This window comes from Stylophora pistillata, chromosome 14 (assembly GCF_964205215.1).
Source record: "Stylophora pistillata chromosome 14, jaStyPist1.2, whole genome shotgun sequence".
In the NCBI taxonomy this organism is placed as follows: domain Eukaryota; kingdom Metazoa; phylum Cnidaria; class Anthozoa; order Scleractinia; family Pocilloporidae; genus Stylophora; species Stylophora pistillata.
The window spans coordinates 8,545,551-8,688,767 of NC_142532.1; the positions used below are offsets into that span (position 1 = coordinate 8,545,551).

General features: G+C 38.4%; 9 protein-coding genes, 2 long non-coding RNA genes and 2 pseudogenes across 32 annotated transcripts; 8 read left to right on the forward strand and 5 right to left on the reverse strand.

Annotated features, from left to right (window-relative positions):
- Nucleotides 1-2,086: 2,086 nt before the first annotated feature.
- Nucleotides 2,087-6,506, reverse strand: LOC111333179 (chondroitin sulfate N-acetylgalactosaminyltransferase 2). The gene has a single exon (XM_022938710.2). It carries the CDS (start codon nt 6,314-6,316, stop codon nt 4,739-4,741), a length of 1,578 nt encoding a protein of 525 aa, XP_022794445.2. The 5' UTR covers nt 6,317-6,506; the 3' UTR covers nt 2,087-4,738.
- Nucleotides 6,507-7,016: 510 nt separating this feature from the next.
- LOC111333182 (uncharacterized) lies at nt 7,017-12,974 on the forward strand (annotated as a pseudogene). Its single transcript, XR_002695127.2, has 2 exons — nt 7,017-8,922; nt 8,997-12,974. The product of XR_002695127.2 is annotated as an uncharacterized LOC111333182 (transcript).
- A 10,892-nt stretch (nt 12,975-23,866) lies between these two features.
- LOC111333169 (uncharacterized) lies at nt 23,867-29,240 on the forward strand. Of its 2 annotated transcripts, XM_022938692.2 has the most exons (6): nt 23,867-25,896; nt 26,438-26,625; nt 27,420-27,504; nt 28,079-28,216; nt 28,639-28,725; nt 29,132-29,240. In XM_022938692.2, the coding sequence occupies exons 1-6, from the start codon at nt 24,082-24,084 to the stop codon at nt 29,135-29,137; spliced, it is 2,319 nt and encodes a 772-aa protein (XP_022794427.2). In that variant the 5' UTR covers nt 23,867-24,081; the 3' UTR covers nt 29,138-29,240. The 2 variants fall into 2 exon arrangements, with proteins under 2 accessions (XP_022794427.2, XP_022794428.2); XM_022938693.2 differs by lacking the exon at nt 28,079-28,216.
- A 149-nt stretch (nt 29,241-29,389) lies between these two features.
- Nucleotides 29,390-44,619, reverse strand: LOC111333170 (uncharacterized). 2 transcript variants are annotated; one of them, XM_022938696.2, is made up of 7 exons: nt 44,090-44,619; nt 37,845-38,308; nt 36,294-37,113; nt 35,053-35,323; nt 33,669-34,554; nt 32,969-33,433; nt 29,390-32,457 (listed from the first exon to the last, which is right to left on the reverse strand). In XM_022938696.2, exons 1-7 carry the CDS (start codon nt 44,136-44,138, stop codon nt 31,309-31,311), a joined length of 4,104 nt encoding a protein of 1,367 aa, XP_022794431.2. In that variant the 5' UTR covers nt 44,139-44,619; the 3' UTR covers nt 29,390-31,308. The 2 variants fall into 2 exon arrangements, with proteins under 2 accessions (XP_022794431.2, XP_022794429.2); XM_022938694.2 differs by having other exon boundaries at nt 36,294-37,116; nt 44,090-44,618.
- A 1,942-nt stretch (nt 44,620-46,561) lies between these two features.
- On the forward strand, nt 46,562-49,103 carry LOC148716385 (uncharacterized). The gene is made up of 3 exons (XR_015995672.1): nt 46,562-46,737; nt 47,353-47,404; nt 48,321-49,103. It is a non-coding gene; the product is annotated as an uncharacterized LOC148716385 (long non-coding RNA).
- Nucleotides 49,104-54,934: 5,831 nt separating this feature from the next.
- On the forward strand, nt 54,935-62,079 carry LOC148716386 (uncharacterized). 11 transcript variants are annotated; one of them, XR_015995469.1, is made up of 5 exons: nt 54,935-55,083; nt 56,090-56,195; nt 60,183-60,225; nt 60,777-60,834; nt 61,412-62,079. It is a non-coding gene; the product is annotated as an uncharacterized LOC148716386 (long non-coding RNA). The 11 variants fall into 11 exon arrangements; XR_015995470.1 differs by having other exon boundaries at nt 54,936-55,083; nt 56,090-56,139; nt 61,412-61,797; XR_015995467.1 differs by having other exon boundaries at nt 54,938-55,083; nt 56,090-56,142; nt 61,412-61,797.
- Nucleotides 62,080-67,584: 5,505 nt separating this feature from the next.
- On the forward strand, nt 67,585-70,270 carry LOC111333177 (multifunctional methyltransferase subunit TRM112-like protein). The gene is made up of 4 exons (XM_022938706.2): nt 67,585-67,742; nt 67,942-68,043; nt 68,481-68,573; nt 69,188-70,270. Exons 1-4 carry the CDS (start codon nt 67,668-67,670, stop codon nt 69,287-69,289), a joined length of 372 nt encoding a protein of 123 aa, XP_022794441.2. The 5' UTR covers nt 67,585-67,667; the 3' UTR covers nt 69,290-70,270.
- Nucleotides 70,271-71,104: 834 nt separating this feature from the next.
- On the forward strand, nt 71,105-96,492 carry LOC111333165 (armadillo repeat-containing protein 8). Of its 3 annotated transcripts, none has more exons than XM_088744465.1 (20): nt 71,145-71,208; nt 71,284-71,357; nt 72,159-72,285; nt 72,601-72,755; nt 73,496-73,555; nt 74,243-74,340; nt 74,629-74,721; nt 75,104-75,260; nt 80,677-80,767; nt 81,649-81,712; nt 82,869-82,944; nt 83,962-84,089; nt 84,505-84,561; nt 85,558-85,809; nt 87,229-87,321; nt 88,152-88,225; nt 88,569-88,644; nt 94,885-94,983; nt 95,248-95,510; nt 96,391-96,492. In XM_088744465.1, the coding sequence occupies exons 3-20, from the start codon at nt 72,188-72,190 to the stop codon at nt 96,419-96,421; spliced, it is 1,965 nt and encodes a 654-aa protein (XP_088600591.1). In that variant the 5' UTR covers nt 71,145-71,208; nt 71,284-71,357; nt 72,159-72,187; the 3' UTR covers nt 96,422-96,492. The 3 variants fall into 3 exon arrangements, with proteins under 3 accessions (XP_022794424.2, XP_088600591.1, XP_088600592.1); XM_088744466.1 differs by having other exon boundaries at nt 71,154-71,208; nt 72,156-72,285; XM_022938689.2 differs by lacking the exon at nt 72,159-72,285 and having other exon boundaries at nt 71,105-71,208.
- LOC111333164 (toll-like receptor 6) lies at nt 88,662-92,436 on the reverse strand. Its single transcript, XM_022938687.2, has one exon. It carries the CDS (start codon nt 92,003-92,005, stop codon nt 89,060-89,062), a length of 2,946 nt encoding a protein of 981 aa, XP_022794422.2. The 5' UTR covers nt 92,006-92,436; the 3' UTR covers nt 88,662-89,059.
- Nucleotides 96,343-105,644, reverse strand: LOC111333166 (uncharacterized). 5 transcript variants are annotated; one of them, XM_088744471.1, is made up of 6 exons: nt 105,494-105,644; nt 101,762-101,827; nt 100,821-100,840; nt 98,691-99,059; nt 97,760-97,897; nt 96,343-97,445 (listed from the first exon to the last, which is right to left on the reverse strand). In XM_088744471.1, the coding sequence occupies exons 4-6, from the start codon at nt 99,052-99,054 to the stop codon at nt 96,961-96,963; spliced, it is 987 nt and encodes a 328-aa protein (XP_088600597.1). In that variant the 5' UTR covers nt 99,055-99,059; nt 100,821-100,840; nt 101,762-101,827; nt 105,494-105,644; the 3' UTR covers nt 96,343-96,960. The 5 variants fall into 5 exon arrangements, with proteins under 5 accessions (XP_088600597.1, XP_088600598.1, XP_088600599.1 ...); XM_088744472.1 differs by lacking the exon at nt 105,494-105,644 and adding an exon at nt 102,336-102,517; XM_088744473.1 differs by lacking the exon at nt 100,821-100,840 and having other exon boundaries at nt 98,781-99,059.
- Nucleotides 105,645-109,217: 3,573 nt separating this feature from the next.
- Nucleotides 109,218-113,339, forward strand: LOC111333190 (uncharacterized; annotated as a pseudogene).
- A 14,745-nt stretch (nt 113,340-128,084) lies between these two features.
- On the forward strand, nt 128,085-134,870 carry LOC111346456 (uncharacterized). 3 transcript variants are annotated; one of them, XM_022953742.2, is made up of 4 exons: nt 128,085-128,281; nt 132,559-132,917; nt 133,730-133,867; nt 134,225-134,870. In XM_022953742.2, exons 2-4 carry the CDS (start codon nt 132,605-132,607, stop codon nt 134,698-134,700), a joined length of 927 nt encoding a protein of 308 aa, XP_022809477.2. In that variant the 5' UTR covers nt 128,085-128,281; nt 132,559-132,604; the 3' UTR covers nt 134,701-134,870. The 3 variants fall into 3 exon arrangements, with proteins under 3 accessions (XP_022809477.2, XP_088600594.1, XP_088600593.1); XM_088744468.1 differs by having other exon boundaries at nt 128,087-128,281; nt 132,582-132,917; XM_088744467.1 differs by lacking the exon at nt 128,085-128,281 and having other exon boundaries at nt 130,373-132,917.
- Nucleotides 134,871-141,302: 6,432 nt separating this feature from the next.
- On the reverse strand, nt 141,303-142,811 carry LOC111333664 (uncharacterized). The gene has a single exon (XM_088744578.1). The coding sequence runs from the start codon at nt 142,809-142,811 to the stop codon at nt 141,672-141,674; it is 1,140 nt and encodes a 379-aa protein (XP_088600704.1). The 3' UTR covers nt 141,303-141,671.
- Between the last annotated feature and the right edge of the window lie 406 nt (nt 142,812-143,217).

Here is a 143,217-nt window from a genome sequence, read left to right on the forward strand (position 1 = left end):
GTCCCTTTTTTGAAATATTGCTTCCAAAGGCATCTTTGGGTGATGCAGCAGTTTTACTGCTTGAAAATAATAGTGTGCAGATGTAGGAGAAGAACACAAGCCTTACCTAAATGCAGAGCCCCTATTTTCTGTAGGTGAGGACATTTCTTTGTATAATTCTACATCGGATTCCCCACAGTTTAACCGTTACTGAGTAAATTTTGATTTAAAATGGCCAATGCTGAGCTGAACAATATCGAATTTCATAAAGTTTAGAATCCGTAAAGTTTAGAATCTGTAATGTTATCCTGATGTAATATCATCAATCTGTACAGTTTGCACAAGAATTAAAGGTTATTTTTAGACACCATAACTTATAATACTGTTTATACATGCACTTGCTCATACATTGTAAAACTAAACAATATTTAGAGTACAGCTGTGTACGTGCAGACATTTTTTCTATATTGGGTTATACTCAAATTTAAGAAGCAGTATCACTTTTAATTATCCTGATTGTGGATTGTGGGTTGGCAGTATTGGTGAATTGTACTTGATAGGGAAGTTATTCACATTTACCTGCAGTCTATTATATTACTTTAATTTGTAATTTATTAGAAATGGACAGAAGTAACTAAACAATAACGGAATAAAGAATAGGATTTCTAAGTAATGTTTCTAGAAGTGTGTATGATGTATCGTTAAAAGGACTGTAATGTGGCATTAAATTTGCCCAACAAATATATTTAATTACCAAATTGACATTAGCAAACAATTTGAAAGTTTGCAGCTTTAAAGATCCTCAGTCTGTTTTTCTCTTTAAATTATCAGACATTTCTTTGAAGTTTTACCGCAGCAGAAGGTTACTAAAAAAAAACGGTTGTTTCAAGTATCAAATTTCCTACTGAATCTATATTGTGCACTCAGCCTGCTGGTCTTGATGGCTATGTGTTGAGCTGATAAGAATAGTAAGCAGGCAGTAAACCATACAAAGATAACAGATAAAGTTCATTGGCTGGCAGAGGCTCTGATATACAGTAATACAGGTTGCATGTTAACCTACTGTCAATGCAACAATTGAATCAAATATTTTTTAAATTTGTCACTGGCCAGATGAGATTTTTTCACATGGATCGAAGCCAGTAAAATATTTAATATAATAAAGGGTTTTGTCTGATGCTGAAAGTACAAAACATATATTAAATTTGCTTGTGTGATTAGGTGTATTTTTTATTACCATTTAATCCAAGGTCAACAGAACAATACGATACATGTGATGCATTAAAGTGTGTTTAGTGCACGAGGGAGGTGAGTGTGTGTGTAATCTGCAGGTATTTCCGTTTTGCATTATATTTGCTGAGATTAAAGCAATACACAAACAACACAGTAATACTGCATTAGTCATGCAGTTGTTTTGTCTAGAAGTTTGATTTAAAAAGGTAATTGTACTTTGACTTGTAGACAAAAAGTTAGGTGCTCTCAATTACTTTCAGTGGGTCAATTCTCTAAGGTTCCTAAGAAATGACTTACCTGACAAAAATTAATATGGTGTGTATTTTTTGAAGTAAATAGTACTCATACATGTATATGATAGGGTGATAACCTGTATTGTTTCCTGACCCAAATTGAAAGGGTTAATTAAATTCTTGCCATTGGTGGTTTGTGTTTGAGATTTTTTGGTCATGCAGGTCCATTGCTATCAGTAATTTCAGTGTGCAGCATAATTTAAGTTAGGATGTGATTTTCAGTCGTTATGGGAGATAGTTTGAAAGAGTTTAGTGATGAGTAATATTCATTGTACATGAAAAAAGAAAGGATTGCCTTGGACTTCCACATGTACTGGGTTTCCATGCAGGATGATAGTGTATTGTTTCATGACCTTATCAAATTAAGTGGGTCAATTACACACTTTTTGTTGATGTTGCCTTCTGTCTGAAACTCAATGGTCAGAAATGTCCCTTGTGGTGATACACATTTCTGCTGGATAATTTTGTTGTAGGGGAGAATTTATCAGTTATATTGTCCTTAAATATGTGAATAATCAATAGAATTATTTGTTACAGAGCATAACTTGCTCAATGATGGTTGAATTACCAAATGAATGATCAATTGTAAAAATAATTTATTAGTCGCCTCTTGCTTCCTGTCTAAACATTAAAACAATATGACATAACATAGAACAAATCAACCATTCATTGTCAGTGCTAGTTTGAGAAAAGCTGTGCAGATGACAACTGGCAAAGGTTCAAATGTTTGCTTTAAATTATTCGTTTCAGTTTGTTCTTTAGTAAAAATTCTCTTAGCAGTCAGGTGTCTCTAGTACCTGTGCAGATATCTATTTACAGCAAACTTCAGAATCACTAATTTGTTGGAGCTCACTAAAAAGGAAACAGAAACAGTAACATAGTTTCCTGAGTTGCTACATGTCGACAAAAATTACATAGTCAATGAATAATAGCATTCTTCATAGGATTTGGAATTTATGGTGATGACTAGAATGATAAAAATGGATTTATCAATTGCCCTTCCATCAAATGAAACTTTATTTGGAAAAAATGAATTAATTACTCATTCAACAGTATCAATTATAACAGTCAGATCTTCTGTACCTGGGTCTTTGAGAGGTGCAAGTTACTGACAAAAGTATTTACCATAACAAATACTGTTAGTAATGAAAGAAAATGTATTGCTCAGAAAAGATGTCAACATTTCAAAACAGGTCTTTGCATATTAGGTATTATTCTTGATTTAATTTTTGAAAGATTGAGTGATGTAGTAAAAGCTTATAAAAAGCTCAGAAAAAGTCAGCCCTGGAAAAACTCTTTATTTTCCAAACTCAAAGCTTTTTCACAACATGATTTTAATTGTTAATGAAATCTAAGAGTGTTTGCTTTGAGAGATTGCATAATTATGATAAAACATTTTCAATGTCTCAGTTAAATTTGTAGGTTTGATCTTTTTATTTTAAGTATAAAATATGAATAACTCACTTTCTCTGCAATTTTCAGTCTCATTATACAGTGGCTAAATCTTTACTTCCAATCCTGACAGTTCAAGTAAAATGAAAAGCACAGTACCTAAAATAACCCAAGCTCTCATTAGGATGTTGATCTGTAATTTATCATGTTATGTGGACAAAGTTAAGAAAATTATCACAGCTGGAAAACTGAACTCGTTAACACCACTTTTAAAAATTGATTGTTTTAAATATTAAATATTTATATAGTTATGTTTGAACTTGATTGCACTCATAGAAGATGTCTTTGTGGTAGCAAAGATTCTGGAGAGATAGTACTAAAAATTAGATAGAGTTTAATTTGACCACAGTTAATAGAAAGGCTTTGTAATCTTACAGTTTAAGTTTTCTGTGTCTGACCTATTGATCTCACATGTGCAAAACAGCTGGCATTTGTAATTTTTAATAATAAAGATGGAAAAATCCTTGACAACAATGTCAGCTCAGGGACTCAAGTTTCCCTTAATTCAGGGGGTTCTTGACATGGACATATCCATTGCTCCTTTGTAGAAATTTTGCATTGGTACAATTTCTTATGTTAAGTGTTAAAATAATTGTATTAGCTCATTTTCCACCAGAACACTTAAATTTTTAATTTTACTGCCAATGATTTTAATCCTAATCAAATTATGTTTTATTTCTTATGCTTGGTTCTAGATTGTGTTTTTAAATTTTGTCCTCTTCAAAGTGTTTCCTGTACAGGTAAATTGGAGCCCCTACTGACAGTTCTGTTACAGCAGCCTTAAATAATTTGTGAATCTCTGTTTTTGTACAAAGTTTACTCAAGGTACTCTCATTCATATTAAATACCCTAAACCACATACAAGTTTGTTGCTTGATATTGAAGTTATCATCAGAGAAAGATATCAAAGCTGTTAATGAAAATATCTTAGCTTCAAAATTAACACAGGATTATTATCCTGTTGTGATAATAACGTCCCGAAACAATTCTCAATAAAAAGATTAATCACACTGTGTACCTCTAGGCTAACTTAATCTTACTGTATAATTCCTACTTCAGGGTCAGAAAAATGTTGATGTCACAGAAAGCTAAAACATAAGCCTCAAAGGTGGAAATTTCCTTGAGGATCATATAGCTTGAAGAACATTATCCTCAAAACAATTTTAAATCTAGAGACTCAAAATTGTTAATTTTTGCGGAGAATTTAAGGACTTCAAGAGCTTCCTCCATTCTCTCTAACTTTACTGCCCTGACCGCACTAGGTGAATTGTTTTGTAATGTATGACTTCAATATTACCCGGGCTTGACACTAATGGTAGCCAACTAGCCTCAAACTAGTAGAAATTCAGAGTTGGCTTGTGGTTTTTTACTTCTGCTGGCCAGTTTGGCTGGTAAACAAACTGAAATTGTTCTAATACCTAAGTTGTCACAAGCCACTTGGCTAGTAAGTTGAAAAGTTAGTGTTGAGCTCTGATTACTCTGGATTTCACCAGTATAAAACTCAGAAAATATGTTAAATAAAAAGTGTGTCATTTTCATGAAATAAGACCTTGAAGAATCACATATTATTTTCTCCATTTACACCACTGTCATCTATACAGATCTTCGTGCAGGGAGACTTTTTAAATACAGCATGTGTTGGAATTATTTACACGTGCATCAACCATTGCAAGGAGTTCCCGTCATTTCTTTGATTATTTTGGTGCATTAATTAATTTATACATTTTTCAGTAATTTTTAAATAAAGGTTCTCTTTGAGAAGTGGTTGCTGACTTTTTTCTCTAATTAATTTTTTTTTCCTTAGAAGCCTTAAGTTTTTCAATCCAGTTAATCTCTTTTTCATCAAAAATTTTCATACCAAAAGCTAGAAGACCAAGCTGTGAATGAGAAGCTTCTGATTTCACTTTGCTCTTAATACAGGATAAAAACTGTGACTGGGTTAGGTTGCGACTGCAGTACTTTGGATGCCATGTGTGAAAGATTCCTCTGTCTGCTGCCCGAATAACAATCAAGTCACTGGCAAGGTAGCTTCGATACAACTTCACATCTTCCATTCCCCAGCCTTTGATTGACAGATCAAAGCCACCAATTTTTATGAAGTCATTTCTGTACTGGCAAGTCATTCCATAACCAAAATCTCTCCAGTAACCAGTGTCACGATTTATACGAAATTGGTTCTGATTTGAAGGTGGTGATCCTCCGTACACTATAGTGGGGTTGTAAAGACTAAACACGACTGGGTAGTATACTTTCAACCCTGGGGTAGAGTGAAATCTACAGCGATCCAAAAATTGAGATGTAAACATAACATCGACATCACAAAAGAACATGAGGACATTGCCTTTCTCCCAGGAAATAGCACCCTGCTGGAGACCGTAGCCTCTAGAAAATGTCTCATTCGTAAATATTAGTTTATAATCTGTGAAATTCTCTGCTTTGGAGACGTTCGCCATCATGGTTTGCAATTCTTTTTTACCATCCTGACCAAAGAAAACGATTGTGAGAAAAACCGATTTGTCCCATCTCACACAAACATCGACAAAATTGTCCAGGAAGGCTTTAAATTTATCCAGCCGACCCGATAGCGGCAAAATCAAATTTATGTGCTCGTTGTTTGTGTCAATTGTCTCAATGCTGCCTGCAAGGTTCAAAGGACCGAATGGACGTTCAATTTTGACTCGGTGAAAGACTTTGTTATTTGTTGATCTGAAATAAAAATCGTACTGGGAACCGATAATGCGATCGACCCGCATTATTCCATCCACAAGATCTCTCGCTGTGATCTCCATTTTCCTGCCCTCGTAGTTTTTAAGAGCATCAACGGCAATCTTCATAACCTCTTGGTAATCTTTACCTTTATGTCCATGCGGTCTTTCGGCAGGATTACCCGAGAGACCGTGATAAATCTGATAAATCGCATTGTACGCGACGCCGTCGAACGGAACAACCTCAAACTCATTTCTTAACGGTTGACCTCTCAAAAATTCTCCTGTCGCCTTTCGGCTTTTTTCACGGCTGAGTTCTTGAGCGATGGTGATTTTCTCCGCATTTCTAAGCCGCTTTAAACGCTTTGAAATGTCTTTGTTACGTGTGGTTAAATCGCGAATGACACCACTTAAAGCGTTATTCTCCTCTTTCAGATTTTGAACATCGAGATTCAGGCGTCGAATTTTTTCCGTCAACGACGACAATTTTTCCGTGGGAATTTCAACTTGTCGCCCACGATTTTTCGCGTTCAGATCTTCATCTCCTAGTCCTTTGCAGCGTGTCAGTGCAAACAATAAAATCTGTCCCATCAAAATGAACAAAACCAATGCAAAAGTCGCCCGGAAGACAACGACAGTCGAAATCCTTGGCATGGCATATTTTAAGCGCCTCTTGCTTGTCCTCCAGAGTTCTGAGTAGTGAGGCTTTACCCTGTTTAGAGCGACGAATAAATTATATATTGTTGGTTTCTCGGCCAAGTAATCGCCAATGTATGAATGACCAGTCAACGCAAACACACATCAGCTGAGTTTTAATATTGCCACATGCTCGAATACTACAGCGTGACATGTAACGCAATGCTTTCCTTCGTTGTCGAAAAACCTCGCGAACTTATGTTTTCATTTATGTAGTTCGTAACTTTTCTTTACGAGTCGAAGAAATATTATTGGGTAGCAACATTTTATTTTCAATAATGTAGGTAAACGAAACCAATTTATTTTTAACTACTGTCAAATTTGAATCGTTTAGGGAATTTCTTTTGTCTTTTGACAGAACAAGATAAAACATTTTAAGTGTAAATAGTAGGAGGTTTAGCTATATGTATATGCTCTACTATTGTTGATGTATGTGAATAAAGCAAAAACAGGAATTTTGATTCAGACATTATAGCTGGTTAATAATCACAAAGGATGGAAATAAGTTGATCTTTTTCCTTATTTGCGTGACGTACTTGTTTTCAGTTGTTTTCAACATTTTTTTTATTCATCAGAGTCGCTCGGCAAACACGTATAGCGATGAAATTGGATAGAAACTGGATAATTCCCCATTTCTTCTTTAGAAAAAATGGATAAAAAACCAAACAATACAAAAAGGATTTTAATGAGCCCCTCTGTTTCAGCGAGAAGCTCTGTAAGGGCACCATGACAGATTACAAACAGTTGATTGCGTTGCCGAAAGCTTGAGAGCTCTTTGATCAGACACTTCCTTAACGAATCCTCAAGAGAAAAATTCTGCTCGATATGCCAATGATAGCTTTCAATCTTAGACGATTGCCGCTCTTTTTAATATCAGCAATGCTGTTTTCGGGGTGTAACTGAAACATGCCGCGAAAACAAGAAGAAGTTGTGGTGTATGTGGAGGCAATTAGGCAAACAGGCCGTAATTTCCTTACAACATAAATAAACAACTGCCCTAATCGCGCTTATTAAGGAGATTTGATAAAATTCAGCTTAGAGTCATTGTTTTTATTTGTTGTCATTTTGATCGGTGTAACGGAAATTCATCATTGAGATTTCTTTTTGTACTTGCATATTATTATCTTACAACACGATTGAGATAAAGAAGGGTGTATGATGCAAGACATTTCAGAAGGACACGGCGCCACGCTGAAGAGGTCTGTCTTTCAGAGGTCATACATGTCTTGTGGTCATTCAATATATGACTCCTACGGGCAGGTAACATGCACGAACTAATATACCCACTCGAATTTTCTATAGTTTTTCCTAGACACTGAAAAAAAAAAAAAAAAAAAACTTTGTGGTCGTTTACATGGTTTGTTTTAAGCCGTGGATCCCTAATCCGTGAATATTAACAAGGAAAAAATTTCTTCTAGTTTTAAGAGGAGTGATTTTCTAAACACAGAAACGTAGGTCTTGAAGAGGGCCTAGAGCGATGATAAAATCCAAGACGGGTCTCAGGCATTTAATTGGCAAGAGATCGAAAAGCGAATGTACTTCAAGTTCTTGATCAAGCTTTTATGGTCAAGATGTATGGTCAGGAACAACGTTCTTATTTCTTTGCGGTACGTTTTTGAAAGGTTCAGAAAGAAACCTGGCCAATATTTTTGTCTCCCTGACCTCGCACGCTTATCAGAAATAAAACTCTGTGAGGAAGGTCCAAGTTTGGAAAGTTAACGAGTTGATTTGTTTGCTCTCAAAAATGTAATTCGAATGTATTGTGTCTTTCGAGAAACATTTCCCTAGGGACCATATTCCTTAATTCTCTTTTTGTCATAGCTGTCTTAAACCCAGGATGTTTTGTCTTTTCATCCGAAGATTTCAATGTTTTCCACACCTCATTGATGCTCTGTTGTCCCTCCATTTCCTCAATGTGCAGACGTGTTTATTCACTTGGTGATCAGTGGCAGTTGTAATTTTTTTTATTACCAGGAGAACCCATTCCTATTCGTCACGAATTGCTTGGGCTATTTTTATAATTATCAAATTGATCTAGAATCTCACATATTGCGCCAAAACACCAGAACAGTTCTTAACATTCTCGCGATAAAAAAAGAAAACAAATATTGGTTTCAGAGCGTTTAGAAATGAACAGCCAAAATATTAAAGTGAAAGCGGATATTCAGACCAACAAAGCATCAATACGATCTTAAAAGAAAAAACCATCACGTTCGAGGAATAGATTGAAAAATAATAATAATGATGACAAAAGTTAAAATAAATACGGAAATAGGAAAAAGAGGCTTCAGCCCCTACATGGACCCAACGCAGTCACTGCAAATCTCTATTAAGAGAGGCTCTGGTGGAAGTACAGCTTTAGAGAGAATTTGGTTGAGAGAAAGTGTGCCGACATTGAATAACAATTGTACTGTTACTACACGGCACTTCTTTAAGAAAGGACGGGTTTTTATTGTCTCACAGCAAAGTGGTTATCTCGTGGGGACCTTTAAAAACATTTCCATAATCTTCAGGCAGTTTCATAGTGTTTAATTGCATGCTCGATCGTTGGGTTGAAAGCTCAGGTGAGATTAAAACTAAGTTTGCACTAGAGGAGATTTGCCCGGAATCTTAAATGATACCACGTTTATCGTTTTAGGATGTTCAGATTCAGAGTAATTTACAAAGTGGCATTGGGCTTCTAAAGTGTTTTCACACATCTAGACCTCATGGCAGACCTTTTCAGCGGCTCGTGCTTTCAGTGAGGAGCTCGGCTTGCAGGCAGCAGTAAATCGATAGGCCTAAGCATCGCCGACAAGCCGAGAGCGATAATTTGTTAATTTATTTACCGTCCTGAAAGATTTAAAGTGCTTCACTGCAGAAGAAACATGACCTTCAGAAAAACGTCTGGACAACCGAGGATCTCATTTGGGAAAGTCGGGAGGAAAAGAAGAAGTTGAAAGATGTCATGAAAGAGGCATGTGAAAGAGGCATGTGAAAGTGGAAAGAAGCCACGTTTTCATCGTGGGCAATTGTACATAGACGGAGCTTTGTTCAAAAATTCATAGATGTCTTGATCATTGTCAGGTTAGTTAGTAACTATAGGGAAATATGCGAGATTGAAGAATGTTTTAAATCTGCTGAATGATCTACAGCTCAAATGATCCAATTCTAAATCTCCAATCCTTCGATGATCATGGCATATTTATAATAGAAGAGACAAACGAGCTCTCCAATGTAGTCAAACCGTATCTTTCGGTGTTACATCTGAATACTCAGAAGTTTGCGTAAACATTTTGACGAACCATGTAATCTCCTAGATTCTACTCCCCTCAAATTTAATTGAATTACTTGCTCAGAAACATGGATAACTCCTCAAGTCGATCCGAATCAATTTCAAATACGAAGGCACAGCGCTTGCATGATAACAGACAATCGCATTTCCTCAATAGGCGGCGGAGTTGCTTTATTTTTTAAAGAAGATGTTGACTATTGACCAAGAGATAATCTAAGAATCGATGGAATTAAGAATATTTGGGTGGATGCGCACAGTTTGATAATAAGCGTAAGCTACAACCCGCCTAATGGGTCCTATAGGAAATTTGTTGATGAAATTGAGCAAGTTTTGCACACCATCTTTTTGTCTGAGCGGAAGTGTTTGATACTAGGTGATTTTCACATTAACACGCTTTCTAAGAGCACTCTACCGAAAGAATACCTTAATCTAATTCAATCAGAGGGGTTTAATCCCTGGTATTCGAAGCAACGCGTATAACTGAGACAAAAATGAGTATTGCAGCAGAAGTTGCTGATCCCTCGCCTGTCTTTAGCCTTGTGTACGATCCAAATTGTAGCCCCATTCCTCAGTGACACAATTGAAATTAGCGATTTTAAAGGATTTGACAACATTGCTTTTCAAAATGCGTTAAGGAACGCAAACCGGCTGCCCGTATATAATAGTTGTGAGGCAAATGAAAGTTTGTCGAGATTCAGTCACATTTTTAACAGCAATGGACATGCACCTGTGAAAATAATCAAAATAAAAAACAAGTCAAATAAACCCTGGGTAACTGGAGGTTTCAGAAAATCAATTAAAATTCGTAATCAGGTGTTTAAAAAATGGTTGACAACACGTAACTCCTGCCATCATGATTAATGCAAACTTTATAGCAACAAAATAGTTGCCATTAACAAAATATATCGCGCACTATATTATGATAGTATACTTAAAGATTCTACAAACTCTAAGAAAATGTGGGATAACATTAATGTGATTATAAACAAAAAGAGGTCATTTTCCAACATTGACAAGTTGCACTGAAGTAAAACGACGAAAACTCTGAACAGCGCTAGCCGTTCTCAATATCAAATGCGATCAACAAGTACTTCTGCAGTGTTCAAGCTGAACTTGCATCCAAACTGCACAAATCAAATCACCGCGTTCCTCTTACATGCACAGGAAAAAAGAATCGGTTCCGCTTTATGAGAGTAAATGAAGCGGAGGTCTTCTTTTCATTAGAAAGTATTGATACTAAGAAATTGTTTGGTCTTGACAAATTTCATCCTTTGCTATTACCTTCTGCTGGAAAAACTACAACTGACTGCTTGGGTGACTTAGTAGATGATATAACTAAAGCTATTGACGAAGGTAGCTATGCTGTATCTATATTTCTAGACTTAAGCAAAGCCTTTGATACAGTTAACCATTCTATTTCAATTTCCAAACTTGACGTATATGGTATTCGTGCCGGTGAAAACCAGTGGTTCAAGTCTTACTTAAGCAAACGGAAACAAAAGGTGTTCGTTAATGGTGTCGAGTCTAATTTTACTTATTAAATTCACGAGTGCCACAATGGTCAATGTTAGGGCCATTTCTCTCTATAGTTTGTATAAACGATATGATCATAGCTATTAATTAATTTACTGTAAGAGTTGGTAGAGATTTAGACGTATTGATCCAGCGAATAAATTCCGAACTACCACCAATCTATGAATGGGTATGCTCAAAAAAGTTAACCCTGAATTTAAAGAAGCACTCTTACGAAACCGCCCTATAATTTGAAAACCCGAAAAATTCAGTTATTTCATTATAATATGAATTTTTAGCAATTAATAAAGCCTTTTCAATAATGATTTTAGTTGAAAGTCAATTCTAGGGCGAGAAATTACGATTTGAAAACCGTTCCGCCATTAATTTTCGTAATCACTTGCCAGCCTCAAAATTAATGGCGGAACGGTTTTCAAATCGTAATTTCTCGCCCTAGAATTGACTTTCAACTAAAATTATTATTGAAAAGGCTTTATTAATCGCTAAAAATTCATATTATAATGAAATAACTGAATTTTTCGGGTTTTCAAATTATAGAGCGGTTTCGTAAGAGTCCTCCTTTAAGTAAGACAAAATACCTGGTTTTCCAACTACGACAGAGAAATAATTACAATTTGTATCCCCCTTAAATTGACAGATAAATACCTTGAACAGTCTGACCCTGTCATGGCATGATCATACTGATTATATTAGCAGTAAAATTAGGAAAAGTCTAAACATAATAGCAAACTGAAACGACAGGTAACAATTCAATCTCTTATAAATGTATACTATGCACTTATATATCCTTATTTAACAAACGGCTGCATATAGTGGGGAATAATTACGAAGCTCCATTGTCTTAGTTGGTAAAGCTACAAAACAAAGTTCTGAGAATCATCAACTGAACAATGTACCAATTCGTGACCATGTTATTCCCCATTATGTAGACCTTGGCCTAATAAAGCTTCCTGACATAATTAAATTGAGTACGTGTCAGCTATTTTACGATCATATTGTAGACAATTAAATCTTCTAATTTTGCACAGTCTTTTGTATCTGAGATTCAGTGTTTATGCCACTAGTAGTACATCTTTGCAACACCTGAACCCTAGCCCCTTCAGAATGAGTTTAAGGAAATTCTTTCCAACAGTTCTAGGGTGCTACAACTGGAATGATATTCCTATATCTATACAGTAGAAGCCCACTAAAAAACTTTTTAAAAGAACACTTTTCTTACATTACCTTTCTCAGTCACTGATTAATGTCAATCAATCAATCAGTCAATCAATCAATCAATACTTTATTTACCCACATAGCGTCAAGGAGCTCATAGAGTTCGTTCAAAATACTTACGTGTCATCTTCGGACTATGTTTTATTTATGAATAAAGGCTTTTAGTTTCTAAAGAAACTGTTTGGGGCTGCGTCGGTCGGGTTAACGAAATAATTTGGATACAAAGTTGAAATGGTAAATTGGCCACCGCAACGATTACAAAAGCTGACGTTTCGAGCGTTAGCCCTTCGCTCCGACGTTACGGTGGCCAATTTACCATTTCAACTTTGTTGATATATCCAAATTATTATGTTTTATTTACATATTTGTTTTTTTAGCTGTGATTCCTATTCCCTCTCATATTTGTATTTTATATTTGTATCGCTTCTTTTTACTATATGAAAAAATCACGTAATTTAACGCAAAGGGCATCTTATTAGCTTGCTTTAGATGCCCTTCTCCATCTTCTTATCTTTCTTGTAATTATTCATTAGATTCTTATTTGTTGAAATGGAGGAAAAAATAAATACAAATGCGGTAAATCCGGCAACATTCCACGCTGAATTTGTTATTTTCCAAACTTTTCAGCTAGTCTGTGGTCCCACGTCGTTCAGAGTGGATCCAAATTCCACAACAACTGCCGGATTGTTTCGATATGTGATTAAGTCAGTAAAAATTCTCTTAAGAACCTGGGATTGTTCGTATTGTTCAAACAGGCCACCAAACATGATTGTGTAGGATTTCCAAGCACCTAAAAAGATGGAAAGGTTTTGTAAGTTGGCATCTGTGACTGGTGCGCTGAAGGCTATCCATATCCAGAAGGTAAAGTTGAAGACAGAGAAAAAAAAAAACAAGAAAACTATAAAGTATTCGGATTTTTGACAAAATAGCTTACACTAGCTAGGAGAAGCTCCTGATTTAATTTCAAAACTATACAGATACAAAGTCAGTTTAATCGGCAGAAGAGATTTTCACGGATTTCAATGTAGGGTGACTCAGATCCATAGGAGGTTGCACTGTAGGGGCATTTAGATTCTCAACTGTTCTCGCCCATCGAGAAATCCGATCCCGTTACATTCCCTGATGAATTAATATTCAGCTGCACTGTCAAAATAGGTAGAATGGATCCACAGCAACCTCGTTCCCAGGGCCTTTTTCCTTAGTTGGGGGTGGGGCTAAGGGAAAAGGCCCTGGGAACGAGGTTGAGATCCACAGGTAACAACAACCGCATGCCTTGATTCGACATGCAATAACTGAAAAAAATCTTTAAAATCACAGAATTTACATAGCAGTAATACTACAAAGAAATTTTAAAAAGCGCTTTATATTCAATTATATACCAATGTTCTAAGTTATGTTCATAAAACGGCAAGGCTGATACAGATTCGAATCAACATTGCAGTAAGTTCCAAAAGACAGGAGCAGCACCCCATAAGCGAAGGTGTGCAGGATCCCCAAGTGTAGGGCAGATGACTTTTGGAACGAAAAGGAGATTGTGTTTACCAGCGGAGAGCATGATTAGAAGATGGTTTCAGAGACATGGGATCTTCAATCTGGAGTGGACTTAGGTTGTTCCGCGATTTGTGAACAAAAGGAGGCAATTTAAACTGCACACTAAACGTCACACGAAGGCAAAGCAGGCCGAGCAGTTTTGACGTGATCAAATTTTGCAGTCTGGAAATCACTCCAGCCACGGCATATTTAATTTCTTGTGATGGAGTGAGAGCCACAGACTCAACGGACTCTTCCTTACAGACACCGGAAATTATAGGACAGAGTTTCCAAGCCCCTAAAACGAAGGGAAAGATATTTTAGCTGTTATCTGTAACTACATTTGATAATAAAAATTAACGGTAAAAAACTACGACGTTTCGAAGTCTGCATGACCTCATTATCAAGTAAAATGTTAAAACTGATGTAAAATTGTAGCTCAGAGATTATGATACAAATAAAATGTGATAACTTCATTGGAATAATGAGCGTTCATTGTTATTGGTGTTTAGCATGTCAGATCGTGCAGTATATGTTTAAATAAATACTTTTGCACGTATTGAGTCAGACTGCGTGTTTAGCTTTGGTTTTTGTTCGCGAATGAATAGCATTTCGTGAATTAGGCAGTCCATTTTTCCGCGGCATTTCTTGAGAACGGAAAACATTTCCTCTAGGCTAGTGGACGCTACACTGTGGGCTTCTTTCAGATGCTTGCCAATGACAGAGGCTTTATGTTCTTCTATGCGTTGATGAAGATGGCGTGTGGTATAACCGATATAATCCGCATCGCACGAATCACATTTAAAAGTGTAAACAACGCATTGGTGGTTAATTAAAGCGGGCTTCTCTTCTTGTATCTTGAGCTTTCCCTCGATCTTACGACTCGTGAAAACTGGTTGTAGGTCAGTTCCGATTTTCCGGCCAAGATCTTTCAGCTGATGTCTTACTGTGTCGGCCGATTTTTGGTCTTTAAATGGTAAAGTTATTCTGACAGGTTTTTGTGTAGCCACGTCAAGTTCAGTTGGGGTTTCGTGACGGCTTTGGATCGTAGAACTCGTGTACCAGGCGATAGCTGAGTTGATGAGTTTCACTGGGTACTTAAGCTTAGTAAACATCCGCTTGAGATGCTGGCATTCCTTCGTAAAAGATTCTTTCTTATTTCAAAACAAATTTACAAACATGTAAGGAAAACAAGGGAACATGTTTTGACACAAATTTTCAACTACCTTTATTGACTCTAACATTAGTGATAGACTCAATTTTATAAACCATGTTTCATCATAAACCAACTGATACAGGACTGCTCTTACATTACCAGAGCCATGTCGATCAGCGTTACAAAAGATCTCTGCTGAATACAATGCTGAACCGAGCTTACCGCCTGTCATCAACGAAAGAATCTTTTACGAAGGAATGCCAGCATCTCAAGCGGATGTTTACTAAGCTTAAGTACCCAGTGAAACTCATCAACTCAGCTATCGCCTGGTACACGAGTTCTACGATCCAAAGCCGTCACGAAACCCCAACTGAACTTGACGCGGCTACACAAAAACCTGTCAGAATAACTTCTCCATTTAAAGACCAAAAATCGGCCGACACAGTAAGACATCAGCTGAAAGATCTTGGCCGGAAAATCGGAACTGACCTACAACCAGTTTTCACGAGTCGTAAGATCGAGGGAAAGCTCAAGATACAAGAAGAGAAGCCCGCTTTAATTAACCACCAATGCGTTGTTTACACTTTTAAATGTGATTCGTGCGATGCGGATTATATCGGTTATACCACACGCCATCTTCATCAACGCATAGAAGAACATAAAGCCTCTGTCATTGGCAAGCATCTGAAAGAAGCCCACAGTGTAGCGTCCACTAGCCTAGAGGAAATGTTTTCCGTTCTCAAGAAATGCCGCGGAAAAATGGACTGCCTAATTCACGAAATGCTATTCATTCGCGAACAAAAACCAAAGCTAAACACGCAGTCTGACTCAATACGTGCAATAGTATTTATTTAAACATATACTGCACGATCTGACATGCTAAACACCAATAACAATGAACGCTCATTATTCCAATGAAGTTATCACATTTTATTTGTATATAATCTCTGAGCTACAATTTTACATCAGTTTTAACATTTTACTTGATAATGAGGTCATGCAGACTTCGAAACGTCGTAGTTTTTTACCGTTAATTTTTATTATCGAATGTATTTCTAAACATTATCTGTAACTAGAAGTAAAAAGAACTTTGAGAAGAAGCACAAACAAGAAAGCCACGAAATATTTGGATTTATAATAAGATCGTTTGCTCTACAAAGATTTCCGGATTTTAATGTATTCGGATATAAAGTTCCAACTTAAAACTAGGGAAAAATCTCCAGAATTGCTGCCAAACTACGATGTCTTTTTAACGAACTCGTTTACTGGTATGTAAAGAGAAACGAATCCGTAACAAAGCCTCTCGAATTGGTCAAAAAGCTTAAAAATCTGCGTTAATTGAGTATTCATTATTCAGAAACCAAATAGCTGATTGGAGAGATCGAAAGAAACAATTAGGCAAAATTACATTCACCAAACAATCAAGTGAAATATGTATAGCAAAAATCCCCCATGTTGCAAAAAAGAAATGGAATAAATTAACCCGTGAAAAAAGATAAGACGGTGTTAATTCTGCCAGATATTTGAGAATTGCGAACTCTTGGCTTCGTTTTTATCTCACTTCCTGTGACCAGTTATCAAGTCTATCAACAGACCAATATATTAATGCTATCTTTCAATTCAGGTGATTACTGCGGCCATCAATATCACGAATATTATATCTGTGGAATGTTAGAAACACGCCGCATGAAAAATTTATTTCAAAACAAATTTACAAACATGTAAGGAAAACAAGGGAACATGTTTTGACACAAATTTTCAACTACCTTTATTGACTCTAACATTAGTGATAGACTCAATTTTATAAACCATGTTTCAACAGCCAAAGAAAACAAACAACTTGAACTTCGTGTGCTCATCAAAATTACGATCATTAGCATGAAGAAACGAGAAATGTGGCAAAGATAGCGAGCTGCACGGCTGAGTAAGGCTGTTTTTATGACGATGGAATCAAAGGATGTGTGTTGTCACTGAGAGATGTAAGTCGATATATCGTTCGATAGAGTCGGTTGCTTAATAGACCTTTTGCAGTTAGTGATCACGTGCTTAGATACCGCATAGCAACACCATACTGGAGAGCAAGCACTCCAGTGATCTCAGACAAAATAGAGATCACAGAGGTCTGCATTCAAACAAAGAATACAGCGGATAACAAGTTAAAGGGTATCCCAATTCGAGAAATCTTGTAAGTTTTAATCAACAGCTTCCTTGGAGTGTATCAGCGAAAAACGAATTTTGGTGTGATTTTGCTGCTGATACACTCCGGGAAAGCCTTTGATTACTTCTTACTTTGATTTCTCGAATTGGGATACCTTTTGACCTGTTATCCGCTGTATTCTTTGTTTGAATGCAGACCTCTGTGACCTCTATACTGTCCGAGATCACTGGAGTGCTTGCTCTCCAGTATGGCGTTGCTATGCGGTATCTAAGCGCGTGATCTCTAACTGCAAAAGGCCTATTAAGAGGAGGTGGGGATTTTGAATAGACGTGGCATATCAGAGGGTTTCAAGCTACATGATCTGAGCCTTCACTTTTCATCCACTCCCCAAACCGGCCAAAATCTGTGACTCTTTAGTTCCCAGGATCTGAATCGTACTTTGCCCTTTAAGCTCTAGAGCATTCACCTCAATAGTTAATATAGTTTAGAGAATGAGCTGATATGCCTACTCATTCTTAAATCTCTTTCGTGCGTATTGTATTGGTATTGTAGGGAAAATAGATATTAAATCGCTCTAGAGGGAAAAGGATATCAAAAAGCATAAGCTCTAAGGGGTCACGCGTACAAGCAAGTCGGTGACCTCCCACCACCCCCCAAGAGTGATTAGGGAGAGCGAGACTCGACTCCGAAGGGAGGGAGTATCGGAGAAATATGATATTTTCCTCTCTGCCTTTCCATTCCTGCTTAATATTGTGGAAAAGATTTCAATAGTTTGTAAATGTGAAAAATTTCTTTTTTTATAGGTTCAAATTTATTTTAAGATTTAAAGAAAATGTGTAACGCTTCAGAGTCACCAAAGGGTCACCTCAGGGTGACCACAGGATTGCCACAGGGTAACCATAGGGTTACCACAGAGTAACCACAGGGTGTCTTTTCTGTCAGTAGTCCATGATCTACATAGGGACCAGTCACTGTTTATCGCTTGGGGGGAAGGGAGGTTATATTCCATACTCTGTCGGTGACGACTGATCACCACTGCGATCTCCCCAAAAACCATGCGATCGCATCCCCCAAAAAACATTCGACCCCCCCCCCCCAAGGGAATGAATAATTACATTTCCTTTTTTATGAAACGATCTACTTGGAAATGTTTTAGATTTTAGTTTGCCATTTTAAAATCTGTACACTGTGCAAAGTTTTCAAAATTCGCATCAAGTAGCTAAGGCATATAAGGTCCCATGGGAAGTCTTAATTGAGTCCTAGGGTGACTGAATTAAGGTCCGCAGCTTGAGGGGTTGCACAAACTTTTTGGAAGGAAAGGGTGTGTGCCGCTTTACAAGGCATGGTTTTCGAGGTTTTGAGTCTTGCCGGAACAGAGTAAAAAATTTCCCTCCTCGGTCTTTTTAGATGAGTAGTTTTGAACAGGGTCTGAACGTTAGCTTTGCGCGAGAAACGGTCTGTAAGAAGAACATAATGTTTATTTGCCATGATAAACGCTACAAATCAAATTGCTATCTATGAGCTTTTTCACTTAATTTGGAAATGTACGTAACTCTTTTACACGAACGGTGCCTGTAAGGGACCGGTCATAAAGTAGAGGGGGTGGGGGTGGGCTATGAAAAGTTGGGGGTGAGTCACTAGTTTTTAACACGTTAAAAAGGGTGGGTCAGGGGAAAAATGCACTGCATTAGGGGTGGGTCGTGTTAAATTATTCACATATCACCACAAACGTTAGTAGAATCTGTTTTTTAGTAATATATCTAATTTTCCACCTTAATCCAACTTTATATAACAACAGGAATTCACATATAAATTTTGCTTCCATTTATGTACAGTCTTAAATCTACAGAGTCAAGAAACGTTTTAAAGTATAAAATCTCGAACACTAATTAGCTTTATTGTTTTTTCAGAAACCTTCATTTTATATATCATTTCAAACATCTTTTTACACAGCTTCTCCTACAAATCATCTTTTAATAGTCATCTTCACCACTACCATCACCCTCAGAAGCATTATCATCCTCCTCCTTCTTCTCATTATCATCATTATCATCATCATCATCATCACTATCATCATCATCATCACTATCATCATCATCATCATCACTATCATCATCATCACTATCATTATCATCAACATCACTATCATCATCATCACTATCATTACCATCATCATCACTATCATCATCATCACTATCATTATCATCATCATCACTATCATCATCATCATCCGAGTCACTATCATCATCATCATCACTATCATCATCATCATCATCGTCACTATCATAATCATCGTCACTATCATCATCATCATCACTATCATCATCATCATCACTATCATCATCATCACTATCATCATCATCACTATCATCATCATCATCACTATCATCATCATCGTCACTATCATCATATCATCATTATCACTATCATCATCATTACTATCATCATCATCACTATCATCATCATCATCATCACTATCATCATCATCATCATCACTATCATCATCATCATCACTATCATCGTCATCATCATCATCACTATCATCATCATCACTATCATCATCATCATCATCATCACTATCATCATCATCATCATCCGAGTCACTATCATCATCATCATCACTATCATCAGCATCATCATCATCACTATCATCATCATCATCATCATCACTATCATCAACATCATCACTATCATCATCATCATCACTATCATCATCATCATCATCATCACTATCCGCATCATCATCACTATCATCATCATCACTATCATCATCATCATCACTATCATCATCATCATCATCACTATCATCATTATCATCATTATCACTATCATCATCATCATCATCACTATCATCATTATCATCATTATCACTATCATCATCATCATCATCACTATCATCATCATCATCATCACCATCATCACTATCATCTATAGCACGCAATACAACTTCTGACACATTTGCTTTGATTGTTTCAATAGCATCCACTGTAAATTGACCTTTACTTATTAATAGTTTTAGCCATGCAGCGACCATCTCTCTTTTTTAAGCTGTTAAGGCCTAGCACACTACAATGATTAGAGGTTATCGCATCACCATAAGATGACGAGTGACTGATTGCGGAGAACACACTCTCACAACTTTTCTCTGCTCTTTCACGGCGTCGCTTCCTGCCTTTTGCTTTATTTCTTTCACTCTTCTCTTCTTTGAGACGAATGTTTCTTTTGGATACATCCTTTTGGGCTTTTCTTTTTGGGCCTCTGCTCTAGTCGAAGTCTGATCAATGTTACTCTGCAATTCTGCAATCCTTCCCAAACATTTTTCATTAAATCGTTGCCCACACTCTTGTCCACTGATGATTTTCCCAGAGTTTTTAGTGAACTGCTGGGCATTCTCTTTCTGGATGCTACTCTTAAGCTTCTCAGATTTCTCCTTCAAATCCTGAAGTTTTTTAATCTTGTAATTAATTGCTTGGTGGCTTGTAGGCTTTAATGGTTCCTCCTCTGAATCCCTTTCTGGAATTGCTGCTTGCAATGACATAGCTGACAGCTGGCAGTGAAGGTCATACTGGCGTCTGCCTTCATAATGGAAGTTTTTCACAAAATCTCGTGCATTTCTTGATCACTTCCATTGGCATTCATAAAAAAGGGTAGGACATCTTCATTAAGAAATTTAGCTCGTGCTGACTGGGGATTTGGAATAAAGCCAAACTTCTTTTCTTTCCAAGGTGTTGTAGAGGGTTTTCTTTATGGAGATTCTGACTAAAGTAGTAAGCCAATGTTCCCCATGTAGCTATTCACATTACTGATTTTAGTTAAGGGGTGGGTCACTGGTTTTTTTGTGCCGCTCCAGGGGTGGGCCGCTCCAATTTTGTCAAATAACTCTGGGGTGGGCCACTGAAAACTAGTACTTTAAAAAAAAAGTTTCATAGCCCACCCCCCCTTTACTTTATGACCGGTCCCTAAGATTAAAAGAAAGTCGTTTGATCCCTGCTGTTCTCATAGGCGTGACTGACGTTGTCTGTACCTTGGTAGGTATTAGGCTTACCTCATATTGCAGTGTTGTGTCCGCAACTCAAACAAACGGACGCTGCAACAAACGGAAATTACAACACACAGGAAGCAACCTGCAAAGACTTCAGCTCGGTAAGTGGAGGCTGGAAGCAAACACAATGGCTTGTTTTGGTAGACAATACATTTACAAGAGGATTTCTGGCGTTTTCGACGACATTTCAATTAGATAAGCTGTTGGGTCAGTAGCCATTAATTGCTCTATGTTGTAGGCTGCTTTGACTGTTATGATTCAAGGTTTCTTTCATGTTAAAAGTCTAAGGTCTCTAAATTCAACGTTTATCCCTCACAACTGGCTCTTAAGTTTTTGAGTAGCATTGTCTGCGTTTCGGATATATTAAACTGAACCGTTGTATCGTTATACCAAAGTTGTTATTTGCGATTCCATTCCGACTTTTACTGTAGTTAATTTACATTATCAGTTTATAATACCAAATTATTTAGTAATACCCTTCCCCACTCAATTCGAAAAGGTTTATCCACGAAGTGATTTATTTCAGAGGCAATGTTTCTTATTCGTGGATCATTTCTACACGGTCGACAGCGCATGAATTTTTGCTTGAAGTTCGCCCAAAGGACATCTCAGCCTGTGGATCATGTTTATCTGAACAAAATAATGTTTTTTTTTTTAATCTTTGTCACTGCACGTGAACACTTTTTATCATTGAATAAGATGTCAGATAAACCTTTTATAAAAGATTGCGTGTGCTTGTATAAAAAAAAGTATTAAAAAAAGCATTTAAACATGAAAATAAACAATTTTTAAAAACCCAGTTTCCAGATCCTCCGTTATCTAGTCGGATGCTCTAACCACTGAGCTTCAGGAGACTCTATGGTGAGCAAGGGTCAATTAGTGGATATTGACTGGAACCGCATCACACGGCTACACAGCCAAACATCAGCTAGCGCATAGAAGCTCACTAACAGCATCACGCTGTCACACTAAAGCATCAAGTGTATTAAAGCATCACATGCAGCCAACCAGCCTCCAAAGTGAGCATGTAAAGATGAAAATAAACGATTTTTAAAAATCGAGTTTCCAGATGGGATTTGAACCCACGACCCTCCGTGATCTAGTCGGATGCTCTAATCACTGAGCTACAGGAGACTCTATGGTGAGCAAGGGTCAATTAGTGGGTATTGACTGGAACCGCATCACGCGGCTACACAGCCAAACATCAGCTAGCGCATAGAAGCTCACTAACAGCATCACGCTGTCACACTTAAGCATCACATGCATTAAAGCATCACATGCAGAAAAAAAACAGAAAATGCAGAAAACAGAACATGCAGGAAAAAAGCATTGTACAATTTTTTTTATGGAAGTGGGCCCCCCGAGCTATGAATGATTACAAAAAGTCCATACCCAGCCTGTCGTTAATCACTTCCGAGTTCAGTGGCTCATAGCCACTTTGATTTCAAACCTTTCCCTCGGTGTTTAATGGAAACTCCACCATGAACACACACACACACACACACACACACACACACACACACACACACACACACACACACACACACACACACACAAAATAACTACTGCCAGCACGGCCAAGCTTACGGACGAATTCATCACACCACAGTGCAAATTGAAAAAAAAAGGAAAATAAAAAAAAGTAAAAAAATAAGAGAGTGTGAAGTAGCAGAAAGTGTAAAAAGTCTAGATGAGAATTTATATAGGTATTGACCTTGGAAACCTCGAACTTTCCTTACAAATTGCGGAAAACTAGGTCTTGCTTGGTTTCCTCTGTGTTTACCAAAACAAATTATCCACGTAAGTGCACAGGCGCAATCGTTTGACCCCTGCGTTCCTTAACCGTAACTAATTTTATTGTTCAACTTAAGACATATCTGACTGGTTTGCGCATATCAAGTGATGAGTGAGGTCGCCTTCATTTTTCTCACCCTTCAAAATGGCGGCGCATATTCCTATGGCTAAAAGGTTTATCTTCAGCCAAAACACCACGCCATTGCCATTTCTACGTTGCCGCAATACGCACTGAAACTTTGCATTCAGAGTTACGAATTTCCGCGTTTCTCACAGAGGAAATTTTTAAATCAATCACCAAAGAAATTTTGGCTCGTAAACTCCTTTTATTTTCATCGAAAAAGCACGTGCGCACCTCATTAGCCCTCTGGGAAGTTTGGTTTCAAGTCTGTCTTAGTTTGCGAGGGCCTAGAACAGAACTTCTCTGCAAGATGGCAGGCAGTCTGAGAGGAGAATTTTTTTTTTGCCTTAAGCGCGGAGTGATGGTCAATTGGTCGCACTAGTTGGTACACGAGAATCCGTGTGGAATGGACATTCAAACGACTCTTATGCTTCTTTCGTGCTTAGCAACCTCCCGCGTGCATCCATAACTCAATAGTGTACGCTGTGGTGTTTACCATTTGTTAACTTGTGAACAAGCAGAGAACGGAAATTTTATTCGCATCTGTACGGATCTTTGACTCCTTTACATACAAAAAGTGTCACAAAATGCAACTTATGTATCAAATATAACGATATTTTCCACAGAATCAGACTGATGTTACAATTTATTGATCGAGTTGAGGTGTGAAACGCTTGTGTACAAGTACAAAACGGATACTGAATTCACATTTGCCGAGTACTTTGACTCCTTTACATACTTTGTTTTTTGAACGAACGGCGCCCGCGATCAAATTTACGGTAAAGAAAGGCTATCAATTAAACACGCGTAATACTTGACCAATCAGAACGCGCACAGTTTCACAACTGTGTGACCTCACAATCACTAATTGTAACTTCAAGAGCCAGTCTTAAACACAAAATGGATTCCGCGGCTATAGATAATCTTTCGCGTGGTAAAGGCTTCATGGTTGAGCAGCGCACCTCAGAGAATGTCTGTGATCCGAGAGCAGGAGGCAAAGCAGAGATCGAAAACGCTTGTGTAAGCGAGAAACAACAACTATCAGAGTTCACTGTTAATGACAATATACCAGCAATCGATATAGATGGCACCGAGGCGGATCAAGCACCTATTTCAACCGACTACGATGACTTTATTGGAGAAATTAGCGACAATCCGTCAGTTTCGATCGGGAGCGAGCCCGCTGAAGCTGTGAAGGAGTCAAAGAGGTGTTGTGATGATAGAAAAATTTACGCATGTGACCGAGACAGCTCAAACTGCGAGGAAGGACAGCGCAGCGAGATGAGAGATCAAAGCTCTCAGTCTATTTCTTTGCCAGAAGACGCCGTAAGCGACGAAGTCAAGATAATAAAGGATAAGCTAGCTATTAATAAGAAAGAAACTGAAACTATGCAGAAATTAATGGAAGACGTGCGAATAGACTATGAAGAATTACAGAAAAGTTTTGATAAGAACACTAGTGAGACAAAAATTATGGAGAGCAAAGTGCTTATGAAAGAAAGCAATGAAACAAGAAAGCAGAAAGCTGAGAAAAAACGCTCGAAAAAGGATAACAAAGTTTCATCTTCAGATGAGAAAACGGAATCGAGATTTTTAGGTAGAAGGAAAGTGAGTTTTACTCGAGAATCTTTAAGTGCTCTTCAAGGAATTGACTGTGATGAAATAGCATGCCCTTGTCTTGTGAAAAGTGTACGTAGAATCGTTATGGATATCAGAGCAGAATTCAAAGACACCATTCTGGACTTCAAACAATGCTCTGAGAAACATTGCACAAGCATTGGCAATGAATTAGCCAGGTTAAAACGTGAATATTCGTGCGCTGTAGAAAGAAGGGATTCTGAAATAAGCGGCTTTGAAAAAATCACTAAAGGGTTAGAATCACGATTACTGGAAGCCAACAAAGAGTTGATCACTTTGAGATCAGCAGCTGCATCTGTTTCGAAAGAGAAGCAGAAACTATACGACGATATTCGTTTGCTGAAAGATGAACTATTGAGAACAAAATTCGAAAAGGAAGCTAGCCAAGCAGACTTGGTGAAAATAAAAGAAGGATTGAAGAAATATTGCACCGCTGAGGAATATGAAGAATTGCAGAAGTTAAATTTTCGATTTGTTGGAGATTTTGGAAGCAGAGAAATCGAGGGTTGCGGTCAATCTTCTGATAACATAGAGGAGTTCGATAATATCGATGAACTTCGAAACAAAGTGTTCTACCCGGTTTTGAAAAAAGCTAAGCAGGAAATTACAAGGCTAAAAGAACAAAGACAGGAGGCTGAAAATCGTTTGGAAGAAAAAATTTCTGAAGCAGTAAAATCAGAGAGTTCTTTTAACAAACAATTGCGTGAATCTGTAATGGAACTTAAGCAGAAGGAAAGAACAATTGTTGAAATGAAAGAACAGCTGTCGAATGCAGAGCTGAAAAATGCTCTGATAAACAAAAAAGTAAATCAGCTAGAGAAAGAGAAGGAAGATTTGGATAAAAGGTATAAGCAAGAGTTGGAAGAAGTTAAAAACAAGTTGAGGCCATTCAGCAAGAGCCGTCAAGTTCATAAAATGAACGGCGATCAGTTACCAAAGGGAAATGATTTGTCAAACGATGATGACGCTGGACCGAAAAATTTTCCCGAAGACAAAGAAGCGAAAACGCTCGCAAGAACGGCAGAGATTGAAGAATATTCATCTGACGACGGAGACTCCCAGAAACGATTTTTCCAGGTAAGAAAAAGCAAGATTACCGAGTGAGCATCCCATATTTCGCCTAGATTAAGATGTCTGATCTAATTCGATCATGTAAAGGTTAACGCTATAGGACTTTGTTTGCTTTAAAAAGCAATGCTTGACCTTTGAAAATCATACGAATGGAGTGTGAGGGAGGAAAACGGAACGAAAGGTAAAGATTCAAGAAGACTAGTACTGTAAAACCAACTGGTGGGGCTTTAGTAACCGGCAAAGGAAGAATGAGAAACTGAAGCCTGCAGTCCGCAGCGGTTTCCCTAGCAACTGCAACCTTTGTCTGTCTTCACTCGCTGCTCTACTCGATTATTTACGTTGACTGAAGGCCTGAAAAAAGTTAGTTTAAGCAGCGACAGCGATTTAATTTATGCAGGCTGTATGAACATATAAATTCTCTGTTAGCGCATCACAAACGAGCCAGCAAAAATACAAACAAACAAACCAACAATAACTAAAACAACAACGGTTGAGCTAAGTCTCCTAAGTGACGCCAAGTTTGTTCCGGGAATTTTTTTCTCGTCAGGATGAGTCTCTGCTTAAGAAAGACCTCGGGGCTGAAAAGAGAAAAAATAAATTGTGCCTGTTGGAAATCGGAAAACTTAAAAGAGAACTCGATCAGTGGAAGGAAATGGTCCGCGAAGATATGGATGTGGGTGTAGGTTTCCTTCGGATCGAAAATGAAGATTTGAAAGATGAGTTACAAGAGAATCAGTAAGTTTGACGGGGCCTGTTTCCGTTTCATGGTCTTTTTGAAAATGTAGCTTAGAAAATGTTTGGATATCAACAAATTGGTTTTGCCTTCGCAAACTTAATCCAATGGCTTTTGAATTCTGATGAAGGGAAAGTTCCTTAACCAGAGCTTCTCGATCGAGTGGCAAACTCCAAAATCTGTATAACTTGGTACCACAGAATGAAGGAAAAAGTCACAAAGTACCTATGGGAACGTAGATTAAATCTGTTAGTTAGGTTCAATTGGTTAGCCTCATCTAGGCCGGTTTGTGGAGACTGAACACGAAGGACATAAACTGCGAACAACGTCCAACGGTTGTCAGAGGAAACAGCAAAAGAAAACCGATGACCACCGACCGACTGCCAGGCACAAGCTTCAAATGGGTTCACATTTGTGTGCGATTGATTTAAAAGGTGGCACGAGTTATAACAGAGAAATAACAGAGCACGACGGGAAGGAATATAATGGCTCTATGATACTCAGTTGAAACATTCCGCGTGGCATAAAGTACTCCAGCTAGCTTAGACCAGAGGCGCACCCCTCTGATTAGAATTGAAAGTATCACTAAGTTGTTCTGTTGAGCCAAAGGGATCTTAAGCGAACAGGACGGCAATGCCGAGGAAGGCGTCTATTAAAAAATGAGTTTATACCTTAAGTTATAATTTCGTGAAGGTTTGGATACGTTTACCCTCTCTAGCAGAGCCATACCTCAACTTCAACATAACATATGTGGTTTATGTTAGATTTTAACTCTGTGATTTCTTGCCATATCCAGGATTTTCATCACAGAGTTGGTGTCAAAGAAGAAGCTACACACCCAAGTCATTAAAAAGTTACGGGCGGAAAATGCCATGTTGAAGGTTTGCTGAAAAGATTCATTATCTTCTTCATTATGGGGACGTTCCATTGTACCCACAAACCCCCTCTGTCACCTCCTTACAGGATAGCAGCGTCCTTTTGAAGGGGTTCGAATTTTATCTCGTGAGAACCCGACAAAATTTGGATCCTAAGATCGATGTTTAAAGATTACTCCCCCCTCTTTACCACTCTCGTTTTCGATTTCAAGGAAGCCAACCAAATATTTAAGGGGGCGGGGGCGGGGGCGGGGGCGGGGGCGGGGGCGGGGGCGGGGGCGGGGGCGGGGGTGGGGGCGGGGGTGGGGGCGGGGGTGGGGGCGGGGGTGGGGGCGTTGCTGATAGAAAGTGGAACGTTTTGAGTTCGATATGCATATACAAATACTATTCTAGGTCCAAAGAAAGATAAAATAGGTCAAGAGACGTTTTCTAAACAATTTACTTTCATCATTTTTAACTTTTTATTTTTGTTAGATAGCAAATTTTGTATTATTTTGTAAAACTCTCTCAAAATAAAGGTAGGGAGAAAATCGAGATGAAAACAGAGAATTCGTTCCTTTTCGCTTTCTATAATTCTAAGGGCACAACAGAAGACGAATATGACGATGTTATTTCACTTGAGTCTGACGACGAAACGTTCTATGAGGGGCTTGGGTACGATCGAAGTACAACCCAAGAACAGAGAGTAAGATTTGACAAAAATGGGAAAATTGAGAAGGTATAACATCCCACTCTATATATCTATTCGTCTTTAATCTTTAAGCAGTTCTTTCTTTAGGATATTCTCTGGGAAGCATGAAAGTGCTCATGAAATCTAAAAGTGGCTGTTTTAGAGGCAAAATAATGCTGTACGAATTAGATTCAAGAAAAGGTGAAAAAAAGATAAAGGAATTTTCAAGTGTTAGTACACTGACAATGAATCTTCAACTTTCCCCGTCATTTTAAAAGTTAACTTTGCCTTCCAACCGATAATGTCTTAACTTTGGCAAACTTAGATTCTCCGACTTTAACGTCCACTAAATTCAATGCGTACTAATTTTATCGTGCATGCTCTTTATATCTACGGTGTATGTATCTGCTGGGCGTCCGCTCAAGCCTGGATGCGTAGAAGACTAAGAATTATTTGATTTGATCAAACAGGAAGCGCAACGTCCAAATGAGAGCAAAGATCTTCACATCGACACTAGTTTGGACTTCTTGGATTGCAAGACAAGCGTAAGCGAAAAGGTGAGCGTAAATGAGAGAGAAGTTATCGCAAATAGAAGTTATTATAACCAGGAACGGAAGACCCACTATTTATCGCACCCGCAATTCGTAACAGCGTAAAACTAAATTTCTGAAGTCAAAGCTCGAGTTAAAAACCCTTCGATAAAAACTTAATTTATCGTCCCTGCTGATTGCTCTAACGAACGGTACCGAGTTCGAAAGGCGCTTGTTCAAAATTGGTGCTCAGACTCTTTTCCCGTGTTGTTATCCTCCATTTTGAATGCAGAGTACCGTTGTTCTTTCGGTCCCAGAACCCGGTTCCCTGTAGATTATTCCTGGTTTTGATAATATCCTATCGGCAACGTTGATACTTCATCGTATTTTCATAGAAGGATAATTAATTGTTTTTATTAACCTTTTTTTTCAGGAATAGTCCACGAGAAAATTGTATTTTCGGACCACGGCGTCAGAAAATGGACCATATACATTTATAACTTTACTCGTTGTAAACAAAATAAACTGTAAAAATCTTTGTTGATTTGTTTGGAACCAGCTTCTTTTTTCATTACAACTCTAGTCTAATGACGCTATAGGTTGCATTACAAGCACATAAGCTATGCGGCTACATCATGCGTTTCTGTTTGTATGTACTAATTAATAGGAAAGCAACTACCCTCACTCCGAATTTCTGAAAAAATGGTTTTATTACCTCTATTTCCTAGGATCAGTATGCAGTAATACGTCGCATTTCTTGAAACAGTTTAAAAAAATCATAACTGATACATGGTTAATAAATTCACTAATTTCAGCTGATAGCTGGCTGCCACATCTCAAGCCCAATTGTAGGGCTGATTCGTTCCCAGACTTGCCCCATGACATCGGAGACCGCGTCATAGACTGGGTACAAGTCAGCAGTCGGGTGACATTTGGTATTATAAGAATACCTAACACTAATTGATGTGATTAATAAATACGTTTCTATTTACAGTTCGAGTTATTTAAAATATTTGAGTAAATATCCTTCAGTTATTGAAGCCACAAATACCTTTTTTTCTAACTTAGAGAGTGAATCGGACTCTAGGTTTACAACATTGCAACAATTGAGGACAATTTTCGAGCCTTCTAAATGCATTCATCTTGTTCGCTACAAAGTTTAAGTTATATTGCTAACGTAACGGTTTCTTGTCGGAAAATACTAACTGTGGGCACTCGCAGTGATTTTCTGCCAATCTCAGGAGAGAAATGAGGCGGCCAAGCACTGAGAAATCCATAAAACTTCCCAATGTGACTTTTCCCGCATAAAAATATGTAATCTAGCGTAAATGGTTCCCTTCTTTTTAAAATCTTCATCTTTTGCATATTTCCCTTTCATATCTCTAACAATGATGCATATTCCTGTTGTTTACATTTTCAATTAAAAACCTTTTGACCTGCTTCAGAACGCTTCTAATGCTTGAGAAAAAGGAAACCGAGCGCTGATTATCTTGTTAAACTCAATTGAACTGTACGCTTAAGGTTTGTTTAGGAACTGGCTCATTGAAATATGCAAACATTTTCAAGAATGAAGCATAAATCTCGTTACGTTTGAATAATGACTGATTGAATATGATTGAATAATAATGTTTAATTTTTAAGTGACTTGGGGTCCATTTCTCGAAAGTCCCGGTAACTTAACGGCCCGTAAAGCTGTTCTGTTTTCATTCAAGATGGGGATTTCAAAAGTTTTGAAAATGATGTAATAAAACTATCAGCTAAAGAAACAAAAAGGACTGGTTTGGGTGCCAGAACCTGCTTGCTATCCTTTAAATTTTGATTTTAAAACATAGTTACGGGCCCGTAAAGTTACCGGGACTTTCGAGAAACGGGCCCTTGCTTACCTCTAGGTGTTATTAAAGGTATGATTAAGCATATTCTAAGTCTCTACGGTGCTATCTACAGTTACATGTCAGTTCAGAATACAGCGCAATGTCGATATCACGAAGATCCTTAACTTTTGGCAATTTCCCTCAATTGTGTAAACATAGAATTGGGGCAATGAAGAATTTCTACGATTTTTTATGCCTCCAAAAGCAAAATCATCAATTTACTCCAGCATAAAGATTCTGAGAGGAAGGCAGTATCTACTTCCTCATTGCAGACAAAAAATTAAATGAGATATTGTTCTAAATTGTGCATGCTGCATAAAACCAAAAATAAGAGTCAATTTCATCGATTTTAAATTGATTGTCTGGCAAGGAATATCTTGTCATAAACAAACAGTTACCTATGTTTAGAAGATATCACCGTCATTTCATCTGATTAAAATTATACCGAGCACAACTTACTACGAACAAAACTTTGTTTGGAACAAGTGAGATTGTAATAATACCGATATAGCACTATGATTTCGTAACGATCGTTCGTATCATCAGAGTGTTTCCAACTTAGTCTCAAATTCGCGTAAATTTGTTAAGTATCCAAACATGTGTTCACGTTACACACGACTGCCACATGCCCTACTTCAGCGACCATCATGGCAAATCTGTGCGTCGTCGCTCAGTCTGATTGACGTATGTCCCTCCCCATCAGCGGACATTGTGGTGGTTTCAACTGGTATTTGTGAGATTACATGTCTTTGGCGATGAAGGGAGATTTTTTCCACTTGATGCCCGTATTCCTAAACAAAACTTCCACCATGCTAGTTCCTTGGGTCGGTAAAGTGGTTCTGTCCTTGAGTTGATAGAGAGCTGTGTCTGTATTTTCGTACCAAAAGCGGTCTCCGTCACGTAAAACCCGGTACTGAAGAGCTATGATTCGAGCGAAAGTTTCCCCGACACATCCGCCATCGACATGAGGCTCTGCCAGTCCACCGATCCACAGGTCAACATCATCTATGTCTGGGTAAATTTGCGCAAGCCTTTCTTGAAGATGCTTTTCAGGAGATATTTCAGAGAAGGTTTTACGTCTTGACAAGCCAAGTCCTTCCCGCACGGTGTTGTAATCTGGAATACCGTGGTCCCTACCTCTCTGTATGTTGATAGCCACGAGGTCAAGACCCATTGTGTTGGTTCCAAACAAGAAGTTTCGCACAGAGTCTGAAAACTTTAAGTCAACTTCCTGAGCTTTCTGTGTCAACATGCCTCTTATCAGCGGTTCAATTCCACCTTCACGGAGCACTCGCCCTGGATTGAAGTACGCGTCACGTAGAGTTAGGTGACCATGTCCTATCATGGCCCAGTCTTCGTCCAATCGCGGCATGATATTTCCAACTTGACTGTGGCCGAATCTGAAAGCCGCCGTGGCGAACTCGTTGAAGATGCCAACCTTAATGGAGGCGTTGTATCCTTGGTAGGCGCCCAGTTTTTCATACTCGGCCAGGCCGATGACGGTTGGCAAAAACTCAGTCCAGACTATCTTTTGCCACTTGGCTCGAGCTAAGGCTCTTGCGTGCTGGAACAAAGTCTCGTCGTCCATATTTTCGTTCCCGGGATGCTTCATTAGCTCATCGCAGATAAGATTGTGCTCACGTGACCAAAGCGTGTGAAGCGCGATGAGGCCAGGTTGCACATTTACTCGGTTGTCTCCAGACACGAGCATTTTATCACGTGGTCCATTCAGGAGGTTTAAGTTGGTGACTTCTTTGGTATTAAAGTTTAGAATATCACTAGATTGGTGTTTCAATTTACCGTTTTTCATTGTTCGTAGAACTTCTGCTCGCCCTTCATCGCAACCATAAACTAGAGACAGGTCAATGAATGCTGTAACCTTGTTGATCTGATGATAAATAAGACATTGATTTACAGTTAGTCATTAGAAAAGCACGTGTCTTTAAAAGGCTTGGCTTCCAAATGGTAGGATGATCCTTTTACACAAACTCGATACTCAATTCTACGAAGACTACCGCTGTCGGATGTCTGAATGGAAGATCAAATGATTTGCAGCATTCCATTTGAGACGGGCTGTAAATTTTGGGCCACTAGTTTAGGTGTTGAACTTTTGTGTTCTCAGCGGAATTAGTCAGGTTTTTAATCCTTTAGCCAAAATTTAATCGTGAAATGTCTAGCCATAAAATTCCTAACCTGATGGTGGGTAACCTTGATTTTGGAACGGTTCGGATGATGATGACCCATCATGTGCAAATCAAGCTCAAAAGAGGAACAACTAGTCAAATGTTGTGATTTCAAGAACAATTTCTGGCTTTAACTGCGCATTATATCAAAGTGGGGGGGGGGGGGGGGAGAAGGAAAGGAGAAGGGATGTTGAATCCCAAAACCAAACAATTTACCTGTTCACGCGGTCTACCATGCATTTTCCCGCTAGTCTGAAGGATGCCGGATCTTCTAAATCGCATTATTTCTTTGCCTGTACCATGCGGGTCGAACCAAGGGTCACCTTCTGGAATTTGAATGCCCAGGTTATCAGTGGTCAGAAAATTGGCGTAAGGTGTTGCAAAATCAGTGTCATGGGCTAACATCTGACCAAAGTGCATATGGAAGTCATTCAGACCGATTTTGCTGAATACATCAGTGCGCTGATCGCAGACAACATTAGATATAAGTCGTGGGCTTGATCTGTTTGAGCCCGCAGGTGCGTCGAACCCGTCAGCATAGGCTGGGGGAAACAAGCGCTGTAGCGGCATAAGTGGCTTACCGCAGTCGGGATCGATTGGGTTGTTGTTGACTGCGTCCAAGCGGGCAAACTTTTCTAACAATTGCTCAGGAGATGGAGCAGGGGTCTCCACTTTATTGACCTACGGAAAAATACAACATCATGTCGTTATGTCTTTGAATTTATCCAACATCATTGTGGCTCATTATGCAACATAACGATATAAAGTAGCCTAAGATTACTTTGCAACGGATTTTTTTAAAATCTAATTTCTTTATATATGATACCAAATATTTCAATCTTATAATATTAATTATGCAAAAAAGATTCAGAAAATAACACCACAAAGCATAATCATGATTTAGCCATCTACCGACCTTGACGTTCACTGTGGCGATAGCTGTGCCAACTCCGTCACTAACAGCATAGTTGAAGCTATCTTCGCCAGAGAAATCTGCGTCTGGATAGTATGTCACGTGCTTGGATCCTACAATCACCTGACCATGCTCTGGTTTCCGGGTCACTTCTTTCACTAATAAATTGGTGCAACCTGGAACCGACTCACTGGGGGACGTTGTCTCCTCAACTGTATTGCGATGACCCCAGATATCTCGCACAACAAGGGAAGATCTCCTGGGCACGTTGTGAATAATCCGAGTATTGTTAGTGGCTGGCCAATAAATGCGGATTCGGAAAGTGTCAGCGGTTTCTGAACCCAGCCCATAGTGAACAACGTATTCTCCTTGGGCTGCGAACCCGGATGAGCTTCGCACTTCGCGAAGAACTTCCTTTTCTAGTCGAGGTGAGTACAAGTAGACGCATGCGCCATAACTTTCCCTGTCGACGCTGGCCTCCATAACTTTGACGCGAATGTAATCAACTCTGTTGCCGCCAATATTTCGATAAAGAACAGGACGGTTTGCGTTGTTGGCGATGAAAACGTCTAAGTCACCATCTTCTTCGTAGTCGAAGATAAAAACACCTCGCCCGTCGAAAACATCATTGACGCCCAGTTTTTGGCCAACTTCCTCAAATCTAATTTGGCCGTTATTGTCCTCAAAATACATATTTTGGTATAGACGGGTTGGAGTGTGATGAAGAAAATCTGTGTCCGTCACCTCTGGATCATCGAAGCCATTCGTGTGGATAAGATCTAGGTCGCCATCGTTGTCGAAGTCAAAGAAGGATGCACCCCATCCCCAGTTCCCATAGCGAACACCGACCGAGTCAGTCTGGTCCGAGAATTTACGACCTCCTTCATTCCTGTGTACGAAGAATACCGGATTAATATACAAGTTAGGAAAGAATGGATGTTATTATTTATGACGTTGCATGAGCAGCTTACTACCCTTTGTACGAACTTCAACAAAATATTATTTTTGCAGCAACTTTCAGACGAGCCTCGACACCAATCTGAGCTTTCGTTGGATTTGCTTTAGTACACCAAGTGATCAGTGTAGAAAACTTGTGCCGCTTTCTCAGATGTAAGACTGGCGGTAATCGTACTTCAAGCAGTTTTTTTTCCGTATTTTCTGGTGAACAACCAAACAAGTCCATTAGAGAGCGAGAGAAAACACCAGGTATCAAAAACTAAGTGAAAGAAACATGAATGACAATATGAGTTCGTTTCAAATCATGTGAATCAGAGACATCTTCAATGATTGGTAAATCAAGTGAGCAAAGTAGATTGTCACTTTGAATATCTTCTCTCAGAAGTGCCATACATGTTATGCACAAGGTCTTAAATTCCAGGGTACAAACCTGAAAAGCCTGTTTCCAGTGTGTCCAAAGATGATTCCTCCACCGAGATAGACTTCTCTAAATGGCTCCATTTGTTCAGCCGACATGTGGATGCTGCTTATGAACCAATCCTGCCGGCCGTCAAGATCATAGTCGGCTACAGTGGAACCCATACCATTCTCGTCCGTTCCAACACCACTCGAGTCAGTCGCCTCTGTGAAAGTTCCGTCCCCGTTATTCCAGTGAATGGCGCTTGTTTTGAAGTCCCCATTTACTATCAGGTCTTGATAACCTAGGAATTCAAGCACTACGATCACCTACAAAATTCATTGATGTATTTGCGCGGTTTTCGTTTGAGTTTATATTAAGCACTTTATCATTTTCTTTCACGGTTTTGGTTCTACGACCTATAATTTTCAGAAGTCGCTTTATAGCTAACCTCAGGTCGCATTGAAGGAAAATTGCTACTGAAAATAGCGACATGTAATTTTCAGCTGGGTACCGTTTTTGTATCACACTTTGACTACGGATAAGATCCACTTCGAAGACGACGCAATTGCAATTCAGTATCAAGTATAATCCCGCGTTGTGTTTCACTTTCTTACGTTCTATGATTCATCCTAGTAAAACCCCGCGCTACCTCTCGTCATGATTGGATGCTGTGATTACTTTGGAATGGTTTTACGACACTCTCATGAAAGGCGCTATAACCGCGTTGAAAGACTGGTTTGCTTATCGTAGTTCATGCAAACTCTTTAAAGCAGCTAGAAATCCGCAACGAAAAAGTTGACTCCTAAATATTATTAATTAAGGGGGAGCAGGGTTGGCGTAGTGGTGAGAGCGCTCGCCTTTCACCAATGTGTCCCAAGTTCGATTCCAGTACCCGGCGTCGTAAGTGAATTGAGTTTGTTGGTTCTCTACTCTGCTTCGAGAGGTTTTCCTCCGAGTACTCCGGTTTTCCCCTCTCCTCAAAAACTATCATCATTTGAATTTATTTAATTTAGAGTTTATTGGCATTTACACACGACCCCACAAGCTGTTCAGCTTTAAACATTATCGTGTCTAAATAAAGGTGTTATTATCATTATTATTACTAGTATTATTATTATTATTATTATTATTAATGTTTGAGCCATATCTAAACTATTGTTTTTTCATAGTAATTAAAGAATCGTTCGTATACCAAGAACAAAGATTTTTGGTTGACCCCAAGAATCGTTACTTGTTAAAACCACGATATATTTAATTTTCTTTTTCCTTACCATCACCGTCCAAATCAGTGAACATGGCTGCTAGTGTGAATGGTCCTGGGATGATGTCTCTAAGAAGCCCTGTGTTCATTACTCCATAATACCTCACATCCACTCCACCGAATCTATCTGCAGCTACGCTTGGTTCCTTGGTATTACCCAGTCCCGCACCTTCGGTTACATCTTCAAAGTATCCCGGTTTGCCTTGCGCGCCAAGGTTTCTAAGCAAGCGGCAGTTAGAATGAGTGTAGTTTTTGTAGTCGAAGCCGAGATCAAGATGAGGAAGCCACTCCGTTGTGTAAACATCCAGCCAGCCGTCTTTGTCGTAGTCTCCAACTGCAATTGTCATGGTGCTTGTTTTGTAGGGTGCTATTGTAGGCCTCAAAGCAGCGCCCCTCTCCTCTGCCTCATCTTTAAAATGGCCCATCCCATCATTAATGTACAAAACAAATTTGCTCTCTGCCATGGTGCCTATGTAGAGGTCCATGTCACCGTCGTTGTCAACATCCAACCAAGCAACTGCCGACGAACGATGAAAAGCCGTGGAGCTCAGGTTGGCAGCAGCGGTGAAGTCTTTGAAAGTTCCGTTGCCAAGGTTACGCCACAATTGATCAGGACCATCCATACGAGCATAGTAAATATCCATGAGCCCGTCACCATCGTAGTCAGCGGTTGCTGCCGCTCCGGAACTGATTTCCACGATGCAAAAGGAGCCCGGAATCCAAATTTTCATGTTTGGATCATACTGGTCAAACAGGCAGTCGGGAGCTTTGGGTGGCTGTTGTTGAATGGCTGTCATACCTAGACTCACTGCTATGTCTTCAAACTTTATCTGCTGGATAGACAAAAGTTTAAAATTGTATTCAAAAATATAACTTTTGGATCGCAATTCTGGCCATGAAACAAGAATATGATAAATAATTGAAATACTAGATAGCCCAGGGTGGCTTTTCTGACTGTAAATCGCTTGAATTTTGTTTGTGTGAGAGAGATACTCGAAACCCTTTTCGCTGTCAACCTGCATCTTACAGTGGTATTTTTGACTCTCTAGTTAACAAACGGTTGATATATCGCACGAAAAGGTTAGTTCTTTTATGTCGATTCATATGCAGTCATATTTCATGAGGTTCATAGTTAGCTATTCATCAAAGACAATGTCAGGGAAAGAGTGAATTCTATAGATCACCGTTCACCTAAATATGCTTACTTATAGGGGTATGTATGCAAACAGAGATCACTTACTTCATAGGGCTCTTTTTATATATTAAGAACAGTTTAGTTTTAATCGGCCGTGTTCATTTGTAAAAGAGTTTGAGGTTGAGCTCCACATTATGCGGAGTAAGAACATTAAAAGAATCCTCGAACGTTAAATAACGTGAAATGAGGACTAGTTACGCCCAAACTAGACAAACTGAACTCAGAATGGCCGAACTGATTCGAAGTAGTTAGATGGTTCAAGCCTTTTGTGATCGATTATACGCTGGTTGTGCGCTTAAAAATCAAGTTTGAAGAAGAGATTTTTTTTACAAAGGCAACTGCAAATGGTTATGTTTGACTAAGTACCTGTTTGCTGTCCGAGAAATGGTTCTCTTCCTCCGTTGTTATACAGACACCGGAACCATCCTTGCTGTAATCGTTCTTCAGAACCGGGATGTGCACGTGACCGTCATCGGCAGTCATAGTCACCTCATCAGACCGCGCCACGATTGTACCCGGCTTTGGTCGAACAATGATTCGAGCCTGAAGATCCCCATCGGAAGTCGTCGTAAGGTTTTCGTATAGATACGAATAAACGAAGACATCTTCGCCTGAGAAGTCTTCCCGCGGTATGTATGTTGTCTGAGCGTCGCAAACTTCATTTTGTACGTTAAGATTTCCGTCTGGTGAGCTAGCAAACGCTCCGTATTTTGGCTGTTGGACGATGACAACCTTCGGAGCAAGTTTCTCAGATGCTTTATTGTATTTCAAAAAGTCGAATGTGACTGGTTCATCCTCGTCTGTGATGACTGTAAAAGAGTCTTGTAAACCTAATAGAAAATAATCTTTTTCAATATGTTTTTCCATACAGTGTTAAACTCTGCAAGATATATACAAAATTTAGAGTTCACACATTTCTTCGCCTCTATGACTCCTGCATGTGACTCAGATCTTTGGAGCTAAAAAGAGTTGTAAGCTACAACTGCGAACAGGTGATGTTGAATGATAAGTAATACAATTCCTACTATGGATATATGAAGTTCATATATTTAGAACTGCGGTATTAAATACGTATGATGCACGATCCTTCGCAGTAGATAGCGCTATTTATGCAATAGCGAAAATCAGACCTGAAAAAAATCAGCTCCCAGTTGGCTTGTTAGCTCAATTGGTAGAGCGCTGCACTAGTATCGCAGAGGTCAGTGGTTCGAATCCCGTACAGGCCTGATTTTTTTCAGGTCTGATTTTCGCTATTGCATAAATAGCGCTGTCTACTGCGAAGGATCGTGCATCATACGTATTTAATACCGCAGTTCAAAATATATGAACTTCATATATCCATTGTATCTGATTTATCATCACGGGTTTATTACGAATCAACTTAACGGCCTGCTCCCAGTTGGCTTGTTAGCTCAATTGGTAGAGCGCTGCACTAGTATCGCAGAGGTCAGTGGTTCGAATCCCGTACGGGCCTGATATTTTTTCAGGTCTGATTTTCGCTATTGCATAAATAGCGCTATCTACTGCGAAGGATCGTGCATCATACGTACAATTCCTATTGTTTCCCAACTACCTAACAAATGTCGACAAGCCCATGTCCTTGTCAAATTAAGGGAAATGCTTCATGAGAATGAAAAATTCTGTCCGATGAAATGCGGATCGAAGTTAACAACGCACATGGGTAGAGAGGGACGCTAAAAAGTGGGAAAACGTAGTATTCTATCGCTTTGTGTTGTGGCTGTAAGTTAAGCTGTGAACTCAATTGAGTTTTGGTTTACCTTTTACACGGTGACACTAAGCTTTTAGCCGATTACGTTAAACTTTGAATACCATGCAACTTTGCTCATTAGAATAGTTCTCGTTCAAAAAGAAAGTATGAAGATCATAGTTACGCTTTTTTTTCGAAAAATGAAAGCGGAATAAAGTGAAATAACAAAATAGATCATCAATGAAGGTATATCTTTGAGGTTGCGACTTAGTTCTGACGTTTTAAGTAATTCTGAAATTTCTCAGGGAGATTGCATTGTATTAAGAAGTTCAAGCGATAAAATAAAAACGAGAAACTGCTCCTCTACAAGAACTATGTAAGAGAAAGCAAGGTGCAAGAAAAGTTAATGGTAAACTACACAAAATAGTCGACATGCAATTTTTCTTATAGTCTGTAGTGCCTGCAACGTTGCAAGTATAGATGCTATATGGACCGGTTATTTACTCGAGGTTTAACCTAAACTACGGTTTTACGCAATCAGTGGGCCTCAGGCTTTTTATATAAAAGGGTCGATTTGATTCAGTAAATATCTCTCCACTGTTAGCTTTTGACCCTCTTGACACTGTTCACAAAAATAAATGTTCAGAGAAAAGGTTCAGCTAAATTCAGGGTCGTTTGAGACGCGGTTTTATTGAACAACGGCTAACTTTGTTTAGGTAATCAGACCTACAAGTTAAAATCAGTGTGAAAGGTTTTCGATTAATACAATTTCTTCTATCTCTGTATTTCATCACTGGACCCGTTTATAGTTTCACTTTGTGTTTAGTTGGTGGAATAATGGTGTCGTTGAGAAATATGAAAGATGTGAAAATATGATATGAACTCTTCTAAGTAAGTCCTCTAGTCAACGCGAACGAGCCAAAGCAGCAAATATGGCGAACTCCTTTTGTAAAGTGAAGGCTTGATCCTTACAAAACAAGGAATGTCGCTATGATTACTTTACTGTTCACAATGTTTGCTAGTAAATTGCAGTGTCATATCAAATTGATGAATCAATTTTCGACCTGATTTAGCAGAATTAAATTAGGTAGATAATTAAACCACTCTCAAAAAGCTAACCGTACAATTATTTTACGATTTAGTGGGGGGCCAATTACTGAAATTTTTCAACTCAGCGCCTCCTCTTTCATTAGCAAGAGAGGTTTAACCTCAAAATAAAATTAATAAGGTACAGGTATTCAAATCGTCAACATGCGTTTCCTTCCATGTAACGAAGAGCGTTGTTACTAGTTGTTCTCAATTGTATTTCACTACTTTAATTCTTCTCAGTAGGAAAGCGATTACACTTTACTTAGACGGAAATTGGAAGTAGAAGGGATTACGACAAACAGTGGTAACGGTCGATGAAGGCGGAAATTTGTTTCCTGTTTAGCTCAAAGAGCTCAGCGTGAAGATTTTAACTAGTCAATCTACCTGGGGTTAAGGAAATGATTCTTAGAGCTTATGAAAAAACCGCCTTTTTGATAGATGACGGTAGCGGTGATAAACACCTTTGTTATGTTACATGGAATGTAGTAGATTTCCGCACCATTTTCATCGCACTGTTTGGTTCGGTTTCTCAAGCACTGAACATTAAAGTTATATTGTCGTAATATTTAGCTTAACAAGGCAAAATGAATGGAATATTTGTCAATAAGCGTTTTATGAAAACGAAACGAAAATCAGTGCAGATGAAAGCAAACTCAGAAAACTGCGTCGTCACGCCAGAAGGCCCTATGCAGATAGCTGATCTAGGTCGAGGAGGCGACGAAAGCCGCTTTATAGGAACATCCTACTCTGAACCATGATTCAAGTTAATTAGAGATGTGAAATGCAAACACAACGGACCAGTTAACGTTTCACTTTGGTACAACAGTAACCAATTTCCTAACTGATTTACTATGTTCACTGCTTTTTTCCGTTCTCTCTCTCTGCAAACGTCGACATAGCGTTCTGGAATTAGGAGAACTGGAGAAATGATGACTTTATCGGAGACGAAAGGGTGGTATTGTCCTTCAGTAAGAAGTCTTGTTCTTTTAGGAATGTGATGTGGTGACGTTTATTCATCTCGTAAAAGAATATAAACGCGAAAACGAGGCTATTTTCTCTAGGTTTGGTTGTTGAAAAAAACAGCCATTTCATACTTCTGTTCGAGAGATGCGTTCTGTGTTCTTGTTCTAGTAAAGCTAACTAACCAACAAATTTGCATTTACATGTACTCGGTAAACAACATAATGATTTTTGAGGACCTTGAGATCAGCGACATTGACGGTCTCATTCTGGGCCATCATAATAGGCATCTTGCTAAGCTAATGATTGCAATTCTTCTTAAAAGGGCATTTGACAAACTTATTCCAGATAAAGTATGCAATGGAGTGATTTCCTTTAAGGTGTGCCCATCTTCAGAAAGCTAATTGAGAACCTTTCCTCTGTTTTATCTTTGTACAAAATTCAAATGAATATTGCTCGGTGTAGTGATGTTGTATATATCCTTTGAAAGGCCACTATTGACACGATATTCCCATACTTCAGAGCTATATATAAATATATACGTATCTTATCGTTTCAGAACTAGGATAGCTTTCGCTACTTTGGGCGTGACAACGCAATATTTACTGAGGACTCCTAAGTCCAATGTTCCATTTAAAGCCGGTTTCGATGTACTCATTGCTTATAGTTGAAGCTAAAAACTTCAACCAACTGAACAGAGAGCAGAGTTGCTTAAGGAGCTGATCTCGCTCGGTGATTGAAGGCCGGGCTTGATTACGGCAGACATAAAGTCTCTTCGTCCACTTGGCAAACCCTTACGCGAAGAGCAGATATTTTGAAAACTGAAAGACGTACATTTTTCCTGTTTACCTAGTAACCTTTCGTGGTTACTATACGATGCTAGACATATTCAACAGCTACTGAGCAATCATAAAAGCTGCGCATGTGTAAGGTTACTTGTAAACAACTAATTCCATGGAGGAGAGAAGACAAATGCCGAGAAGTTGTTTTGAACAAACATTTCTTCAAAAGAAACTAAGAGCGATGAAAAGAAGACTGTATGATCCTGTTTCGAGAATACAAAAGAAGTTTCTAAATCTTAAGATGCTTTCTTTCAAATGGCAGCGACCGTAAAAGCGAGAACTCCTTTTGCTACAAGTGTCTCTAACAGCTAAGTACGTCTCATCCTAACGCAATTTAGTTTACTTAAATGAAATCATTTAGACAAACAAAGTTTTGCGTGACGAAAATCATTTTAAAAAAACTGGACGCTAAAAGAGAAGTCACTCAACAATATTACAAGTGCATTTTAAAAATTAAAACCCAAAATCTACAGTTAAATTGTTCAATTTTCTGCCGGCTACCTTCAATTCTCCAACTTTTCAATGCAATATACCTTTACTCAGGTCTACTCAAATGTGTCACCAATTGAAAGTAATGACACAGTTATTTTCAGAGCGACGAAAACAAAATAATGAATATTAAACATCTTTGATAGACTGCCTCACCGCCGAGCGAAATACAAGCTAATTTTTGGCTTAAACAAATAATTTGAAACAAGTTTGAAAGGTAGTCAAGAGCGCCCCTTGAAAAGCTAAAATGTCGGCCTAATTAGTTTTGAAACAAAGAAAACAAATTAAGTTTAAGCGCAAAAGGATCCGGCTGTGGTTTTTGTCTCAAAAAAAAATAACCGCGATGTGTTGTATTTAAATTGAACGTGCACTCAACTGGCTCTTGTGTTATCACCTACCCTTGAAATGATTTTACAAATTGGTAACAATTGTTCTCTAAGCAAACATTCCAGCCTCTCTGAGCTTTAGTTTGTTACTGTTGTGCAACAGAAATAGTTACACAAGTTTTGCAATAACCTTATCAATTAACGAAATTTTTAGTCTTCTTAAGATCGTGGTTAATATCAAGTTAAGAACGTGAAATACCAATACTGCTTGGAATTTTCAGGCACCATCTCGTTGCTTTTGTCAAATTGTCCGACAAATATCGCAAAAAAATTCGAATTCCTTTGATGGCAATAGATAAATTTAGTTCACATCCTAAGTTATCGAACAATATCGTATTTTTCTTGAAAGCGATTTCCTACGTAACGTTTGTGGTGAACCGACTAACCACATGATCTTTAAGTATCTTTTTCATACATTAGGTTAGATGTTTTGCATAGTTTCTCGCTACCTGCTCTTTCAGTAATGCCGTAAATGGAAGTACGAAATGTTGGTTTGACTCAGAAATCGATTCAAACAAAACTTACTTTTTGTATCCATAAAGCACAAATGTGATAGCAAACGAGTTACCATTGTTTTGAGTCCGAAATATCACTCCTTATCGGCAGCTTAATATTTTAAGTAATGCTTCCCGGCTAAACCTTCGCGGTGATGTAGGGCATTATAAACCTACTTTGCCAACGGAATGCATCGGCAAACTTTTTTTTAAATTTCTGTGGTTTTAGAGAAATCATCGACCGCTGCTAAATTCAAGAACCATTCACCGAAACTTCGACTCCACAAGATTCGCCAAACTCAAGAAACATGTCCATCTCAACTAGTAGTTGAAAGTCAATTAGAGACAAGTTTTATGTTGTTAAAAGTGCTCCTTCTCGGAGGGTTTTCGAGTGATCCTTTCTCCTTCTTTATTTAGAGGTTTCCAAAGATTTCCTCGACGGAAAGAGGTTAATGATCTGGCAGAGATTACGTAGGAAGAATTAAAAGGATAAATTACCAATAGCATCCCGCGTTGCTGACAAATGATGCGAGTCGTCGAGGAATAATGCCCGAGCATTATCTCAGATTTTTCACTCTCTGAGAAAGTTTAGGAGAATTTTTTGAAGCACATTGCTTAAGAAATTGAGGAAAAATCCACTCACCATTAGTCAGCGCTCCCGTTAGGAGGGCACAAAAGAGAAAAAGTCTCATCTTTCAGCAGTGGACTATCGAATTCTTGTGAGGCGCGTGATGTTTTCTCGAGACTGGACTAGTTGTGATCTGCATATGACAGTCCTACTGCCAGCTGTAATCAGCTTATCTCTATAAGTCCGCTCTCGCTTTTATATCCGCTGCTTCAATGTGGATCAGCTCCGCCCCGTTTCCACCTCAGTTCACACAGCCGCTGTGTTACAGAGTGTGAATTACCGATGAAGAGAACAGAGTAAATTCTTTTGTGTCTTTTGTTTATGCGACTTTGCGCGTCATCTAAAACACAATTTATTTTTTTAGTTGACTGTCTGTTTGAACTTGTCACGCAGTTTCCGAAAGTGTCGTATTCACTCCACTTTGGGGCTACCCCCTCCACCCACAATAAACAGTAAGGTTCTCTGCGCAGTTATAAACCAGTTCAACCTCCCTTTGCGATGAATCCGTTTTGGTGTCACCCACTGTCGTGTTGCCCACAGCGCTTTCCTCTCTTTTGTGTTTGTGCTTATTGCTCAAAATACGTCATCATGGTGCAAATTCAGAGCCATTCAGCCCGCCAATCTCGCTTGGCACCTTTTCGTCTAATACAACTACAACCAACACCATGTTGCCATTTCCGATTCCTCTTAACACGGAGCGGCATAACCCAGCTCATAAATCAGCTCTGTGTCAACATGCTTCTAAGCGCTATAAACCCCAATTCCCAGTATGACGTTCGAAAGTAAATACATTTGAACGCAGTTAGCGGTTATTTCGCTTTAATAGCTTTCATTTCTTAGCTTAGTCGAGGTTGTATTAACATAACTATCTCCGGTAACTCGCGTCGATTGTCCCGTACGTATCAATGCTTTCAAAGGGAAGTATTGGATTGTCTACTCGCAGATCGATGATGTGTAAATTTCGATGGTTCAAATAAGCAGCTCGGACGTTCATTTCTTTGTTTAGGTGGCGTATCGTTTAAATTCGTACAGTGATAAAAGAGGGATTAGCAAAGGGCTTTTGCCCCCCAGAAAGGTGACTCACTTCTCTGTAAGCTACCGAGAAGCTGCTAAATTCCGGATATTGTTCAACGTATTAAAAGCCCTCTCCAACGAGGAATTATCCAAATAGACAACATTTTTAGTACGGAGGTATTGTGAATACCTCTATAAATTGTAAAACAACTCAGTGCGAGCTTTGTTAGCTCTACTCACAATAAACAAAGTGTTAATAGACCGTTTTGAACTTGAACCTATCTCAAGTGACATTTTCAATTCAATCCTCCATTCTTGCTCGATCCAGCACATTAAATTTGTTCACAGACCTTTTGACGCCTTGGATTTTGTTTTTGGAGTGCTTTAAGACAATTTTCAAGTCATTCATTGGCCTAATATCTTTATGGATGGGTATGTTATTTTGCCATCTTAAAAGCCTATGACATACTTTTGACAGCTAGCTCACTTTACTACACGTGAAGACCACGATGAGATATTGCTCAGGAAAACGCTTGAACAAGTTTCCCATAACGAATTCAGTGTCTCGACCTATTTTTAACGATGAGTGTAAACGCTTCTTTGTTCCTTAATTAGAAAATTCGATGCGTTGTTTTATTGCTTTGTTTTATAATTTCACCGAAAACAATACGGGAACATTTCCGGAACTCGGCGAACTTGGCCCAAACAATAATTATACTTGATTTTTGTATCATTTCTGTTATTCAAACTACCCACGACGTCTTAATTCTTTCCGTATGTTCGACCAAACTCCAAACTTGAACCGGAAAAAGCGACTCCGAGAATGTATAGTGAAAAATATTTTTGATCAAAGTTGTCCTCTGCACGTTGTTGGAGGAAGCACGCCTGGCTTATTGTAATCCCATTATACTAAGGACTTTTATTGAGGTCTTCTAATTGAATCGATATCTTCGCCAATGTTTTTAGCAAGACTTTAAAAAAATCATGTCGGTTTTTTATCTATAATTACAAGACGATTAAACCATTTCAAATGCATGTTTACGTATTTAAGGTGTTATCTTTAGTTTTGTTTTGACTGATTTTGTCCCAGAATAATTTTGGAAAAAAAACCGGCGTCTCGAACTAACGGGAATACTTGCTCCTTTTTTTTTTAGATATACTGATTATTCGGATCAGGAAAAAAATATTCCTTTTTAGGTTTGCCTAACGCGAAAAATTAAAATAGCCTGATAAGTAACGAAGAAAAATTTCTGCAGTCATTCTGATGCGAAGAAAGTAAAAAAAGTTTCCTAACTTAGCTTGTCAACTTACAGTTGTACTCACAAATATAAACTTTCGTTCCCTTAGTGGGAATAAAACATATAATTTTGTTATCAGATATGAGGCAAAATCTCTCTTTGAGAGAACATAATACACAAATAAAGGACAAAATGACTTAAATTTAGAACTGTCGGCCGACTGTGCGCGGAAGGGCGACTCAGCATGAGAAGGCGACCGGCCGGAATGGACGCCTCCCGCCATACTTCGTCGCGCCGTCAAACCACCTGCGGTTTTTTTAAGTAGGCGGTTTAAGGGAGGACATGGGGACAAGTTTAAACATCGTTTAAACTCATTTAGCTCTCAAGTATAATTTCTTAAATGAGGTAGAAGTAAGTGTAAAATTTAGAGCGCAAACTTTTAGCGTATAAATCTAACACATTGGGAAATTGTAAAGGAGATTTCGAGTCCTTCGATCGAAGAGAGTCAAAACTGTGATCTTAAGATGTTGAGTACTTCAATTACTATCATTATACTGTGGAATGTTTTATTTGCGATGGAACTTCGGTTCAATGGCGCTTCTCTTGCGATTCACCAACAGGGCCCAACGGCTCTTCAAATTAGCAAAACGGAGGGTACCTGATTCTACACCTTTCGGAGCTTAAAAAATCATTGTTTTTATTTTACATTTTCTCATTCAAAACCAGCCCTATTCATCTCTGTATCCACTTCAGGGTTTGTATTTTAGGCGGCCGCAAGGTAGGATCATTTAAAAAAATATCATATAGCTATTCTACTTTTCCTATGTTTAGCTTATTTAAGATATATTGACAGATTACTGTTGGTGCATATAATTACGTAACCAAGTTACAAATGTTTTCCGGCCTTTGCGGTTTACCACGACTTTACTTCGAGAACATTGAATAAAAATAATCCAGTGGTTCTCAATTACTCTACATATATTTAAAGGCCTTTTTCAATCTTTTATTATGTCTATTTCCTCATAGAGAATTAGCTGGCAGCGCCAAGGACCTCGATTTGAGAGTGGAGACATTTTTGGTAAGAGAACAAAACACATTTGGGATTGGCTTACAAGCAAAGAAGAAAACACTCAAACCAGAAATTAGTATCCAACTTTCCTTCCGGTATGACGACAAGATCTTGAGAACAATTTCGTTTTACCCTGGATGTCGCCAGCCGATACATCTCTGTCTGCAAACAATAACAATTGCAAATCGCTTCAGGGGTATCATGTCTGAGAAAGGTCTCGAATTTGCAAGATTTTGCCGCTCTAAACGTTTCCTCCAAACAGGAAAAAATTGTCACGTACGGCTAAAAAAATACAGCGCAACCTTGATTGTACGAAAGAATTGCACAATTATTTTGATATCAGCAGCTTTTAGAATATCGATTTCTTACTTTGAAAAACACGCTAGAGCAAATAACAGCTATTTCCTTTACGCGCAAGCCGAAGTAACCACAAAGCCTAAAACATTTACTGAGATTTAGACCAGTCTTAAGACTTGAATATTGATCTAACGGCAACCTAGCATGGTAAAAATATTAAGAATGTTTCTATTTCTCGGTATTGTTCACTGTATTTTTCTACAATTTAGTTTTTGGGCGTGTCAAAAGAAAGCATGGCTTTGGCCACTTCCGCTGCTGCTTATACGCAAGATTCGCAATGAAAATACTAAATAGTTACCAAATGGAAAAGTGCTTTCCTTTTCAGTTTTTTTTCAAAGCATAAGTACATAAACTTTTCAGTTCGTTTAAGTACACTAAACCATGAAAACGATTTTTTTTCTACCTCTCAAATGTAGCATTTTCGCTTCACTGCTTTGCAAATTGTTTGTAATTTAGTCGTATCTAAAGACAATTAGAAATAGATTAAGTTTCTTGACATCGACCTTGTTAATTATATCGGAATGATTATACCTCTTAAGAGGCTTGTCTTTTATATTGCTTTGATCAGAAATCAGTTACAAAAGAGATACCTTAAGCGAAAGACACCTGTTTACCGCTGAGTTGGCGCCTACAACTGATCCGGGAGATTGAGAACTGACGTTGACTTGCTCATACATTCCTATGAGTTGGAAAACACTTCCGGAAGACAAAGAGAATGTAGAGAGGGCGTCCGAAATCCGCTTTTCCAATGAGCCCCGAAATAAATAATTTTTATTTGGATGAAATATTTACAGTGGCTTGCTTGTATACACATTACTAGCTGCGGTCATTTCTTCCTTTTTTTGTGACCTACCAAATATTAACTCGCTACCTGGAAATATATTTTCATTGAACACGGAATTCCTTATATGATCATTAAAAACGTTATCAATAATATTCCCAGAAGAATAAACCTGTTAAGGTGGAAGTATTTGAATAGTTGAAATGATAAAAATAAAATAAAATACACCACTAGAAATATTTTTCAAGGTGTCTACTGAAAGCTCAAAAAATAAAAATACACTAAAGACAAGTCCCGTTAAAACTTTATTAAAACTTTTGTCTTTCACTTTTACAGATATGAGCCACCACGAATACCTCTCAAATAGAGCAATTTTCGAGTGTCTATATATCAGGTGTAAAACTAAAACGTAAGACTTGGCTTTTCGACTTTCCGGCACCTGAGCAAGTTTTCTTGCTTTTATTTTCAGTTTCATTGGGTACTTTAATATTTCATTTTATTTTGATTGGCCAGATTGGCAGTCATTTCTTGTAGAACAAGACAGTTTTTACAAGTTAGACCAAGAGGAAATTTTAGGAAATCAGACAACAAGATGACTCATCTACGGACACGATTAACTTGACAAAGACTAGGTGAGGTGTTTTACATAGGTAAGCCAAATTGTCACAACGCTAGTTCATACAATTTGCGTGATATGGTGCGAATTCCTTCAAGCCTATCGAAATTCTTTTCAAATAACACAACACAATGTTTTGATCCTGGGATTAACCCGCAGTTAAACTGTGCGTCTCTTAATTAAAAGACGGGAAGCACTTTGTCAAGTGTTGGAACCTTCAAACACTAAAGCAGCTGGTAAATATCGCTAAAGGACTGACTTTAATGGTTACCAGGTTACAAAACATCAAAATAAACGGTTGTATTTAACTCACTGTCTTTCATTCCGTTTTTGGTAAGATTCCCACGAACTCTTTCCTGGCATTTTTCTAAGTGGAGCTTTATTTAGCAAAATCTCAATACTAAATAGTTACTTCACAGTGAATAGAGAGAGTTAAGTGTATTGTACAAGATCTGCTTTAGCCAGCCGGACATTGGACACTTAAAAATAATATATATATCTATATATATAAAGACTGATGCAACTCGTTAAAACATTTTTAGAATAAAATGCTTGGAAAGTGATGGAAAGAAACTAAATTGAAGGTTGCCAAAGGCAAATTTAACAAAATGTCTTAAACTATTGCTTGTTAAAAGGTAACAAGGTGACCAATCATTTGAACGGTAATTACATGTGACCAGTGTCCCATCCGACAGGCTATTAACTTCAATAAACGCAAACAAAGTGTCATATTGATAAATCACTCTACAGTTTGTAATGCTAGTTGCGGTTGGTAGTGAGTTAGGAAAGCTAATAGCTATCATTCAACATGTGATGCGATAATATTCCATTCCTGCAATCGTAACAGTTTTATATATTAAACAGATAACCCGTGAGAAACTCCCAATCGCTGTCAATATCATTCACATGCACTTAGTTTTCATAATTAGTAGATTCTGTGTGATATTGCCGTCGAGAAGAAAGCATTGTTTACACGTGTCCTTCGAGAGTAAATCTGTTAGCGGTAATGGATTCAATTAATTCCTGTCTTGATTGATGGCTATACGCACGCACTTCCGTTGAAGCTGTAATTAAAGACGTGATACGGTATATAATTAAATTCTCACCAGTTGAAGATATTGTCTTGACATTTATCCTACCATGACCATGGGAAACTGCACGAATTTGGTAAAAAATTGTTGAAGCCGAGCAAAATACTATCTACTCATTCATCTGTGACCAACGTTTTAGATTAGCGACATGCAAACCATCATGAGAGTTATATTTGTATCATCTTGAGCTAAAATTTCAGCTATTCAGTCCAGAATGAGTTTGAAAGGTGGTATAAATCTCCAAAATCGGGATGACACAAAATGTCATATATCCAGTACGTTGACGGTGGGAACGTCGGCTGAATACCACCATGCAAAAGTTTCATGAATATTGTTAGACCAAACTCAGCCAAAAATAAAAATATATCAGGTACTTATCCTACTAAAACAAGCCCAGAACGGACTTCAAACCTAATATTGCATGAGTGTCAACCAGGTTATATTGGGTATGACAACACTGTACTGGACACGAAATGCTGCCCGAGTTTCTGATTTGAAGATCGATCCATGAAATGAGAAAAAAAAAAAAAAAAAAGAAAAATGTACTCATTATTTTGAAATAACCAAGAAAGTACAGTAAAAGTTGTACAATTGTTATGTGTTATGGATCTGACGAAAGAACGATTTTTCAATCTTCATCGAACCGTGAGAACCTTCCTATCCAAACTGAAAAATGCACAACACTTTGACTGTTTCATTCATCAGCTATGCGGAAAAACCCGTGAATCTACGAAAGGGTTGTTTGAAATTTATTGTCATATTCCAGCTTTGGTCTTCTTATTACATAGCGAGTGCAATATTTGTGCACTTAAAAGAGAAGAAAAGAATGAAACTTAATATGCGAAACATGTTATGTTCATCTTTTGTAGCATAAGTAGTTGTCAATATTCCATCTTATTTAGGTTATTTTTCAGTATATCTTTGATGCTTTTTAGGTAGTAAACCACATAATTGATAAAGATAAAGATTCATTTGGTTCAAGGGTAATTGCGAGTAGGGTAAAATATATTTCAAAATATTGTGTTTTATTTCAAATATAGCAGCCTTAAGAGGTTTATATTTTATTCACCAGTATAACTTATAACTGATTACTGATGTAATCTAGCTGCTACCTTATCAATATTTCATATCTTATGATCTTGGTAAATTGATTTGTGTCAGTAAACACACAAAACCCTGCCATGAATAATAATGGCGGGTTATGAGTCCTCTTCGTTCATAATGTCAAAGACCTAAAACTCAAAGGATTATAAATGGGTAGGTGGGATGGAAGACCAAGTCTGATTCTCTTCCTAAAATTTGGACCATTTTTGTCTGCTTTTACAGCTAGGGTTCCAAGAATTTGGAGGGAAAGTGAACGCATTATTGAGTATCCACGAGAAGGCTCGGGGCGGAGACCGCAAAAACCGGCACATATCGCCTCAATCTACTCTCGTTCACACTCCAATATAAAGAGAAAAACAGACACGTTGCTAGTATTCTATCGCTCGTTAATCGATCGAACCTCTTTCTAAGATACAATCCAGTTGAAAAATAAACGGAGGTCACTTATTCCTGATAGGTACCATAAAACTAAAGCAGCTCAGTAGCTTATCTACGTGTGTCACGTCAAATCGTCTGAATAGCTCACCGGAAATTCTCAAAATTCTTCCTATATAGACAAAAAGAAAAAAAAAAACATAATATCTCCAAAATTATCCGGCTGTAAATACATCAAGAGAGCATCAAGCTTTCTTGAATGCAATTATTGATATTAACAATGATAATATTAATTATAATAACAATCACGCTGTCATTTTTGTCACCATTATTATCATCATCATTATGAATCTGTTTGCCCCCAATTTTCAAATGTGGGTCGAGAGAGTTACCAACAATTGCAATGATGTGCAAACCGGGAATTTATTGAGTACAACGAGTTTATTTTCCGTCTTACCAACTTTGTTAATCATAGGCTTTTGGGGGATAAAAGCTGAGCTAACCACGCTTTTCGGGAGGTTTTTCGCTGGGTCACGTAGAGACACAGTTGACCACTAAAGACGATCCCTAGTAGGGGCGGATCCAGGAATTTTTGATTGGGGGGGGGGGGTCCAAACTTTGGTTCAGAAAGGACTGTTGGACTCTTTTGAGGCAAATTACCTCTCCCCAACACCTCCCACATCCCCTCCCACCAGTCGCGGTTGCGCGTTATAATTCCTTGGCCGCTTACCGCTTACCGCTTACTTGGATTCATTAATTTAAAAAATCAGCCAGTTAAAAAGTGATATACGATCCTGTCGATGTGAGAATTTCATTCTCAAAGTTGTAAGCGTTGGATCTGATGGGGGGGGGGGGGTCTGGGCCCCTGGACCCTCTCCCTGGATCCGCCACTGCCTAGAAGGTGTGTTTGACGGAAGGCATCTCTTGCCCTTCTACGTTCTTTGCTTGTTCATTTCCTTGAATTAAAACTGGAGCTATAATCCATGAGGCGGGGAGGGATTTTCCTAGAAAAAGGCTATGGGGATGTGCTGCTCGCATTTTCACGACTGGATCGACTACATTAGGGCTGCATTTTCAATAGGGTTACTAGAATGGGGTCGCAAATTTTCGGGATTTTGGGGGTAACGAAATTCTGGTGAGTAGGGATTCAAATGTGATTGAAAAGTTCTTACATTTGCCAAAAAGTGACTAAGATAGTGTCTATTATTGGCCAAAGACTAGACTATGATGGGGAGGGGTTCTGCGAGGCCAGCTACACATGTCCTGCAGAATTGACTTGAGTATCCTCTCTCTCCTCCCTTCCCCTTGGGGCTATAAGTCTCCTCTCTCTCTCCCCCCTTCCCCTGGGGCTATAAGTCTCCTCTCTTTCCCCCCTCCCCTTGGGGCTATACCCTTAGCCTAGTTGTGAACTGTTTTAAAGACAGATAAAACAAGAGATTTATTTATTTCCATGTCCCTAATGTACAAGCTAGACCCAGTCTTTTATTTACGAGTACTTTTGAACGGGGCAAAACAAATTGTGTCGCTAGTCTCCTTTCCTTATCTTGCAACTGGTTTAAAGAGAAAATTATCTCAGAGTCTCAATTCCACTTGCGTTATCTTGAAATATGCTCACCCATATCGAACATGTGGCGAGCACGTGCACGGTCAAAGTCATTCTAGATCCTCAAAAATACATGTAAACACTTTTAAAACTGTTTGATTCAACAAAATATCAAGACTTTAACTTCAAAACACAATGTACTATGTATATAAGAACGATCCTTCGCAGTAAAGCACTATTTGAGCAATAGTGGAAATCAGACCTGAAAAAAATTTCAGGCCTGTACGGGATTCGAACCACTGACCTCTGCGATACTAGTGCAGCGCTCTACCAATTGAGCTAACAAGCCAACTGGGAGCAGGCCATGAGGGTGGCCGTGAGGGTGGGAATTGAAACGGGGTGCCTTTTTCTGACAAGCTGTACCTTAAGTAGTTTTTGAAATTCAACTTTTCAGAATCATGCCCGAGAGGGGCCTGGAAGGCTAAGCTACCACGAGTTTACGTCTGTAGCGTTGCAGTTATGTCTTCCGTTGCAGTTTTGTCCTCACAACTAATAAACAATAGAATGTGGTTTTATTTCTTCCAATCAAAAGGCGTTGTGAACATGTCTCTTGCTTGTCACCTCCCAACTAGGGGAGGGATGCAATGCAAAAATATTAATAGGTCTTTTGCAGCTAAGCCATCACGTGACCTACTTTTCATGAAATTATGGGCTATAACTTAGCCGAATTCAGAAAAGGAAAAAGCATTTCGAAAATAACAAAATGGCCAAGTTTGAGGCCTCCATTATTCAAAAATGAGATTTGATGACACTCTGGATTTTTTAATAAATAAGAAGGTTTATATGGAAAAAGTTGCTGGAGAGCAAGGCCTTGCTCTCCAGCAACATTTTCCATACAAATCCTCTAAATTTTCCGAAAGTTCAAACCGCTTTAAAAACAATGCTCTGTAATTCCTGGGGCCCAGACTTGGCCGTTTTGGTATTTTCGATATGCTAGCTCTTTCCATCTCTGGTATTCTTCAAGTTGTATCCCATATTAGTATAATTTCAGAGCTGAGCAAAGAGTTTCCAGCAATCTGATTGGTCAAGCGGTTCCTTATATGACGCTATATAAACCGCTCCGCGCGGTTTACATAAAATGTTAAACTAAAATGTTAATAAATTTTACTAAAATGTTATGATTTTAAAGATTTCTCTGTTGTTCAGCTCTGAAATTATAGGTAAACAATTATTCACCTCAGGTTCGGTGAATATTCTCCAATAATCCCCTCGACTTCGTCTCGGGGATTATTCGACGATATTCACCTCGCCTTCGGCGAATAATTGTTAAATATATATATATCCAAAATTGATCACGTGACCCCAACTGCAAAAGGCCTATTGTAAGAAGATCGTTAAGATTTCCGCGCTCAAAGGTTAAGAATTTCACGGAATATCCTTGTTTCATGAGCTATCCTTGGTGTCGTTTGGGACACTTCGGATTGGTGAAAGATTAAGATTCTGGTTGCGTTTTTAAGGGCGAATTATTGGCGAAATTTTCTTCGTTACGTTGGAAAGCTTAGCGCAAGTAAGTAACGCGAACTACACAACGAATACGCTTTGTTCGTACACGGCGAAACAAGATGGAAGACACACGATGGAGAGAAAACAGTCAGGCGCACTATTATGAGCGCGCGCATAAAACTAAACAAACACCGCAGGACAACCTGCTGGCGTAGGAAGACGAGAATATGACGTTGCCTCGTGGCTTCTATTCCCTTATTGGTTTGGAGTGCGTTGGTGATCGAAGTTGTGCTTTTCTATCAGAACTAGTACGGTAAGGTAAGGTTTCGGTTGCACTTCATGCTAGTATTTTTGTTAAATTTGAATATTACAACCATTCTTCAAAGATCGCGTTCAAGTTTCGGGCTAAATACTGTCAGATGTATACGGATAAAGCGTCCGAGTAACTACTAACCTGGATTCATTGAATCCTTCTGTGTCGAGGGATGACTTTTTTTATTATTTTGTTTGGGACATGCAAAACTAGATGATACATAATTAAAAAACGAGACAGATCTCCGTGTTTCAATGACCGAAAATTTGTGATTTTCTTCCAGCCTCATTATAATTTTTATTATGTTACATGTAGCAATCTCATTGTGTCTACATTGATGGTTATTATGGATACAATTGAAGACATGTATTCATTGTAATTGTATGGGACTACGCTAAAATTCAACCTCTGGTATGGTTGATGTCAAACATCATATATCCTGGAAAGTTAACTCACAAACTGTTGACACGTATGACGAAGATATGGTATCTTTTATAAAGGATTGGGTGCTCTCTCCCATGCTCTCCAGCAAGAAATAGTTGGGTTACAATGCATTAAATCATTCTCTTTGCTCGCCCAGAAGAGGACAGATTTGCAGCAAAATTACTCTTCACTTAATCATATGTGCTTTTTCATTTAAATCAGTGGCTGACGTATGCCACTTTCTTTCTTGTGAACTATTTAGAATAAAGCCCTTTGAACAAAATCATAAGGAATATGATAATAATATGCATGTTATAAGTTACCACACTTTACTTACTTTTTCAACTATGTGTTTCAAATATTGAAACGAAATAAATACTAATTCATGCACAATTGAATACTTAATTCAGTGCAGACTATTGCCTATTATTAGCAATTATTGCTCCTACATGTGTTAGCAAGAACTTGGTTTTGTTAGCTTTCATTGTGAGCCTCTGGTGATCCATATATTAGTGGAGACACTTGCTGCAACTATCTTTGCAAAGAAAATACTAATCTTTTCACCCTTACTTAATTTCATACATACAGGCATGGATGAGAACCAGCAGCAAAGCAAAGTAAACAGAAGTGCCAATGAGGTGGTAAGCTCCATTGTAAACATTTTCTTGGAAAATTATGCACTAGTTATAAAAAGGTAAATGTTGTGATTAATTTTTGTCCTTGGTGTAAGCATAATTTTCCTTTGGTTTTGTTAATGATATGAATGAAAATGCATTTTGTGTAAAGAAAGATAAAATGTAGCTCCTAGAGTGTAAGTTACCGTATTTATTCGCCTATAAGCCGAGCGATTTTTCCAACAAATTAAACTGAGAACAGGTAAATTCTCGCCAAGGTAGGGGGTTCGGCTTATAGCCGAGTATTTTCGCCAAAAAATATTTACGGGTGCTTAACAAGATTAGAAATTCAATGTTTATTCGACTATTAGCCGAGCGATTATTAACAAACACAAATTTCCGAGATCACGAAATTAGTGATCTTAGTGTGAAGGCTGATGGAATGGCGCTTTTTCCATCTCTGGTACCAACCCAGTGAGGCTTTGAAGTCTGGATCACTGCTCAACTCCTTCGCTTTTAGCCGTACAATTAATCCGCTTACACCAATTCCTGTAAAAGATAAAAGAGATCAATTGTTTGACTTGTTTTGACAAGATGAAAAACTGGCCAATCAGAAGCGGTCATTCCCACGGTTTGTGTGAACATTGCAACACAATCTGACAGATATCAGCTGATCGAAGCTTTTCATTGTTTTAAAGAAGCGAAAGACTTACCTTGACTCCTCTGCTCTGAAAACCAGTCCAGTAGTGTTTGATCCAATTCAGGATACTTTGGCGAAAAGCAGCCCATCGTCTTTCGCTTTGCTGACATTTTAAGCTCTCCATTAAACAGGTTCGCTTGATCTTTTAGCCAGCGACGCACCATCGATTCACTGATTCCGTAATCTCTAGCGATCTCGGAGTTGTTCTCGACGGCCTCTGCTTCAGCAACGACTTTTAGTTTGAACGCTAAGTTGTATGAAGAACGACGAACTTTCGGCATGATGATCGATTACGATAACTTTGAAAGAGAGCGATTGCTTGCGACAGGATTCTGAACTCAGGTGAATGTTTTGTTATGTCACGCATGGTTCTATTTATTTACACATTAAATTCAACTTATCTGTGATTTGTTGTTACTTTCAATTAAGCGACCAATAACAACTGAGTAAATAACCTACTTTTTCTTTTCATGTTTCCCGAGAGGGAAGCTCCTTTTGTTTTCGGTTTATGTTAATTCATCTCAGTTAACAACACGCGTGGAGTACTTTGCAGCATAGTTAGTAGAGGGGTCCCCTCTACTAACTATGTTTGCAGTTATTAGGTCTCGGCTTATAGCCGAATGTTTTGTGTTTATTTTTTATTTCAATGCAACAGCTGCTGACATGAAGAAGTTTAGGGTCTCGGCTTATAGCCGAGATCGGCTTATAGGCGAATAAATACGGTATGATGAGATGATGTGTCACCATCAATTTGGCCTCTATTAAAAGTAAAAGAATTAAACTAAGGATGAAACTGAACCACAGCATACCTATACTAAACCCTCATTTTAATTGTATCAATATTATTATTTTTCTGGTGTTCACCCAATAGATTCAATCCACTGACAGACAAAGATGGCACCTGTACATTTTATCATTACTTTTAGGCTAAGGCACATGTAGAAAGCAATATTTCTCAAAACAACAACATATGCAAGGTTTAAATTTTCAGACCTTTACTGCTTATTTTTATGAGTGGTTCCAGAATTTTCTTGCACAAAGAGGTCGGGTTGAGTTTAGCAGTCGCCATATTTTTCAGTATGATGGTTTCACAGTAACTGTTGTATGAAGTAATGTACCCTTCTCCAATATTAATTTTGCAAACTTGTCACTGACAAAGAGCTAGTTCATGTTTAGACACTGATCATTTCATTGATTGCCATGCTCTACATTTATCGTTGAAGTATCACCATATTTATCTGTGTATAAGTCAACTCTTTATGACGGAAAAATTAGCCCAAAAAATCACCCTCGTCTTTTACACGGATCATAGATAAAGACCTGACCCAAGCAGTCCAAGAAATTAGCATAACAATTGCCTGAAGTCCATTAGGAAAACCAGGTTCACAAAACCAGTTCTAATTGTGATTAAGTTTTGTCAGTTTTCAGTGCGCTCTTCATCGATGAAAAAGTTTGAAATAATAAATTTTATGTGGCTTAAACAGAAACCTAGTGGGGCTGATTTCTATTGTATCTTCTGATCTGTAGAGCAGACAATTTTCCTTACAGCTTCAGTGCTGAATTCTCATTTTCAGCGAATGATTACAGTAACTTAGTGACCCGGCAAATGCTGTTTTCTTGTGCGGTCTTGTTTGGTACGTGCGTGGACCAGCTATGTTAAATATTGTGTAGTTTCCAAGATGGCCGTGTTTTCATCAAGCGATCCTTCAAAGCTCTTCGGTGTTCCTTCAGTCTACTAAATCTCCTTTCAAAAGGTTATTTAAATGCATGAAGATTTCATTTTCAAAACGATTTACAAAAGATGGTGAATTACTTCTCCAGTAAATCGAAGTGGTTGTATATGCTTAAATCATGAATCGTGGGAATGTAAACAAGTGCTACTAAACTTCACAGCACATGGTTACATTTTGCTCTGCAGTTTTTTTTAATTCACCGTGTTTTCAATACATTCTCAGAAATAAGAGATCAACCATATGGGAAATTTCTGTCGGTCTGAATTTTTCTTTACTAGAAATAATGAAAAATCTGATTTTCAACCTTGATAATGGGGTTCAACTTATACATGGATAAATACGGTAATTAACTCCTTTGCTATCAGTAATCGCATTAAAGATTCTGTGTTAGAAATCACAGCACCATATCCCAAAATCTAATGTTGTCCTCAGCACAATTTCATTTTTTGAGCAAGGCAAAGCTAAAAATCAATCAAGGGCCACACACACATCACAGAGACAACATTGCTATGTATAATGTTTATGTATTCAGATATGTAAAAGCTACTCTATTCATTTATTTAATGTCAATACTCTCCCTCATAGTAAAGGAAGTAAAGTCTGTTTACGAGCCTAGTGGCCCATTAGGCTGGAGCTTAACTCGGGTTTCTGTAGCATGAAGCAACTAGGAGTATTTCTACCTCCCCCTGGATGGGATGCTAGTCCATCGCAGGGTTACCCCCAGCATTAAATTGCCGGTACCCATTTATACACCTGGGTGGAGAGAGGCACTGTGAGAGTAAAGTGTCCTGCCTAAGAACACAACACAATGTCCCCGCCAGGGCTCGAACCCGTACCACTCGATCCAGAGTCAAGTGCGCTAACCATGAGGCCACCATGCCTCCACATACTCTCCCTCATAGTAGCTATAATTTTTAGCCAACTTGGGAAATAGCAACCATAAATGGACCCTTTTGGACATCCAAACTTTTAAATTTCAAGGGGAAGGTTCCCCAGACTTTGCCATCCAAGTGGGAATAAATGGCTGCCACACTGTCATTTTGGTCCCTCCTAGCTGCTCAAATGTTGTCCCTCCTTTCCACAATCTTACCAAAGCCTCCATATGTGTAGTAATAAAAACATTGAAGTGAAGAGTGCTATCTCAGCAAGAGATGATGATCATGCACACTTTTAATAGAGTCATCCTAGCAGATGTTTGGCAAGGTATTGCATTCTTTGCTCAAAATCTAGTTTACATAGACTTGGGAAAAAAGAATGGGGTGTAGCAGTCATTCAGGTCAGTTAATTGCTCCAAGCTCTAGTTTTATACCACTGCTCATTTGGTTATCTTTCTTGCCAATACTCTTTCTGGTTATTTGGGTTTTCTTGGAAACTCAGGCTCTTACCATTGAGAAGAAGCATGATATGTGTTTACAAAATTAAAAGCAAAGGAAAGTGAAAAAAAATTGGAGAGTAACAGGATGGTATCAAAGACTGGTATAATTTTTTTTTTTTGCAGGGGGGTAGTTTTTTATCTTTGAATCAGCGTTTTAGCCTAAGTATGTCTAAGTTTCTACACTTGTTGTTTAGTCTTGTGATTTCTTACTTTAAGAAGTAACTAAAGGTAAAATTTTTTGAATTTTTTTTTATTACAGCCAATTGAGTCTGTAAATGGAAAGTAAACACAAAATAATGATGGTAAGGAACAAATTGCTTGCACTATAAATTATTGAAAGTAGTCTGCACTCTCCATATTTGTTATTTTTAGTTGACATGCTTTGCACAGGTGTTGTTTAATACTTGCGAATAATGAATAAGACTGTGCAGCGAATTAGCTCATGCTGCAGCATCACATATGCAATAAATTCAATAGAAGACCCTTCGGTCATTTCACGCCTTATTGGATCTTGGCACGTCCTTAAAAGAAAAGTTGCTTGAGACATATTTTTATCATAAACATTTATGAAGCTTTCTTCTGATATAAGTTTGGTAAGAGTTTAGTGAAACTACTGTAGTGTGCAAATGATTTTTTCCCGAAGGACACCCGCAAAAGTGGGAAGTAACCTTGAGCTTGTCGCATGCGATTAAGTCGTATCATATAAATCTGCCCTAAAAACGAAAAATTTACATTACTTTTATATATTGAAGTGTGGCTTTAGCCTCTGCATATCCTCTTATGTTTTTCTCTGAATACCTGGGAGCTGAGCAAACTGGTAACCACCCATATTCTCTCGTTCTCTTTAAAATAGGATTGTTGATCAATTTTTGCTGAGTTGGCTACCATGGCTTAAGATGGAGGACCACGTGGTGAGATAAACTAATTTCTTCTCTGCCATCCTGAAAGGGTTTCTCATACTTTCAGAATAGAACAGAATTTTGGCTAACCTAACAACTCAACAGGAAATCGTCCCTTTTAAATTGAATGTTCAGAGGGAGTTCTTGAAGTTGCTTTGAGGTTTATCACCTATCATGAAATAAAACCAGTGAACAAGGCTGTTATGAATTACACACAACTTCAGATGAGGGTGTCTGGCATAGGGAAGTACTGGTGCATTTCATCCCTGAGAAGCAATCAAACTACTGTTTTCTCACTTATAACATTACTTAAAAATTAATAATCAGCAACTTAGGTGTCAGGCATATCAAAGAATATTGGCACGGAAAGAGGTACTCTCCCTAATGGTTCATGTGCACATTCCAGGGTGAACGTTATTGTATCTCTAGTTTGAACATTGGTGGTAATATTTTTGACAAAGGCCATCACTGGACGGCCATGTTTACGGATTTTGAAGGAAGTATTAGACCACAGAGGCTCAGGGCTAAACAGCTTTGTAAAATGTCGTATATTGATATTACTAAGTGATATATTTCTTATGTTTTGAAGAGCATGTGATTAACATGGACTGGCTGGAACAAGAAATAGTTATGGAAGAGCAGCTGGAAAGAGGAAGAGAAGAACAAAGAAAAAGGGAGGAGCAAACGAAAAGAGAGAACAAGGAAAGGGAGAAGATCATTTTTCCGACACATACCTATACTTAAGTTATCCCTTTTAAAATTTTCAACCTATATATCTATGTCACACAGTAATTCCTCTTTTTTTCAAATATGTGAAATCATAATCTCTTGGAAAACTACTCTATCAGGAATATAAATTTTATGTATATTGTTTCTTTTTTTATTTTTAAGTGAGCTTAATGATCTTGTTTATAATAGGACAGCCATATTGGTACGTCAATGTCATCGGAAGACATTAAATATTTGGAAGAGCAACTTAAAACTTGTCCTTTGCTTACATAGATTTTTCTTTTGTGAAGCCCTACTAAGTGACTCTTGATGTCATGTTAAGTTCTCCTTCGGTTCCACAAGTAAACAGGCAGCACGTTGGAATGGGACGGCAGTAGTTCATCCTAAGTCACCAAGGGCTTCTTTTGCAGTGAACCCTTCAATTATTCTGTGACAATGTTTTATCTGGCGGTGAATAGTACCCGTGGGCCTCTACGTAGACGTTCACTTTGCTTGTCAATTAAAGATAAATCAATAGTTTGCCGTCAATATATGCACATGCATCTGTGTATACAGCGACTTCTGGGAAAATTTCTCATTGCCTGAAGACATTTTTAACGCTAAATTGACTTAAATTCCAGGGGTGTGAATAATATGTAGACCCTTTTCAGCAATCAGAACATCACAGTGGTGAAACATAACACCAAAACTTGCATACTGATAAATATTTTATGGGAAGGCTACATTCTCTTTTCCAGCAAAATAATCTCCTCAAACTAAGTGATATTTGTCGAATAATCCTAAGGCTTTGTGCAGGAGATTTTACAAAGTACCGGCTAAAATTACTGACTTCACCCGGGGATAGCCTTCCGACAACTACCCCCCGACCCAAAATTTTCTTGCGCGAACTAAGGGTGCACTTCAGCGATCTAACTTACAACTGCAGTATATCTGTTTATCCCTATTTGCATGTTATGAGTGCATTCGAAAATCAAAACTATTTCACAGCTCGTACTCTGCATGTGCAATACATCCAAACTTGACATATCCATTATTAACCCCTTTTTCCATTTTTCACTGAATGTGGAAATTCTCGAAAAAAGGCAATAAATTCTGACAATTTATCCAGCAATTAGAATATCCTTGCATGCCAAATCCAATCTTCACCCCAATTTTCCACTTTCTCGATCAACTCTAGAAACACGGGGTTAATTATAACAATTCATCCTACAAGTGGATAATATCAACTTTTCCATATCCAATCTTTACCCCGATTTGTTCAATTAACTGTAGAAAAACGGGAATCGTGACAATTCGATTGGTTAACATCATGACTTACCGTGTCCAATCGTTACCCCGATTTTCCATTTGTTCAACGAGTCCCGAGAAAGCCGTGATAAGTTCTGACAATTCATCACGCAAGTGGAATGTAACCTTAGTTGCCATATCAAATCTTTACCCTAATTTTCCATTTTTTTTTTCGTTTATTAGAGACATATAAGGTAAAATCTGACGATTAATCCCACATGTGGGATATGCCAAAAATGGGGTAAAATCGGACAATTCATCCTGCAAATGAAACATATTCCAACTTGTTATGTGTAATCGTTACCCGATTTTTCATTATTTTCAGAGAATTCTAAATAAACAGCAATTTATGTCATAAAATATATATTCCAACGCGCTGATTGAAATATAACTCGGTACATCCCTGATTTTCCGTTTTTTCTAATAAATTCCGAAAAAACGGGGTTAATTCTGAAAACTCACCCCATTAGTAGAATACATTCTAAGTTTTCATATCCAATTTTGAACCCGGTCTTCTATTTTTATTTCAATGAATTCCAGAAAAAAGGGGACGGTAAGTTATGAGAATTTATACCGTAAGCGGAGTATATCCTAAGTTGTCATATCCAATCTTTACCCCAATTTTCGAATTCCTTTTTTTTTTTATGAATCAATTCCAGAAAAGCAGGACAAACTCTGGCAATTCATGCTACAAGGGGATAATACCCGAAGTTCCCAAATGCCATCTTTGCTTCGATGTTCCAATTTTTTTTTTTTTAGGTGAACTCTAGAGAACAGGGGTAAACTCTTAGAATTAATACCGCAAGTGGAATATAACCTACGTTGTCATGTCAAATCTTTCCTGATTTTCCTTTTTTTAATGAATTAATTCTAGAAAAACGGGGTAAACTCTGAGAATTCACGCTACAAGCGGATAATACCCGTAGTTCCCTTATGCCATCTTGCTCTGATTTTGGAATTTTTTTCCAGGAATTATAGAAAAACAGGGAAAATTCTAGTAACTCATCCTCCGAGTCGAATATACTCCATTGAACTGCCACATCTAATCTACTTTACCCCGATTTTCCATTTTTTTTCAATGAGTAGAAAAACGGGGCTCCCACTGACTCGCCATATTCAATCTTTACCCGATTTTCCATTTCTTTTTTCAATAAATTCTGGAAAAACGGAGTAAATTCTGAGGATTCACGCTACAAGTGGATAAGACTCTAAGTTCCCATATGCCATCTCTACCCCGATTTTCAATTTCTTTTTTCAGCGGTGAATTCTACGATTAGTGCTAATCGTTAGCCCCTTAAAATAAAGCAATATGCAAATAGCTTAATTGTAATTAGGAGTTTTTATAACGCCGGCCCGCTTTCAGTTTGATTATTAATTAATTAACTTCTATAGAAATTAAAAACTTAGACACAACGCGCTATGTAATGTACTGTTCTTCTTTAATTGTAATCATTCCCTAAAGAAGTCTTGGCGTCGAAACGCGTCCGAAATAAATGAGAAGCTTACAACTACAAAAAGTGTTTCTTTGTGCGGCTCGCTAGTAGCTAGTCTTAGTTAAATAGAAGATAGAAAAAATTCCAGATTTAAAAAATGTTTGTGTTTTTAATGAATTCTAGAAAAGCGGGATAAATTCTGAGAATTAGTCCTTCGAGTGGGATAGATCTTAGAGTGCCAAATTCAATCTTTAACCCGATTTTCCATTTTTTTTTTCAATGTACTCTAGAAAAATGGGATGAATTTTGAGAATTCGGCTCACAAATAGCTCATACCCTAAGTCCCCATATGCCATCTTCACTCCGATTTTCCATTTGATCATGAATTTTAGAAAGGAGGTAAATTCTGAGCATTCATGCTACAAGTGGATAATACCCAAAGTTCCCGTATTATATCTTTACCCCAATTTTCCATTTTTCAATAAATTCTAGAAAAAATGGGGTAAAATTTAAGAATCCATTCTCCAAATGAAATAGATCCCAAGTTGCTATATCCTGTCTTCACCCCGATTTTTTTTGGTTCGATTTTGCTATTACACTTCAGTTCACTCCCTCTCACAACTCTCACGAAAACACACACCACGTCTCATTCTAAGCTCGTGGAACAGCACCATATAGGGCGATAAGACACGTGCTGCCTACATGCGGTTTGGTTACGTAATAAATTAATAAATGTAACGTACAGTTTCCAACATCATGTTACAAGTGAATAATACCCGAGGTTCCCATATGCTATCCTTACCCCGAATTTCCATGTTTTTTTTTTCAGTGAATTTGACAAAAAAACGGGGTGAGGTCTAAGAGTTTATCCTCCGAATTAAATAGATCCCAAGTTGCCATAGCCAATCGTTAACCCGATTTTCCATTTTTTCTTTCAATGAATTCTAGAAAAACGGGATGAATTTTGAGAATTCGGCCCACAAGTGGCTAGTGCCCTAGGTTCCCACATGCCATCGTCACCCCACCTTTCCATTTGATCAGTGAATTTCAGAAAAACGAGGTAAATTCTGAGCATTCATGCCACAAGTGGATAATACCCGAGGTTCCCATACGATATCTTTACCCCGATTTTCAATTTTTTTTCAACAAATTTTAGGAAAACGGGGTAAAATCTAAGAATCCATCCTCCCTGATGAAATAGATCCCAAGTTGCCATATCCAGTCTTCAACCCGATTTTCCATTTTTTTTGCAATGAATTCAGGAGAAACGAGATTAATTCTGCGAATTCATCCGCAAGTGGCTAACACGCTAAGTTCCCATATGCCATCTTTACCCCGATTTTCCATTTGATCAGTGATCGAATTCGATCGAATTCGATAAAAACGGGGTAAATTCTGAGCCTTCATGTTACAGGTGAATAATACCCGAAGTTCCCACATGCTATCTTTATCCCGAATTTCTATTTTTTTTTCAGTGAATTTGACAAAAAATGGGGTGAATTCTAAGCGTTCATCCTCCGAATTAATTAGATCTCAAGTTGCCATAGCCAATCTTTAACCCGATTTTCCATTTCTTTTTTATGAATTCTAGAAAAACGGGATAAATTCTACGAATTCATCCGCAAGCGGCTAGCACGCTAAGTTTCCATATGCCATGCACTTTATCTGGTTTTTCCATTTGATCATTTGATTAGAAAAACAGGGTAAATTCTGTGAAATTCATCCTTAAGGTCCTTAAGGTGGAATATATCCTCATGACTTGCCATAGCCATCTTTACCCGATTTTCGATGTGAATTTGTCGTAAACGGGGTAAATTATGACAAATCCACCCAAAAGTGCAACAAATCCGACAATAATTTAGAAACAGTACTAAAAAAAGAGCAGCTTCAATCAGCGGAACCGGACCGTAATGAAATTTAGAGACAGAACTAAAGAAAGTACAGCTAGAATCAGCGGAACCGTAATAAAATCACATCACAATCTACTATTTCAATTTTCACAATCTACCACTTCAGATTTTTGCCATACAGCAAAAACTACGATATTCGAAATAAACAACTGAAGGCCAAACTTCTGTGACTGAAGGAAGACTTTGTGACGCAGACAAATTATCACAACTTTGACCTCTCAGTCGATCTCACCTCCGGCAGATCAGCGAAGCGTCAAAAATATATAATTTTATACCGACGAACCATAATCTATGATCTTCAACTATTAAATAAAATAAAACAATTGTGATTTGGGTAAAATGTTGTCATTGAAGGCGCAAGTCGAACAATGACGTCTGTAAATAAAGCAAGACTGCAAATAAAGCGTGAACAATACTGCATCCTTTGGTCAAAAGTCGCTTGGTTATTTACGTAGCAAGTTGCTCTTCCACGTTTAGGACGTTTAGATTAGAAGAACGATGCGTTAACGACGGAGTGATAGAACTTCAAGGAAAGTAATGTGAGAGATTGCGAATAGCATGTTTTCCTGAGATCAGTTGGAAGTTGCTTATACGTGTCAAATTTTCTACTTATCCCGACCCCCTTGAATGAGCACTTTTGCTTTAAAGACATAACTGCAACGGAGTCTCTTAACCAGTCCCAAGCCGCGTGTCGCTCCATAGATCACAGGATGTGATTGGCCATTGTATCACATTACGTCATAGGACATATCTGCAACAAGAGGACATAAGTGCAACGGTACATACGTCACCTCTCCAGGCCGGCGTGTTGTTCAAATTACGAGTTGGCTAGATCACTCAGTTCAAGAAGAATATTGAACCTGAATAAACACTCTTTCTATTTGTGAGAGAATGTTCCTCCAGCTAGGCCATTCTGTGTGATAAGGTTTCATAGCTCATTATGGATTTTGATACAACCAAGAGAATATAATCTCTTGATACAACGACGGCGATAGCGAAAACGAACAGGGGAACAAACTTAAACAAAACTATTCTGTTTTGTAGCAGTTCACTGTAAGCCTGCACAAGTTCACTTAATAGCCAGCCGTATTCAAAATTCTCACATGAAATTGCGGCAAGTGTAGTGTGAATTTCAGCCGTCTCTTCCCTGTACCCCAAGGGGCAGCGCGGGAGAGAGACCCTCTCTCTCCCGCGCTGCCCTTGGGGTAAAGGGAAGAGACGGCTGAAATTCACACTACGGCAAGTGGTCATCCAGTCCAAGGTGGAGCACGAACCCTAAAATCGCACGGCATCCAGAAACCACACGAATAGGTGTGAACATCACCTGATCTACTGCATGCGAGAAACGGTTTCGCGCCAAAAGCGGTGGTATCCAGCCTCATCTCCAGATGTGAGCCTTCAGTGTAGTTCAGCGGAGAAAAACTGTAGCAAACCTCGCAAACCTCTTTATTTACGTGTTAGAATAGCCAAGTTTTTCGTGGCAAAAATGCGCCTTTTAACGCATAATATGCTTACATCTCACGTAAAAGGCGTGAAGAATGGATATCCTTTAGCTATAGAGGTAGTTAATTAATTTTTAATGTTGTAGTTTTCATATAATTGAAACAAAAAAATGAAGGTCTAACGTGCACGTGGGCACATTCTGAAATTGCTTATTTTGATCTACAATATAAATAGTTTTAAACTCGTTTGCTTTGAAGTCGTACTATGTATGTAAAACCTTTTTTTAAGGAAGTGCCGATTTTCCTTTTTTACCTTAGGTCGCGAATGTTGTGGTAAATGAAGTAGACTTCAATCCTGAGTTCATCTCTCGTATGATTCCGAAAGTGGACTGGGGTGTACTTGTACAAGCAGCTCAACAAGTGAGAACATTGAGAACAAAATCTTATGTAAACAACATGCATGATGTATACCTTCCCTGTTTGAAATATTTTCCACCAGAGTTTAAATTATATAAAATAAAATAAAATTTAATGTTAGAGTTATATTGATCAATTCCACCGACATGTATAAATTTACTCAGACAATGGTGCATTTTAAGAGGATTGGTTTCATTTTCTGGTATGCTGTCATTTCCGGGATCATATTTTGGATTTTGATGTACGTTAAGTTTTTTGTTCGTGTTGGAACCAGTATTTTCTTCTTGTGATCACATGAAATATGATAAGGGTTGTTTGGTCCCAGCAAGAAGTATGTGATGTGTTGGTATATCTGGGCCCTATACTTTCGACTCTTTTTTCGTAAAACAGTATAAAAAGAAATACACCTGACAGGATTAATTTTTCGTATTTGTATTCAGGTTGGACGGTCTGTGGGTCTACCTGAAGAATTGATCACAGACTTCGAAAAAGATGAAGAGTTCTTAAAGAAAGCACATCATGTTCTGCTCGAGGTATGTAGTTTGGAACAAAACCAGTGTTTTTGTAGTTAATGTGTTTCACATGCACAAATATGTTTATGTATAGAATTTTTATGTATTATAAGATTTTAATCGGTATTTTGAGATCAAATGTTCTAAATGCATTGCAGATTATCTTCTGAGGACTGTCAAGACGAACCTTAGGCACAAACTTCTCTCAAGTCACTTGCTAGTTGATGACCAAGGGGTCCAACTCTAAGTTAATAGTACACTACACACAGTGATTCTGCTTTATTGTCCTGTTTTTATGCTGGGCCACCAATTTGTTGTTGCTGTTTATTAATGGAGGGTCAACGGGTATTTTTTTTTAATAAACTGTGCACTAAGTGACCAATTATGGTATAAAATGGTTTTTTTTTATAGCATTTGATCACTGTTCTAGGGAACCTTTGCTAAGGAGTCAAGCTGTATTAATTGGTCATTCCCTATGGGTCACTGCTTATTACAAGGTTACTGTAATTTGCATGCCAGACTCCATAGAAATATTGGGTACAAGCATACAACTCTCTTATTCTAAAAAATGAAACAGTGAGATGAAAACTTGATCCAACATTTTTGAAAATGTATTAACAGTATTTTTCATGCAGGTGGAAGTTCAGGAAGGATCCCTGGTCTGTCCTGAATCAGGGAGAAAGTTTCCCATAAAAAATGGAATTCCAAATATGCTCCTTAATGAGGATGAAGTGTAAATGAGCTGTATTTACACTTGATGTGGGCAGAAGGACATTGTGTTGGTTGGATTGGTGCTTAAAGTAGTTTGACCAGTGTGTAGGAATGAGACAAAAATTCTGTAGCTATACATCATTCTCGGAAGATTTGCAGGTGGCCATCAGGATAACTTTGTTGGATCATAGAATTTAAACTGGCTGTAACACAGACTTGTCTGCTGGACAATACATTAGCAGGCTCACAACAGGACTTCTATAGTGCTGTGCATTGTAATTTAATAAGACGTGGCTACTGCACTCTTTTTTCTGCATGTAGCTTTGTCCCTGAGTTAAAATGTTTTAAAGATACCTCTAAATTTAGCTTTAACTAGAAAAAAGCATATTTTCAAACTGAAGGTAGTATTGCTTTTACTGACTGCTCTCTTGAAAAAAAAAAAAACTATCTGAAATGTGAGCTTAGTTTGCCAAAATGTAATATTTGCCAAGAAGTGACATAAGTGACTAGTGTCTGATTTCTCCTCACAATATTACCTGAATCACACAAGTCAAGGAAGAAAGTAAATGATCACCAACTAAAGAACATAAACATAAACATACTTTAATTATTCCAGAAACAGACTATGTGTACACTTAGAGAAAAGGGAAAATATGCTTCCAGAAAAGGAAGTTAAGAGGTTATCCCTATGTGAAAACTCCCTAAAAAATAAGTCTACATGAAAATACAAATACTTAGTTATAATTAAATATTTAAGTACAATTTAAGCTGAGATTTAAAATGCTGAAGATTATCAGCTTCCACTATGTTTCTTGGTAATTCATTCTATAATTTAACAATCCTAAGCTCTTGATTGTTTAACAAATTCTTCTTGTCAGCACCTTACAGAATGTAAAGAGAACAGCATGGAGAGTATGGATACTAATGTTAAGCTGTAAAAGGTTGAAACTTGGGGCCCATTTGTATTGTGAACTACTGTATGATGTGGATACAATCATTTTGCCTTATGGGTGTCACCGTGTCATACTAATGCAACTGCTCTGCATTAATAGTCCATTTTACAGTTGTGCTTGGTTTCCAAGCCTTTGAATGGGAGTGAGGCTAGGGTTGACCTTGTTATGATACAAACCTTGCTGCCTTTCAAATGTAAATCACTTTGTTATCATTCTAAGTAAATACAGGTCTCTGTCACAACAAGGTCACCTTTAGCCTCACTCTGAATCAAAGGCTTGGCAACTAGGTACACAACTGTAAAATAGCCTATTATTGAAAGGGTAGAGGCTTAGGAGAAGCTGATAAAGTTTTGTGCACCCAAATTTCCTGTCTCGCACCTTCTTTCCTACCTCCCATCACTTTTTACTCCTGTCCCCTGTCCTTTATAATTTGGTAAGAGATTCGAATTCGCAAAAAGCGAATCAGTGGTGTCTGTCAAATACCTATATTGTACTGCTTAGGGACAAGTCATTATTTCTTGCCTGGGGGTGGGGGGGAGGGGGAAGAGATTTTGGTTGTATCAGATAAAATTTCCACAGATTTCCCCCCCCCCCCCCCCCCCATGCCCTGTGATCTCCCATCATGGGCAGTTAATTTTTTATAGTTCACCCATTGCACCCTGTTGGGTACCACTGATTCCCCCCTCTTTTCACTCCAAAACCGCAGTGGTTCTCCCCCCCAGAAAATCCTCCCTCCCCTGCGTTTCATGATGTCTGAATTCTTATGGTAATCAGTCCAAAATTAGTCTTAAAAAATGTTTGGACTTGCCAGTTATGAAGGAGGTCTTATTCATATTGAGATGACAAGGAATTTTGATGATCCTTTACACGACACCGACCGGCGTGTTATGCGTGAGCCTTCAATTACAGCTGCTGACGTGGTAAAGAAAAAGGCAAAGGGTAGTCGTGCGTGTATGTGATTCTTTTCCACCATGAAAATGCCGGTATTTACGGTAAGATAAGATAACTGTTATTTGAGCTTAAGATATATTTCCAAAATCCTTTACTAAGAGAGGCGTTTCTTCTAGGAGCCGGACACGGACGAAGTTTTCGTGAATAATCTATCCTCATCTGATTACGACGACAGACTTCAAGCTGTAACGTAAGATCGGTGACTTTCCTTTGCGCACTCGTAAATATATCGTTGTGGGTTATATAAGCTTACATGCTAGCTTCTGGAATTCCTTGAAGAAATGTTCTCATGGGAAAGAATGTTAATTCTGATTTTTGCTCGGCAGCTAACAAATTTTGGCCAAGTCATACACAATTTTCTACTTGCGATCAGACAATTAATCTTTAGTACTTAAAACTCGAGCTCGGCTTTGAACCTTTATAAGCCTATACAGATATGCGCTCAGACATATATTGTCGAGGACAGCATAAACCAAACGTCTCTTGCTTCTGTCTTAATTTCCACCCAAAACGTTGAACGTTCGTAGATGTTCTGCACACCTTTGTTGTCATGTAACCCTTGTTGACCCGCAGTGGTGGAAACGTACTTGTATTTACTATACTGGAAAAGTATTTAGATATTCCAAGTGGTTGTTGTTTTACACAGAAGTTTACCTTGTCTGCTATATTTAAAACGTGCTTTTCTGGCCTCAGTATCTCTACTGTTGTGGTTACAATTAGAAGAACTACAGCTGTACACGTACAGCTAATCTTATTTTATGTTTGGAGGGTCACTAAGTGCACTTTTGATTCCGTTGTCCTAATTAAACTTCCCCTTATTCCTGAAATCCTGACAATTTTTCAAAGTCACCACCAATCCCACTAAACTTTTGTTTAGCTTTTCATGCTGACTGGAGAAGCCCTTTAGGATTATTTCAATCCCATTGTATAACAAAGTCATATTATTAATTATTTTCACCACCTGCTGTATCACCTTTAATCTCATAAGAAGTGTGGAATGATTGAGATATCCAGGGAGGAATGATGGAAAATGATACCTCAAGGCTGATAAGTCTTTATGTTGGGACAAGTGCTGGTGCTTATTATCAAATACCATCAATAGACTTTGACTATTTGTGGTATGTTTCACTTCTGAGGTAGAATAATTATAACCATGAGTATAAAGGTTGATCAACTATTGCATTGAAGTTGTTAGTGGTTTCTGCTTGTTATAATGAGGCTGTCCGTTTACTGTACTGTTTATTTCATAGGTTTGTCACAAAAATTAACTTTTTGAACTCAAGTAGCAATTTTCTATTTTTTCAAGTAAACAGCTAAATTTTATAGGATATTTTAATTTAGCAGGTTGATCCTCCCCAGTTGTAGCAGCCACAATTTTTTCATCTCGGACGCCCTGTGAATGCTGCGAGATCATTTATGTTCTTTCACTGCAGGAATATAAAAAATGCAGTCATTGGTAATAAGGCCAAGAAGTCCTCATTCATCAGACTTGACATTATACCAAAGATAATTCAACTACTTGTACAAGATGACACTGGGATTGAATTTGTTGTGGAATCAGTTGTGCTGTTGGGGAGTCTGGCAAGAGGTAGGGCTGGTTTCATGTAATTATTCTGATATTGATACTATTAATTATTTAATAGATATCAATACCATTACCTGTTGTATGCCCATTATTGTGATGAAAATTTAGACATCAGTGTACTGTAAGAATGCCAAAGAGATCCTTTGATTCTTTATGATTTACAAAAGATATTGATCTTACACCTGTATGTGTATGTCAACGTTTGTGAATATGTGAAATCATAGATTTGAACTGTGGTTAAAGAAATTAGTATGAGAGCGATCTTTGCAGTAATGATCAGTACTTAAGCAGGGGTGAAAATTAGAAAAATATTTGTAGGTGTTGTGCATTGATCTACAAAACTAGGGAAGATTAATACGAGGAGATACAGTGGAACCCCACAAACTCAAACTCCTTAGGGAAACAAAAACTAGTTTGAGTTAGCATGGGCTCAGCTGATGTTAAATTATGGAAAAAGTGGGCCAAGGGAAATTGAATCTTGTTCGAGTTAGGGAGGTGGGGGGGGGGGGGGGAGTTGAGTTTGTGGGGTTCCACTGAATTTGAATTTTCCTGAAATACATTGCACTCTTTTGTACAACATGTTTCAGTACACATTTTGTTAAGGACACAGTTATTATTTTTTTTCTTATGAACTTGAATAGCACCCCCAGTTTGGCCAAAGTGTTTCAGCAAATGGAGCCTTTGGTTTATATTCTGGAATCAGAATTTTCTCTTTTCCTTGTACATGTTTTTTTTTTAATCAGGTTCAGCTGAGAATGTCCAAGCTCTTTTAGCAACAGATTCACTGAATGTGCTATTAAAAGGTAACTTGTAATTAGTTCTCATAGTGGAGTGTCTTAACCATGACCAGCTACTGTTTTAACATAAGACTTATCAATTTACTACTGTAACAAACATACACAATGTACATGTATTTGTGTAGTGGTAGAGCATTGGATGATGGAATTTGAAGGTCTATTCTCTGTTTCTTCACAGAGCTCAAAACTTACATTGTACCATCTTTCTTCTTATTCTATTTACAAAACATGACGCTATTGACATTACTGATTCTAGCATTATGTAGGAGGCTTGAGGCACGTCATAAGTATGACCTTTGTAATGGGCTTGGGTCACCATAGAGTCTCTGTGGCTTAGTGGTAGAGCATCCCAGGAGGGAATCTGAAGGTGTGAGGTTTGATTCCTCATGGGGAATCAGAATTTTTTCTCTGTTGCACGCTTTTTCTATATTTCTTTACCAGGCTCAAAAATTACCAAAAAAACTTACCATCTTTCTTATTCTATTTACAAAAGATATATATTGTATGTTAGGCTGTCATGAAAAGCTAATGCTAAACTATTGGTATTGATTAGTTAATTTTATTTTGTTGTACCCACTGGACACATTCACATACCTGTACTCATATAGTTTAAGTTATCTTAACAAGGATGCAGTCTTTTATCTGGATAGTAAGTATATATTAAGCATGCATTTGTTTTTTTTATTATGATAGGAATTTGCCATTCAGATTCTCGAGTTGTTGAAGCATCTGTCAGATCACTGAGGACACTCTATGACTCTTCATTGACTCCATGTCGACCTGTCTTTGAGGTTAGTTTTCTCTAAGGTTATGCGCTGATCAATTCAAAGCTTCAACATCACCACCTCCCTGCCCCTTCCTTGGGCATTTGAACTTTTTAAATTTGGTTTGTGCAAATTCCCAAATTCAAGTTTTTGGGAGAATTCTTTTGCTGAAACAATTGCCAATTTTCAGGTATTATTAGTCAGCAAAGGTTTTTTTTTTATCAGGTGTCAATTAGAGACTGTCATAAAATTTTAAGATTAAATTCTATTTTACTTTGCCAAATTTAGTTATAATATATTTACCTTAATTCTCAGAAACAAAGCATTGTACCACAGCTCGTAGACCTGTTGTCTAGTTCCCAGTCTAATGCTGAGGGAGCTGCAGCAATCTTATCCAAATGTTGTCAGGTAAATATTGAGTGTTACCAACATACTATTAAGTTTCTCATTCATGACCTATAAAGCAATGGGATGGATGGGAGGCAATGTGCCTTTCCTCATATGCAAAGTCACCATTTTTAAGTCTCAAAATTTTAACCAGAACTCATACAACTTGGCTAAAATGTCTTCAAGTTATACTTTGAGTAAAACATCTCCAAATTCAACTTGATCATCTTGAAACTTGACCAAAAACATTTACATGTAGGTGGGGCACAAGTGGTCAAGTAGCTTGAGTCTCAATTGAAGGTCAACCTGTGTTTGACAGGTACAGGCTTTATACAATCATGTATGTTTTGTGGTGAACATTTCACCTCTTGTCAACTAAGATTCAATTACATTTTACTTTCAGGGTCCTGCACATCAGGCTTTGTTATGTAATATGGGAGCAGTGACTGCCTTACTGCCACTTTTGGTCTGTGATATTCCCAAGATACAACAGCCAGCACTTCAGTGCTATTCATCCATGTCCTTTCAGAATGGGGCTGTGTCAATTGCTATGAAGTCAGGTATAGACCTGAAAATGAATACCAAGAACCTTTTTTTGACTTTATTGTGAATGAAAAATTTATGATTGTGTGGCATTGAAAGAATTACGTACAATTTACTGGTGTACGAACTCTAAACAACTTTCAACACTGTACAGCATGGCAAAGAGTGTAATTGTGCAATAACACATCCCCATTTAAAACTGTACTTCACCATTTAAAAATGTACTTGATATTTGAGGTATCTTAGTTCCTGAATGAGCCAATCAGATCTCAAATGCATTTTTAATGAGTTCTCTGGGAACTAAGTTCCTGTGTCAACCAATCAGATTTGGTTTGCAAAATGGACTTTGCTCTTTAGGAACTAAGTTCCTCAATAAACCAATGACATGGAAGAATACATGACATGACATTTCTAAATTAAGGTTTGCCTATTTTATTTATGTCAACACTAAATAGAGCAGACAACAATGTTACACTTTGGAAATGAGTCGAATACACGATGGTCTACACGGCAACTAAAAGGCATCTGATACTATACAATTCTGTAAAAAATGCCACAAGGGTTTTGCTGCACTTTTTACCAGCGCTAATACATAATCTTATTAGAAGTTTTCTTGTGTAGTATCGCTAAGTATTTTTACAAGTTGTACCGTAATTTGACGAGCCTGCTGGGTGTGTGAAAATACTAAAAAGGAGTAAAAATACTCAGCGATACTATGCAAAAAACGGCTAATAAGTTATTTATTATCCAACACGCCAAACTGTTATCTATGTTGTTCAGTGCAGGTGAATTTCGCGGATATTTATTTACGGGGAATGCATGACAGAAGTATGCGAAGCGGTACCAAACTGACGCGTTGTTTTGTAGCTGTTTCTATTTTCTTCAATGAATTAAAGGAAGAAATTTCCTGGACGTCGAGCTGTTCTTCTTCATTTGATTCATCTAGTAAACTTGGATCTATATTTGCCAGCCTTTCTGACTCTTTGTCGTCGGATATTTGATTCAAATTGTCTGCCGTTTTGTTTTTCGTCATTTAACTACAAATCCACCATTCTTCGCTTGCACGATGCGAGAAAATCTGTTTAACCAATAGTGTAGATTACAAATACCGGGTGACATTTGTACTCAACCAATCGTTTTCTAACATTTTCAACACTGTAGGGTATGTATAAAGGGCAGAAATATCCTCTCCTACGATTCAAATGCGTTGTTTAGTTTGTTTCGGAAGAGTATTTTGCTACGCTTCAATGATCTCGTCTCGGATTGGTCAAAAACTGACAGGTGTATTCATGCGTGGAAATGAACTTACAGTTGCAAAATGAGATGAAATCGGCGTTGAGTTTTTTGTTTTCCTCTTCTCTCTCGGGAGTTAAAAAAATCCATTTCCAAAGGAAAATTAGGCAGATCTTCATCGGCTTATTTGCTTGTTGCCATGTCTAGTCTAACATTTTTACGGAAGTTTTTGCCAGTTTTTAATGAAAAATGCCGAAGTCACTCGCGCGAAAAACAAAGTGTCGCGAGGCATTGACATCACTAGCGTGAATCAGTGGGAAGCACGCTCGCACAATGATTGAGTTTGATTGCACGACTCTTACAAGCTATGTTATGATAGGCAACATAAACCGGTCTAAAAACTTATCGCAAGAGCAACATTACCGGGGGAGACTGTTTTGACTTGTGTACATCACCATTTCAAATTGTACTTGACATTAAAGGTAACTTAGTTCATGAATGAGCCAATCAGATCTCAAATACATTTTTCATGAGGTCTTTGGGAGCTAAGTTCCTGTGTCAACCAATCATATTTGGTTTGTAATATCAACTTTGTTCTTTAGGAACTAAGTTCCTCTACAAACCAATAACATGGAAGAATATATGACATGTCATTTCTAAACTTTAAGGTTTGCCTGTTTTATTCATGTGAATACTAAATAGAACAGACAACAATTAACGATTGGTTCATACGTCAGCTTGCGTTCATCGAGATATGAAGCACGAGGGAAGTTGGGAGAGCACGAAAGGTGCCTAAGAGTTGCTCGAGGCGTTGCCGAGAGCAACTCTAGCTTCTTGAGTGCTCTCCAAACTTCCCAAGTGCTTCATATCTCGATGAACGCACAGCTGACGTATGAACCAATTGTTTTATAACATTTTCAACGCTGTAGTTTTTGTATAATGGGCAGAAATTCCCTCTCCCACGCTTCAATGTGTTGTTTATTTTGTTTTGGAAAAGTATTTCGCTATGCTTCAATGATCTTGTCTCAGATTGGTCAAAAAGTGACAGGTGAATTCATGTGTGGAAATGAAGTTAGAGTTGGGAAACAAGATGAAACCGTTGATTGTTTTGTTTTCCCTTTCTCTGGGTTCTTTCTCGAAAGTTAAATCCATTCCCGATGAAAAAGTAGGCAGATCTTTATTGGCTTGTTCGCTTTTTGCCATGTCTAGTTTAACTTTTTTTACGGAAGTTTTCCCCGTTTTTTAATGAAAAAGTCTGATCAAAAGTCACTCGCGCGAAAAAATTTTTTTTCTCGAGGGACTTGTCTGCTGAGGTCATGAGAGTGCACAATAGGAATATGAAGCACGCTCGCGCTTTTGATTAGACAAATCTACAAGCTATGTTATAATTTGAATTTCTAACATATAGCAGAGCTGAGCAATCAAACTCAGTATCTGTAAGCGTGCTCCAGATCTCGATAGCGCACGCTGTTGGTGCGCGCAAATGGCTTCGCCAGAAATTTTTTTTCGCGTGAGCGGCGAATTTGTGAACACGGAGAAAAATATTTTATTTCGCGACAATAAAGGATAAAAATAGAGCCTTGGCCCACCAATACCAAAACGAAGACAATTTTGCGACCTTTCCCTTTGACTCGAGTTCTTAACTGAGGTAGAAAAAGAGAAAAACAACGGGAAACGGGACTCGGCATCAGTGCCGTCACGATTCGCTTCACTGAACAAACACTTCTAAGATAGTGTTGTCCGTTATTCGTGTTGGAATTCGGATGCAAAATTACCCCGGCTATGTTATAAACTGTGTAATTCGATTGCTTGTTCTTTATCATTGCCGGTACAAAGTTTTGTACAACGAAAGAAGAGAATTGGCAAGTTAATTTTGACATGAAAACCGCCGGATAGACATTACTCATATGATCGCTTTTTAACTATATCGGCGCTGATAAAAAGCGCGGCAAAACCACTCACGGCAATACGCCTCGAGCAACTCTTAGGCATCTTTCGTGCTCTCCAAACTTCCCGCGTGCTTCATATCTCGATGAACGCACGCTGACGTATGAACCAATCGTTAATTGTTGTCTGTTCTATTTAGTATTCACATGAATAAAACAGGCAAACCTTAAAGGTTAGAAATGACATGTCATATATTCTTCCATGTTATTGGTTTGTTGAGGAACTTAGTTCCTAAAGAACAAAGTTGATATTACAAACCAAATATGATTGGTTGACACAGGAACTTAGCTCCCAAAGACCTCCTGAAAAATGTATTTGAGATCTGCTTGGCTCATTCATGAACTAAGTTACCTTTAATGTCAAGTACAATTTGAAATGGTGATGTACACAAGTCAAAACAGTCTCCCCCGGTAATGTTGCTCTTGCGATAAGTTTTTAGACCGGTTTATGTTGCTTATCATAACATAGCTTGTAAGAGTCGTGCAATCAAACTCGATCATTGCACGAGCGTGCTTCCCACTGATTCACGCTAGTGATGTCAATGCCTCGCAACACTTTGTTTTTCGCGCGAGTGACTTCGGCATTTTTCATTAAAAACCGGCAAAAACTTCCGTAAAAATGTTAGACTAGACATGGTAACAAGCGAATAAGCCGATGAAGATCTGCCTAATTTTCCTTTGGAAATGGATTTTTTTAACTCCCGAGAGAGAAGAGGAAAACAAAAAACTCAACGCCGATTTCATCTCATTTCGCAACTGTAAGTTCATTTCCACACATGAATACACCTGTCAGTTTTTGACCAATCCGAGACGAGATCATTGAAGCGTAGCAAAATACCTTTTCGAAACAAACTAAACAACGCATTTGAATCGTAGGAGAGGATATTTCTGCCCTTTATACATACACTACAGCGTTGAAAATGTTAGAAAACGATTGGTTGAGTACAAATGTCACCCGGTATTTGTAATCTACACTATGGTTAAACAGATTTTCTCGCATCACGCAAGCGAAGAATGGTGGATTTGTAGTTAAATGCAGAAAAACAAAACGGCAGACAATTTGAATCAAATATCCGACGACGAAGAGTCAGAATGGCTGGCAAATATAAATCCAAGTTTACTAGATGAATCAAATGAAGAAGAACAGCTCGATGTCCAGGAAATTTCTTCTTTTAATTCATTGAAGAAAATAGAAACAGGAACAAAACAACGCGCCAGTATGGTACCGCTTCGCATGCTTCTGTCACGCATTCCCCGTAAATAAATATCCGCGAAATTCACCCTCACTGAACAACATAGATAACAGTTTGGCGTGTTGGATAAGAAATAACTTATTAGCCGTTTTTTTGCATAGTATCGCTGAAAATTTTTACTCCTTTTTGAATTTTCACTCGTCCTGCGGGCTCGTCAAATTATGGTACAACTTGTAAAAATACTTAGTGATACTACACAAGAAAACTTCTAATAAGTTTATGTATTAGCGCTGGTAAAAAGCGCAGCAAAACCCTTGTGGCATTTTTTACAGAATTGTATAGTATCAGATGCCTTTTCGTTGCCGTGTAGACCGTCGTGTATTCGACTCCTACCAAAGTGTAACATTGTTGTCTGCTCTATTTGGTGTTGACATAAATAAAACAGGCACACCTTAATTTAGAAATGTCATGTCATGTATTCTTCCATGTCATTGGTTTATTAAGGAACTTAGTTCCTAAAGAGCAAAGTCCATTTTGCAAACCAAATCTGATTGGTTGACACAGGAACTTAGTTTCCAGAGAACTCATTAAAAATGCATTTGAGATCTGATTGGCTCATTCAGGAACTAAGATACCTCAAATGTCAAGTACATTTTTAAATGGTGAAATACAGTTTTAAATGGGGATGTGTTCAATATGAAATAGCAACTATAACACTTCCATTGTTATGGCCAGAAAAAAAACTAAAATTAATGACGTCACTGCATTTCGGATGTTACTAAACTGCACCTAGCACCAAAAAAAAACAAAAAAAAAAAAACGAGAAAACAGGCATAGTACATTGAAAATTGTGCCAGCAGCAAAACGGTGGCAATGAAATGACAAAGAAAAGCGTTAATTAAATAATAAGCATAATTACAGGGTGAAAAAGACTTAAATAATTGAATTTCAATCACACAAAAGTAAAAAGAAAAAACCAGTGAGAAAAAATGTTGCACTTAGAACTTACATGAGATATTTTTGTTCCTAATTTGAATTTTTTATTCTGTGCAAATCCAAAGCAACACATCAAGGTGAGCGGCTAGTTCAAATATTTACTAAGCTGCTCTCAAGAGACAGACCAGATGAAATTCAACTTGGAGCTGCAAAGTGGTATGTTGATCTTCCAACTGTCTGTCTATTTTGTGTCTTTTGGTCATTCTGACCTTCCATCCATCTGCCTGCCTGTCTGTGATTTGGTCTGTCATTCTTCCTTTCCATTGGTCTCTCTTTCCATCCGCCTCCTGGTTCCATTTACCGCCTCCCGGTTAGCTCAATTGTTAGAGTACCGGACTGTTGTGCAGGAGGTCGTGAGTTCAAATCCGGCCGGACCAACACTCAGGGTCTTTATTTAATTAACTGAGAAGAAAGTGCTGCCTTTGTAATAATATCTGCAAATGGTTAGACTTTCTAGTCTTCTCGGATAGGGATGATAAATGGAGGTCCTGTCTCCTGCAGGGTTGGGGTAGGTGATGTTAATTTCCCACACACGAGATTACTGTGTGATGGATGTCCTCCCCGGGGTAGGATGGGTGGGTAAAAAAAGGGGTTAGGTGTCAATTGGAACGATAGTTCTGTTCCTTTCTCCTGCCATTCCTGTGGCGAATGAATTAAACTGTCTTAAACTTAAACTTAAATTAAACATCCTTTCAGCTATCTGCCCATGCATCCATCCATCTACCTGCTTGTTTGTCCAGCAAATTGTTTGCATTTGTGTCTATTAAATTCTACATGTTTTTTTTTTTCTAGTGGTCCAATCCATCTTTCTTTCTGGTTGTTGATCTGTCTGTCTGTTGGTCAGTCAATCTATGTGTCTAATATGTAATCTCTTTGTTTTTTTATCCCCCTGGGTCCACAAAACTCTCTATCTCCATGTACCTAACTGTCCTCACTAACTGCTTGTACAGGAATATGTACATGTATGATGCATGAATGAATTACGTAAAGTAAGTTTTTGTCTATCTGATGAATTAAAGGTATATTTTCTTCTGCAGTTTGACAAACATGCACAGAGCAGGGGCAGTGTCAGCAGCAGAACACCACTCACTATTGATCAAGGTGTGTAAATCCCTTCAGTAATTACAGCCATATTATTATTCATTGTACCTGATGCATTGTATTCAACTTTATCATCACATCTCAATTCTTGGTGACAAGAGGTCACTGACATTTAATCTCAATATTCTAACTTATTCATGACTAATGCAAAGAGCACAACATAGTCTGCAAGCAAGCCCTTATTATTTGTGATTCAGCACAAGCATTGCTTCACCAACATAACAGTACAAGGCTTTGAGCAACAGAGCAACATGAGCCAGTGAGAGGTGTGAAAGGGATTTAGTACTGATTGCAAAGCTTTCCCTGGCTCGTCTTTGCGGGCAGAGAAACGAATGTGTGTCCTGCAGCACTTATGGTGAGGGCCTGCTCACAAGTGCCAGTGTTGCTTCACCTATGGGAAAGTATGAGGTATTAAGCAATGTGAACCAGTGAGAGGTGTGGTAGGGGTCTAATACTGATTGGAAAGCCCCCCTCTGGCCTGTCTCTGTGTGAGGAGAAACATACATCCTGTAGCACTTATCACGAGGGCCTGCTTGCAAGCCAGGTACAACAATGGTCATGGGGACTATGAATCTCAAACTCATATAATTTTCTTTCACTGCAGCTACTCCTAGAAAGGATGAATTTTATGCATGACCCTGGAGTATATTGTTGGGAGGAACAGAGGGGAGGGTACTCTCACATGAAGGGATGGCAGGATGCCAGTTGTCTTGACTATGTGCGAGACAATAGTTCATGATGTGCATGATAGTTCATATGATGCACGATCCTCGCAGTAGATAGCGCTATTTAAGCAATAGCAAAAATCAGAGCTGAAAAAAATCAGGCCTGTACGGGATTCGAACCACTGACCTCTGGGATACTGGTGCAGCACTCTACCAATTGAGCTAACAAGCCAACTGGGAGCAGGCCGTTAAGTTGATTCATAATAAACCTGTGAAAGTGATAAATGATAGTTCATGTTGTACAGAGTGTATACGATACATGACTGTGAGTTTTTAAACACTGAACACCAATTAATGTACAAGAAATGTATGATCAAGAAGGATTGGGGGCAGTACCGACTCTTTTCAGCAGCCCAGTGGTCTGTAGTTCTTCCCCCATTAATTGGTAAATAAGATGTTGACATATTGGTAACAAACGATTGCTCTTCAAGGTTCTTGCCACAGTGGTCCGAATGTGTAAGTGGGACAAGAACCTCACTGTCAGAGCCGAGGCAGCAGAGACATTAGGTCAGTTGTAATTAAATATTAAATTTTCTTGTTTAATAAATGTAGAGGTTGTTTTGCATTTAACTTTGACCAGATTTGAAAAGGCTCAACCTTGTGTATCTGTACGAGGGCAAGGTGGCTTACTTAACAAAATATATTCCATGTTGTTTTGAGTCTGTTCAGTAGATCACAGATGATGCTTTGATAAAAATCAAAATGTAGTTGATGGTGAGGTGACTAATGTGTCTGTCCTCCAGTAAATCATAACCAAGAACCAACCAAAATGGCTGCATAATGCGGCTTATCAAATAAAAAGTACCTTTCATGTAGTTCATCCTCGTATCTGTAGCTTGCCTCATCTTCCCAGACATTATGTATAATTATCACAAGTAGTTAGTCCTCAAAAATTTTCCAGGTTCCCCTCAGCTGACAGTTTGTTAGTGGCCATGTCATCTTGAGAGAGATAGAAGCCCTGTGATAAACAACCATCCTCCCTAAGAACACCACAAAGGTGACCCTTCCTCAGGCTATTTCCAGGACATTTTGTTCTTAATTCTGTGTTACCACACAATTGCCAAAGGTTTTTCATTGTTATTTATGAGAACCGGGGTTGAATCCTAACTACTTTTAATTAGCACTAACAAGAAAATACAGTCCTGTTTGAGTGCATGATTTCAAAAACAAAGTAATCACAACAGCTAATCAGGGGAAAGGAAAATATCACAACCAGCCAATGAGAATTAAATGTAAAAGTAAGCATCTTGCTCAAAGTGCAAGAAATGCATGTGGCGAGGTGGCAATTTGGTTTTCTTTTTGAATCTGGATGGCATGAGTTTTCTGGACCAATCACAGAGCGTTGAAAGTAAAATCCATGTAATCCTTAATTACTTTTGACAGTCAATTGAGAATTGCTCTATCAAGCAGTTGCTATTTATGTTCATCCACTAGACCAGTCAAATAGTAGTGGTTTGTACAGGTAAATGTTAGTGTATGAAGCTGTCTTTTATGGTCAACAATTTGATTTGCCACTTCTTTCAGCATTCCTCATTGAAGAAGACACAGAGCTACAGAGGACGGCAGCCATTTCTGATCACCTGATAAAAACACTAACTGGTTTCCTGGTCAAGAGTGACTTGGACGACAGCTCATACGCTCTCATGAGAGAGGTGGATATGATCACATACATGTAGGGGAGGAGTGGAGGGGCAGTCCTTCTCGCATTGTTGTTCTTCTTGATGAGGTTTCAGAAAGTTACATCAGAGTAAAGTAAATTCAAAGGACACTCATGATAGCAGAAACTCTAATAACGACCACCTTCAGTATTAGAGCAAATGCGCATCTGCCCCTCCCCCCACAACTAACATCAACCCTAACTTATTGTCAGCTGATTGTTGTTGGTTCAGGGGAGGAGAGGGGTGGGTGTGCAGCTGCTCAGATACTGACAATGATCAAACATTGCATATTTAATGAATACTGCTTTCCTTATTTTCTTCTTCTTCTTCTTCTTCTTATTATTATTATTATTATTATTATTATTATTATTATGAATATCTAACTTTTAATTCTTTTTTTTTTTTATAGAGTGCATTTAAAGCTCTTGCCTCTGTTGGAGCAAATGATGAAGACATTAGGAAAAAGGTTAAACGACGCTTCTCCCTGCAACATTATTATTGACAACTTAATATTTGAAGCTGATTCGTTTTCATCAGTTTTTGTTAATCTAACACGAGAACTTAATCATGTCATCCTAACTCCCCGTATTCTTAGTTTCTCTGTCAAAAAATTAGTCAGAGAAAATTTTCATTGGTGTATCTTATAGTTTTCTGATTATTTTCTTATTTACATCATGAGAAAAAGTTGTGTCACATTTAGGGCTGGTTATTTACACAAAGTCAAATCAAAACCAAGGTTTTACACAATCAGTGGGCTTCAGGCTTTCTCTATAAGAGGGTTGTTTTCATTAAATAAATGTCCTTCCATGGTTAGCTTTTGGCCCTCTTCTCTTGACACTGTTCACAAGAATAAATGTTCAGATAAAAGGTTCTGCTAAATTTAGGATTTTCAAGGGAGTAGTTTTGTGAAACAATGGCTAAACTTTGTTTGACTAATCAACCTTAAACTTTTGTTTTTCTTCTCCAATTTGGCTTCATTAAGGCTTTTTAGTACTTTCTGTAAATCAGCAAATGAATAACAGCAAATAATCTTCTCAAACTGCATTGACTCACATTAACTTTCAAATGAACCTATCACTGTGTAAGATAATTCTAGTATCAAAAGTTCTTTTAACCCTCTTACTCCTATTAGTGACCAAGACAGAATTTCTCATTACAATATCAAAATAATATCAAGCAGACAAGTGATAAGATTGAAGAAAAATATCAAATAGGGATTATAAGTTGATCCAATACCAAATTGTCCAAGCTAACATCATAAGAATTGTATGGCAGGCAGTGAGGAGAATTCGTGTAAGATCTTGGCCGTTAAAAGGGTTAATACTGGTAGCTCTTCTGTAATATAATATCCTTCAAATTATATGATTTTGATTTGGGAGCCAACTGTCTTATTTTCTTTTCTTGTAATGGTTTACTAATGTTTGAAAGTGTATGAGATTGAACCACATGGTTTGCTCTGCAGATCATCGATATCGAATGCACGATGGATCACGTGGTATCTGGTCTAGAGGATCCCAACACTAACGTTAAGTTAGCAGCAGTGAAGTGTCTCCACAGCCTATCTCGTTCTGTGCAACAGCTAAGAACTAGTTTCCAGGACACAGCGGTTTGGAAGCCCATTATGAAATTACTTCAGGACGCCAATGATAACATGATGACTGTGGCTTCCTCTGCCCTCTGTAATCTGTTGCTTGAATTCTCTCCAAGTAAAGAGGTAAATATGGAAGGAATAGCCCAGTCAATACACATCCATCCATCCCACAAACTTAAATTCTATTGTTATACTTCAGAAGAAAATTATTAGAATAATTTCCACGAAAGTCATTCTATGCTCATACTGATTCCATTTTTAAGGAATTGCAAATGTTAAAGTTTCCTGATATTTTTTTGTTTCAATTTGCAAAGTTTGTGTGTCTTTAAAAAAATGGCCTTCTTCCTCATGTATTAAAAAAATGTTTGAAACTGATAACTCAACTTTACTCTTACAATACTAGAAACTCTGATACCTACTACCTGTTTTATGCTCGAACCAATGTAAGACGGTTTCCCCTTTCAGGGACTAAAATTATTTATTTCTCTTAATAAAACACAAAATGCCCCTACAGTCTCTCTTTTTAAATCTAGACTATAGGAATGTCTCCTTTCCTCATTCTCTTCAAGTAGCCATAGTAAGTTGTTTTTTTTTTTTTTGCAGAGTTTTTTTAGTATGCCTGCTCGCTTTCTTTTTGTGTGCGTGTGCTCGTATTTTTGTGTATTTTTCTTTTTTAACTATATTTTTTGCCCATTTATTCCCTTGTCATCTTAGTTATGTTTCGCTGATAAAATTCCATGGTTGAAAACTGTATTTTAGTCTTAGTTAGGGAGAAGCTCGTAGTAGCATGGTTTCCAAATGAGCTTCCTCGCCAGGAATAAGAAATGAATTGTTTTATTCGCATATCAATACTGTAAATATTTCTGGCGAAATAAATAAATCAATCTAAATTAAACAACCTATACTTTTCCAAACCTGACTCGCACAGTCCTCCAGATTAGTATTTTATAATCTTAAATAACTTGCTTTTTTTGTAACTCTTTTTAGCCTTTTTATTGTATCCTTTTACTTTTTTGTTATATAATAGGGGTTAGGTGTCAACTGGGACGAAAGTTCTGTTCCTCTCTCCTGCCACTCCATTTTTACTTTTTCGTTCTTGGTACTGTGTAATGTAGATTACTTATTTGTATTTGTTGAACTGTGGCGAATGTATTAAACTTAAACGTAAACTTAAACTTGAACACCAAACGTAGAGATGACGTGTCTTACGCAGGCACCAAATGGCCCACTATGCTAGAACTTTTCCTTGTTCCTTTCGCATGAAGCCACTAGGAGTATTGCTGTTCGTCCAATGTTGGGTGCAAATCTAACACAGGTTAACTCTCTTCCCTTCCCCCCCTCCCTCCTAGGATTTAGTTGAGTGTCCCTGTTAGTTCCTAGTTCCCAATTATCTTCATGGGTGGAGAGAGACAATCTGTGGAGAATCGTGGTTGTTTGTTGATTGAGAGAAAATTTACATCTGGAATGTAAACTGGCATTTAACGGTGTCACTCAAGTGGTAAAATGTTTAAATACTTACGGTATTTTCACGTCGTATTTCAGCCCATACTAGAGGCAGGAGCCGTTAACTTGTTGTCAAATCTAACCAGGCGCTCAGAAACTGCTCTACGATTAAACGGGGTCTGGGCTCTAATGGTAAGATTTATGAATCATCGGCGTTCTTTCTTCTCCTCTTGGGAGTGGAGCGACAAGACTTATGAATATAACAGTGAAACGTTGGCGAAAATCGTAACATGACGCGATCGTTTGAATTTGTTTGGTTTATTTCCATCTGTTAGTGGCTAGTCAGAATGTCACACTTGCAAGTGTAGCGAGGGGCCGAAAATGAGCAGGGTTGGCGCCGTACCGAGAACGCTCACCTCCCACCGCTGTGGTCTGGGTTCGATTCCGGGACCTGGTGTCGCGTGTGGGTTGAGTTTGTTGTTGGTTCTCGTCCTTGCTCCCCGGGGTTTCTCTGCGTCCTCCGGTTTTCATCCCTCCACTAAAACCAACATTCCAATTGCAATTCCAATTCGACCTAGAAACAGTGGACAAGAAGAGTCACCTCGGAAGGTTCCCTGGCAAATTCCTTTATTATTATTATTATTATTGGTATTATTAGTATTACCACTACGTTTAGAACAAGACAGCATTACATATTATTGCGCATTCATATTATTGATTTCAAATGTTCGCCCGTTGTTGGATGACTTGTTAAAATTTACAACATGGAGACTGCAAAATATAACAACCGAACGTTTTGACTTGCAGTAAAAACAAAGAAAATTAGGGCGAGATTCTTGAATTTACTTTACACTTCATTACTTTAAACTTCGGCCTTGATCTTTTTCGAGCGTTTTTATGACCCGAGATCAAGTCAAGGTCCTTCCGACGCAATTAAAGATGGTAAGAGAACTCGCTAATATCCCGCCATATAGAAAACTTGAGTTATGAGCAAGGTGTTTTGCTTTTATTATACTGTGTAGAATATGGCTTACCAGGCTGATGAAGGAACCAAAAATAAAATCCTTGAGGTTCTAGGACCAGAACAGCTCTTCAGGTTTGTACATGTAACATGTGAGATTTTGTTAAAAGCGCATGAAAAGGTTCAAAAGAAGGCATGTGTTAAGGAATAGAGCAGATATTGACGTGGGTCAGATTCGGTTTCTTTCAAAAGAACAATAACATGCAACCATACAAACGAGAGTGCCTCTTGCTGCCCAAAAAATCTAAAGCTTGAGTCAGTAGATCTGGTCGCCATAACACCAAGGTTTTCCTTCTTTTATCATTGGGTGACTTCATTTTTTAATGGTATGCATTTTCTGAATTCACACCATTGCAAAGGCCCCCCTCAAAGGCCCCCCTATTAAAGAAAGTGAACTATTTTTTTTTTCATTTTGTAGCCTTCTTGACGATCCAGACACACAAGTGACGATGAAAACGCTGGGACTAATGAGGAATCTGTTGTCAGGGCGAGAGGTAATTCCATTTGGTAGTTTTTTGATTTGATAAATACTTTATTGACTAAGCTTGTTCGACCAATAAAGGCTCTCATTATACGAACTGTACGACCCGTGTGCACCTTTATCGAAAAACACTAGACTAAAATTCCCGGATGAGGGCCGTGCGTGTTGGCGTGAGAAGGGCCGCACAAAAGCCACACGGCCCCGCGAGCTCAATGAAGAAAGGAATGTAAAAAACGAAAGACGATCAAAATTATTCACGTTCGGCCCTACCACTCAGTCAATAAGAAAAGTATTTTGGAATTTCACGCGACTCTCCTTTGAGTCATAGGTTGCGTGACATCCTTCAGAACAGCTGCAAAGTAGACTGGATTAAATATTACTAAGTAACAAATTGTAGACGAATTAAATGTCAAACACACATGGGAAGGTTAAGGTACAGCGTATGCCTCATTTAAGAACACGCTTTGAGCCGCAGATTGCGATGCTACATTTGGGGGAGTACCCAAGAGATTTCTCGCTCTTATTTGTTTGACCGTTATGTGTGGCATAGCGTAGCACAGCTTCTGCCAGAACCACTTGTTGTTGACGCTGAGATAAGTGTTGGTGCGCATGTACAATTTTATTTCTTCGTCAAGCTCGTCCATATTCACGTCATCTAACAGAATAATGATGATGTAATTTGTGCGTTCCTCCAGAACCTTCCGATGTGCGGCGCGGAATTCTAGCAAGCACCACTCGCTTTTTAAGAAGTTATTGGATAACACCATGATCATTCGCTTGCTTTGGTCGACGCTCTTGAAAATATTTTCTTGTATCGTTTTCCCCACTTGGAAGTCTCGGTCATGGACACACAGTGTGTAGGGGGGGTCGTGATTTTCAAGTCTGTCCCACAGAGTGTTTAACACCCAACGGTAGTCATTGCCGCTGTAAGACACAAACGCATCGTATAGTTTACTTGGGTCTGAGTCGTCTATGCGATCAAATGGGTGCCAATTGAAGTGAGTGAACAGAAAGACTTTCATTTCTCCGTGGTATCTGAAAATCACCAGGAAAACTATGAAAGTCAAAACCAGCGAACCTGCAAGAATCATAGCGATTATTTTATATTCAGTTCCTGTGGACGGCGGATTTGCATCATCGTCTGCAGGAATTTGACAAACAAATTCATTATCTGGTAGGCTGTAAATTGGTTTCCCCTGAGCATTCTCGGAGTTGCACAGAACGTTTTCCATGTTTTGAATTCTAGTTGCCTCTCTTCGTAGCCAATGCTTCATCCATTTTGTTGTACAGTCGCATTTGAAGAAGTTGTGGTTTAACGCGAGAATTGTGAAATTAACGTCTATGATATTCTCAGGTAGACTGGTCAGTTTGTTAAAATCAATGAACAGAATTTTGATTCGTGTTAACTTTTCTACTGTGGACTCGTTTATTACATGGATATCGTTGTTAGTTAGATAAAGGGCTGTGATGTTTTCCAAATAAGGATGTGGGTGAATCTCCTTGATGTTGTTGTTCTCTGCGTGAAGAACTACATTACCGTGTGGAATCTTGGAAGGCAACTCCGTAAGGTTTCTTCCTTTGCAGTGGATGACCACAGCTTCATCCATAGCTCGTACATAGCACAAACATCTTTGAGGACAGTTGTTTAGATTTTTCTGGCATTTGAACTCTTCTTCGTGTACAGATAGTATCGGTTTATCGTTAACTTTGCCAGGAACCGTGCATTTCCAAGTTTGAAAGTGCACCCTTTGAATACGCGGATACTTCAGCATCAGTACTCGAATCCAGCGAGCCAAGAACAAGATATGGCAATCACACTCCAAGAGGTTCCCAGTCATGTCGATTGTGTAAATTTGTAGAAGAAACTCAAACAGAATTATCTCTGTCTTGTTGAGTGTCTTTACGTTTATTTTCGAAAATTTGTTATTAGCGAAGCTGATGTGATTAAAACTTTCCTTTAGTCTAAACTCTGCGGAGCTTGCTGTGTCACGATGGTGGTACAAAAACGTGTTCGGGTCTATTTCCTTGAAGAGGTTTCTAAGGTCCTGAAAAGTCAGTTGATTGAATGACAGGTTTATATCTGTGGCATGCCGTTGCAGGAATAAAGATGAAGGAATCCGAGTTATTTTGTTGTTTTGGAGGTTAATCTTTTGCAAAGAACTTGAATCGGTGGGGAAAGCGTCATCTTCTATTACAGTGATTTGATTATCATTTAAATTCAATACTTCACAAGATTTTAAGTTGTTGAACAATTCATTTGGAACGTAGCCCAGTTTGTTACCTCCTAAATCAATTCTTTTGATGTTTGTCAGGTTTTTAAAAAGTTGGATTGGTAAAGACGAAATGTTGTTGTTGTCCAATCGTAATACTAGGAGACTTCGGAGTCCTTGGAATAAATGTGAAGGCAAATCACTCAGCTCGTTATTTCGTAGGTTTATTACCTGTATTCCTTTTAAACCGAGGAAACACTTTGGTCCAACTACTTTTAGTCCATTTCCCTCCAGATTTAACGCGTTTAGAAGTCCTTTAAATTCGTGAGTCGCTAAATCTACGATGTTGTTATACGACAAGTCGAAGAATCGTCGGTACAGCTTCGGGTTAACGATGGTGCCGAATTGATAGTGGTGATTTGCAGTTGGCGTTCTTTCCAGTCCTCTTGGCAGTTCAAGGGTGGTGTTGCACCAAGGAAAAGGTGGTGGTTTTGTAAAATTGTTGTGGGGAACTTCTAGAGATTGAAGTAGCGGCATGGTGTTGTTTAGCTTTGCAGGGATTGACGAAAGCTGTAGATTGGAAAATAAAACTTCAGCCATCTTTGGCCAGGCGTATATTCTAAAAATGTTGGGAATGCCTCGTGGGCGAGATTTGTATACTACTAGAGTACCAATGTTTTCCAGTGCTCGAGGAGAGCTAGCTTTTAATTTTCTGTTTCTTCCTAGCAACGTTGTGTTCTCCGACGCGTAAAACACCCGAAAATCTGTAGCTTGCCCCCAGACAGACAGGGCCTTTACTGAAATGCTGCAACGTCCCAAAATCTGCATGTAGAATATGACGTTTTTCTTAGTGACATTTAAAGAATTGTTAACAGAAATTTGCGTCGGGGTTAAACAGGCGGTGGCAAGGTATAGCACGACATCCCTGCTGGCTGGTAGTAATTTTAAAATCTGGTGGATGTCCATGGTACACGGTTCACCCGTGTTGCTTCTTATCAAACATACAACCTTTTGTGTTGGAACTTTAACGAATAGAGTGGGTGCCTTCGTCCATGTGCAGTGGCGGAATGCATCACAGTGTTTTGATTTTGCACTTTTTTGGCTGGTGACTTTGAACATGCAGAAGGTTAAAACGCAAATGATTATTTGGTGGTATCCTTTCATTTCGAATGCAAGAGAGCGGCGTAGTGGTCACGACTATTTAAATTAAACACGCAGCCGTGAAGTGTTGATTAAATTACCATTGTGCTACCGTCCATGTGCAATATTTACATCCAAGTAATTCTCTTTTCTTCCACTGACACTGATAGATGCGATGTTTCCGTAGTGTTGATCTTTTTCTGCTAGAGAATGTCTTGGCGTGCGTATTCCTCGGGCTTAAGTTCAAAGTGACTTGTTTTTCCGTTATTGATAATATATCTAATTACCATTCGTGACATATCATCTCAGACGATGATGTTAACAAACATCTATAATTAGATCCAGCCATGCTACCGTTGTTTCACAGTCCCAGTCCCTCAGACAGGTCAATGAGATTGCTTCAACTTCGAGGTTTGGTGTGTGTTGGATCTCAGACATGACGGTGATATCGTCGAAAATCATTAAGAATATTATTTTCTATAGTAAACTTTATTCATCAAGCGGAAGTGCACAAGATGTGTTGGTTGGGGGAATCCCCGCTGAAGCTTAACATAAGTTTGCTTCAGCGGAAGTAGTTTTTTTTTTTTATGACAAGAACAAATTACGCGTGAACTTAAAGGAAGGGTTAAGTGTTTTGGACCAAAAATTAGGAAGATATCTTAATTCTACAGATATGTTTTCAGGTAGACTATTCATTTACTTAGTCAACGAGAATTACGTCAAGTCATTTCCATGAGGAAGGGGTTGGGGAATGAGCACTTTCGGGCGAAGGGCGAATGGATGTTAAGCTCAGGAAAATTAGTCTGTGTCTTTGGCTATCGGTTTCTTGCCTATTCAAAGCGAGATTTTGAAGAGTATTTCGGCGACATTTCCCGGTGATTGGCGCACGGATAGCATTACTAGAATTTTTTACAAAATTTTAGACATGAACTTGTGATTGGTCACTAAGTGGTGTGCCAGGTAGGAGATAGTATCAAATTATACTTTAAAAGTTGAAAGTGCCAACGAATTAACACTCTCCCTTAAACGGATTTTTCAACCTTTGAAACGTTTATGTAAAGGAGACGGGAGTTTCGATTACGTGCGCAAGAGACTACAATGTAGTTTCAGTATATTCTGTACTAGGTACCAGGCCCTTTTTCCGAGTGTGCTTCTGTAACTAATAGAGAAATTCCTCTCATTATCGCACTCACATAATCTGTGTCGCTTGTCAATACCCCCTACTTCAATGTTGGCACATAGAATGCTTTTCTAACTTTTTCATTCAGCTAATCGGCATTTAGATAGCTTGTATTTGCTTCGCTCACAGACAAAGGAGACCCTTTCGATACGATGTAAAAGAACTAAAAGGCTTCAGCCAGGTTAGAGAGTGATCTTCAGCCGGTTGTTAGAGGCTGCTATTGTTTTGTTGAGGTTTATCACGGGGTAAGGCATAAGGTGAAAAAAAAGATGTCGAGAAGTTACACATTCCCAGATTAAGTTTAAACTACCTTTGGTGTTTAGCTCCCACGCAGCGAGTTCGTCCATCAGCTATTTTTCGCTAAATGTCATTTGGCCAAGAGACTAAATCCTTAAATCAACATCTCTCCTTGATAAAGCGCTATAAACCGGTCAATTATGGAAGATTTTCTCCCAATTAAATCAGCGACTCGGTGCCTTCATCTCTCATAGTCAGTGAAGCGCTTCGAGTTGCCAGGAGTAGATATGAGCAAAGAAAAACAAGTGGCTTGTTGGGGAGCTGGCCTTTTTTTCATCGAAAAGACCTTTCTAGACGAAGAAGAAAATTTTCATTGACAAGAAATAACAAAATCCTTAAAGGACGAAAAATCCATCTGATTACTATTAAATAAGCACTAAAGTGATTCATTTAAGAATGATTATCTATTGTCGGTAATCTAATCTTACGCTGTTCCTGAGAATCCAGTTAAAATATCACACACACACACACACACACACACACAGACACAGACAGACAGGCCAACAGACAGACAGGCCAACAGACAGACAGACAGACAGACACAGACACACACATACACACACACACAAAAAAACAGTGATAACCACAGCAACAGCAGCATAACCAACAAAACAAAACAAACAGAACGGGACATAGACGCGGTTGCCAAGAGACGGAGAAGAGCTTAATGTCTCCTACCATTTTTCCCACACAGCTGTAATAGTAATTTGCTTGAAAAGCAAAATAATTATTTTGGCTCTAATAGTATACATGAAAAAATTTCTCAGTTCTGATTGGTTAAGATGAATGCAGTTTTCAGTTAATTCAGTGCAGAAGAGAGTTAATTCAGTGCAAAGAAAGAAACAAACCAGACATTCTGATTGGTCAGAATGATTGGTCAATGTCAAGGTCGATGTCAAGGTCAATGTCACTTGCAGGGTTTGAATAATAAAAATTTTTGCACCTTTCTTCTGCGTAATTATGGAAGGTACCTCGTATTTTTTCAGGTATATTATTAATACATAATCACATGATTTTCTCGTGCAATTTGGAATAAATAAGCAGTTGTAAATTTCCTCAAAAATCACAGATTGCACTCGCCCTACGGGCTCATGCAATTTTGTTAGTCTTTGAAAAAATGTACTCATGCTTAGTTACTCCCAATTGCACTCGAAATCATGTGATTACCTATACGAATAGTATATTGAATCCACAGAGCGAAAGTAGAGCGACAATTTTAATGACGCTTCTTTTTTCCCAAAGCTGTTTTGAACTTGTCAGGCCTCATCAGTTGAGCATGGCTAACATAATGGCTCATGCGCAGTGTCCAGTGTCATAGTGTTCCTTTCGGGAATATGTTTAAAATTACTTATATCTTTCCTTTGTGACGTGCAAGCTTTCGAGCCCTTCAGCTGACTACAACATTTCATTAATTCTTTTGCCTTAGGACATTGATCGTATCATGCTCCTTCATGGCCCACGGATTATGGATGGTGTGAAGCCGATACTGGACAGCGAGACACGAACTGAGGATGTCAAAGAACAGGTACAAGAGAGAAAGATCGCTAAAAGCTCTTTGCTCAATTTTACTGTGCGATTTGTGATTCGCTGAACTAGCAAGAACACCTAAACCATCGCTAACCTGTAAGTGATCGAATGAGCACTTGCTTCGATAAAGTGACCCTCTAAAGTGATCCCCTCCGTTACTTAAGAAGAACGAATTTTTTTTATCTGCCAGTTTCTATTGTGCTACCGAGTATTAGTATTTTGTATTTATTCATTCTTAAACGTTTTTGTTTTGTGTTTCTAGGCGCTGTGCGTGATCGCCAACATCGCCAATGGTTCCTCAGCCAAAGAATTTGTGATGAGAGACGAGAGCCTACTTAAACGACTCATGCATTACATGATGAACGACAGCGTTAAGCTACAAATGGCGGCCACTTACTGTGTCTCCAACCTAGTGTGGAGTACAGAGGATGGTGCTGTGGACAGACAACAAAAACTTCGTGATCTTGGAGTACAAAAACTTCTGCAGTCTCTACTTACAACATCAGACGTTAATCTGTTTGAAAGGTACAGTCGTGATCTTTTTATAGGAATGTTTATATTATGAGAGAGCCCTTTCTGGGATATGTTCTAGCCACAGACGGTTAACGGAGAACGGATGCAACTGCTTTTGGCCTCTTTTGACCACCACCAATCAGTCGGTACTCCCCAACCTTCACAAAACAGTTGCAAAGTATTTTTTGCCGAAATAATAATAACATTTCCTGATATAATATTGGTTAGCTTCGCGTTTTTGTTTGTGGGAATTAAGGTTTTTTAGACTTCGTTAAACCACAAGTAATCGCATGAGGGGCCGCAGCGCAAAATGCCATGATAGACAAGACAGTTCGTACGGAGAACTTATTATACGAAGATATTAAAGCCCTAACCAAACCCGGGGATGCCATTTATCTCCAGGGCTTCCTGTCGGAGAGCTCAGTTTTTGAAAATTAATCAAAAGCTTAAATGCGGATAATTTTTTTAACCTGAACTGTTGCCAAGCTTTGATAGTTAATGCTTACCGTCTACAGCGTCATTTCTCCCCTAAAAATAAATACAGTTTTTTTAGCCTTTATGCTGGCATATTTTAATTTTGTGCTGAAAGGCTTCCTATTACCATTGAATGACGTCTAACAATGTAGAGAATCATCATACCATGTGCATTTTATTTTGGAGTTTTGTTTCAAGGGGAGGACAAGGACATAGTCTTGTTAGAAGCTTTGTGGTTTGAAGGGGAAGATTTATTGGGATTTATCAGAGAGGAAACGCAGTGTTTACGGTATCCCTTCATGCAAAGAAGACTACTGTACACTCCGACTTCTCAGTAGTGGGTTATGGTTCAAAGGCAGCATATATGTCGTTGTGTTCAACCTTTTGTTAAACATTTTTATTCCTATTGTCTCCGCAGGGTTAAAACTGCTCTTCAACAGTTCACGTGATGCTATGTCGCCAACGAAATCCTTGTACAAAGTTCAGCTTTTTAATAAAATGGTCATTGTTTCACTTTTCACTAGTTATAGCAAAGCAATAATGGTAATACTGATGAGAGTAATTGAAATGATAATAAAAGTGATGAGACTTAAAGTAATAATATTTAAAAAACTAGTTGAACTTCCACTTTTGACCGTCTTCATCAGGGCATAGGGTATCCCACCGAAGACCGGCAATTCTCTGAGATTCTAGTGGATCTTTCCTAATTCCGAACCGTTTAACAGTCTTCTTGGAGCTACCATCAGAGTTTCACGTGGGAGTTAAAAAACCTTCCGTTTTGGCACAAACTAATTATTGTACCATCGCATATATAGTGCATACTAAAGTACTGTGATAAACCTACTCTCTTGCTCATCTTGTTACGCTTACAGTGAGCTCTTATAGCCACGAAACTCTTTTTAAGACTTACATTGCTACAGAAAGACATCTTTCACGAAGATACGAGACATCCTAATAACACGCAAGGACGTGCCGAGTGACTATTCTCTTACTCATACCAAGCATAGACATCAACACAGGCTGAACCGCTGTTCCCACTTTCGGAACAGTCTTTTAGATCCTGTCCGTACCATATCTGCAACTCTTCGTCTCGAGACACAGACAATGGATTGGAGAGGGTTTGGAAAGCCAGCACTGTGGAATTGTGGCTAGTCCCGTTGAGACTGTAAAAGTGTTTTTTGGTGCCACAGTCGTGAGATTGTGAGGCACGAAACCCTTTTAAGTCTTTGACGGGAGGTAGAACGACGGTTTTAGTGGCATCTGTTATAATTGTTGACAGCTTTTTGCCATATGGTGCATAAGTGCAGCCCCAGAAAGATGGACCCGTTTCTGAATTGCAGCGTAGGGATCCATTTTTGTGAACAAGCTTCATTGTCCTGAGGCTTCCACTTTTCGTGATTATGATGGAACCATACTTGTTATTTTTGGCTCCAAAGCAGACTGGGTCCTCGCCATTTACCTTCAGCCAGCCATCTGTAATAAATTAAAGAAAAATTCAATTGTAAGCAATCTATGTGGCTGCGGTGTTCTTGTAAGGAGTTGTGTTTCTTAGCCCCTACACCATCCTTAAACCGAAGTTAGGCTTATTACACCTATATGTTGCAAAGGGTTGGTTGGAGGGAAGAGTCCCTAATGAGTTTCACAGGAAACAGCCGAGACCGTGACTGTTTCTTTGTCTCAGGACAGTAATATGCCCATATTTGTGATCAGTCACATTGAAATCACCGGTCGGAACCAGTACCGTTGTTGAGTGCGGTACGCGAGGTTTAAGAATCAATTCAGACTACCTTCACAATAAGCCTCAATTGACCCACTTTTCCCATGGGACTGAATCCAGTATTTCTTGTATTTTATAGCACCTCCTTCACTCGCTATGATCTCACTGCATGATTCAGCGGGAAGCTCTGGTATGGATCCCAGTGGTACTGAACGAAATAAAAAACAAATGGGTTACTGGTTCAAAAGGGTTGGTCTTGAGCGATGTCAGCTAGGTAAGTAGTAAAGTCGAGGGTTATACTGGAAAACTACCCAAACTGAAGAGTGAGCGACTAATACCCCTCTTTTGAACCGTGTCATTGACATAATCCCATTTCTCAACAACTATCGAACCCTCCACCATCAGTCTCTTAAGGAGACTGGGTTGCAAGATGCAGCTCAGCCAGAGATATAATGTGCAAATTGTTAAAAAAAAAACCGCCCCGGCCGGACCAATACTCATGGTCTTGAAATAACTGAGGAGAATTTGCTACCTTTCTATAATATCAAGAAATGGATATATATTCTAGTCTTCTCGGATAAGGACGAATAAAACTGTAGGTCCCGTCTCCTGCAAGGTTAGGGGTAGGAGACGTTAATTTCCCACGCACGAGATTACTGTGTGGTGGATGTCCTCCTCGGGGTGGGATGGTGGGTACAAAGGGGTTAGGTGTCAATTGGGACGAAAGTTCTGTTCCTTTCTCCTGCCATTCCCGTGACGAACAAATTAAATTCCTAAAAATTCCTAAATTCCAAAAATCAAAACACTAAAAGAAAAAAAATTAGCTAAAAGAAATTTATCATTAAGACAAAATAACCCTTATGTATGTTGTTTAGCTCACCAACAAGCTTTCTAGAGCTTAGTTGGTGGAGTATCCGATCGCGAAATCGGAAGCTCATAGAAGAATTTCGTTGTTTGAGTCACACAAAGGTCTAACAGCTCTCTTTCTACACAATAGCAACCTCTGTTAGTAAGACGCCTCATATAGTATCTCGTCTCGTCAGGCAAAAAGTCTTCAGGTCTTGCTTCCTTTGTACGATTGTTCAACTCACAAATGTTTTGACCAATGACGAAGTTGTAGCTTTGACACGTGACTTCTTCCGTGCACTTGAAGTAGCACGAGTCATGCGGTCCAACTCGTACGTTTTTGAACGTATGACCTCGAAGGTACATTCCTTTGACAGAGTATTGCGTTGTGTGACAGGGTCCACCAACATTACTCGCACGAACCCATGAAGTGAAAAATACGGTTACCAACCAGAACCTCAAGTTCAAAGGGATTTGTTGAATAGAGTCCGTCGTTCTTACTGGAGTATGAAGCAGCATTTCTCCTAAATGTGCATGAAGTGTTCACTTCAGTTAGTTACATTATTTAGCCATCTTTTGGAATGTCACGTAACCAGTAGAGCCCTGGGCCTCGTTGTTCGAAGGCCGATTAGCGCCAATCCAGGGTTAAAATTAATCCAGGTTTCTATATTTCTCTGTTTAAAAGTTGTTTTGGGATAATTTTCCCAATTTTTTTGAGCATTTAGTCATCAAATTGTAAACGAATGGAATTTAACTGAATTTTCTTTGGAAGCTTTCAGATCTGAAATCAAATTTCACACTTATCCTGGGTTATCTTTACCCGCCTTTGAACAACCCAGCCCTGCCTGACATCTAAAAGAACAGTCATAAGGGCGACTTAAGTGAAATACGTTAGCAGGCCAGGAATAATTCACGTTCTCGTGATCGAAAGTGTAAATGAGCAGTGCTGACACGATTGGAACTTCCTTGTTTCACTTAAGCCATAGAGTGGGTTCTTTCAATTTTAAATTGGTTTTTATTTCATTTTATTATTTGGTTCATGAGAAAGAAAACTTTCTGAAGACAATTTTCAGCTTTCAGGATACATCAGCATTGTTAAAATTTTTGATAAATATTTTGTGGGGAACTAAAATAGCAGTTCATATTTAACAGTATCAAATATCAAGTAGGTAAATCCAAAAGAGATAGCGGAGCGCATAATCAGGAAAACATGGTTACCTACTAAGTTTTCTTGACTGGGTTACACCAAGTTTCTAACACAAACGTGCAAGCTAACGAAACAGTGTACTCCTCTTGATCGAGATAGACATTTTGAAGCTACCGTTGGAAAGCAAATCTGTCAAGGAATGCTCGAACCTCTAGAAAGTGTACATTAAGGTCTTCACAAAGCGAAATCCTGTAAGGTCTTTCTAATTTCAATTTGGAAATATATAACGGCTAGGAAATTATCAATTTCAGATTTTGATATATTTTTTGACTTTCGAAATTAACAACGAAATGGACTGATGCTGATGGTGATAACGGTTTCCTAGCTGGTTTTAGAGAATTCTATCGTAATTTAAGGTGGCTTATGGAAAGTAGCATCGTTTACGTTGCTTCTAAATTGAAACCACGAACAAATCTCGATAGTTAAATTAAGAAAAACGAGAGAAGTATCACCACTAACATCTTCTTACGTCCGCCATTGATATGATTTAGTTCACTGGTTTGACGTGTGGAGGAAGAGCGATCATTTTGAGTTAAGAGTTGGCTTTCCAAATTTCAGAAATACCAGGACTCCTTTAATGTTATTTTTATTTTATTACTACTTATATTATTATCTTTTCTATTATCATCTGACTGCTGATACGAACGAAGATTGTTATATCTTTTGAAAAAGAGAGAGGTACGTAACAGGCCACGGAGGGTTTTCCCTATCGCCCATCCAAAGACGCAACCCATTTGGTAGAGGTTAGTTTCGTTGTTCGGACGAGCGAAGGATAAAAAAAAAAGGAACCTCCACCTTTTGGTTCGGTATATCTTTTATGATAAGATCTATATAAGTACTTTCTCGCTTATTTTATTTAATTTTTTCACTGGACTCAGAAATTTTGCATACTTAAGCGGAGGATGTAAATAGCTTGACTGAAAGTGAACTTTACTCTGCGTGGAAGTACGTTGTATTCTTTGATAAGCAATTTTAAGAAAGGAATATATCTGGAATTCGAAATTTTCCAGACTCTTGATGATTAAGTTGCCAGTTAAAAGTCGGCGCTACTTTCATTATTTTGTTCTATTTTACTTACAGTTGACACGTCAATCACAGCTGAAATTAATCAAATCATTCTTATTAAAACTCAAGGAGAGCCACCTCTTCTCTTTTATTAATTCTTTTGGAAGGCTGATGTGAGGAAATTTTGTATTAACTACAAAAGATGGCGAAGAATAAGGCATAACAGTTGCGGACACGACGACGCCTTAAAACTCGTTGATCACCTTGTGAACTGATCATAATTTTTTGGCAAAAACCCTCTATTTCTGTGGCCGCTTGATTGATTCTTTTGTGATATTTTCATTCTTCGTGTGTTACGAAAAATGATTCCTAGGTGAGAGTTTTTAGACACATTAATGCGTGCTCGATTCATATTAAACTATTAATGTAGTGTTATCAGATAGGTAGGAACAAGTAAATCAATATTGAATTTGTTGTGTGGCCCTATGTTTGTTCAAGGAGGACAAGGTTCCTACCGCATAAAAATTACACAACTCATGCTATTCAAACCGTCTACAAACTTAAGTAAGTTCAGAGCAATTTTCCTTATTTTCAAGTGACTGCACTGAAACTTTCTCTTCATAGCGGCGATCCCGTTTATCATTTGAAATCAATCACTTTATTTTTGATTGAAAAAACACGCATCACGCTAGGAAGAAGTGCTTGATATCAGTTGACAACGCACTTAATGATACTTTTCCTTTTTAGAGCTTAGTTTTGTTCATGTGAGTGTAGAAATTGCACGTTAGGTCAATTCCATCTTAGGTTCAGTTATTATAATTCTCATTGCAAAGAAGTATCATATTTCTACCTCCGTTGTACACGTCACTCACTCACTCATCCCCCCTCTGTAATACGAACACATGCATAACGTTTTCGAAATTGAAAGAGGTTCTTCATAATTAATTTCTGAACCTTACGAGCCATTCAAAAGCGAGGAAATTATAGCAATATTAAAATTCAGGGTAAACCAACCTTTTCTTTAAAGTAGATGCAGAGATATTGGTTTTCCTTTCCGTTGCAACTGGACGGTATTCGCATCTGTCAGAATTAATGATATATACTTAGGTCAACAAACCAGGATTGAAATTAGAATAGTAATAAGTTAACAGTCACCTGTCTTGTAGCATTATGGAAATATTGTAGTCTCGAATCCTTTTGATATACGGTTACTTCGTTCCACTGAAAATTTTTCTTAGTTTAACGAAGTAAGGGTCATCTGTGCGGACTAAAATTGACCCTGACAAACTTATGGGGTGCCGTACAGGACAATATTGTGTGCCCAAAAAATAAAATGCAAAAGTTAAATATATATGGCATGGATCAAATAAATATATGAATAGAATATATGTGCAACATATATATGGCATGGACCAAGTCATTATGTATCGGCCATAGGACAAAAGTAAGAAAAATATATACGGCTATTGTGCCCGTTATCGCTTTGGCCAGCGGCGTTATTTTGGAAAGCGGGAAAACTTGGTATCTGATCGAGGATCGAGCAGAGAAGGAATAATTATGGCGAACTTTACTCCCACTGTTGACTTACTTGTTCGACAGATTATTGATCATCCTCAATTCAAAGAAGCCTTGCAAGCTAGGTCTTCCGATAGCTCAAGTTCAAACCCTGAAACTTCAACTCAAACATCAGTTTCTGGAACAGGAACTCAGGAAGAGCCGTTCTCAAAGTGGAGGAGCCGCTCTAAATCATCAATCCTGTCACGGGCCGCCATGTTATTTTTTATCAATCTTCCGCTGACCAAGTTGACAATGGACACAATAGCACAATATATTTTTCTTACTTTTGTCCTATGTCATCTATTTATTTATTCAGTACCATGTATTGACTTGGTCCATGCCATATATATGTTGCACATATATTCTATTCATATATTTATTTGATCCATGAAATAGATATTTAACTTTTGCATTTTATATTTTGGGCACACAATATTATCCTGTACGGCACCCCATACAAACTTCGCAATTGGCTGACATCTAAAGCAAAAGTCATATGTAAAATCTATTTTATTACTACACGACTCGGGGAGTCAGAGGGCCAATAACTAAAATCAACCAATGAAAATGCTCTATTGCCGGTCCAATATTCTCTAAGCATTGGACTGGGCACTGTCCCGAATGGTCCCGAATGATACCACACTTGTGTCCCTTTGAATTTCAGTCGTATAATAAATCTCTTATTAACCAAGCTTGCTCGGGACCGTACTGGAAGAATATCGGCCCTCGGTCTTTTTTGTACAGACCTCGCTGTGCTCGGTTCGTACTGTCAAGACCTCGGGCCGATTTTCTCCCAGTACGGCACTCACGCCTGGTTAATAAGATATATTTATCGTATTTGCCACCAAAGAAATACAAATACTATATTTATTATATTGGAGAGAAATGGCGAGGACGCCTAAATTAAGAAACCATGTTGCTTATAACGTATTTCCTTGCCGAGCAGTATATGGCTTACAACAATGGAGCTACAATGGCGAAATAAGTTTTAACTGTTTGCCTTTTTTCACTTGCCAACGTCGGAAATTAGCAACGGAAGGTAAAATGATAGGTAACAGTAAGGTGGATTTATCTGAGTTATTCTTGTTTAAGAAATTAAATGACACTTCTTCTAGCATCTGTTCCATCGACCTCGAGCTTGCGACCGGAAAAAAAGTTTTTCTTTATATTTTGTCAATGAAAGGAGTCTGCTACACATTTTCTAAAACAGTTAGATGATGTGTAGATGGCAGATTTTCTTAAGCACTGCGACTGACAAACTCTAGCTCACCGAATTTTACCTCAGCACACAACAAAATTCACTCGGCAATGAACTTGTCTTCAACTCAGTTATTCTAAATAAAAACAATTGGAAACTTCAAAACGAAATCCTATGTATACCAGCGTGATCTGAGAAGACCTTCCCATCGACCGTCAACCTTAATCTGCATAAAGAAAACTCGCTGAATTAAAATTCGTTGGTCTAAATCGAACTAAAAAGGCTAATGAGAGCATATATTATACTCCAATAGATTCAGTCATCTCTCCTAACGTAACTCGCGCTTTTCTTCCAAATTCTTTCGCACCACCAACTTAGATTATGTGCTTAAATAGTTAGCACTTTTATCTAAGTTCATTAGAATAATTTTCATAGTTAACAAAAATATATTCTTGACCGATCGGACTCATTTGTTGATCTTTTAGATAAAAGATCTTCACCGGCTTCCTGACTATTAAATGCAACACGAACCTTGTGTTGTGGTGAAATGGATTAAGTCCTAAAGTGGTCATATTTTGTCTTTAAAGTGTCCGATAGATTGGTGACGAGTGAGCGGGTGACCGGACGTAAAAAACAGTGAAAACTCCCAGTTAACACTAACGAGTCTCTTACGTCTATTCTAATTTTGTATTGGTCAGCTTTGAAATACTCTTGAAATAATGTCCAATAGCGATGTATACGTACCTACCTAGTCTCCCTCGCAGCCGTTTTTTTTGGATGTCACGCAACGCTCTCCCAAAAGAACGGCTGCTGACAACCGAACTACATTCCTTTCTCCGAATTGGCCAATCACAGCTCGGGTTCCATTTTCAGGAACCTTTTCGCGCCAGACCCACCTTTTGAGACTCGTCCAATCAGATACCGTTTTCTACCGCGATCCTCATGTGGAAAACACAAGACAAATGGCGGTGCTTGAAGGAGCTTTTCGCAAAGCGTCGTCAAAGTTCAAAATTTTCGAGCTTAAAGCTCACCAGAAGCTTGCAATTAAAAAAGTTTTAGTCGGGAAAGAAGATGTTTTTGTTAAGTTGTCTACAGGATCCGGGAAATCGTTAATACATCAAGCACTCCCGCTCGTGTTTGACCGTGTTACCGATGAAAGTGGTCATATTATTTCTCTTTTGTTATTTGTTTTCTTTTTTTTCGCTTTGTTTCTTTTCTTTTTTTAATTTTTTGCTTGATTTAGTTTTCTTTTTGTGAGTTAATCGATTCCCTTTTTATTTTTTCATTCAAAATTTTTAGAAGTGGTAAAGAATCGAGAAGCGTTGAAAACGAAATGCATCATAGTTAATTCAATTGGCAGGTGCTGAGAGGAAAAACATCCAACCTGGTCTTTTTAATAGATACGTGTACTAGCGCACTTTGAGTGTCAGTCCCTTGACAAAAAAGGAACCACCAAAAAATTGCAAGATATCTCCTAAATATCTACATATTTTTAATCTTTTCTCTATTTTTACCGGCGCTGCTTTTTTTTTTTCTTTCAATAAATTTTTTACGAGGAAATGCTTCCGTGAAACATTTGAACGGGCCAAAATGATGTAACTCTGACGATCACTTAGACCTAGATTAATGCTAATTCATGAAGCATCAATTACAAATAGGGCATACAGAGCCAAAGTACTTGGTAAAGTTTTGCCATACAGCGAAGATTATACTATCGCTATCATCATCTAAAGTTTATCGTAGCCATCCCTAGACCGGAATGCCTCTCATGTTATCAGAATAATTTTTAAAAGAATCATCGAAAAACGAAAAGACGGAGCACAACAATGGAACAGAAAAACTCTGAATAGAAATAAAATGGATGATGATCACCAGCAAAGATTAATTATACACAGCACATCATCAACAATTTATCAACTGTATCATACAGAGATGAAGCATGTTTTAGTCATCCGGACTATACCAGAACAAGAAAAAGAAAATGATGATACCTTTCTCAATTTGTCCCTCTGCCAATAAATCGATCTTTTACAAGCAAATTGGCGAGTCGCGAAAAATAAAACTTCGTTCCTTGATGATAAGAACAACTAAAAGGAAGAAGATGATGAGTATTTTGCATCAAAGAATATATTTCGCAATCCAATTACCATTTTCCATTAAATTTTTCAGTTAATTTACTTCGAAGCAAGCCAATAAGAAGAAAAGAACATCGTGGTCCTGCAACCATCTGGTTTAGCATCAATTGAGTCTCAACTAAAAGCAGTTTATTGAAACAGTTTTTCCCTTCCAAACAGTTTTGAGTTAATTGAAAATTATTTTCAACTTGCTGTTATAGCTTATTGTTAACCTACTTTGTGTTTTGATCATTATCTTTGGTTGACATCGCTTTATCTTAAGATATCCTTGTTCCTTATTTCCTAATTAAAATGCGCAAACTGAAATCTACTGTTGATCTTCATTTGCAATAATATTGCCACAGAGAAAACATCTGTTTCGACGTCGACACAACTCGGACTAGTCTCCCTCGCAGCCGTTTTTTTGGATGTCACGCAGCGCTCCCCCAAAAGAACGGCTGACAACCGAACTACATTCCTTTCTCCAAATTGGCCAATCACAGCTCGGGTTCCATTTTCAGGAACCTTTTCGCGCCAGACTCACCTTTTGAGACTCGTCCAATCAGATACCGTTTTCTACCGCGATCCTCATGTGGAAAACACAAGACAAATGGCGGTGCTTGAAGGAGCTTTTCGCAAAGCGTCGTCAAAGTTCAAAATTTTTGAGCTTAAAGCTCACCAGAAGCTTGCAATTAAAAAAGTTTTAGTCGGGAAAGAAGATGTTTTTGTTAAGTTGCCTACAGGATCCGGGAAATCGTTAATATATCAAGCACTCCCGCTCGTGTTTGACCATGTTACCGATGAAAGTGGTCATATTATTGTTATTGTTGTTGCGTTGTACCAACGTGCGGAAACACTCGATAATTCGGGCCGATTTCCTGTACCGGTGATGAGAAGCCACGAACATAACTAATCGGGTTCGCTCCAGCTAGCAGCGGACTGGCAAATGAAGAAGTACAAGTAGTGTAGGAGACGTTGGCCGACCTAAATTGCAGTGTTCTCGAAGCTTCGCCCGGTTTGTTGACGGCAAGCACGTGCTTTTTTCCTCCTGATCTCCATCTGTAGGTCGAAGCAAGCGTTTAGCCCTTGGCCTAGATTGAAAGGCGTCTTGTATTTCCTTTTGATTATTGATGTAATTTACTGTTTCTTATATATTCTGACTTTTATAATCTGTAGTAACCTCTTGAAATAGTGCGAATAAAGAGTTTCAGCTTCTTCTACTTTCTCAGTTGCTCGCTGAAACTTTAACAACCGCTCAAACAATCTAGCGTTCGTGTCGTTGGCCTAACAGTTGACGTCTATGTTAAGCGTAGATTCTATAATTTCAACGAAATTGTGAGAAGTTTTCCCAAAAATATATACTCTATCTTTACCAGGGCACAACGATGAACATGTGAAACATTTCGAGCTCTCATCGACAAATTTCTCAGTGTTTCTCCCAACATCCACATTTTCGCTTGAAACCTTACGTCATTCAGATTTTCTGGTATGTGATTGGTCTGTTCAATAGACCGCGACCAAACCGCAAGGACAATGAGAGAGGAATGTAGTTCGGTTGTCAGCAGCCGTTCTTTTGGGGGAGCGTTGCATGACATCCAAAAAAAAACGGCTACGAGGGAGACTAGTGCCTACCTTCAGCAAGCTCTACCGAGAGTTGTGCTACATCGTACTCTAGTAGTAACGAAGAAATGGACGTTGCGAATATGGTTTAGCCCTACGAGGGCAACCACAAGCATCAAACGAAGATTTCGACGAACACTGAAAAAGACGGTTTCTCGTCTGTGGCGTTTCGGTCAAGATTAGATAAAAAAACTCAGGTTACTAAATGTTTAAAACTAAGAAGATTTGATGAACGAGTGACTGAAAAAGGAGGAGAGTTCTAAATTTTAGGACGCTACGGATAATTGTAATTTGCTTGAAGTTTGTACGATAAAAATGGGTTCGATAATTACTAGGACGCACAGCTTGCTTTTGCAAATGTTAAACTCTATTAAGTCAGATACGTATGCGGACAACCAGGCGGAGTTACAATATAAGATATGAGGTCAAATTAAGGTGTGATTAAGGTGTAATTAAGGTGTAATTAAGGTGTGGTACAAAGTGAGTTTGGTTGTAGAGACCTAAATGAAAAAAAAGACATCCATCAGTGATATGGCGTTCCTAAATGAGATGATCGCCAGGATAAAACGCCAAGGAATTTAGTTACTTTGGATTGTTGTAGGAGTTAACCTCCAAGGAAAGAGAAATGCTGAATATCTTCTGTCTTCATTTAAAAAATATACCTTCGGAATCATCACAGGATACATAGTATTACGAGAGAAAAGCCTTTTTTCAAAGTGAAAGGTTAGCGACTAATCCCTTAGAGAAAAAGGACACCTTCGACAACATAGGGTACATGCGGGCGGAAAAGCCTCCTAAGTGTAAGGTTGCTACCTTTCTATAATCAAGAAATGGATAGATATTCTAGTCTTCTCGGATAAGGACGAACAAACCGTAGGCCCCGTCTCCTGCAGGGTTAGAGGTAGGAGACGTTAATTTCCCACGCACGAGATTACTGTGGTGGATGTCCTCCCTTGGGGGGGGGATGGGTGGGTGTTGGCCCTGAAAAGCCCCTATGGAGAGTGGTGAATTAACCTATATGTATGTATGTATGTATGTATGTATGTATGTATTTATGTATGTATGTTCGCGATAAGAGCTTTAACCGAGTGGGACTGAACCCTTCGCCAGATACAGGAGAAAAGCCTTTTAAGTGCGAGGTTTGTGACAGGTGCTTTGGCCAAGCAGGAAACCTACACCTTCATGGCAGAGTGCACATGAGTGGCGTTCAGTTGCTGCAGGATTTGTCTAGTTATTTCGTACTTAGGTCGCCCTGCGGAAGCACTACGATGATCATATGAAGAAGGCAACTTGTACTATTATTTCAGTTAATCAAAGAATTACACCTATGGAAACAAAATTTCGTGTCTTCTCCTTTTAAATAGACTCTTACCAAAAACATTTGAGGTAAACGTGAATTTAACAACAAGATAGACACATGTTGAAAGATCCTTGAAGTTACTGCCATGCTCTTATCATGAAAAAAAAAGTGCTGTAATTTTGACAATATGGCCATTCCGTGTCCGACTGAGAGGAAACGAAAAGGGCATGTGGCAATATATATATATATATATATATATATAAAAATACAAAATGAAAATGGGAAATGAAGAGGCCGCGTTTGAAAAATAGCTCGTTTCAGAAAAAAAAACGTGTTTATGATATTTTTCTTAAAGGCAAATAGCACAGCTTGGATCCACTTTGAAAGGGAAAAAATTGGGCGAGGTTTAATTTCGCTGAAATAAAAAAGTGCACAAGCTGTTACGAGCCTTCATTCAACTTTTTTGCCGAAGTAATATTGAAAAACGTTCCGATTGTCTGAAGTCATCTCTATTGTCCCGCTCACCAAATTATTTGTTATTTTTATTTTGTTAGTAACTTTTGAAGAAACCCCACCATTGGAGGTAGTAACAATTAACAAACGGTAAACACCACAGCGTACACTATTGAGTTATGGATGCACGCAGGGAGGTTGCTAAGCACGAAAGAAGCGTAAGAGTGCTTAGCAAACCTCCCAAGTGCATCCATAACTCAATAGTGTACGCTGTGGTGTTTACCATTTGTTTTATAACATAACATTGATACATTGTAGCTAAAGAGCTCCCTTTTATTTAACAAATCTTACGCGACCAGAAAAAACAAGCGCGCCCGGAAAAATAGTCTTTGCATTTGCTCCCGTCAGCAGCGTACACCCATGGGCAAATGGGGAACGCTAAATTGACCAATAAGAGTGCGCGTACTTTGGTTATGTTATAACTTAACATAAGGATACAGCTGTCGGCCTTCATAAAAGGTTTGCTCCTAGGAAACAAAAATGGCTAAAAAACAGCGAGAACAAACTACCGCGATACAATGTTAGCTTGTACATTCAGTTCTGTTTACCTAATTCTGACCTCGGGATGGTACTCTGGAGAGTTTTTGCTTTCAAATCCGAAAAACTTCGAGAGCATATGAACGTGAACAAAACAATACGATTGTTTCCAAGGATCTTAGTGTTAGATTAAAACTAGAACACAACAAAACAGATGTATGAGTTATTTTATCTGGATATTCATGCAATTAATTTCTGTTGATGTTTTGCTCACCGTGCTAGCCCAAGTTGCCTAAAAATAGGAAACAATTGCTCGCGAACAGTGACAATTTCTTCCTAATTCAGCCATTCCAACTCCTTTTGTTATTTTAGATGGATTTAACCTTTTTTTGCGTCTAAACAATATCATATCTTGTCATTTCCAACCGAATAAACAACTTCATCCTTACACAATTAGGAATTACCGTAACACATGCGCGAGAAAAAGCCCAGTGGATACACTGAACACGAAAGTGGCGGCCGATCAAATCGCCTGAAAATAAGCAAAAATTTAACAGGTCAATTACTGAGATTAGACTTATCTTGATTGGGCTTTGAATTCCCCGAGGCAAAATAAATTGATAACCTCATCAATGAAACAATGAAAAAACAATTTCAATTCATGAGTGAGAAACAGTCATGTTGAAACTTATGGCTATGAAAGTGGCGGCCGATCAAACCGCCCGAACATGCTTCGAATTCCCCATAGCAAACTAAAGTAATAACTTCATCGATGAAACAGAAAAATTATAGTAAATCATGCGCGAGAAACAGTCAAGTGGAAACACATGAACGCGAAAGTGGCGGCAGATCAAATCGCCCGAGTGAAATTCGAGGGGTCTCTGACTTAATGGTGATAAGTATTTTTGAAGGATTTTTATTGAGAACAACGCACGAAGCATTGATGTTTCGCAAGACATCCCCGGAGGTCTACTTAACAGTAATCTTTCAGTAATGATTGAAATATCACAATATCCTTTTTTTCCTTCTCATTTAGTTTTCTTATGTAATCTATCTTTCTTCTAGTCCACTCAAACATATAGTTTGTGATTCCGAACCAAATTAGAAACTTATTTAATAATGTAACCGACCATTCAGGGGAGATGTCAATCTTAAAGAAACATACTGAAAAGACGTCTACCGAAAGCAATGTGCTGATCATGTGAATCATTAGTCATCATTTAATCATCTACTGCTTGACAGCTGCAGAGTTGTTAAATGAAAAATTGCAAAATTTAATTAAATTGATGCAGGAGATTCATGCAAATCACTTTAGCTGGCTTTAGTTGGTAATCTTCTCCACCATTCACCTAATACAACTCAATTTGGTTTACTTTTCATACTTTATCTATCTTCTAATCTTCCCAAAGTTGTATTTTGCGGTTTCAAGCCAAATAAACAGCTCCGTCAATGAAACAATAGGTGGTTTGCAACCAATCTCTAGAGACGCAGGCAACGATGGTGAAAGGAACAAATGCTGGTGGACGAACAATAGGAGCTAATGAGATATCTATTGTTTACGTCCACCAACATGGCGGCAATGACGTAATGTGATACATCCACGTGAAAAAGTCAAGTGGAAGCACATGAAGATTAGGCTTTGAACTCACCATGGCAAACAAAATCGGCAACCTTGTTAATGATATAATCAGGAATTGCTGAAATTGATATGCGAAAAAGTCAAGTGAAAACACATGCACACAAGAGTAGAGTGTGTGCAAAAAAGCCTCTGAAAAACAGCCACACGTTAGATCCAACTCCTTGATCAGAGGTCCGTTTGATCTTCACTAGGTAACCAACTTAACCTACATGTATCAATTTTTTCCTAGCTTAGTTTACAAACGTTAAAAAGATGGCTAATACAGAAGATGTCCCACTGGGTATCAGTTACATTATCACTATCATCATCAACAGCGTTGCTTGTCCCTTCACAGTTCTGCTCAACGTGCTGGTGATAAAGGTAGTGATGATGAGGCCTCGACTCCGAACCAACAGCAACATCTTGCTGGCCTGTTTAGCGGTGACTGACGTATTAACTGGTCTCTTTGGCCAACCGTCGCATGTCTTGTGGAGGATATTCCTGATATCTGGTCTCAGTACTAGTGAAAAAGTAGAAGATTTCCATTTTAATGTTATGTTTATATTAGCAACTGCTTTATGCCTTCATCTGATATTGGTTTCTTTCGAGAGGCTTGTAGCGATAAAATTTACCATGCAATACCCAAACGTTATAACTGATAGCAACCTGAAAATAGCAGTGTCAGAAGGCGCTTAAAACAACTGTGTTTGTAATTGGGGCTATTATTGTTTGCCTTCTTCCCGCTTGCTTCTGTAGCACCCTGTCAGCTACAGGCCTTTATGGTATTTGTCCCATCAACGATTCACTCTGGCAAACTTGCATACTGTTGAACTCGCTCGTTAATCCACTGATCTACTGCTGGAGACAAAAAGAAATGAGAAAGTTCTTGTTCAGAATAAGAACACAGGTCGTGCATCCAGCCACCCAATGAAGAAGGGCAATATGGCAGAAAGACTGATAGACAGAAAAAAAACGGTATTTCTCGAAGTATTAATATTTCATTTCACTTAATTTAGATTTCAGATTAAATGGTATTGAATATTTCATTCGTCAGTGCTTTATCTTTACACTTCTTCGACACTTCTACGTTACTAAACCATCAAGTTTCCCAAGATTTTAAAATTTATTCTCCTGAAAGAGAACCATACTTTTCCTTTGTGGCTAGGGCCAGGAGTATGTATATTTTCTCACAATTGACGGTAATGTCGCAATCTGATTGGCCAATTTGCCGTTGTCGATAAGAGTAAACGTTCGAACAACGCTGCTCCACCCCTTCCTCAGAATGCCGCCACACGTCCGGGACTTTAATTAGTGTCTAGCGCGAAAATTTAAACTCGATCAAAGCTCAAAAGACAGAAGAGAAAATCACCCAAAACCTGCTGAGAGCACGCACGTTCTCTGCATTTTTGAGATAGCTACTCAAGTTTTACGATTATAGCTAGTAGATGGTCTTGAAGTTTCCCTGTAAATGATGGAGATATGTCCAGAATTGCATGCAGCAACGAAAATGACAGATTTGACGAACTTTAGTCAAAATCGTCGAATCCCCCAAGCTGATTTCGCCAAAATGGTCAAATCCATGAACATTCACTCGGTTATGTAAAGATGAAACAATTTTTAGTGTAATAGAAAAAATCCGAGCCCCAGATGGGACTTGAACCCACGACCCTCTGTGATCTAGTCGGATGCTCTAACCACTGAGTTACTTTAGACTCTATGGTGAGCAAGGGTCAATTTGTGGGCCTCGACTGGAACCGCATCGCGCGGCTACACAGCCGAGTATTGGTAAGCACCTGTGAAAACTCACTAACAGCATCACGCTGTCACATTAAGGCATATCAAGATGCGGCCAACCAACCTCCAAAGTGAACATGTAAAGATGAAACAATTTTTAGTGTAATAGAAAAAATTTATTCACTCGGTTTGACGAAATTTCGTCAAATCTGCCATTTTGTTTTTTTTTTCTTGTTTTTCGGGTTTTTAGGATTAATAGCAGTAGTCTCCAGTTTTTTCTTGAAGGAAGCGTAATTTGGAGGTAATTATTTCGATGTTAAGTTTTTCAGTCAAAGGTCGCTGGACTAAAAACAGCTAGCATGTGGCTTTGGGAACTTATTGTTTGAAGACGACTTGTACCAATTTGCAAGGAAAAGTAAAATGTCAAAGTTGTCGCAAAATTAAACTTTTCAACTTTCTTACTTATGGTGCAGGATTCTCTCTCCCCTGTCACTTGCATAACAAAAGAATGGACCGACTTTGAATTGACGCGAGAGTGTAAACTACATTACTTAATTCCTGAAGCCCATAGCCCTCATTATAATTTAAGGCGCCAAAGAACGTACAATGTACCACCAGCCAAGACAAAGCGTTTTGATAATTCGTTTTTCGTGAAGGGTGCGGCTGTAGAGAACTTTTAATAGAACTTTCAGTCATCACATTTTTTATTTGTATAGTAGTAGTTTGTAAAAAAATTGCGCAATTCAGTATTTTTGGTGCGATGTGATTTTAATAAACCAGTCTATCTATCAGTCTATCAGTGCTGCCTGCCGCCTTGAAACAATGGGAACCTTATGCAGTCAGGATGGCATCGACAAGTAGCATTACTTTACTGAATTAAAAAGTATAAATTCAATTTCTAATTTTTTTCTAGTTCTTTAGAAAACTGTGAAAACAAGATTTGTAGAGATTTCGCAGAGATAATGGTACCGTCCTTTTCTGCAATGATCCGAGTGTTCACAAGAGGATCGTTCATTCGCTGTGAATGTCTCACCTTGTCTCACAACAATCCTGCTCGCGATTTCCTTCCCTTGAACGGACGCAACGAAACCAGAAACCATCTGGTTGTACGCTTCCAAACTTTTGAAGGCCTTTAACTGTTTGTTTGTTTAGTAGCTTGTCTCTAAAACTAAATAGGAAAGCAAGTCCGAGACTTCTATGGGAGGCAAACATTCCGAGCTGAACTGCTCGCTCGGTATGGTCGCTGGATCTACGCCAACCACAGAAATTTTCTTCAAATAGCGCTCTCGGACGTGTCTTTCGAGGTTATCTACGTAGGATGAAAGTACTGGTATCTCATCGTGTGATTTTGGGTCGCTTTCTTCGGAAATATCCATTAGTAAGATGAATTATTTGAAGACTTTGAACGCGAGCGCTTAGAAATGGCATAGATTTCCCTACAATTTCACACCTCGCATGGGCACCAACATGGCGGAAATCTAATTTGCATAGGCTAATGACGTCATAACTTTACTCTGCGGCTTTTCAGTGTGTAAATCTCAGTATATATATAATAAAGGCTTGTAATAATTGCTATAAATTTAAAAGCGATATTTCTAGCACTAGCATCTGTGATTACAACCATTAATGGATATCGGTTTTCGCGTGTTGCACATGTAATGGGTGGGAGTCAAAACTGACATAAGGTAAGTTTGAACGAGAGATGCTGGGAAGTAGCAGGTTTTTACGGTAGTCATATTGTAATGCACGTGATAATAAATATTTGACTGTGACGATGAATTCTCATTTCGCTGGAGTGATAAACTGCAATTACTTGAATGAAAGAACAACTTAAGGTAAGCTTGACTCGGAATAATCGCCTAACAATAGTGTGGCAGAAATCGGAAGATGACAAAACGTGGAGCCCTACTCCATGGAGTACCCTGTGGAGTACCTGAATGGAGTACCCCTAAAAATCATGTATTAGTCAAATAAAATACTTTATGAACATGGTGAATCGTTTAGATGTTTATATCCTGATATATTTTGAGCTTGTCAGCTCTGCGATTGTCGCAGTTCGATGTAGTACACGAATTAACCGCCATCTGGAAATTAACATTAAACTGCTGACCACTTCCAACGGAAAGATTTAATGTAGCTAGCATCCATGAACATTATCATTAATAGGCCGACTTCTATCTATTTCATATGATCTTCAAGAGGCCAAAAGGACGGACATCCTTCATTCTGCAACGGGTTTTACGTCTTTCAAAATACCTGCTTGTGTCAGTGTGTGGCGTCTGTAAGAAGTGTAGCACTCCATTTAATAACACAAGGCCTCATGGGTTTCTTAATTGTGCGAAGCTATGAGGATACAAGCTTACATTTGAAGGTTGAGACTTAAAAAAGGTAATCCATATCTTTAACTGAGCTTCTCCTCACCCATCTATTTGTAGCGTAATAAAATTGAGGTATGTAAGCAAACCAAAAAAAAAAAAATAAAACAGTGACGGGTCGGCAAATGAATCCGACTGGGGCCGTTGATTTGGGAAATGTAGTATGCTTAAATATTTTACCTCGTACAGAACTTGAAACAGTGGCTTTTGTTCATCACGTGGAGTTTTTTGTCTTCCTATCAAAGGACTCATTACACAGCGGTAAAACCAAAATGGAGGAACCCCTAAGACTGAGAGCCCTAGCCACCTGTCCCCCAAAAAACTGGATTGTATCGAACTGTCACATTCGGAGAGCCGGTAAGCTCAAAATATTTTAGGATATGTACATCTAAACGATGTACCATGTTTATGAAATAATTTATTTGGCCAATACATGACTTTTAGGGGTACTCCATTAAGGTAATCCATAGGGTACTCCATGGAGTAGGGCTCCGCGTTTTGTCTTCGCCCGCAGAAATCTGTTACCAAAGTAACGAGGCGCAACGTGGGAATCTATGCATCACCACCCGCCTTTTATCTTCCGTTATATCAGTTTCTCTGTTTACAGGCTTTTAGGGAAAATAGCTGAGCTAAGAACGCTTTTTAGATGGTTTTACTCTGAGCCATAGGAAAAGTTGACCTGTAGTACGATCCTTGGAAGATGAGGTTAACAAAAGCAATTCATTGCCCATCCATGCTCCTTACTAAGGCATTCTTTGAATAACAACTTGAAGAAAACCATAGCCTAGCCTCTTAAGAGCAGATCCGTGTAAGAATAAAAAAAAAATCACAAATCTTCGGTAAAGCTGAAAAAAAATCAAATTCACTCGTCTTTTGCATATTGATAGCCTTAAGGAAATATATGAATGCCATGTAGTTTTTTCCTTGAAATATCTGTTAGTTCCTGAGAAAAACAATGGAAACCGTTTTTAAGTTAGTCACAACTTGGCGATCCCAAACACGTACAAACAGGGTTGAAATTAATCATGATTCACTTGACTCGCTTGTCAAAACTACTGCGCTAGAAAAAGCTGTCATAGTTCCAATTTGTTGTATAACTTGCTATGGTCTAAACCCCTGGATTTCATAAACATTAGATTTTACCTGAGTATTCAAGAGAAGTAAAGAAGTTATGGCTCTCCCGTGCTTCGTAAAACGGTAGGCGTTTCAATGTAAAAATCCTGATTCATTAGAACACACCTTCTTGGAGTGCCCTATGAGTATTCAATCCTATCAAGAAATCCTATCGTGGTTCAATACTTTGAATAACACCCACATAAGTTTATCTGTTGACAAAGTTTTACTTCAGAATTACCCCCTCCTTCTATTAGCGATAACCTCCGCCGCCGACTGGTAATCTAAGGTAGTCAAACAACAAACATATGAACTACATATATATGAACTGCGGTTATGAAACGTATATGTGCACGATCCTTCGCAGTAAAGCACTATTTAGGCAATAGTGAAAATCAGACCTGAAAAAAATTCAGGCCTGTACGGGATTCGAACCACTGACCTCTGCATATACATATACGTTTCATAACCGTTTCATAACATATAACATAACATAATATCATAACATACGTTTCATAAACGTTTCATAACATATAACATATACGTTTCATAACCGCAGTTCATATATATGTATTTCATATGTTTGTTGTTTGATTTATCATCTTACGGGTTTATGTCGAATTAATTTGATGGCCTGCTCCCAGTTGGCTTGTTAGCTCAATTGGTAGAGCGCTGCACTAGTATCGCAGAGGTCAGTGGTTCGAATCCCGTACAGGTCTGAATTTTTTTCAGGTCTGATTTTCACTATTGCCTAAATAGTGCTTTACTGCGAAGGATCGTGCACATATACGTTTCATAACCGCAGTTCATATATATGTAGTTCATATGTTTGTTGTTTGATTTATCATCTTACGGGTTTATGTCGAATTAATTTGATGGCCTGCTCCCAGTTGGCTTGTTAGCTCAATTGGTAGAGCGCTGCACTAGTATCGCAGAGGTCAGTGGTTAGAATCCCGTACAGGCCTGAATTTTTTTCAGATCTGATTTTCACTATTGCCTAAATAGTACTTTACTGCGAAGGATCGTGCCCATATACGTAAGGTAGTCAAATACAAATATTGCCAACAAACCTCTTCGTGTGTTCTTTTTTTTTGGTTTTTGTTCATAACATGTGTAATTGCGAAATAATAGTAGCAATGAAGGAAAAAAAAAGAGATGTGAATAATGTAAGAAAATGATTGTAGTTGCCAGTGGTGTAACTAACCAGTATCGTAAATACCAAACAACAACAAACATATGAAACATATGTATGAACTGCGGTTATGAAACGTATATGTGCACGATCCTTCGCAGTAAAGCACTATTTGAGCAATAGTGAAAATCAGACCTGAAAAAAATTTCAGGCCTGTACGGGATTCGAACCACTGACCTCTGCGATACTAGAGCGCTGCACTAGTATCGCAGAGGTCAGTGGTTCGAATCCCTTACAGGCCTGAAATTTTTTTCAGGTCTGATTTTCACTATTGCTCAAATAGTGCTTTACTGCGAAGGATCGTGCACATATACATCGTAAATACCGTAAGGAATGTATGTAATTAGCCGCAAGTGATATAGTGTATTGTTATTAGTGCAAGTAAACAGTATTGTAACTAATGTGTTGTATTACAGTGTACTGTCGAGAACTGTAAAATTTTATTTAAAAAAAAAAAACGGTTGGCGAAAAATAACGATAATTTTGGGCACGTGCTTTTGTTTAGAATTCTGTAAGATTAAATAGTTAGCGAAATTGACAGTAACCAGTGGTCAGTCTTTCTAGCAAATGTTAGGACGTCGTTTTTAAATTAGGTTTTTAAGGGAACACGAGGTGTCTAAATAAGTGTTATTAGTTTCCCACCATTTTTGCAGGTTGTATATTATAGAAAGTTATAATCCCGGCGGGAACATAGGTTACGTTGTTACGCCCTATGTTTTTTTTTAGTAAGCTCAGCATTTAGAAGTTCAGTACTGCGATTATAATAATAATAATAATAATAATAATGATAATAAAAATAATAATTTATTCATTTCTAGTGCGCATCTTTACATGACTATGAACAGATGGCATTCCTAATAAATAATAAAAGAATTAAAAAAAAACAAAAGTATATATCATATAAAAAGAGAAAATGCTAATTATATGCTAATAAGGTCTCCACTAAGTAACAACAGCAACAACTACAACATTGACTTTATTTTTTAAAATTACAGAAATAAAGGCCTTTGTTGCCCGCAGTTAACAAAGCTATTCTAGGCGGGCTACCTAAACAGACACTGTATAGGCTCACACACACACACACACACACACACACACACACACACACACACAGACGCACACAACAATTAAATAAATAAATAAATGAGCAAATAAAAATAAATAATAAATAATAGTAGTGATAATCATGTTAAAGATTTTAACTGAGCCAGTCACACAAGGGATTTTTAACAGGTCAAAGAGAAAGCTTACCAGTTGAAATACAAATATACGCTAGAAAGGTCAAGGTAGCACAAGTCATCATTCATCTCCTCAATTTCAAGAATTTTCAAAAGCAGGTGATTTAGCTTACGTTTAAAAGGTACTATCCATAGCTTACGAAGTTCAGGGGGGATGCCATTCCACATTTTCGCACCAACTCTAGAAAAGGAAAGCAACTGATGATTTGTTCTCGCCTGTTTTATACAGAAGCTTCCAGCTACTGGGAAACGAGTAGAGTAGGAATGAACCTGTTCAGAGTGAGTAAAAAGTTCAGATATATTGGGAGGAGCACAATGATTTTTGATGTCATGTAACAGGGAGGCAACCAATTTGAAGTAAAGCATTTTTATCGGTAGAATTCCCGAACGACCAGAAAGAGAAGCACTGTGAGATGCATGATCGGAAAAATACATTAGACGAAGAACCCCCTTTTGTAAAATGAGGATTTTCTTTAGATGAGTATTCGCGGCTTGGCCCCAAGCAACGAGACCATAGGATTGTAAGCGTGCAAAGTTGATCGCTTCCCTATTTTACAGCTAGTATATGCCGCCACTAAATTGTTAACACATTTATACATCATTGTCACGTCACGCAGTCGAAGTTGCTCCTCCATAGCTAGTCAGCCAAGAGCTTTCAAAGCCGGTGTAATCTGATCGTATTACCTCGTGTCGGTTGGTATATGGGCGGCAAAATTCTGCATAAGTTGTAGTTTATGGATATTCTGTTTGTAAGTACCAGACCATACAGTAGAACAATAGAATAGCTGACTAAACACGATAGAGTTAATCATTACATAGAGAGCTTCTTTGGAGAACAGGTGGCGAACCGTACTTATTTTACACAAACTAGATAGCAAAGATGACAATAATGATGAGATGTGATTATTGCGGAATGTTAAGCCAGAGTCCAGGGTAACACCAAGATCTTTGGCGGACGAGACAGGGTATAGTTGCTGTCCAAGAAAGGGTACAGTGACGTCAGGTAGCTTTGATACAGGCTGCCGCGTTTCAAAGAGCACAAGTTTAGTTTTATCCGGGTTTATAAGCAGGTAATTTGCGCAACGCCAGCCAGCAATACTTTCAAGATCCTCTGCGACTTGTTTTAGACAAGAGCGGATATCTTTAGACGCACATGATAAGTGGATTTTAGTGTCGTCCACATAGGATTTGATGTTACTGAACTTAGTTACCGTCACCTTAGTTACCTTTTTAGACGTCAAAGTTTCAATTGAAGGTAACGGTTTTTGCACTAGTGTGTATTACAAACCTACAGACTCGCATAATTACTTGTTATATTCGTCTTCACATCCATCTCACGTTAAGAATTCCATTCCTTTTTCTCAGTTTCTAAGACTTCGTCGTTTATGTAGTGATGACTCTGATATCCACCACAAATCAGAGTCAATGTGCCAGTTCTTTGATAAACGTGGTTACCCTGTTTCCGTCGTTCAAGCGGGTTACCACCGCACTCAACTTATTGATCGACATTCAGCACTAGAAACGTCGCATAAGGAAGATTCCGACAGCATTCCATTCACTCTCACGTTTCACCCTCACAACCACTCAGTTAAATCCATCATTCTTAAAAACTTTAAATTACTTCAAAACGATCCAGAGACAAGCACTATCTTTTCGCAGCCTCCGCTCATTTCATTCGAACGCGACAAAAACATAGGCAATTTTTTGGTCAGAAGTTCTTTTCAGACTAATGACCAACCAGGCACTTTCAAATGTAATCGTGCACGATGCAAAAAGTGTCCTTTCATTCACAACACTGGTAAAATATCGGGACCTAAACGATCCATTAAGATCACCGATCACTTCACGTGCACCTCCACCAATGAAATATATTGCATAACTTGCACTTATTGCAAAAAGATATACATCGGCGAAACAGGCAGAAGACTAGGTGACCGATTCCGAGAACACCTTCGAGACGTGGAAAGGAATGACAAGGACAAATCAAAACCAGTCTTTAGACATTTTAATTTACCTAATCATTCTAAGCAACATATGGCAATCTGCGGTCTTTCCTTGCACTTAGGTGGCACGGAAAGCCGTAAAAATCTTGAACAAAAGCTCATCTTTCAAACCGGCAGTCTAAATCCCACAGGGATCAACGAACGCTTTTCATTCCGCTAATTTATTCTTGTTTTTCTCGTTGCCATGTTCCCACCAATAACGTAGCTCCATTTCTGCTTTGAAAAGCATACACAACCCACAATTCCTCTATTCGCTCCGACGAAGGGCTAACGCTCGAAACGTCAGCTTTTGTAATCGTTACGGTGGCCAATTTACCATTTCAACTTTGTTGATATATCCAAATTATTTCGTTACTCCCACCGACGCAGCCTCAAACAGTTTCTTTCGAAACTATCAGCCTTTATTCATTAGTTACCGTTAGAAGGTCATTCATATAATGAATGTGCAATATAATATAATGAAGAGTGTAAACAGCATCGGGCCTAAGATGGACCCTTGAGGTAACCCTTGAGTTATCGCGAGGGGATCCGACAATGATGTTCCAATTCGAGTACACTGCCGTCCATCTGGTGTACCACAGGGCTCCCTACTAGGGCCATTATTTTTTGTAATATTCATTAGTGATTTGCCTGATGTGGTTATGCCTGGAAACACAATCGCACTGTACGCAGATGATTGTAAAACATCAAGACTGATAAACTGTACATCAGACCAACATGATTTTCAATCTGACCTGAATAATCTACACATCTGGAGTCAGCGAAATCTAATGGATTTTAATGTAAAGAAATGCAAATTGATGCGTATCACGAAAAAAAGTATGCCTTTTCGTTCTGACCTTAAGCTGAATGAGAGCTCTCTGGAAGAAACATCTGAATTCTGTGATCTTGGATTAGTTACTAGTAACAAGTTGTCCTGGAATGCTCATGTTGATAAGATATCAAGCAAGGCTAACAAGATTCTTGGCCTTATTAAAAGGACATGCAAGGGTCTGAAAGATGTTAACATGTTAAGAAGGTTGTACTGTGCTTTGGTAAGGTCCCAATTGGAGTACTGTACTATTGTCTGGTCACCCTTCACGGCTAGAAACATTAATAAATTGGAAAGGATTCAGCGAAGAGCCACCAAGTTTATTCTAAAAACTGATGATGATTACAACACTCGTAAAGAAAAACTGAACCTGTTATCTCTAGAGGACAGATGCTTCTTTTTTGATGTACTATTTTTTTATAGAGTTCTTAATGGGTATATTAATATAGATATATCCTCTTATATCCAATTTTATTCACATTCGGAAAGATACTCGTTGAGGGGTAAGGACGAACTTAAATTAAAAAAGAACTACGCGAGGACTGATACTTTTAGGTTTTGCTATTTTAATAGGATTGTCCACATGTGGAATGGGCTGCCACTATCGGTCCGTCAGGCTCCAAGTGTTTCTTGTTTTAAAAGGGGTGTAAGGGATTATTTGACTGCAAGATTTGATTGATTTTAGTTTGGATTTGTTTTTTTGTTAAAGGTGGTCTGCCGTGCATGGGGATTTATCTCTTTTGCGGACCATCCTTATGGCACCTTTCTTTTTACTCTTTTGTATTATTATCTATTAATGTAAGTAAGTAAGTAAGTAAGTAAGTAAGTAAGTAAGTTATATGTGTCATTAAATTGTAATAAATAAAAAATAAATAAAAATAAAGGTAGCTCTTGAACCAGTGGAGTGCCTTCCCTTAGGTGCCGAGCAGTTGAAGTTTGCTGAGCAGGGTAGAATGAGAGAGACTGTCGAAAGTTTTACTCAAGTCTATTAGAACCATTGCAGTTATTTGCTTGCTATCCATCGCTCTAAGGATGTCGTCTGTTGCTAATAAGCTCAGCGTTTCCGTTGAGTGCAGAAATCGGTTTCCACTATGATGTGTGGTCAATCGATTCTGCAATATCAAGTAATCATTGAGCTGACGCATGGCAATTCTCTCCGCTACAATACCTTAGAGAGGACTGGCAGTAGCGAGATGGCATAGCTAGGAGTAGAGTATTGGAACCCCTGAGATTATAGCATGATGTCTTTATACTAATTAAGGACCGTAGATCCTGAGGCGTAAGACCATGTAACGCCTTAAACGTGAGGAGAAGTACCTTGAAGTTGATGCGCAACTTTGATGCGCAACCTTGAATTTGATAGGCAACCAGTGCAAATCGAGCATTATTGGTGTAATGTAACAAAACCCAGGCGCAATATTTACCAGCCTAGAAGAAGCATTCAGAACTCCCTGAATTTTCGCAAGCTGGCTGTTTGGCAGTCCATACAATAGGCTATTGCAATTTTATGGAGCCAGCGACGCAGTTCTCCAATGGATACGTTCCTACCTATCAGATAGGTGGCAGTGTCTGAGGGTTAACGGACGTACATCTTCTCTATTACCCATTAATCAAGGAATTCCCCAAGGAACCATTATTGGACCCATACCTTTTTCTTCTCTTCATTAACGACATACCATAACATATCCAGAATTCTAACATCGATATTTATGCTGATGATGTTAACTTAAGATCTTGCTCTAGGTGGAATAACATCTCTTCAATAAACAATAACATTCAAGAGGATTTAGAGAACATTTAGAGCTAAGCAAATACGAACAAAATGGTAATTAATGAAAAGAAAACCAAATCTATGCTTATCATCAGGAAGCGATTGAGAAAACGTTTGAGTCAAGATCAAGATCTAGAATTGAATCATTCACAAATTGAAAGAGTAAGGTCACACAAATTTCTCGGGGTAGAGATTGATGATGACTTAACTTTCGAAAATCACTGTAAGGCTCTCGCTCAAAAGATATCAAAAAGAATTGGTCTCCTGAAATATATCAGTCCATATTTAAAGAGTGACCATAAGAAAATATATTACAATGCTATCGACAAGGCCGACTCTCTTATATGGCGCTAACATCTGGACATCAACATCTAAAGAAAACCTAAACAACATTCTTAGGTTGCAAAAGAGAGCTGCAAGGATCATCTTAGACGCAGAACCACGCTCACGTACATTGCCTTTGTTCATCACGTTGAATTGGCTTCCCTTCTATCAAGAGGCGTACGTCAATAGATGCACATTAATTCTCAAGAGTACACTCGATAAAGTACCAAAATACTTGAAATCTCTGCTTCAACTGAATTCTGATGTCCACTCCAGAAATACCCGTTACAGCAATCTAAACCTGCGCTGCCCCAAGTATAACAACTCTACCGAAGGGGGACGAACGTTCACAGTTAGATCCATCAAAGACTGGAATAATTTAAAGAAAACGCTCAGAAACTCTGAGGACACAAAAAGTTTCAAAAAGAGACTAATAAACACTGTTTTAAAAAGCCAGATAGAAACTAACAATTTCAGAGCGCCATTTTAGATTCTTTGTTAACTAAAATGATTTTCTGTTAATTATAATGAATATTAGAATAACACTTAATAGTATTGTATATATACACCGAATGTAAATATGGCGTCCAATTTGAGTTGCCATTGTTCTGGACTGATTAGCCTCTCACACATGTAATAATCCTTTTGTATTTCCACGTGAAGACGAGGCTAGGTAGTCCAGAACAATGGAAATTCAAATTGGACGCCATATTTGCATTCGGTGTATAGGTAGAGGGCCACGGGATCATCAGTTTAACTACTTATATGTGCACGATCCTTCGCAGTAAAGCACTATTTGAGCAATAGTGAAAATCAGACCTGAAAAAAATTTCAGGCCTGTACGGGATTCGAACCACTGACCTCTGCGATACTAGTGCAGCGCTCTACCAATTGAGCTAACAAGCCAACTGGGAGCAGGCCATCAAATTAATTCGACATAAACCCGTAGATGATAAATCAAACAACAACAAACATATGAAACATATGTATGAACTGCGGTTATGAAACGTATATGTGCACGATCCTTCGCAGTAAAGCACTATTTGAGCAATAGCGAAAATCAGACCTGAAAAAAAGTTTCAGGCCTGTATCGCAGAGGTCAGTGGTTCGAATCCCGTACAGGCCTGAAATTTTTTTCAGGTCTGATTTTCACTATTGCTCAAATAGTGCTTTACTGCGAAGGATCGTGCATATATACGATAAATTTATATATAGTCCCATAAAGTTTCCAGCTGATTTGAGCTATTTTATGAAGGTTATTGACTATAAACATAAAAATTTTAATAAGAAGCCCCTACTAAAAGCAATATATACTACTACTTATATTAACCGAGAGTGAGCTCATTACAGGGAAATCTCACACCAAGGTCTTGTCATATTGACCTCGCTTCATCAAGACCGAAGTCCGAGATTTCCCTGTAATGAGTGAGCGGACGAGGTTAATACATTATTTATTATATGGTTTATTTTGAATGTTGATAAAAAGGAAATTTTAATGCCGAAATTCAGAAAAAGTGATGAATACTTCAGTTTTACTTTCTAAGTTACTCCTGAAAAAATTGTTTTGCTTACCAGTGTTACCCATTTCTTCAAGATATTGTTCAGTTTTATGATAAATTTTAGACGAATTGTAAACTGAAATTCTTGACCGGTCATTACAAGAAAATAATGACCGGTCATTATGCGCCAACAGCCAATCAGATCGTGAGAAATTTACAAACCATGGAATAAATTTCTTTCAGTCAGGCTTGTTATACAGATGTGAATGAATAATCAATTATGCAGTATTATTATTGTTAACTTTTCTTATATGAAGTACTTATTACTGTTGCAGTTGAGTTTTCATTCCATAAAATAATTGTCTAAGTATAATAAAGGCATATTTTTCCTGATTGGAAATTTGTAAATCCCACTGGTTGTTTATCCCAATACCCAATTGAAAAAATCCAACAAATAAAACCAAAATTCCAACAAATAAATACAAATCCCAGCATGACTGCGTAGACTTGCACTTTTAATAGAAAGTTATTATTTCAACAGTCCAAATGAAAAGCATTATGAAATAGTTCTCAAAAACTTAAGATTCAGTATAGAATGCCGGTTGAACAATTTTATTTCACTAATACAGTGGAACTTGGGTTTTACGATATGCCTCGGGAGAAGAAAATTGTATCGTAAAATCAAAACCGAGGCCCTTTTTTCTATATTTTTTTAATTGTCGAGAGAAAGAAATGGGTATCGTTAAATCGAGTTATCGTCAAATAGAGTATAGTAAATCTCAGGTACTACACTGTAGTTGCCATAAATCCTAGTCTATTTAGCAGTTATGTCACAGATAGTTGACAGCTAGACACTAGATACATAATGCAGGCTTTCCAAAAATAAAGAAGTTTAAATAGACACATGGTAGTACTTTAGATTGAAATTGAAAGAATAACCTTGAAGTGCCATGACATAAAAACTTTCTAACAGCAATGCATTGTGAGAATGAGGTTGCACAACACAAACATCAGTCAACTAATGCACATTTTAATGAAAAGAAAGTTGTTCATTTTTGTCAGCCTAAGAGAGGAAGTATGTTATCTCTGTAAAAATGATGTTTGTGCTGCAAAGAGCTAAAAATACTTATGGCTAATGGAGTGACATTCATAAACCAGTACACAATGCTTGAAAAACTAGAAAAGGGATAGAAAAAAATGGCAACGATCGCAATCTGGTTCCATGATATATTTTTTTATTATGACAAAATCAACGTCAGATACATAACTTTCAAAAATAAACATTTTTGATCAGTATAGTAATAGTTACTTAACTAACAACTGTGTGTCTGAAAGTATTATATGGTTAACAGAATATGAATCAGTTAATAAAAGAATAAAACTAAAAATTTTAAAGAATTTCAGTAATCACATTGTCTTCTTTGTTGTACGTTATTGTAATATTCTGCAATGACAATAACTGAGTACCAATATCCATATTGCTTTGTTGATCAAGATTTGGTATGATACTACATAAAGTATCCTGGTAAACTAGTAGATGGAGATCACCACCATCAACCAAGCTGATGACAACTTTGGCACATAGTTGCTTTTCACATTCTTCTGTACGGACAATGTACTGACACTTGTCACACTGAATAATAATGCTGGCTGATGGCTGTAGAAGCCGTCTATGAAAATTCGCACTTCACTGGCCAAGCTGTTTTTTGTACCCGTTGATACTCTCTCCCAGCTAGAAGAGGTGGCAGCCATGCACAAATTGGCTTCGTCGATGTTTGTACCCGTTGGCACGCTCTCTCGACTAAAAGAGGTGGCGATCTCGAAGTTTAAGATCTCCTCGTCTTGAAAACATGACTCACCAATAATCTGAACACCCCCGACCAGTTTTGAGTGCTAGACTTCCGCAGTTGCTTTCCATTTTCCTTCGAGAAACGACGATTCTTTCCTCAATATGGACGGCACGGGCTTGCTCGCTAAGTTCTCTAGGTTAGATGGGAAGACAGACAGAGGAGGACTGGTCCGCGATATTGGATTCCTGTGTCTGTTGCTATGGTGATAGTGATGCTAAATGAGCCAATCATATCACCTCATGCTCGTATATGCTCGTAGGTTTTGCCATGCATTTTAGCGCGATTAAAAAAAACTCTCTAAAATAATAAAACACGTGCTCTACTCAACCTCTTGAGAAACAAGCGCCCCAACAAGGTCTCTAAGCGGGCGGTATTTTACGAAAAAATTATCTTTTGCGCACTATTAACCACCCCGGATTGGACTACCTCTTAAATAGATGAACGGTCACCTGACAAATTACAATTTCCCTCATAACTCTTGAAACAACAAAGAAATTCGAAATTTCCCTGAATCTCATTCCGCATCTAACCTATTTTGGAGTATTCAATGTTATTTTAATGGCGTCAAATTTAACATTATCGATCATATTGCTCGCCCCGAACCTTTCCTGCCCCAGCTAAGGGGGGCAAGTAATCTTTTTTTCATCTAACGGACGATCTGTTAAACCAGTGAACGATAAAAAATACAGTCAGAGAGTGAACTGGTACCGACTGGAATCCAGTCTAGTAATCGCTAAGTTACACAACATTTTGTGACGTTCATGTTACGTAAACTTTACACATATTTCAAGATTTTAACCAAAAAAATGACAAAAAAATCTCTATTCCGAACTAAAACTGGCTTTAAACCTTCCTTCTGGTGGGTATAACGTTTTCGCAGGTGAAAGGGCTGGCACATAGAAATCTTAATTAACTCACAACTGTTTCGGAGGGAAATTAAAAGCTGTCTCAATAAACTGCTTTTAGTTGAGACTCACTTAAAGTTATACCAGATGGCTGCGAGTCCACGATGTTTCTTTCCTCTTATTGGCTTACTTGGAAGTAAAATAATAACCATTTAGTGGGAAATAGTAATTAGATTATGAAATACATATTTTTATGCAAAATACTCGTCATCTTCTTCCTTTTAGTTGTTCTTGTCATTAAGGAACGAAGTTTTATGCTTAGCGACTCTCCAGTTTGCTTGGAAAAAAACCGAGATATTGGCAGAGGTACCAACTGAGAAAGGTATTATTATTATTATTATTATATTATTATTATTATTTTTCGTTCTGTTATTGTTCGGATCACTGAAACATGCTTCATCCTGGTATAGCTTAATTGTTAAATTGTTGATGATGTGCTGTGTATGAATAATCTTCGCTGATGATCATCGTCCACTTTATTTGGATTCAGAGTTTTTCTTTTACCATTGTTGTGCTCTCTCTTTCCGTTTATCGATGATTATTTGAAAAATTATTCTAATTTCACGAGAGGCATTCTTCAGTGTCCAACCAATAATCTTCTAAACTATGTTCTGGGAAAGGTTACGATAAACTTTAGATTATGATAGTGATAGTATAGTCTTCGCTTCATGGCACAACTTTGTTAAGTACTTTGTCTCTGTAAGCCTTACCTGAAACTATTGCCTGATCTATTAGCACTAATCTAGATCTAAGTAATCGTTAAAGTTAAACTATTTTGGTACGTTCAAATGATTCACGGAAGCATTTCCGCGTAAAACTATACCTTGAAAGAAAAAAATGTAGCGCCGGTAAAAAAAGAATAAAAAATGAAAAAAATGCAGATATTCAGGAGTATTTTTGCAATTTTGAAGTGGTTCCTTTTCTTGTCAGGAGAGTGACGCTCTCCTAAAAACAAGACAAAAACAAACAAAAAATGTGTTTTCTTTTCTTGTCAAGAGACTGACACTCAAAGTGCGCTAGTATACGCATCTATTTAAAAGACTATGCTGTTAGTTTTTCCTTTCAGCATCTGCCAGTTGAATAAACTATGATGCGTTTCGACTCCTAAAAAGTTTGAATAAAAATGAAAAAAGAATCAATATACTCCCTAAAACAAGACAAAACCAAACAAAAAATTAAATAAATAAAATAAAGCGAAATGAAAACGAGAAACAATAGTAAACTTTTCGAAATGTTAAAAATTCAAGAGTTAAAGGAACCACATTTTGGCAGCTATCGGTGAAAACAGCCCAATGACGCCAATAAGCTAATTATTTTATTTGTCACCACTCGATTGGCTTGTATAAAGTAAAATGATATGATAATTTCAATTTGTGATCAAAAGAAAGACTAATATGTGAAAATATTGAAGGGCCATAGCCAGGATGGAACATAGTTGAAATTTAAAAACGATCTCTGGATAAAATGATTAAAAACTACGGGCTTTCGACTGCACGAACTGCATTCTTCAACGGGTAAAATGAATGATGATAAGAAAGCAATGAGAGAACTTAAATAAAGACATGAACTGCTAAATGATGAGAATGTAAATGATTATGATGATTTGTTAAAAAGAATGTTGTATTGTCCAGGTAACGGGCAAGAATTGTTAACTGCGTTAGGTGTCACTCTGGTATGCCACGCTTCTAATGTCTCTCTGGTTCTAAAAGTGCCTTTGTCCATAATTGATGCGTTTTCAAAATCAATGGCGTGGTTGTCTGTCGTTAATTCCCATCACGACAGACAACACAAGGTCAGCACAACATCAACTCTCCTGCACAGGGCTCTAAATCTACCCAATTCCTCCGAAGGAAAAAAGCATCAACTTAATTATGCCATGCAGCTTCGGAGTCCAACGGCTATCCATCTAAGTTTATCAAAAACACACAGCCTAGAAAAACTCGATCCTCAACAACAAATGTATCCCCAGAGGAACTTGTTGGAATGTTTTTCAAGATGGCTCAACCAACCGAGTCACGCAAATCTTTCGCTTCTCTTCTTTACATCAAAGGAGTAACTGAACCTTTGACTCGTGTCCTCAAAAAACATGATGTCACAGTTGTAAACAAACCATTTACCACTCCATCCTCTAGAATTGCTAATCACGCCTGGTCCAACAACCTCGCCATTGATTTTGAAAACGCGTCAATTATTGACAAAGGCACTTTTAGAACCAGAAAGACATTAGAAGCGTGGCATACCAGAGTGACACCTAACGCAGTGAACAATTCTTGCCCGTTACCTGGACAATAGAACATTCTTTTTAACAAATATTCATAATCATTTACATTCTCATTATTTCGCAGTTCATGTCTTTATTTAAATTCTCTCATCGCTTTCTTATCATTCATTTTACCCGTCGAAGACTGCAGTTCGGGCAGTCGAAAGCTCGTAGTTTTTCATCATTGTAGCCAGAGATCGTTTTTGAATTTCAGCTAGAAAGAGTAATATGCTATTTTGAAGATCAGCCGTTTTGGTAGGAATCATAATAATTATTCGTATTCTCTTTATGAATGTAGCTATTATTACAAATCTATAATACTTCACCACTGCAAGTAAATGTCAAGAGAATGATAGGCATTCTACCCGATACATTACATCTGTAATCCAGAGGAACGCGAAACTTGATGATGCGGTTTTTGCAGGTGAATTTTTCGGAGAGATATTCTGGTCTGGCCTCGAATACCTCGAGTCCCCCGTGACAGTCTCAGATTTGAAAAAGGCGGCTAATTTGGGGCTCGGTTATGAAATGAGGAAAGGTGTTACTGATCTTTTTAAGAACGTAGGACGATACTGTTAATTACTCCAATCTGCATGCAGCTTCAGCTAATAAAAATCCTCCACAGTTGTAAAAGAATGCCCTTTATCTGAGGACCATATCTTGCAAATATTAAACAATTTCCAAAATTTACAAAATTAAAATAGAATTCGAGCAATATTGACGTTAGAATTTCCCACTGTACGCCATTTTGGATACATTGCGATACGGATACCACTATTATCACCAAAATGGCTTTTTTGTTGTTTGTTTGTTTGTTTGTTTGTTTGTTTTTTTTTTTTCAAAAACACATTTTGCCTCTTTTAGGATTGACCGTGGTGTACATTTTAGGAGCTTTGGGTCTCCTTCAGCACATCATAAGCGTTTTTGTTGGGGGTCCAAAATGTCAATTCGATCGAAAAGAAACCCTCCAAAGAAATAATTTTGTTTTTTTCGGCTTCCACACGCTCGTTGGGTGGCGTTGTAAGGCAGTCATGAAAGCAAACCACTAAAAAAAAGAGAGGGAATGAGTGAGCCTCAGTTTCTATTGGTTTTAAGAGGGTAAGTTTCTAAACAAATTGTGGTGCTGCGTAGGTGGGAGTAACGAGGTAATTTTAGTTTTATCGCTTGAGTTGATAATGTAAATTGGCCGCCGTAAGGACTTTCAAAGCTGACGCTTGGAGCGTTAGCCTCTTCCTCAGAGCGAATGACGAAAGGGCTAACGCTCGAGACGTCAGCTTTGAAGCTCTTTACTGTGGCCAATTTCCGTTATTAACTCAGTTGATAAATCCAAAATTACTTACTTTCTATCCAGTTTCGTTGCGGTAGGGTTCGTATGCGGGTCTTTTCAACTCAAACTGTTGGTAATCGGTGTGGAACAGAGTCAGGCTAAGTAGAATAACCAGCACTTACTTTCAAGCAGGTAGTTATAAGATGAGCCTAAATTAAGATTAGTAACATAATGATTTGAAATCTATAACGAGTAGGTCTTTAAATTGATGGTAATAAAGATCTTCGGCCCATTCAGCTAAAGATTAATCCAAAGTTCTGGCTGACAATGATATTTCTCGTATCCCGGATTGGTATACTTGAGGCTATTGTATAATAGTTTGGTGATATTAATTAAAACAAAAATGGTTTTATCTATTAATTCTAGCGTTTTTTGGCTAATAATAAGTTTTCATTCGCATGCAAATTAAACTCATTTTCAAAAGAATGGTTGAGCACCAGGCCTCGTTTTGAAAAAGAGGCCAAGGGTAATTCGGAAATGGGCTATTCTTTCGCCTCTGCAAGTAAATGTCGCGAGAACAATAGGCATTCCGCCCAATGCATTATATCTGTAATCCGGAGGGACGCGAAACTTGATGATGCTCTTTCTGCAGGTGAACATTCATGGAATTCGAGTCCTATCTACACCAGCCATAATTTTGATGGCTTGAATCTTGTAGCGTACATGAAAGTGAAGGAATATATTCTGGCTCGTGTCATGATTCTGTTTTTTCTGCTTGATACCCTGGTCTGGCCTCGAATACCTCGAGTCCAACGTGATGGTCTCAAATTTCAAAGGCCGCTAATTTTGAGCTCAGGTATGAAATGAGGAAAGATGTTATGCATCTTTTCAAGAACCTAGGACGATCGTGTTTTAACTGATTAAAATAATTCGAATCCTACTCGGGTCTTTTTTAATCCAAAACCTAGGTAATTGGTGTAAAATAAATAAAAATTAATTAAAATAAAAAAAAAAGTAAATAAATTAAGATTTAACTTAATGACATAATGATTTCAAATTTTTACCAACTTAGTCTTTATTTTGACGGTAATAAAGATCTACGGCCCATTCAGTCAAAAATGAATCCAAAGTTCTGGCTGAAAATGATGTTTCTTGTATACCGGATTGGTATACTTGACGCTATTGGCCGATGTCATTCGGCGGAATACTCCATTGGTGGAATGTTCCTGAGAGGTCACGCATTTAAAACATATCGGGTTGGGCACCCTGTGGACTGCTACTTTAAGTGCTTTGAAGAACTCATTTGTCAAAGCTACAACTTCGTCCGCGGCCAATACCTTTGCGAACTGAACAACCGCACCAAGGAAGCAAGACCCGAAGACTTTGTGTCAGACTGGAAGAGATTTTACGTAAAGCGTGTTACTAAAAGAGGTGCATTTAAAATAAGAATTTTTTAATATTTTACGAGCTCCTTCATTCTATAATGCGTGATGCGATTTAGTGCACGAGTCAGAGAACGGTTGGCTTCGTTTTATCATTAGTATCATTTGTATTGGCAATAATATCATCCAGGGGTGTAGCTGGGTGGGGTGGGGGGAGGGGAGGAGGGTTTTTAGGTCAAGGGGGAGGGAGAAGAGTCCTAAAGTGGGTGGACGGAGGGGAGACCTAAGGTGCCCATGATCGCCCTCTTTGTCTGTCTGTTTGTTTTATTTATTTCTATTTTTGACGTTAGTGACATGCAAATCTCATAATGTCATTCAGGTTTGAGAAAACGCGCAAATCCTAAATGTCTGGGTTCTAATGCCAGGTACTCCATCTGTTGGTCCTTCTCGCCTAATGACTACGAGTCTGCTGATAAACAAAAAGGACAGAGGTGTATACCACTTCACGTGGAAATAAGTAGCTGTGCTCCCCCCCACCTGGGAGTCATTTCAGCAACGCCCCAGTCATCGTTAATGATATCTTCAAGATAGTAATTATCCTCATGGTTGTCGTTATCGTTTTGTACCTTCGGTATTATTTCTGTTTCCCTTATCATTGTAGGCATTATGATAAAAAAGGATTCAGTCCCTTTCGCAAATTAAATGAATATAAATCTCAGCTTTTTAGTAGCCTGCGTAGAATAAAACAAGTCAAAGAGGGTTTTTTAATGCCGAATGTGAAAGCGAGACTTAAAACGGTTCCCTGAACCGGCAACGTAATAAATAGGTTGTTGTTGTTATTCCTTATTTTTCTTGGCGCAGTTCCTCTCGGAACCATCGGAGAGCTTCCAGCCCAATCGTACAGTGAGATCGCAGCGAGCGAAGGAAATGAGACGGTTAACAGGAAATACTGGATATACTCTGATGGAAATAGTGAGGTCATCGAGGCCTACTGTGAAGGTATTATTAATTTTGTCCCACTTCTTGTTCATGTTTCTTACATACATGCAAATTTTTTTAGAAACGTCCTTTTATAATCATATTTTAAAACGTAGTTATTGCAGGAAAGAGTGAGGTAAGTAGTCGAGGTAAGTATAGGCAATGTTAAAGTCAGACTCCTCTGTGACGAGTCGAGCCTGGCTGCATTTACCAATTAGACTCTGCAGTGTTCTCAAGGAGAGAGATAATAATTGGACATATTTTTACAGTCCAGTATAAGGGAAGGTAGTTGAAACTGCTTGTAATCGGACTGGTGGAATTGAACATGTATACCGAAATTATTAGCAGAGAAGTTACTTACATAATTCTTATTATTAGATCACTGGCAAAAGATAAATGGTAAAGAGCCTGTCTGCTTTGGAACCAAAAATAACGACTATGGAGCCTTCAACATGACAAAGAGTGGAAGAGTGAAGACAATGAAGCTTGTTCACAGGTCAGGGTCGGTGCACTGCCACCCTTCAACAGGGGGATCTTACTGGGGCTGCACAAATTTGGCTTATTATAAAGATAATTTGATGACATTCATCACAGATGACAAGAAAAACGCCATTCTGCCTCCCGCTGAGAACCTAACTAAAGCAGGGTCCGAATGTGGTTTCAAAAAATATTTTTACAGTCTCGATGGAAGCAGCCTTAACTCATCAGAGCTCGTTTTTCGCAACCTTTCCAATCCGTTTTCTGTTTCACGCAGTCAAGAGATGCAGATATGGTATGGACAGGATTTGGTAGACTGCTCGGAAGACAATAACAAGGGCAAAACCTGTGTTGATGTGTACGCGTGGTATGAGTAAAAACCAAACTAAACGGAGCTGTTGGCTTATCTGACATTCACAATAATAACAGAGAACAAATCAAGTGCTAGTTAAAAGTACTTTAAGGCGAATAGCTGCCTTATTATATCCGCCTATCATTTTTATCGTAAAACCTCTGTCAAAAAATAAAGCAAGTATGCCTGTCTATGCTCTGTTTGTTTTCACTTTTTTTTTTACCTGCGAAAGTTACTTCTGCCGCGACTCACACACCCACACACACCCACACCCACACACACGCACACACACTTACACACACATGCACGCAGACACACACACAAACACACGCACGCACGCACAACGGACAACACACAACACACGCACACACATGCACACACACAAACACACGCACGCACGCACAACGGACAACACACACAACACACGCACACACACAAACGCACACACAGACACACACTCACATACACACACTCACTTGATTTGCAAGGAAAGGGGACGATAGTAGAAGTAGATATATTTTTTTATTATATACATACTTAGATTGACACGAAAAAATGGCGCGCAATAAATTTTCATTCGCAACCTGCTCGAAGAAGCTGAGAGCCTATCAACAATCGCGTATCGCTTTTTTTTTCATAAGTGTGGAAAACGATACATCCATTCAAGAGCCGTTTATCATGTTTTTTTTTTCACGTGTGAATCATTTCCACTGGCAGCCGATCCAAAACGATCTTTCGTGTCCACTGTGGGTAAGGGGTTAGGATCGAGGAGGCGGCTGCCAAGCCAGCAAAACATATACCATGGCAGTCCACCGATAGATGCACCGCCGACACTTGACCGATATGCTACCAAATGTTGATTGCAACGTAACGGTCGAGATGTCAACAGATGTACCGACCAATTTATTGACTAAAAAGAATTTTTTTACCGTCAGCCATCAAAAATGCAGCTCAATATTAACCGTCTGAAGCTATGCTGGCGTTTCGGATGTCGCTATTTTTCCCATTTTCGCTGCCTACCGCGAACAGTTGAAAATCTTAAAGGATCTTTAAACTTGTAAACCTTGTAGTTTCCAGCGGGTTTCCACATATTTTCCCTTTATGTTCATGTTCATATTTCGCCCAAACTGTCAGTTTGAAAATATTATGATATTTAATTTTAATTGTCGATATTAAATTGGGTTAAGGTGGCTCAATAGGGTTTTTTGGCCGGGCGAAGAATAGGTACGAAAATGGCGCGAGCTTTCAAATGGCATCAAATATGTAAACAAACATGGCGGCTTCACGCGAGTGCACAATTTTTGTCACATAATCGCGAAGTTTACTTGACGAGAGTGAAACACCATCGATACTTTCCAGTAATGAGCACAATATTGACAGTGAAAGACCAGTGTACACAACGCCTACTCAACATCCGTAATGCGTCAGGTCGCTTTCGGAAAGTGGAAGCGATCGAAACAAGAAAAGAAACAAAAATAAAAAGGTTACACGAAGGGTTCAAAACGTGGAATGCCAAAAGGAAGCTCCAGTTTGATAACATATGAAAGGAAAACGAACCCCCAGCAAAACGAATGACAAGAGCACTTGAGGTCAGTACATTTTTCTTTATTCGGAAGTCTTAATTTTTGGTTAGATTTTCCTGCTAAGCTTGTCCTAATTATCGGCCTACCTGTTCTGTTGGCTCCAACCCTGATTCCCATCAGCAAAATAAAGCTAAGAGGAAGGCGAACCTGCCACAAGGATCCAGACTGGTGGACTTAGAAACCCTTACAGATGGTCTGAAGGAATGCTCATTTTGTCATTACGGTAAATCCTCACTATTTTTAACTGTACTATAGCATATTTTACACCATTATCATATAAAAGAACATAACAAATATTGTGGATGGATTCTTTTTTCCCTGTTAGTTTACAGTGTATTTTACAATATTTCTAGGCCCTTTGTCTCTTGGCAATGTTATTGAAGAACAGCACAGTGGCTTGGCAAGCACGTTTACTGTTATATGCAGCCAATGCAATGCGGAAAACACCATTAAAACAACAAAAGAGCACAGATTTGGTGCACGCGGTCCATTGACCTTTGATGTGAACACGAGAGCTGCCCTTGGCTGTTTACACACATCTTCTTGATGTGTAATAGAGTTGAAGAGTAATAAAGAAGATGTAGATGTAGGAGTGGGCAACACCCATTTACACAATTTACTTTCAATCCTCAATGTGCATACACTGAACTCATCAACTTTTAAAAATCGGGAAAGGGAAGCTGGAAAGGCAATAGAGTTAGTAGCAAAAAATAGTTGCCAGCAATTCCTAAACCTTGAACGAGAGAAGGCAATTGAAAATGGTAACAAGTCTGACCAGAACAATTTGGTACCTATTGCCTGTTCTTACGACATGGGGTGGCAGAAACGGGGGCGAGGTTTCAACTCCAAGACCGGACATGCTGCAGTCATGGGCCTTTCAACTGGTAAAGTCCTTGACTACACAACAAAAAATAAAATGTGCCGCTCCTGTGATGAAGCTAAAAAGGCAGGAAAACAACCAAATGACCATGACTGTAGAAAAAATCATTCAGGCCTTTCAAAGTCAATGGAGCCTTTAGCTGCAGTTGAACTTTTCAATAAGGTAACTAAATCAAATGTCAAATTTTCAATTTACACCGGGGATGATGATTCAATGACTGAATCTCAGCTAAAGCGAAAGGTACCCTATGGTGTGGAAAAATGTAGTGATGCAGATCACATAAAAAGATCCCTTACAACACGCTGTTACGAGGATCGAATTATTTTCACTGAATCTGTCACGCAATCCCAGACTTTTCTAGAATTATCTATAATCTGTAATATTCCAGAAATTTCTTTCGTGTGATTCAACAGTTTCCAAAAATAGCACAACTTGTAATACGCTATAAATAGTAATAGAACATTCTAGATAACTAAGTAAATGTATAAAAGTTGGCTTGTGAGAAGTACAAAAGGAGATTTGCCCGAGGGCTTACCCTCGTGGCTTGCTGACTGAACTTTTGGAAGCTATGATATGACGTGGCTATGACCTTTTGACCTTGCGATATTCGGAGAGAAGAAAGAGATGAAAAAGACGATAGTCGAGAGAGGAAGAAGATAGAGAATACAGAGTTTACTATGGAGTCCTCCGGAAGTGTTTGTGCACAAGGAAAGAATGCGATAAATCAAGAAAGCCAAGCGCTGTGGTCTTCAGTCGGCGGATGTTGGAATTGGAAGTTGATCAAGACGACGAACACTTACACGGCATGCGGCATGAAGGATTGTAAGCCTGCTTTATGAACTGTTTCACTTAATCTTTAACCTAATTAAATTAGACAATGTAAAACTAATTAAATAATAGTTAAAATGGGTAACTGCTTGTTATTACATTTTTGTTGCGTGCCATATATTGTAATCGGGAGTCTATTTTCATATATGCTTTGTTAGCGGACATTTGTTGGTCATTCGTGCACGTAACAATGCCTATACAACTTGAACAAACGAAGTAAGTTCCCCAACAGTTCAGTGTTGTCACAGAAAGTCATAAATTACCTTGTCAAATCTTTTACATACTGTATTGCACAAAATAAGGGGGATGCTACAAACATGAAATCTGCGATCAAAGCATTGTGCCTCATGCATTTGGTGACCATACTGGTTGTAGAGAGACATGGTGTCGATACAAGAAAGACCCTTCTCATTATTGTCACAGAGATCTTCCCTATGGTAAAGACCTCCAAGGAGATAGCCTTCAATCAGCCCTGAAATCTCTCTTTGATGAATATAGCACAGACATTGTTATAAACAAACCTGCACCTGCAGCAAATTCTCAACGTAACGAGTCTCTGAACAGTGTGGTGGGCTCGAAGAACCCCAAAATTCGCTTTTACGGGGGAAGTTAAAGCAATGATTATCGAGTGTCCTGCAGTGTCTCTCAAGTAAATCTAGGTTACAGGTACATTCTTCAAACTCTAGTGTCACTTAACATAGAGCCAGGTCTTTTCTGTGTAGACCATGTATGTATGTATGTATGTAAATCTTTATTTAAACACGGAAAATCATCAATTACATAATAAAAACTAAGATTAATCAACTGCTTTACATGATTTCCGTGTGGGAATCCTATATATCGACTACGTTAAGATTTCGCCTAAAATGGTTAATGGATGAAGCATTCTTTAAGTTTTTGGGCAATTTATTCCATAACATGGCTCCGCTGTAAGAGAAGCTTCGTTTCAAATAATTGGTGTTTGGTTTGGACAAGGCCAGCCTTCCCTCAGAGTTTCTTGTGTCGTACACAGAGTGATGCTGAGAGAAAAGACTTTGCAGATATTCGGGAGCAAGGTTGTTTATAATTTTATACATCATTATGGCTTTTTGTTTCTCTCGTCGAAGAGATAGCCTCTCCCAATCGAGGGTGGAGAGGTGTTTTAAGCTCGTATCAAAGGGTAATTTAGTAATAATTCTAGCTGCTCGATTCTGTAATTTTTGGAGCTTATCGCTCAAGTAGCTACTTAAACAGTCCCAGACGGGGCTGCAGTAATCAAAATGGGGCATAATCAAAGCGTTATAAATTTGAATTGCAGTTTCTTTGGATATAAAGGGCCGTACACGTTTTAGGGCGCCTATGGCTTAAGAGACTTTCTTGCAAATCTCTTCAATGGTAAGACCCAAAGATTTGGTCTTGTCGACTCTCTTGATAATTTGGTCATCAATTCTGATTTCTAAGTCGTTACATTGGGCAGATAGTCTTTGTCTTGATCCAATAATCATTAACTCTGTTTTAGCAACATTTAGACTGAGCTTGTTAGCTTTCAGCCAACGGCTAAGGTTATACAATTCAGGGGTTAGAGCTAGCTCAAGCTCTGTTAATGTCTTAGCAGATATCGTAAGATTGGTGTCATCGGCAAACATTCTTGGTGCGGCGCCCCGCAAGGAGTTGGGAAGATCATTAATGTATATTAAAAATAGCAAAGGACCCAATATGCTACCTTGCGGCACGCCGCAACTGAGGGTACGGGCAGATGATAGTTTGCCACCGACACCACATCTCTGAGTTCGGCCACTCAAGTACGACGAGAACCACTTAATAGCTGCCAGATCGACACCCAAGTATGACATCTTGCACAAGATTATTTCATGATCAATGGTGTCGAATGCCTTAGTAAAGTCAATAAAGACAACGCCGTTTAAGAGACCATTGTCGATATTTACCGACCAAGAATTTGTTGCCTCAAGCAAAGCCGTAAGCGTACTATGTAGAGAACGGAACCCTGATTGGCAGCCCAATAGCAATTTGTTATCATCTAGATAACGAAAAAGTTGATTGTAAACAATTCTTTCAAAAACTTTGGAAATTATAGGGATTACAGATATTGGTCTATAGTTAGGATCCGATTTAATACCCTTTTTGAAAAGAGGAGTCACTTTGGCCGTTTTCCAATCATTTGGATATATCCCCGTGAGGATAGACTTAGAGAAGATTGAGGTGAGAGAGGGTGCGATGATATAAGCAGCCATTTTCAATAATTTACTCGGAATCATATCAAGACCAGTGGCTTTCTTTTCGTCAATTTTTGACAAAATGTCAGACACAATATCAACGCTCGGAATTTGTAAAGAAAACGAATGAGTAGAGTGTTCTAAATAAGACTCAGGATCAATATCAACGACAGGAATATCTTGTGCTAATACTTGCGCAACGTTTGTAAAGTGATCATCAATAGTTTACGAAATGTCTATAGGATTACTTACTATTTTTTCGTTTACCTTAATCTCCAGAATATTCGTCGACTTATTACTGTTACGTGAAGCTAGCTCGTTGATCACGTGCCACGTTTTGCGCAAATTACCTTTATTGGCTTCCAGGTTTTCGGAAACGTAGAGTTTCTTTGCAAGTTTAATTGCGTTGTTTGCCTGGTTTCTTGCACGCCTAAATTGATCCCATAAAGCAGGGTTATTGGAGGAAATTGCCTTCTTTTTAAGGAAATCTCGTTTTCGGATTTTAATCAGCAACTCTTTAGTAATCCAAGGAGATCGCTTTTTTCGAATTCTTTTCGATTTGTGTGGTGCATGTTTATCGACGCAGCAAAGGAACATTTCTTTCCATACACGCCACATTTCATTTGATCAGAAAAGAAATCGACATCGTCCCAAGGTAGTTGATTGAGTTCAATTAAGAAATTTTCTTTGTTAAAGTGTTTAAATTGTCGTGTTTCAATCACGCGTGCGCCAATACGGCAGTAGTGGGTCTTACGTGACAAAAAAACAAGAGAATGATCACTTATGCCAAGGTGAATAACACCAGAATTTGTAACCTTCTCTAGGGGGTTTGTTATGCATAAATCAATTAAAGTTTTTGAGGTCAGAGTGACACGTGTTGGTTCAGTGATTAATTGACTGAGACCATAAGTATCGAAAATGTTTCTCAGATAGGAAGAGTTAACTGTAACTGCTTCAGGCAACAAATTGCAGTTGATATCACCGAGTAAATATAATTCCTTATTTTCCGCGTCAATTTTTGCAATGATACTCTCAAATTCGCTAAATAGATTAGGTGAAGAACTTGGGGGTCGATACCAGGTACCCACCAAAATGGTATACTTCGTGGCTTTCTAATTTCAATAAATAGACACTTTAAATTATCGCTATTTAAATCATTACGTATTCGATAGTTTAGGTTAGTGCGTATGTATGTACATATTCCACCTCCATTCCTTCCGTTAATTTTACGATCTTTTCTGACTATTTCAAAGCCAGGTATATAAACTTCGTTATCACGTACTATAGGGTCTAATTTTGACTCGTTGATATGTAAAATGTCAATTTTTGAAGTGGACATAAAAACTCTAAGTTCATCAATATGAGACAATAAGCTATTGATGTTAAGGGACGCAATGACTAAACCTCGACCAAAGATTGTTGGATAGTTGGACTTACCGCGGTCGGTACCTTTATGGACATCAGCAGAGTCGGATTCCCAGACGGCAATATCCTAGTCTACACGTAAATGGCTAATAAAATTTTGAGCTAGGCGTGTGGTGCCTTTCTTGTTTAAATGAAGACCACTTCGATTTAAGTGGCTAGTTTTTGAAATGTTTGAGTGGTCAACAAAACCCCAGTTCTTTTCGTTGCAACATTCCTTAAGAATTTTGTTCACATCAGGTACTTTGCAGGCAAGGGCTTCGTCATCTGATCTATCGATGAGACCGGATATAGATATTGTGGCCGAAGATTCGGAGTTGACTGCTTCGGCTAGGTCAATCAGTTCGACTGCACATTCACGAGGAGTATTGGGGGATCGTAAACTGTTGGTTCCAACATGGATAATTATCTCGTGTGGGTTTCTGCGCAGTAGTGGTTTGATGTGATCTTTCATGTCTTGTGTTGTGCATCCCGGAAAGGTGGCTATCTTAACTTGCGAGTTCTTGGACATTTTATGGCCTTGTAGGTATTTAAGAGTAGAATCCCCCACTATAACAACCTTCTTCCGACGGTTGGACGGTGGATGGTCATGTTGATTCGACGAATTGAATAATTCAGTGTTTCGCACGCGGATTTCCGAGGACGAAGGAGATGTAATGTGTCCAGTGACAACGCTATTGCCATTTTGATCGCTTCTGTTTCTCTCGGTTCGATCTTCGTCTCGAAGAGCTTCAAATCTGTTACGGGTTTGAGTTATGTTGCTGGGCATTCTTTTTTCATTATGTTTTGCATTTGTACTTCTCTGCTGCGGCTTTTCGACTGACCAATGACTTGATTGTGGTTGATTGTTTTCCACTTCATTCTTTTCTCGCGTAATAATTGTTATTGCCAACTTTAAAGAAGCATTTGCTTGGTCTAATGACAGGACTCGGCTTTCAAGTAACAAACACTTTTCTTCCAAATCATTAATTGCATTGTCTTTTTTAGATATAGTGGATAATAGCTTTTCACACTTCTTTTTGAGGGCCAGCATAGATTCAGTTTCAACAGGGTCCACAAAGTCCGTTTGCACAATCTTGGCTGGACACAACGCCGCCACATTTGATATTCCAATACTTCTTGGAAACGGTGGCGAAAATTTTATCGCGGAGCTCAGTTCCATCAGTTCCATCCGGTTTGCAGACACTCTGACACTGATGAAATCACTCATCAAAAGCAAGCACTCTTCCATCCAAAACGCAGAAGGTAAATTTCCAAAGCCTGGGCAGAGTTCTTTATTTCAAACCACCTTTGATGCCCACGACGCCCTAGAGGACGTGATCGTTCTTCCAAGAATCTTGCTTTCGCCTAGGTTGGCTTTGTCTGATGAAATGCTGGTGAACAGAAGTTCTATAATCTCTGTCAAGGACGCCGCCGAAGACCTGAAATATCTTGACAACCGTCATCAGAGACTCCTGTCTTTTCGAGGAAAGCTGTACAACCCAGGTCAGGCGGATAGCCCAATAAAGCAAAGCATTGCCAAAAAAATTGCTGGCAGTGGCCTAAGATATGAGGATTTAAATAATTTGTTCCAACGATTTGGACGGAAAGGTCTTGTGTGTAGTTTGACGAGACCG

Bases quoted from the DNA above. Each gene is read 5' to 3' on its own strand.
- LOC111333664 (XM_088744578.1), bottom strand. From the start codon at position 142,811: ATGAGTGATTTCATCAGTGTCAGAGTGTCTGCAAACCGGATGGAACTG.
- LOC111333179 (XM_022938710.2), bottom strand. From the start codon at position 6,316: ATGCCAAGGATTTCGACTGTCGTTGTCTTCCGGGCGACTTTTGCATTG.
- LOC111346456 (XM_088744467.1), top strand. From the start codon at position 132,533: ATGATTTCAAATTTTTACCAACTTAGTCTTTATTTTGACGGTAATAAA. The intron at 132,918-133,729 runs GTGCATTTAAAA...TTCTTGGCGCAG, and splicing joins AAAGCGTGTTACTAAAAGAG to TTCCTCTCGGAACCATCGGA. The intron at 133,868-134,224 runs GTATTATTAATT...TCTTATTATTAG, and splicing joins CATCGAGGCCTACTGTGAAG to ATCACTGGCAAAAGATAAAT.
- LOC111333169 (XM_022938692.2), top strand. From the start codon at position 24,082: ATGGATTCCGCGGCTATAGATAATCTTTCGCGTGGTAAAGGCTTCATG. The intron at 26,626-27,419 runs GTAAGTTTGACG...TGCCATATCCAG, and splicing joins GATGAGTTACAAGAGAATCA to GATTTTCATCACAGAGTTGG. The intron at 27,505-28,078 runs GTTTGCTGAAAA...TATAATTCTAAG, and splicing joins CGGAAAATGCCATGTTGAAG to GGCACAACAGAAGACGAATA.
- LOC111333170 (XM_022938694.2), bottom strand. From the start codon at position 44,138: ATGAGACTTTTTCTCTTTTGTGCCCTCCTAACGGGAGCGCTGACTAAT. The intron at 37,117-37,844 runs GTACTTAGTCAA...TTGTCTATCCAG, and splicing joins ATTTCTCGGACAGCAAACAG to CAGATAAAGTTTGAAGACAT. The intron at 34,555-35,052 runs GTTTGTACCCTG...CTTCGTACACAG, and splicing joins ACTGGAAACAGGCTTTTCAG to GAATGAAGGAGGTCGTAAAT.
- LOC111333177 (XM_022938706.2), top strand. From the start codon at position 67,668: ATGCGCCTTTTAACGCATAATATGCTTACATCTCACGTAAAAGGCGTG. The intron at 68,044-68,480 runs GTGAGAACATTG...ATTTGTATTCAG, and splicing joins TTGTACAAGCAGCTCAACAA to GTTGGACGGTCTGTGGGTCT. The intron at 68,574-69,187 runs GTATGTAGTTTG...TTTTTCATGCAG, and splicing joins CACATCATGTTCTGCTCGAG to GTGGAAGTTCAGGAAGGATC.
- LOC111333164 (XM_022938687.2), bottom strand. From the start codon at position 92,005: ATGAAAGGATACCACCAAATAATCATTTGCGTTTTAACCTTCTGCATG.
- LOC111333165 (XM_088744465.1), top strand. From the start codon at position 72,188: ATGATGGAAAATGATACCTCAAGGCTGATAAGTCTTTATGTTGGGACA. The intron at 75,261-80,676 runs GTATAGACCTGA...GCAAATCCAAAG, and splicing joins GTCAATTGCTATGAAGTCAG to CAACACATCAAGGTGAGCGG. The intron at 81,713-82,868 runs GTGTGTAAATCC...TTGCTCTTCAAG, and splicing joins ACCACTCACTATTGATCAAG to GTTCTTGCCACAGTGGTCCG.
- LOC111333166 (XM_088744471.1), bottom strand. From the start codon at position 99,054: ATGCTGCTTCATACTCCAGTAAGAACGACGGACTCTATTCAACAAATC. The intron at 97,898-98,690 runs GTTGCTATTGTG...TATTTCGTTCAG, and splicing joins GAGGCGTCTTACTAACAGAG to TACCACTGGGATCCATACCA. The intron at 97,446-97,759 runs GTAGTCTGAATT...AATTTATTACAG, and splicing joins AATTGAGGCTTATTGTGAAG to ATGGCTGGCTGAAGGTAAAT.